Source organism: Ahaetulla prasina, chromosome 1 (genome assembly GCF_028640845.1).
Source record: "Ahaetulla prasina isolate Xishuangbanna chromosome 1, ASM2864084v1, whole genome shotgun sequence".
Classification (NCBI taxonomy): Eukaryota; Metazoa; Chordata; class Lepidosauria; order Squamata; family Colubridae; genus Ahaetulla; species Ahaetulla prasina.
Genome location: NC_080539.1, coordinates 26,854,583 through 26,990,711, shown reverse-complemented (window position 1 = coordinate 26,990,711; position 136,129 = coordinate 26,854,583). Strand labels below are relative to the sequence as shown.

The window sequence follows — 136,129 nt, the reverse complement described above, 5'->3', positions numbered from 1 at the left end:
AATATTTATGTCTAAGAGAGAGAGAGAGATTGTTTGAATATGGGGACATGCTCAAATCTATTTATTTTGCTAATATATTTATCCACGTGTAAAGCTGTTCATGTGGCTGTTATTTTTTTTTTCTGTATAAAATCATGGGTGCCTATGTTCAAGAGATGCCTCTTCCTGTTTATTTGTCAGAAATAAATTTTTTTAAAATATCTATATGTTGGCTTGTAATGTACATAAGACATAAGACTGGAAGGAAATTTGGTATGGTTTTGATGGGTTTCCCTTAGTACTTCCTAGATTGTACAGGAACAGTCCTAGCCTAGGCTTGTTTCTTGAAAAGCAAGTTTGTGACAGTAAAAAGGTAAAGGTTCCCCTCGCACGTACATGCTAGTCGTTCCTGACTCTAGGGGGCGGTGCTCATCTCAGTTTCAAAGCGGAAGAGCCAGCGCTGTCCGAAGACATCTCTGTGGTCATGTAGCTGGCATTACTCAATGCCAAAGGCGCACAGAACACTGTTACCTTCCCACCAAAGGTGGTCCCTATTTTTCTACTTGCATTTTTACATGCTTTCGAACTGCTAGGTTGGCAGAAGCTGGGACAAGTAACGGGAGCTCACCCTGTTACGCGGCACTAGGGATTCGAACTGCTGAATTGCCGACCTTTCAATCAACAAGCTCAGCATCTTACCCACTAAGTCACCGCGACCCTGCTTTGTGACAGTAGGAAACTGCATCAAAACAGCATAATCCATGAGGCTGCCACATTCCTATCATCGGGGTATATATGAAAGAAGTTTCCCGTACATTGTGTGGTATGGTCAAAATCAGTTGATAACCCTGATCATCTACCTGAATCAGGTTCTCAGTTTGTTTCTTCTCCATGGTTATTATGTGGGAATGCACTGGTGATCAATTCTTATTTTGAAAGCTTGGAGACTGGCAGGATTTAATGGGGAGAATTATAGAGCCATTGAATGTTAAAGCTGTGCTAATTCAGATATTTGCTCAGTGCTGGAGTCTAGCAATTAGATAATTTAAGAAAGATTTCTTGCTTTCTGTAGTATCTCCAGTAAAGGAAACATGAAATGTAGTAAAGAAGGTCAGATCTAGCACTGTATTTCTGTGGACAACTTATCCCTTTATTAAAAAAGCTCAAGAAAAGTAATCATTAAAAAAATCATAGCAAGTATAGCCTTAAAACTCAATAGTGAAAATATGAACATCAGTCCTCTTTATCACAGTCAAAAGGACTTACGACAAACCATTCCTACACAGCAAAAACAGGGAACATTTTTTTTTTAAAAAGGCACATAAATAGCATGCACATTTACTGTGCCATAGATGAAATGGGTTATCTGGGCCTTCTAAGTCAGGATTCCAGCCTGGACATGGGACAAGAGAAAGTTTAGTCTTGCTAGCTGATGATCTTCATTGGCATCGCTTCTCTTAATCCTTTTAGACTTCTTACACTTTCCAATAGCATTGATTATTATAGCCTGGACTGATTCTCAAGAGTTTGGACCACTATTTTGGAATGGCTCCTTCCTCAGGGTTCCAATTGATGGTAGAAGAGTGGTTGATTCAGTGGCTGTTGCTTTCAGGTGTGCTGCATAGGTTGGTACTTTCCATTCTACTTATAAAACAACAGGGTGAGGTTATCCATCAGCTCAGGCTCTCTGGAGATTCTCAGTCATACAAGTCATGGTTGTCTCAAAGATGCTTTTTCAAAAGGCAATTTTGGACTTTGTTTTTTTTCTTGAAGATGTTTCATTTCTCATCCAAGAAGCTTCATCTTGGATGAGAAACAAAATGTTTTCAAGGAAAAAACAAAGCCCAGTTGCCTTTTGAAAAAGCACCTTTGTGTCAGGCTACCTCTGATTATAGCTAAGAAAGAAAACACCTTGACTTCATTTGAATTAAAGACAAGTACTTTTACTAGCTACAGTCATGATGGCAGCGTATAAAGTTGGATCTGAAACAGAATAAGGCTAACACATCATATCCCCCCCAATTGTCCCTCCTCCTTCAGGAGGTCAGGCTGGTCTGGTCCAATGCCAACTCCTTCTCGGCCCCTCGTGGTAATCTTCTTCCACAGGTCTCTAGTTGTCAGTCATTCGAGGAATGCAGTTTCAGTTAGGAAAAACCCGCGTTATTCATCCTCAGCCGTTAATCCCCCACAAGGTTATGTCAGCCGACACTCATAATAGGCTCCCTTCCCCTACCCTGTACAGTGATATGATACATCTGATTCCTATAATTGTTAGATAATACAGCATAAACATTTCACATTCTATCTACTGCTATAAACTATTCAAAAGTATACGAAGATTAGAGCGGAGGCTGACATTCGGCCCTCCTGCAACAAGGACGTCAGTCCTAGAAAGGAAAAAGAGAAGTTAGGGTTTGTCAGGATATTTTTTATAGAATTGTGCTATCTTTTCGAAGCCGAACATCTTCTTTGTTTACCCATTCAGCTTGGGATAAGGGGAAGTGTTTCCAAGCAACGAGATATTGAATTTTATTTCTATGTTTCCGTGAATCTAATATTTCTTTAATTTCAAAATGCTGTTCTCCCTCTATGAGAATAGGTATAGGAGGGGGTGTATGGGTTGCACGAAGAGTGGAAGTATGCTCTGGTTTTAACAAGCTCACATGGAAAACGGGGTGAATTCGCCTAAGTGTTTTTGGCAAGTCCAGTTGTACAGTCACGGGGTTGATGATTTTCACTATGGAGAAAGGTCCCACATATTTGGGTCCAAGTTTTTAGATTTTTGGGTGGTTTGAAGATATTTTGTGGAAAGGTAAACTTTATCACCCACTTTGTATTTGTTCTCAGGGGATCTTTTCTTATCTGCTTGTTGTTTATGTGCACGGTGAGCATCGTCAATTGCCTTGCGAGTCATTTTCCAGGTGCTTTGTATTTGATCTATCCATTCTGACAAAGAGGAAACTGTGGTTTCTTCTTTTGGAAGTTCAGAGATAGGTACAAAATCTTGACCTGAAGCTATTTTAAAAGGAGTAAATCCGGTGCTACTATGAACTGAGTTGTTATAGGCAACCTCAGCGAAAGGTAAGAGGTCTGCCCAATTGTCCTGCTGGTAATTAATATAACAACGTAAATATTGTTCTAGTACAGAGTTCGAACGTTCACAACTTCCATTAGTCTGGGGATGATGGGCGGAGCTTAATCCCTGGGCGGAGCCAATAAGTCGTAAAAATTCTTTCCAAAAGTGAGAAGTGAATTGAACTCCTCGATCTGAAATAATGCGGTCAGGAACTCCGTGGAGTCTATAAATGTGTTGTACAAACAATTTTGCTAGGGTCTTTGAGGAGGGTATTTTTGAACATGGAATAAAATGGACTTGTTTGGAGAAAAGGTCAGTTACAACCCATATAACTGTATTGCCTGCGCTTTCAGGTAGTTCCACTATGAAATCCATGGATATTTCTTTCCATGGGGTTCCTGGCCTGGCTACCGTTTGTAGTAGTCCAGGAGGCTTTCCAGGAGGTCTTTTTGACAATGCGCAAATAGGGCAACTTGCTACATATGCTTGTACATCCTTTTTAAGACTTGGCCACCAGAATTGTCTTTTAAGAAGATGTAAGGTTTTTACAAATCCAAAGTGTCCTGCCATTTTGGCATCATGGCAACGTAGTAGGATGGTTTCTCTGAGTGAGAGAGGAACGTATAGTTTTGTTCCAATCCAAGCTAGTCCATCACGGAGTGTGCATTCATGGGAATGCGCTAAGTACCAGTCATCGGTGTTTAAAGCGTCTTTAAATGACTTGGTTAGTTCATCTGGGAGAGAGGACTCGGGTTTGGAGTGGCTTCTAGTTATAGCTGGAGCTGCCAACTGTTGCACGGGAAGTATTGGCTGAACTACCTCGGAGCGAGTGCAATTGTATTGGGGCAACCGTGAGAGAGCATCTGCTAAGAAGTTTTTTCCTCCCGGAATGTAATGTAAGGTGAAATTAAAACGGTTAAAATATTGAGCCCAGCGGGCTTGTTTAGGTGAAAGTTTTCTAGGAGTTTTTAGGGCCTCTAGATTTTTGTGGTCAGTCCAAACTTCAAACGGATGATTTGAACCTTCTAAGAAATGTCTCCATGTTCGTAGGGCCCAATGAACTGCAAATGCTTCCTTTTCCCAAATAGCCCATCGCCTTTCAGTTTCAGTCAATTTCCGAGAAGTGAAAGCACAGGGTTGTAGTTTACCATCAGGATTGTTTTGGAGCAAAACGGCTCCGACTGCTACATCACTGGCATCTGCTTGTATTACAAAAGGAACATTCATGTCGGGGTGTTTCAAAATTGGTTCGGCAGCAAAGAGTCGTTTCAATTTTTCAAATGCTGCTTGACATTCCATTGTCCATTCGAGGGGCAGTGATGGTTTGGGTTTAGTGTCTCCTTTAGTTTTTAGGAGGTTGGTGATTGGCAAAGCAATTTGAGCAAAGGAGGGGATGAATTGACGGTAGAAATTTGCGAATCCTAAAAAACTTTGCAGCTGTTTGCGGGTGCGTGGGGGGGCCCATTCCAAAACAGCTTTCACCTTTTCTGGATCCATTTCCAATCCATCCGCTGAAATGCGATACCCTAAGTAGTCTATTTTAGTTTGATGGAAATCACATTTGGATAGCTTGCAATACAGTTCAGCAGATAATAACTTTTTGAGAACTGCTCTTACTAGTTTAATATGTTCTTCCATAGTTTCTGTATAGATGAGTATGTCGTCAAGGTAGACAAGAACCCTTTGAACAAATGCTGATGGAGTATTTCATTTATCAGTTGCATAAAAACTGCAGGCGCCCCTGTAGACCAAAAGGCAGTACTCAAACTGGAAACACCCTAGTGGACAGTTGAAAGCGGTTTACCATTCATCCCCCTCCTTTATACGGACACTGTAGTAAGCTTCTCGCAGGTCCAATTTGGTGAAGAACTTCCCCTTCGCTAAGTGTGCTAACATATCTTTCATGAGCGGCATGGGGTATATGTTTTCGGCGCACACTGCGTTTAAATTTCTATAGTCAACTATCAGACGAAATGAGCCGTCTTTCTTTTCCCGGGACATCACAGGTGCGGCCACGCGGGGCCTAGCTGGTTGGATAAAGCCCGCTCTAGGTTTTTGTCTATGAACTTCAGCTCTCCCAATTCCTTTTGGGTCATGGGGTAAGCTTTTGGTTTTGGAAGTTTTACCCCCGGTAGGATGTCGATGGCACAATCAATAGGCCTATGGGGAGGTAGAACGTCTGATGCTTTCTCACTAAAGACTTCCCGCAGGTCCCAGTACTCCTTAGGTATCCTTTCCTCCCCATCTATCCGTTCAACCATTGCCCCCCACTTATCTTGGAGCATGGCCATAGTCTGACTCTTCTTGGATCCCCCTTTTCCTCCTTTTAACGCTCTTGAGCGGAACCGTAAGACTCCCGTTCTCCAGGTAATATGGGGGTTCCATTTCCAACCATGACAGTCCTAGTACCAAAGGTTGGTCCATTCCAGGGGCTACTATGAAGTTTAAAATCTCGCGATGGTCTCCAATTTCCATTTCTATGGGTTCTGTCACGAAATGGGCGGGTCCTCCCCCTGCCACACTGCCATCCAACTGGGCAAATGCTATGGGCCTGCTTAGGGTTCTCAACCTTAGTTCCATTTTTTCTACTAGTTCGGGACTGATCATGCATCTAGTACATCCCGAATCTAATAATGCTAACATTTCCCCCTTGTTGCCCGAGGAGGGAACATGCAGGTTAACTGGAATGTCCAAGGGCCCCGTGCCCAACTCACCAGAAAGTCTTCGTCGGACTCCGATGTGGTTTTGCTGTCATCAGTGTCGGTCGACGCTTCGCGGTCCTCCTGGATGGGCGTGCCCTTCTTGGCAATGCCGTCCTCCACTTTGGCCGGTTTTCGCGCCTTAGCAGTTGGTTTCACTGCTTCCTTCCCACCACCAGGGGTCGTGCTTGGAACCAACTTCACTCGACAGTCGGCTGCCCGATGGCCCTCTTTTCCACATCTGTAGCACGCAGTCGATCGTTGTCTCCCTCCCTCTGGTCTAGGCGTGTCCCTTGGGGGCCACCCAGGAGAATGGGCCGGGTACGGTCTTCCAGTGCGCTGCCTTCTGCTACGGTCCTTCGCTAGTTCAATTTCCATCTCTGCTGCCAGGGTATACCAGCCATACAATGTAGTTGGAGACGCTCGTGCCCGGCACAGTTCATAGAGATCTCCATTCAGGCCCTCTTTGTAAAAGTCGACCAGGATCACCTCCGACCACCCTCTCATCAAGGGGACTAGATCACTGAATTCCTGGGTATAATCAGCCACCGGTCTCCTCCCTTGCCTGATGGTTTTCATTCGACCTTTGGCCTTCTGCTCCGCCAGGGGGTCCTCAAACCTCCTCCTTAGTGCCGTAATAAAATGCTCGTAATTTTGCAGTAGGGGGGAGTGGTTTTTATACAGCGACACAAACCATGCAGCTGCTCTTCCGGTCAAATTGTGGGTCACAGCTCTAACTTGTGCTGCCTGTGACCAATAATCTCCCAGTCTAACATGTGGTCATTCACTATCGCCAGGAACAATTCCAGCTCCTTCGCATCTCCATCAAATTTTTCTAATATGGGGAATTTTGGCTTTTTCCTTCCCCTCGCAGCCTTGCTTGGTCAGCAGGTGGCGCGACCCACATCCAATTCAGCTTCCTCTGGGAGAGGTTCGTGGCTCTGGCTCTTGAAATCTCTCTGCCCAGGGAATCCTCCAGCTGGCCCCTTGTGTCATCTTCCTCCTCTTCTCCCTCCCCAGGAGGCCGGGTTGGGGTTCCATACCTTTGACGGGCTGCTTGCCTTACTTTCACTTCACGGAAAAGACGCAAGGCTTCCTCTAACTGGAGCTTGTCCTTTATCTCTTGCTCTCCTGCCAATCCGAAGCCTAAACTTCTCTTTTTCTTCCTTTTGTCACTCCAGAGGAAGCTCTTCTGTGTCTGGTTTCCAACTTTTATCTTCCAGCTGTAGTTGTTCCATCCACCGATCTCTGCAATCTTCCAGCTCAGGGTTAAAAGTGGCAGCAGGAATTCCTCCGGACGCCTCCCGATTCAGCCAGCGACTGGCTCTCCTCACATTTTAAACTCTCCTCCTCGGTATTGCGGTTGCAATCCTGGTTAGAAGACATGCTGTGAGATCCAACTTAATGTCAGGCTACCTCTGATTATAGCTAAGAAAGAAAACACCTTGACTTCATTTGAATTAAAGACAAGTACTTTTACTAGCTACAGTCATGATGGCAGCGTATAAAGTTGGATCTGAGACAGAATAAGGCTAACACATCATATCCCCCCCAATTGTCCCTCCTCCTTCAGGAGGTCAGGCTGGTCTGGTCCAATGCCAACTCCTTCTCGGCCCCTCGTGGTAATCTTCTTCCACAGGTCTCTAGTTGTCAGTCATTCGAGGAATGCAGTTTCAGTTAGGAAAAACCCGCGTTATTCATCCTCAGCCGTTAATCCCCCCCCCACAAGGTTATGTCAGCCGACACTCATAATAGGCTCCCTTCCCCTACCCTGTACAGTGATATGATACATCTGATTCCTATAATTGTTAGATAATACAGCATAAACATTTCACATTCTATCTACTGCTATAAACTATTCAAAAGTATACGAAGATTAGAGCGGAGGCTGACACTTTGGGACATCAGTTCAGGCTGCAGTATCATCCGTCTGTTCAAAATGTTCACCTATCTTGGGCCAAACTGGCTAGGCTACTGAAGTCTTGTCTTGGTGTCTAGTCTAGAGGCTGAAGGGCTGGCTGGAACAGAATCCCATATCTCGTGGTGGAGAAGCACTACCCCTAAAGCAGTGGTGGGTTTCAAATTTTTTTACTACCAGTTCTGTGGGTGTGGCTTGATGGGCATGGTGTGGCTTGGTGGGCATGGCAGGGAAGGATAATGTAAAGTCTCCATTCCCTTTCCACTCCAGGGGAAAGTTACTGCAAAATCCCCATTTCCTCCCGATCAGCTGGGACTCGGGAGGCAGAGGATAGATGGGGGTGGGGCCAGTCAGATTTTTTACTACCGGTTCTCCGAACTACTCAAAATTTTTGCTACCGGTTCTCCAGAACTGGTCAGAACCTGCTGAAACCCACCTCTGCCCTAAAGGCTGACTCCAGGACTTGGAGTTGCTGCTCCTTCCTCAACAGCAGATGGTAGGTATGGCCAGGGAGTCTTTACAGAGTTGCACATAATGTACCAGTTGTGGCCCTATGTATGGTAAGAGGGTTTTGCTAGTTACTTATGCCCCCATCATCAACTATACTACTGAAATGCACTGTACAAAGGGGTTGCCTTTAAACCACATTGGTCCAAATTGGCCTGTGTATGTTCATCAATGGAGCCCATTACTCTTGTGCTATGAGACCATGGAAACTTTGGAGTGCTGGTGTTAATCAATACTCTTATGCAAGACCCAAACTGGGGCAGTCACTGGGACCAGAGCTTTCGGACTCATGCTGGAGTCCATCCCAAGGGAACTTCTCTTTACTATAATACGCACTTTGGGTTATTCTGTGTTCTTAAAACTCTTACGATTTGGCACCAGCTTTTCTTCACAACTGCAATCATCCAATAGAATTGGTCAAACCTATTTGACTTACCATGAAAAACAATGGATGGATCATGGATATTTCAATATATGCATTCCAATGAAGCTACCTAGGAGGTAAATGTAATAGATAAATTCAACATGCACATACAGCATATACTTATTGCTATACTATTGCAATCTGTGCAATTTTATAAATTCCAGAGGATGTTACCCTGAGCGATAATTGAAAGAAATGCAGGGAACAATTGCAAGCCGCATATAAAAAGCAAAAAATTGCAGCAAAGTGTTTATTAAGGATGGGAAAAAATGATGTGCAAATGCTGCAAAAGTTAGTGGTGGATATTGCAAGGAATGAAGGATGCCATTTCTAATGTGAAAACGGCTCTGTACCCATAGTACTAGAGAAGACATGCTAACTGCTGCTCCACATCCAATATTTGAAGGGCTGCCACAGGGAAGAGGGCATTGATTTATTCTCCATAGCCTCTCAAGGTAGGACAAAAGCAACTTGTAGAAGTTTATCAGAGGGGGATCCAATCTGGAAATAAAGACAGTTCTGATAGTAAGAACTATTAAGCAATGGGACAGCATGGTTGCTCCATCCCTGGAGGTTTCAAAGAAAAGACTTGAACAACCATTCAGGGGCGTGCATAAGAGCACAAAAGTGCCTACCGTTCCTGTCCTATTGTTCCCTTCATTATATCAAATTAACATAGCTGTTGCAATTTTTTTACACACATACACACACATATATTCTTCATGATATGTTGTTTTATTTATGACAATGTTTGTGTATACTGTTGTGACAAAATGAAATTTAAAAAAAGATGGTAAGCCTTGGGCTAGAGCTTGGACTAGAACAGGGGTCTTCAACCTTGGCAACTTTAAGCCTGGCAACTTAAGCAAAGCTGGCTGGGGAATTCTGGCAGTTGAAGTCCGCCAGGCTTAAAGTTGCCAAGGTTGGAGACCCATGGACTAGACTTTTCAAGGTCTCTTTCATCCCTATCATTCTCACTTTGGGAGGAAGGATTCTCAGCAGGGCTTGTGATTTTATTTTATTTTTTACAGGATATAAACTTAACCAGGCAAAGTGATATTTGAAGTATCTTGATAGCACCAATTTCCATCAAATATTTTTCAGGATCGCATATTTTTAGTGGGAGGGAAAAGGTTACCTAATACCAAAGTTAATTTCGAATCATTTAAGCGACACACAAAATAGAATTAAAAATAATTAGAATAGAATAGGGCTGGAAGGGACCCTGGAGGTCTTCTAGTCCAGCCCCCTGCTCAAGCAGGAGAACCGGTACCATTTCAGAACAACTCAGTCCTTGTGTACGTTCGCCAGAGGTGAAAAAGAATTAACTGTAAGGGGAGGTTCGACTTTTGGCGCCAAGCTCTTTTCCCTTCTGGAAACCTCGCGTGACTACAATCAGTAAAACCATCGCTCGGTTTCTAGAGGCGGTGCTTATGCGCCATTGAGGCGCTTGCGCACAAAACAGCATCGACTAAGTCCACGCGCCATTGCTGAATGACGCCAGTTCCTCGCAGACAGTTGTGCGCGTGCGCCTCTCAGCGGTGCAACGAGAGGACTCCCAGAGCGCTCTTAAGTGGAAAGCCTGTCGGCGAGGGAAGTGACGTGTGTTTGGCTGTCTGCTTTCTTCCCTTAGGTGTATGCTGCCGATTGGTGGTGGACATGGCGTTGGAAACGGTACCTAAGGATCTGCGGCACTTGAGGGCTTGCTTGCTGTGCTCGTTGGTCAAGGTGTGCCTTCCATTTATAGCGAAGCGGAAATTTCTCTTTTTAAAAAAAAAAAAATCCTAGTTGGAATAGTCCTGCGTCCAATATATTTCTAAATTGGGTGTCGGGATGGGTTTCCTAGCCCAGTTTGTCTCTATGGTGTTGTCTTTTGAAATATCCGATTGTGAGAAGGAGGGAGTCCTTTGAGTGATAAAAACCAGGGGTCTCCAACCTTGGCCATTTTAAGCCTGGAGGACTTCAACTCCCAGAATTCCCCAGCCAGCAGAGCTGGCTGGGGAATTCTGGGAGTTGAAGTCCTCCAGGCTTAAAGTGGCCAAGGTTGGAGACCCCTGATGCAGGCAGTAAAAATCATCCCACCCAGCAGACCAGGCGTTTCTTGTTCCTTTTCTCTCCATTCCAGCAGTCGATTATGTGCCCTCAAGTGGTTTGTTGACTTCTGGCAACCCCATGGCAGATTTCCTCTCTATTGATCTGTCTCTAACCTGGTCATTAAATGGCGCACCCATCACCACTGTAACTGAGTCCATCCACCTTGCTCTTCTCCTCTTGCCTTTTACCCTTCCCAGTATGTGTTGTTCTATTCTATTTCTATTCTATTCTATTCTAATTCTATTCTATTCTATTCTATTCTATTCTATTCTATGGGCATATTTGGCAGCCTTCCCACACTTCAGACTTTGTTTCTCACACAGGTTGACAAACTGAAGTTTCCCCTTGTTTCCTTCCCTTTCTACCATTCAATAAATACTTCCTAAAATTATTTGCTTAGAATTTTAGCTTGTATAGAATAGAATAGAATAGAATAGAATAGAATAGAATAGAATAGAATAGAATAGAATAGAATTTTTTATTGGCCAAGTGTGATTGGACACACCAGGAATTTGTCTTGGTGCATATGCTCTCAGTGTACATAAAAGAAAAGATACCTTCATTAAGGTATAACACTTACAACACTTAATGATAGTCATAGGCTACAATTAAGCAATCAGGAAACAATGTGTAATTGTCTTTTTACTGATATGTGTCATTTGGGATAATGCATGTAACAAATAGGATTGTAAGCTGAAATGATTTTAAAAAGCAGCCTTGAGTTCCATAACAAGCCAGATTTGTGTTTGGGAGTGTTCATAAAGCCTTCCTCTGATAAATGTTCTAATCTATAGCAATTATTTATTTTATTAGATTTTTATTGACCAAGTGTGATTGGACACAAGGAATTTGTCTTGGTGCATATGCTCTCAGTGTACATAAAAGAAAAGATACCTTCATTAAGGTATAACACTTACAACACTTAATGATAGTCATAGGGTACAAATAAGCAATCAGGAAACAATGTGTAATTGTCTTTTAGAATTGAATTGAATTTTCTATTGGCCAAGTGTGATTGGACACACAAGGAATTTGTCTTGGTGCCTATGCTCTCAGTGTACATAAAAGAAAAGATACCTTCATTAAGGTATAACACTTACAACACTTAATGATAGTCATAGGGTACAAATAAGCAATCAGGAAACAATGTGTAATTGTCTTTTTAGAATTGAATTGAATTGAATTTTCTATTGGCCAAGTGTGATTGGACACACAAGGAATTTGTCTTGGTGCCTATGCTCTCAGTGTACATAAAAGAAAAGATACCTTCATTAAGGTATAACACTTACAACACTTAATGATAGTCATAGGCTACAAATAAGCAATCAGGAAACAATGTGTAATTGTGTTTTTACTGATATGTGTCATTTGGGATAATGCATGTAACAAATAGGATTGTAAGCTGAAATGATTTTAAAAAGCAGCCTTGAGTTCCATAACAAGCCAGATTTGTGTTTGGGAGTGTTCATAAAGCCTTCCTCTGATAAATGTTCTAATCTATAGCAATTATTTATTTAGAAAGTATAGTTTGCCCTTCTTCAGCCAATTTGAACATACATCTGATTAGATAAAGGTAACTCCCACTATGTTAAACTTTCCTTAGCCACAATGTAGAAGAGGTTTGCTATTGCCTTTTTATAGAAAAAATTTCTTGGGTTTTCTGGTGGTCTCCCAGCCAAGTGTTAACCAGTTTAGCCTTTTCCAATTCAGTTACATGTTGATTAAGTGCTGCTACTTACTTGGATGACACATGTAAATCAAATTAATAACCCACATGTTAAAGAGTAGTAGAAATACTCGAAATACTACTATTCAGATATAATTTGCTTCTGAGGTTTCATAGATCCACCATGGTTAAGAACCTTGTCACACATTACTACCTCCATGGGCTGTTTTTATCCTTATAAGCTGTATTTACTCTTGTCCATCTCAAACTTTAGTGGAGGGCTTAAGTCTCAATATTAAATGTGAAGAAAAAACATTTCTTTGTATCTTTTTTTTTTTAATTTGAATTTATATCCCGCCCTTCTCCGAAGACTCAGGGCGGCTTACACTGTGTAAGGCAATACACAATCTTGTTTAATTTTAAAAGCCAATTTTAATATTTGCCCACTGTAATAGTAAATCTTTTTCCCCCTTTAATTTTTAAGAAGCCTTAAATTTTTGCAATGAGCACAAGCTTTGACTTCAAATTTTTACTTACTGTACTAATTCACTAGTCATATTATTTTCAGTCTCTCTCAACAACTCTCAAAATGAAAATGGGAGAAAGTTACTTACTAGTTTTATTTATTTATTTATTTTATTTATTTATTAGATTTTTATATCGCCCTTCTCCCGAAGGACTCAGGGCGGTTTACACTGTGTAAGGCAATACACAATCTTGTTTAATTTTAAAAGCCAATTTTAATATTTGCCCACTGTAATAGTAAATCTTTTTCCCCCTTTAATTTTTAAGAAGCCTTAAATTTTTGCAATGAGCACAAGCTTTGACTTCAAATTTTTACTTACTTACTGTACTAATTCACTAGTCATATTATTTTCAGTCTCTCTCAACAACTGTGGATATTCAAAATGAAAATGGGAGAAAGTTACTTACTAGTTTAATTTATTTATTTATTTTATTTATTTATTAGATTTTTATATCGCCCTTCTCCCGAAGGGCTCAGGGCGGTTTACAGCCAGAATAAGAAACAATAACAATGTACAATTAAAACAAAAATTAAAAAACTTATTATATAATTGGCTGAGATTTAAAACATTTAAAACCTAAAAACCCTTAAAATTCATCTAAAAAATTTAAAATTTAAGCCAGTCCCGCGTGAGTAAATAAATACGTCTTCAACTCGCGGCGAAAGGTCCGAAGGTCAGGCAATTGGCGCAAGCCAGGGGGAAGTTCGTTCCAGAGGGTAGGAGCCCCCACAGAGAAGGATCTTCCCCTGGGGGCCGCCAGCCAACATTGCTTGGTGGACGGCACCCTGAGAAGTCCCTCTCTGTGTGAGCGTACAGGTCGGTGGGAGGCGTGAGGTAACAGTAGGCGGTCCCGTAAGTACCCAGGCCCTAAGCCATGGAGCGCTTTAAAGGTAGTGACCAGAACCTTAAAGTGCACCCGAAAGACCACAGGCAGCCAGTGCAGCCTGCGCAGGAGTGGTGTTACATGGGAGCCGCGTGCGGCTCCCTCTGTCACCCGTGCAGCTGCATTCTGAACTAACTGAAGCCTCCGAGTGCACTTCAAGGGGAGCCCCATGTAAAGAGCATTGCAATAATCCAAGCTAGAGGTAACAAGAGCATGAGTGACCGTGCATAAGGCATCCCGGTCAAGGAAGGGGCGCAACTGGCGAACCAGGCGAGCCTGGTGAAAAGCTCTCCTGGAGACAGCCGTCACATGATCTTCAAACAACAGCCGTCCATCCAGAAGAACACCCAAGTTGCGCACCCTTTCCATTGGGGCCAGTGATTCGCCCCCAACAGTCAGCTGTGGCTGCAGCTGACTGTACCAGGGTGCTGGCATCCACAGCCACTCCGTCTTGGAGGGATTGAGCTTGAGCCTGTTTCTCTCCATCCAGACCCATACGGCTTCCAAGCACCGGGACAGCACTTCGACAGCTTCGTTGGGGTGGCCCGGGGTGGAGAAGTACAGCTGCGTGTCGTCAGCGTACAGTTGGTATCTCACCCCAAAGCCACTGATGATCTCGCCCAGCAGCTTCATATAGATGTTGAACAGGAGAGGCGAGAGAATCGACCCCTGTGGCACCCCACAAGTGAGGCGCCTCGCGGTCGATCTCTGCCCCCCTGTCAACACCGTCTGCGACCGGTCAGAGAGATAGGAGGAGAACCACCGGTAAACGGTGCCTCCCACTCCCAAACTCTCCAGCCGGTGCAGCAAGATACCATGGTCGATGGTATCAAAAGCCGCTGAGAGATCTAATAGGACCAGGGCAGAGGAACAACCCCTGTCTCTGGCCCTCCAGAGATCATCCACCAACGCGACCAAAGCTGTCTCTGTACTATATCCGGGCCGGAAGCCGGATTGGAACGGGTCTAGATAGATTTGATAGTATTTGAAAGGAAAGTAAGAAAATGAATGTAACAACTTTACTGGCAAAATATTTGTGGCAACTTTATTGTTGACTTAGTTATAAAATGGGAAGGGAATTGCAAAGGAAAAACAAGTTGAAAGGCTTAAATGTAAGGGAAAGTTAGGAAGTGTGCTTTTAATATAAATATGAAGAATTCTCATTACTTTTTTTGTGAAAAGCATTTTTTGCAATTAGTTGCAGCAAATGTATTTCCCATTATTGAGAACTGTTAAAAAAAAAGCTATATTGGAACCTTAAGGGTTGCTCCCAATTTAAATTTGCTTGTCCTTTAGTAGCAGTACTTCTGATTTTTCTGTTATAACTTTTTTCTTCTTCACCAGACTATTGACCAGTTTGAATTTGATGGTTGTGACAACTGTGACTCCTATCTCCAGATGAAGGGGAACCGTGAGATGGTTTACGATTGTACCAGTTCTTCTTTCGATGGGTAAGTGTATTTGTGTCAGTTCCCCACATAACTATCAGGGTTGTTTTCAGATAGGTCTTGAGGGTGAGAAATCTGCCTGAATTCCAGCATTCTTTTGCTGTTGCTAGTTATAATTATCATTTGATAAATTGGTGAGATAATAATCTTTAGCAGAACTTTTCCTTTTCAAAAAAATACGCAACTGATATATTTTTTAAAAGCTTGTTTACTGACCTTCCAGCCTGATGTTATAATAATGTAAAAGATAAGTACTCAGAAAACCAAGTTTTTTCCGTTTGCATGATCTGGTCCACACATTTCATAGCTGTCAGCCACCTTAACAATATTTAAAGACCCTTGGCTGCTAAAAAGATGCACACATCTAATCTTTACTAGGCAAAATTAAATAGGGTATTGTTTAATTCTCTAGCAATGGAAGGTAACTAAAGGAATGATCTTAGATGATGTGCCAGTAATATTCTGCAAGTTATCCATGTTGTTTCTGATTATACCTTTGCAAACATAATACCCCTTGAATTTTATTTGTATAATTTTAAATTAGTTGTGGGTTAAATACAGCAGATAGGAAAGGCAGAATTGCTCTTCCCCAAGCTACATTTTGACTATAGTTTCTAGAAATCAAACAGATATGCAAAATGAATACTCTTCTTTCATGAATGAATTTGCAATTTTGCAGAGTGCGCAGTGGGACAGATAATCTTTCACATTTAATGTTTTGTGTATTATAATAACAGGGAGACTTGATTTAGCAACTGCCTTACAGTTAACAGTGGTAATGAAAAAGTAACTTTGCAACCATCGTCATCCTCCCTATGACCTTTGCAGGTCTGCAGAGGAAAGGAAAGCTGAAGTAATATTATCAGCAAAGTTGTGTTTTCACTTAGCGATTACTTCATTTAACTATCACGTTGTGGGTCCCAGTTGTCAGTTGGTATATGAATACTATCTATATTAGACATCTTCTTACTTGGAAAAAGTAAGAATTCAAAAAACGATACCACTGGCAGTTTGTCACCAAATTTCAGCAACATGATCTTATGTGAAGGAAGGGGGTTTAGAACTTAAAAAGAGTGGTGATGTCTGCAGTCTGTAAGTTGTCCACTCTTGGCTTACAGGAAAAGTGTGACTGGATTCATGAGAATTAAACAGAGGGGGTTATTTACATAGATTTTGAATTAATACAACCATTATGGAGCATGATGTTACCAATAAAGCAAATCCTTGATAAGAAGTATACATTTTAATAAAGGTGTGGATCTCTTGGGGAAAAAAAATCTGTTTAAAAAGTAGAGTGATCTTTACCAAAGATGTAGAAAAACTGCTAACTGGAAGAGAATATTGTAGGAAATAGCTTTCCCCCTGAATATAAGAAATAGATGACATATTACATATGTTACATATATTATATATATGTATGTATGTATGTATGTATGTATGTATGTATGTATATGTATATGTATATGTTTACATATATTATATATATGTATGTATGTATGTATGTATGTATGTATGTATGTATATGTATATGTATATGTTTACATATATAAACCTCCTGCTTACCCTTTTAGGAATAAACAATAGTTCATTTATCAAGTTGTTTTTGTTTTTACGTAGTAATTTGTATACCTTGCTTTTTTTCTTTGAGAATTGTACGAGACAGCAATTTGAACAAAGAAACGTTTCTAATTCTAGTACAGGGGTCTCCAACCTTTCGGACCTCAGAAACCACTAAATTCATAATTTTAAATCCTGCGGACCACTAATATGATCTGCCTAATGACGTGGGTCATGTGACTGGGTGGTGCCTTGCCAGCCTCTACTTGCTACTCTTCGCTTGCTTGCCCGGGCTCCTTAGGGCCCCAACAGGAAGCAGTTGTTGGAGCCAAGCAGCCACCATGAGAAAGAGTTGGCAAAAGAGCTGGCTCAGTTCAAATTGGATCTGACCAAGAAGCAGGCTCAGCAGAAGTAGCTCATTGAGGACTACGAGCATAGGCTTTCCAAGCATAGGGAAGACCTGCGGGAGTGCAAGGCCAGGTACAAGTGCCCGGAGGCTCAGTGGGCTGAGATGGTCAGCCAGTTCCAGGCCACGATACAGTCCCACTAGAACAAGGCCCTCCGGCTCTTCGCCACCAGCGGCACTTTCCTCCAGCCTTCACCCAAAGCCCCACACCAGGAGGCTGAAACAGACCCCAAGTCGGAATTTTTGCCCCCCTCCAACCCACACAAAAAGACCCCGAAAGGGGAGACTCTCTGCAGCAACACAAAGGTTCATTGCACGTATCCGTCCCAGCGGGCGTAGTTTGAGGACCCCTGATTTAGTGCAATATAGAAAATGCAAAGAATTTTTCTGCAGACCACCAAAATTTTCTTGCGGACCACCAGTGGTCACGGACCATCAGTTGGTGACAGCTGTTCCGGTATAGTCTGTGCTCCTCATCACTTATTCCCCTCCCTTTCTGTTCTTTATTTTGGGCAACTTCTCTGCTATTGTAATTGCTTCAAGCTCATTCTGTTATATACCCTAAATATGGTTGTTATTGTGTCTGTTAATATTTACTAATTTGGGGATCCCGTACTATAATTGGATATGTTGTATTGCTTTTGTTATTACTAACTTAAATGTTATATTTATTTATTTCATTAAAACCCACTGCAATCAATTTCTGGCAGTTCACACAATAAACAAAAATAGTTTAAAATATTCATACTAGCAGTAAAATCAGCATAAAATTTTTAAAAAATATATAGCAGTGCGGTAAAATAACAAAAGAATAAAACCGTAAAAAAATAAATCAGATGGCTCTTTTTGCAAAACAATAATTCCTGGAGACTGAGCCATTTACAGTCATAATTTGAGTAAACATCAGTCAAGATAAGTATAAACAGTCAGTCCAATGCCCTCCCATTTCTTTTTCTTCCATTCAATTGTGTCTGAGCCTTCCTGGATAAGTCCCTGCAGTTTTCTTGCCAAGGCATGCAGAAATAGTTTGCCATTGCCTCTTTTCTAGGGCTGAGACAAAGTGACTAACCAAGGCAACCCAGCTGGCTTTATGCTTAGAGTGGGACTAGAACTCTCAGTCTCCTGTTTCTGGCCTCATGGCTTAATAACTACAAGTGGTACCTCGGCACTCATTAATTGGTTCCTCAAGGCACAATGAGTACTAAAAATCACGAGTGCCAAACAAACCATGTGACTTACCACATTACCCTTTGTTTTGGCTGCGAAGGACTTCCTGCCTGTCCCTTTTCCTATGCTGACTTCCTGTCCATTCGCCATGACCATCCCCCTTTTCCAATTGCAGCACGTCTAGTACCAGCCAATGAGTCCTGGGATGACATTTTCGCGTCAAAATGCACCAGGCACCAAATTTGAAAAGCTTTGAAGCAGTCGAGTACTGAGGTGCTACTGTAAACCAAACTACCATTTTACTCATATAGCTTTTGGAAGAGCATATTTTGTAGTTCTCCAAAAATTCAGGAAAGAGAGTGTGGTCTGGATATCCAGGCGTAAAGGAGAGTTTCCAAATAATTGGTTGTGTCCAGAATCTTTTCTAGCTGTTTCCCTAATTTATTTATTTATTTATTTATTATTTAAATTTTTATACCGCCCTTCTCCCGAAGGACTCAGGGCGGTTCACAGCCAGATAAAATAAACAATAATATTACAATATAAATACTATTAAAATACAATTAAAAGACTTATTCAATTGGCTGAGATTAAAAATTTGGAATAAATAATAAAAACCCATTAAAAAACCCACAAATTTAAAAAACTAATCGAGTCCTGCGCAGATGAATAAGTGTGTTTTAAGCTCGCGACGAAAGGTTCGGAGGTCCGGAAGTTGACGAAGTCCTGGGGGGGAGCTCGTTCCAGAGGGCGGAAGCCCCCACAGAGAAGGCCCTTCCCCTGGGTGTCGCCAGACGACACTGTCTCGCTGACGGCACCCTGAGGAGTCCCTCTCTGTGAGAGCACACGGGTCGGTGAGAGGTATTCGGTAGCAGTAGGCGGTCCCGTAAATAGCCCGGCCCTATGCCATGGAGCGCTTTGAAGACGTTCACCAAAACCTTGAAGCGCACCGAGAAGGCCACAGGTAGCCAGTGCAGTCTGCGCAGGATAGGTGTCACACGGGAGCAACGAGGGGCTCCCTCTATCACCCGCACAGCCGCATTCTGGACTAACTGAAGCCTCCGGATGCCCCTCAAGGGGAGCCCCATGTAGAGAGCATTGCAGTAATCCAGACGAGACGTCACGAGGGCGTGAGTGACTGTGCACAAGGCATTCCGGTCTAGAAAGGGGCGCAACTGGCGCACCAGGTGAACCTGGTGGAAAGCTCTCCTGGAGACGGCCGTCAGGTGGTCTTCAAAAGACAGCCGTTCATCCAGGAGAACGCCCAGATTGCACACCCTCTCCATCGGGGCCAGTGACTTGCCCCCAACAGTCAGCCGAGGACTCAGCTGACTGTACCGGGATGCCGGCATCCACAGCCACTCTGTCTTGGAAGGATTGAGCTTGAGCCTGTTTCTCCCCATCCAGACCCGTACGGCTTCCAAACACCGGGACAGCACTTCGATAGCTTCATTGGGGTGGCCCGGTGTGGAAAAGTACAGCTGGGTGTCATCAGCGTACAGCTGGTACCTCACACCGAAGCCACTGATGATCTCACCCAGCGGCTTCATATAGATGTTGGACAGAAGGGGCGAGAGAATCGACCCCTGCGGCACCCCACAAGTGAGGCGCCTCGGGGCCGACCTCTGCCCCCCCGTCAACACCGTCTGCGACCGGTCGGAGAGATAGGAGGAGAACCACCGATAAATGGTGCCTCTCACTCCCAATCCCTCCAACCGGCGCAGCAGGATACCATGGTCGATGGTATCAAAAGCCGCTGAGAGGTCTAATAGGACCAGGGCAGAGGAACAACCCCTATCCCTGGCCCTCCAGAGATCATCCACCAACGCGACCAAAGCCGTCTCAGTGCTGTAACCGGGCCGGAAACCGGACTGGCATGGGTCTAGATAGACAGTTTCATCCAGGTGCAGGGGAAACTGATATGCCACCATACTCTCTACAACCTTCGCCGCGAAGCGAAGGTTGGAGACCGGACGATAATTACCTAAAACAGCCGGGTCCAGGGAAGGCTTCTTGAGGAGGGGCCTTACCATTGCCTCTTTCAAGGCGGCCGGAAAGACTCCCTCCAACAAGGAAGCGCTCGTAATCGCCTGGAGCCAGCCTCGTGTCACCTCCTGAGTGGCCAGCACCAACCAGGAGGAGCACGGGTCCAGTAAACACGTGGTGGCATTCAATCTACCCAGCAACCTGTCCATGTCCTCGGGAGCCACAGGGTCAAACTCATCCCAGACAATATCACCAAGACCGCCCTCAGACGCCCCGTCTGAATCGCCGCAATTTTGGTCCAAACCGTCCCGAAGCTGAACGATTTTATCGTATAGATAACCGTTAAACTCCTTATAATGCCTCCTTATAATGTTTACTGGAAAGAGAAAGTAGGAAACTGCACCCCCACTTCTTTTAAAGCATGTATTACTACACGCTTTCTCAGAGAACCATTGATTTTCTCATGGAGCCAGCTATCATGCCCTGTCAGGCTATGCGAGGACTCCAAGAGGACAGACGGGTGGCAGAGTTCAGACTGCTGCAGAAGACTCAACCATCACTCCATAAAATCAAAATAATCCCAGATCACAGCAGAAAACATTACTTTGCTACAGTAGACAGCAGATAAAAGAGATATTGTTTGCCATGAAACCTGGACATTTGATTGGCTAATTCATCCTGTATCCCTGCAGGTGTTCAGTTGCACCCATTTTTTTCTCTAAAAGGCTCCCAGATAATTTTTAACATGTCTGCTATACAGGAATTTGCAGGCATAATAAGTACAGAGAATAATTGTCACTTCAATAGTCTCATTGTAAACTCAGTTTTGAACTCTTACCCCAATACACAGTTGTGTCTACTTTGTTTGGGAATTTTCCTTCCAATAGTTCCTCAATTAACTAAGGAGTATTTTGGGATTGGCAGTTGGTTAGACATCCTGATCCAGGATCTTCTGCTTACTCTTGTTTCATTTCTCCTGTCATCCTGTCACTTCCATTCACCCTTCCAGTCCTCCATTCTAGTTCTTAACAGTGCCTTAAATTCCATCTTTTGTTGTCCAGCCTCCATTTTTATTTTGTAAATTTTGAACTGACTTCATATTTTCCAGAGGGGTTGAAATCTTATTGCTGCTGTTTTGGCTAAATCTCTTCCTTTTTTGGGTGTGTGTGACTTTTTTCGGTTTTCTGACTTTCCTTGTCTCCTTGCAGCATTATTGCAATGATGAGTCCCGAGGACAGTTGGGTCTCCAAGTGGCAACGGATCAGTAAGTTTTCATCAATCTTATATTTAATTATATACAGTAGTTAAGCTGCATTAGACAAATGACTGCATTCAAGTGTGAGAAAGATTGATGAATAAAGACAAGCAGTAGATTGCTGAAATGGAAATTTCTGTCTACAGGAGCAAGTAGGTCACATTACTGATTTTTTTCAGTATTAGAGCTTTCTGCAAGTAGGATTCCGCCCATGCTGATAGCAGAGATGAAAACTTCAAGGGCTGAAATTTGGTAGCAATTTGGTGTAAGAATTTCTTCACAGCAACATAACAATTAATAAAACATCATTATGGCCCAGGAGTGAAGCATCAGCCCATGGAATATGCTTCACCTGTGAGAAAAAATTTCAAAACCCAGGAAGATTCTTAGTTACATTTTTTGAAGGGAAACTGCTAGTGTTGTTCAAAATGATTTCTTTGAACTTGGCACTATCATCTCAAAAGCATGACATTTAAAAGGGTTAATTGAACATTTGAAGCTTAAATGTCCATTGGGAAATATAGTGATGAAATTATTTGGGGGAAAAAAGATAGTAGACACATTATTTGCATGTGTATTTGTTCTGGGGAACTCAGGATGATTCAGATACTCGCTTTACTTGATAGTAATTATTTTCAGTCTCTTGGAATTGTATTTACATATGAAACAATCCTGAAATGTTTTAAGTTAAACATTAAATCTGGGGTTTAACACCCTCATTCAATTTTGAACTTTTTAATGGTTTTATTTAACATTTAACTTTGTACAAGGAATGTAATTTAATGACATGCTCACGACAGCAAGAATAAATATTGCTCAATACTTGAATAAAAATATAATTCCAATAATAGCTAATTGGGAACTTAAACTTGGAGAATATACAACAGTGGCAAAATTAATAGTATGTATACACAATAGATGTTTAACCAAATTCGAGCAAAAATGGGTTCCACACACACATATATACCGTATATACTCGAATATAAGCCGATCCGAGTATAAGCCGAGGTCCCCAATTTTACCCCAAAAACTGGGGTAAACTGGGGACTCGAGTATAAGCCGAGGGTAGGAAATGAGGCACCTACCGGTTGGGGAAATCCTCCCTCCCTCAGCTGAGAAGGCTGGCGGCTCCCCCGCCCCGCCCTCTCACTGCACCGGCAGGGCTTCCCCGCGCCGTCTGGTAAAATGTGAAAAAAAGAAAAAAAAACAAAACTCGAGTATAAGCCGTATATACTCGAGTATAAGCCGAGGGGCTTAAAAAAAAAAAAAAAACTCGAGTATAAGCCGTATAGACCCGAGTATAAGCCGAGGGGACGTTTTTCAGCACAAAAAACGTGCTGAAAAACTCGGCTTATACTCGAGTATATACGGTATATATATCATGCAGCATGGCAAATATAAGCATTTGTAATCTGATTTTTAAGAATGCCAAATGTTTACAAATATGGTAAATCAGCAGATGCACAAAAAGGGGTAAGTTAGAAATTCAGTAGTCTCTTTTTTAACATTCTGGCTTGCTTTGTTTTCTTCTTTAGCAACATGCACAAAAACATTAAGAACAACACAGTGGTAACCTTAATGCTAACTAAACAGCTGAAGACCAAAATTTGTACTGTTTTACTGTTCAGCAAATATTTTGAACATTTTGAAGCAGTTTTTAAATGTTAATAATCAATTCTGGATGTAATAGGCAAATAGTTTTATGTTCATTAATATTGATATATCGGTTTGTAAACATTGGGGTTTTTTTTTATCCTCAGTTGTCTACATTTATGTAAACACTAAGCGTTATCTTCAGTCAATACTGTGCTGTACAAGTATCAAAATAATATAGTGCATTTTACAACAACACAAAAATATTTTAAAAAACTTTCTGACAACTGATTAAAGTAACTTAGACTGAGAAAGTGAAAGTATGACATGGACACCCTTCCTGAAAGTTATATTATTATAACTTATTATATATTAAGCAGAAGACCCTGAGTTCAAATCCTGCTGTAACCATGAAAGCCAGCTGGATGACTTTGGGCCAGTCACTCTCTCATAACCCAATCTACCTCCCAGGGTTGTTATGGGGAAAATAGGAGGAGGAAGGTGCATTGGATATATTTACCACCTTGAATTATTTGTAAAAATAATAAAAGAGGAATACAAACAAATAAAAGTATTATTTTGCACTGCATTCCTCAGCAGTCATAATTCACATTTGTTCCTGCTTTCTTAGGTAATTTCAAGCCAGGCGTGTATGCTGTGTCAGTGACTGGCCGTCTGCCCCAAGGTAATCTACAGCAGCGATCCCCAACTTTTACAACTTGGCGACCTGGGGGTTGCAGAAGAGGGGAGCTGGGCTGGGGAAGCGGTGAGTCGGCATGTGTACATGGGTACGTGCCGGCCCACCACTCACACAAGTTGAGCTGCGCACAAGTGTGCCAGCCCACTATTTGTGCAAATCGAGCAGCGTGTGTGCGTGCCGGTCTACTGCTTGTGCAAGTTGAACTGCTCGTACACATGTGATGGCCTGATGTCTGTGCAGTCCGGTTCCAAACAGGCCACGGCCCAGGGGTCCTCTTCAGAAGGACTGGGATTTGGAGATCTTTTTCTCATTTCTAAAAATCCAACAGTTGCAATAGAAATTTGTGCCCTGTTTGCTGTTGAGCCAAGGACACTGTGAGGGCCGCTGCTTCAAGGACCAATCTTGATTCTCCTTTTTACATCATTGTAACTTTGAATGGTCACTGAGCAAGTAGGTGGTAAGCAAGGATTAGCTGTACTTCACCCAAGTCCATTAAATTAATGGATATTTTTGTTGTTGTTGCAGGCATCGTACGGGAGTTGAAGAGCCGTGGAGTGGTCTACAAATCTCGGGATACAGCCATAAAGACCTAAGAATACCTTGTTTTCTCAAATATTATGTCTTTCCAGCTTCCTTTTTTTGTAAATGCTGCCATATGGACTATTCTAAAGATATGGAGGATGATCTCTACGTGGATCGGATTTTTATTAAGGACTTTTAATGGGCTGCCTATCAGTGGCTCCATTTTTCTGGCTTTCAGCTAGATATTAAGGGGGGGGGGTTTCTTGAAAGACTTAAGAGGTACCAGTAATTCCCAAGTGTTTCTGATTTCTCTTAGCTGTTTTTAATAAATTTGGTCATAGCATCAGAAATCTGCGCTCTGGCTTTTGCTGCTAAAATTTTTTGTCTTCCTGTAATAGATGAGGTTTTTCTAGCTTGCCTGGTCTCAATTTGTAGGATTTTCTCTGAGAGGAGTATTACATATTCCAAGAAAGACAGAAATAAGATTTTCTCTATCTTTCATGGAATATGTAGTATTATTTTGGATTCAAGACTTCCACGTTAGTTAAATCTTTAAACAATCTTTTCCTCACTTGACCATATTTTTGCATAAGGAAACTTTTTGCACAAGAACATTTCTGAATCAACTCATTTATTTTTAGTTTATGCACTGAACTATAAATTAATCAAATGGCTTAGGTTCAGTCAACTTACTAAGCCATTAAAAGATCGGTCTATCTATACCCTGTAAGAGCAACTAAGCAACTAAGCTTGTAATAGACCTGTGTAAATACAGCAAACATTGGTCAGATTCAGGATCAGCTCCCAATTCTCTGGGATCTTGGTATACCAAACCTCTTTCCCCTTCACTTATTGCTGGGACAATTACGTCAGGTGAGCTTCTGATGGGGATCATTTGTCCATATGCTGATCCTGGTTAGGGTTCCATGTATATCTCTTCCATCCTACTCCTAGCATCCCACTCTGGATCATCAGTTTCCAGTTGCTCAGAGAAGCAGGACAACCAGCAGTTTCAGCAGGGGACCAGCAGGCTGGCAGAAATTAGATTGCAGATTGTCTGCTGCCATTTTGTGTGGCATGAATGATGAACATTGCAAGGGACGTCATAGGGGGAAAAGAGGAGGAAGAAGTATTAGGTATGTTCACTGCCTTGAGTTACTTATAAAGTAATAAATGTGGGATAAAAACCTAGTAAATAAACCAATAGATAATACAAGAAAGTAATATTTTCCATGATGGGCCATTGCACTAGGGTTGAGGGTTATGACACAGGTTGCTTGCCTGTGTCTTAAAACATGGGTGTAAAATGGTCATGTTGGTGCTGAAAGCTTTAAGTCTGACTCCAGAGTCCTAAGTTGCTATTGAACTGTCATGTTTGGTGTGAAAGAAGGAAAGAAGTAAATATATTGGGAACAATAATATTAATGGCAATGTAATTTGCATTACATGAAATTAAAAATATTTTTTTGCCCTTTATTTCAGTGTCTTTATCTTATTTGTTCTTTGAAATTTGCTCACTGGCACATTATTCAACAGCCAGACATGTTTAATGATAACTTTCATTATAATGTATAATGATAACTTTCCACAGTCAATGAAATATAAGATTAACAGACTTGGAAGGGACCTTATAAATCATCTAGTCCAACCCCATCCACCCCCGGCCAAGCAGGAGATGCTACACCATTTCTGACAGATGGAAGTCCAGTCTCTTCTTGAAAGCTTCCATGATGAAGTTGCCTGGCATATACTAATGAAATATTTTTAATTATTTTTTTTCTTATCCCCCTCCAAATATTATGTGGAATATCCAACTAAAATGTTATTTTATATTAGATCAGAATCAGACTGCTCACTGGAAACAATTACGAAGCAAAAGTTTAGCTACCTTGGACACGAAGGCACAAAATTGAAGACAATTGACAGGAAACAAGAAGCCTAATATCATTGGTGGAGACAAACAAGCGTGAGCTTAAAGCCTCGGGGAAGCAGCTATCGACAATCTGGAAAAATGGTGTCATGAAGAAGCCACTGAACAACAGCAAGAGGATATGAGTGACAAAGCCTCAAAGCCATAAATCTTTCTCTTCTACATTTATACGTTCACGCCCACCATTCTAATACTTTTGGGAATCCGCAACATTATAAAACATAGAGACAGAGTAAGAACAATAACTCCCAAAATTGAAGGTCCGAAATAAGTTTGGTCTGGTGATTAAGCCACCAGGCTAGAAAGTGGGAGACTCTGAGTTCAAGTTCCGCTTTAGCCATGATAGCCATCTGGGTGACTCTGAACGCAACTTACCTCACAAGGTTATTGTGGGGGAAAACAGGAGGAGGAAGGCATGTTGGATATGTTTGTCACCCTGTAAAAATAATCAAAAATGAGATTCAAATCAAATTAAGAACAATTACTGTCCCTCTCCCTATTTTTCTATCTGCATACCCTCGCCTTCACCATTTCCATACACTGTTGTTTCCTCTAAACATCTTTTTGATGATCTTGCCACCTCCATCTAGCCACTTCTTCCATCTTCTTTGCGTTCATATTTCGTCCTGTTTTCCTTATATGATCCAACCACCTTAACATACAGTAGCCTTTCATAGTTGTTTGTTGGTCCCTTTTGGTTTCAATCCATATTTATTTATTTCTATCCTGCCTTCATTATTTTTAGAAATAAGGTGGCAAATATTCAAACACCCTGCCTTCTTTTGGTGCTCATATTGTCACATGGTATATATGAAGGCCCTGTCAAGTGATAGGCATAATCTCTGCATTTCAAATATGGAAAGATGATCAATGTTTAGGGAACAGATGCGTGAATAGTAGCAATTGCTGGCAGCAGAGATGTAAAATTATGGGACTCAAAGATCGATGGTTCTCTTTAGATTTTTTTTCCTGCCACTTGGAGGCAGTGCCAGACTGCTTTTTTTTTTGTAGCATAGCTTGCTAACTGCATGTCTCCAAGAGACTGTTCCAGTCTTCAGTACAGTAAATCAATGAGATATACTGATGAGTTCTGCAACTTGCACTAATTTCTAAAGGTGATGTATGACTGATCATCCAGATCAGGGGCCTCCAAGCTTTGCTGGCTGGGGAATTCTGGGAGTTGAAGTCCACCAGGCTTAAAGTTGCCAAGGTTGGAGACCCCTAATCTAGATGATATCTGTGTTGGAGATCCCTGGAACAGCCACTTTTTCAGAATCTAAGAGAAAGCCTTAGCAAAAACCATATGTAATATGGCCCATAGTGTGTTGCCCTGCATACACGCACCCACATACACACACACACTATGGTTATATTACTGTTTATTGGGGTGGGAGGGACTCCAGTGTGCAGGACAATATTGCAACATTGCATCAGAAAAGTCATTTATTTTAGTAGGACTTTGATTATTTGCGGGACAAAGGTAAGATAAAGGTTCCCTTCACACATATGTGCTAGTCGTTCCCGACTCTAGGGGGCAGTGCTCATCTCCGTTTCAAAGCCGAAGAGCCAGCACTGTCCAAAAACGTCTCCGTAGTCATGTGGCCAGCATGACTAAATGCCAAAAGCTCATGGAGCACTGTTACCTTCCCACAAAAGGTGGTCCCTATTTTTCTACTTGCATTTTTTTACGTGCTTTCAAACAGTTAGGTTGGCAGAAGCTGGGACAAGTAACGGGCGCTCACCCTGTTACGCGGTACTAGGGATTCGAAACGCTGAACTGCCGACCTTTCGATCGACAAGCTCAGCGTCTTAGCCACTGAGCCATCCCATCCCTTATGGGGAGAGATAGATATTTGGGGGATAGGGGATTGGAAAGGAGGTCTTTTCTGTCCGTTAGTATATGTATTATTTCTCCTTTTATTTAATATATATTGTGAAGTTATTTTCAAACAATTTTTAGAAAAATGCCAAAACAATATAAACATTTATGGTGTAATAATAAATAATTGTGTTGTACCAATAGCACTATTCTATTAGCAAATATTATGCCTCCAGGAAGACAGGAGCAGAAGATACAACAATATAAATATCTGGGCTGCATATTGAATGATAGACCGGGGTCTCCAACCTTGGCAACTTTAAGAATTCTGGGAGTTGAAGTCCACAAGTCTTAAAGTTGCCTAGGTTGGAGACCCCTGTGATAGATGGGATTGTTGCATGGACACAGAAAGAGCAGGATGAACAGGTGAGGGTAGCTTTTCAAGAATGAGTAAACTTGTTTGCTCTGGGGCCTAAAGACTGGAGCTTCGCTAGTCAGAAGTTGTTACTGTCGTGTACAGCAAATTCTTTCATATGAAATGGAAGATGAGTAATGACTCAAATGACAATTAGTAGTATAGATGCCTTTGAAGTGCAGATTTACAGAATATTTAAAATATCAAGGAAAATGTAGAACGTGTGTGGGAGAAAGAAACAACACACATCCTTGCTGAAAAAACATGTTTGTGTTTTGGCAGAAACGCTATGGCTTTACGTTGGAGAGAAACATCAAACGAACATACAGCACTGTTGGATACCAATCTTTGTAGAAGGCGGCATTAAAAGAAGAAAGTGTGTGGGATTCACTTTTTGAAATGTGTCAGATCTATGCTAAAGATCAGACGATTAATTTACCTTAGACACAAGTTCTTATTTCGGCTTAAAATGAATAAAAATTGGGGATATTCTCTGGAGTATAGACATAGCCCTCGACTTAGGACGCCAATTGAACCCAATATTTCTGTTGCTAAACAATAGAGTCTCCTGCTTGAGCAGGGGGTTGGACTAGATCAGGGGTCTCCAACCTTGGCAACTTTATGACTTGTGGACTTCATCTCCCAGAATTCCTCAGCCAGCACATGCTGGCTGAGGAATTCTGGGAGTTGAAGTCCACAAGTCATAAAGTTGCCAAGGTTGGAGACCCCTGGACTAGATGACTTCCAAGGTCTCTTCCAACTCTGTTATCCTGTTAATGAGACAGTTGTTAAGTGAGCTTTGTCCCATTTAATGACCTTGCATGCCACAGCTGTTAAGTGAATTCCTATAGTTATTAAATTAACAATACAATTATAAAGTCAGTCTGGCTTCCCCAGTGACTTTGCTTGTCAGAAGGTTGCTGCAACCGTCATAAATATGGATCAGTTGCCAAGTGTCTTAATTTTGATCATATGACCATGGGAATGCTGCCATGGTCTTTAATGTGAAAAAACAGTCATGTCACATTTTTCAATGCTGCTGTAACTCTGAACGGTCACTAAATGAACTGTTGTAAATTGAGGACTACCTGTACACAAGAAATACGATTTTGAATTAAAAATCCTTTGAATTGACAATTCTCTGTTTACTTGCAGCTGTAAGACTTTGTGAGTAGTATATGCAATGCAAACAACGAATGTCATATTTATTCTGATACAGTTGTGAACATCTATCTAGGCAACTTGATTATTTTATGCTGGATTATTGCTGGCTGCCTGAAGCACTAGCTGTAGTGGAAAAACAAGATACTAAATTAAAGATGTCTCTTCTTGACATCCGGCTAGCATGCCAGAAATCTAGGGAGCCGGTTTCTTCCACAGACAGGATTTTGATCATCAGCTAGGTAGCTACCAAGAACAAATGCAATATAAATAGCAACACCATTTTTTTATGTTCTTTCCAAACCGGCAGAATGTGGAGGGAAATTACATAAGGGAACTCAGGACTCGGTCTGTCTGCAGAATAACTCTTTGAAAAATCAACAGAATGGGACCAAATCTGGTGCTGGGGGAGAGGCTGGCACAAGAAGATGTTTCCTCATTTTCAGAAGGGGGGAGAAGGAAACGGCTTGGTTTTTCATGGGGGTATCATAAAGCAAAGACTGGGCTGCACAGTTTTATGTCGCTGCTCATAACAGGGCTCGGCCTCTTCAGAATCTGGATTTTTGGCTCATCTGTGCTTCCTTTTAATGGGGTTATATTTGCTCACAGTGGGAGTCATCTTGCCCCGCTCCTCCTTGCTTGCCCCCTCCCTTTCCTTTGAGATGACATTGGGGGGGAAATGTAATTACTGGGTATACTTTTTCTTTCTGGGCCAGAGTGTCTTTTAATTTGCAGTGTAGGAGAAGGGTTTGCTTCTGAATTGCTGCTATTCTGTTTTAACCCTTTTTGCCTCTGACGAGGCCTGCCTTAGGGGATCTGTCATGTTGGCGCTTTCACGCTGTGCTCATGTCTGCTCCCCGGGTGTCAATTCACATTTGACTTTTTGACTTCTAGATCTTAATTTGTTTAAGCTCTCTTGGGTGATGGCTTGAGCTGAAAAAGCAGGGCTTTCTAATTAGGAAAAAGGTGGCAGGTAGGTCAGCATGCATCTCTCTAAAGCAGCAGTCACCAACTGGCAGTCTGTGGACCACTGGCAGTCTGTGAGAAAATTTTGGTGGGCCGTAGAAAAATTATTTGCATTTTTTATATTGCACTAAATCAGGGGTCCTCAAACTATGGCTGGATACGTGCAATGAATGTTTGTTTTGCTGCATAGAGTCTCCCCCTTCAGATATTTTTGTGTGGATTGGAGGGGGGCAGAAATTGCGACTTAGAGTCTGCTTCAGCTTCCTGGTGTGGGGCTTTGGGTGAAGGCTAGAGGGAAGTGCCGCTGATGACAAAGAGCTGGAGGGCCTCATTCCAGTGGGACTGCATCATGGCCTGGAACTGGCTGACCATCTCAGCTCGCTGAGCCTCCAGGCACCAGTACCCGACCTTGCACTCTGGCAGGTCTTCCCTCTGCTTGGAAAGTCTATGCTCGTAGTCCTCAGTGAGGTGCTTCTGCTGAGCCTCCTTCTCCGTCAGATCCAATTTGAATGAGCTGTTTTATCAACTATTTTTCATCGTGGCTGCTTAGCTCCAACAACTGCTTCCTCTTGGGGCCCTAAGGAGCCGGGGTGGGGGCAGGCAAGGAGTGGCTGGGAGGTGAGGAGTAAGTAGAGGCCATCAAGGCAATCCTTGACGTGAGTGACATTGAGTTGGCCACTCCCACCCAGTCACATAACCACCTAGCCAAGGCCACCCAGCTGGTCATTAGGCAGATCGTATTATTTATTTATTTTTATTTTTATTTTATTATTCAAATTTTTATACCGCCCTATCTCCCGAAGGACTCAGGGCGGTTCACAGCCTTATAAAAAACATAAGAATAAATACAAATTAAAACAACATTTAAAAAACTTATTACATTAGGCCGAATTTAAAACTATCGTTAAAATAATACAAAACCCCATTTAAAACTAACTTTAAAACTAAACTCTAGGCCAGCCCCGCACAAATAAATAGATGTGTCTTAAGCTCACGGCGGAAGGTTCAAAGGTCAGGAAGTTGGCGAAGTCCTGGGGGAAGCTCGTTCCAGAGGGTGGGAGCCCCCACAGAGAAAGCCCTTCCCCTGGGTGTTGCCAGTCGGCACTGGCTGGCGGACGGCACCCTAAGGAGTCCCTCTCTGTGAGAACGTACGAGTCGGTGGGAGGCAGTCGGTGGTCCTGTAAATAACCCGGCCCTATGCCATGGAACGCTTTAAAGATGGTAACCAAAACCTTGAAGCGCACCCGAAAGGCCACAGGTAGCCAGTGCAGTCTGTGCAGGAGTGGTGTCACATGGGAGCCACAAGGGGCTCCCTTTATCACCCGCGCAGCTGCATTCTGAACCAACTGAAGCCTCCGGATGCTCTTCAAGGGGAGCCCCATGTAGAAAGCAGTGCAGTAATCCAAGCGAGATGTGATGAGCGCATGAGTGACCGTGCATAGGGCACCCCGGTCTAGGAAGGGGCGCAACTGGCGAACCAGGCGGACCTGGTAAAAAGCTCTCCTGGAGACGGCCATCAAATGATCTTCAAAGGACAGCCGTCCATCCAGGAGAACGCCCAAGTTGCGCACCCTTTCCATCGGGGCCAGTAACTCGCCCCAACAGTCAGCCGCAGCTGCAACTGACTGTACCAGGGTGCCAGCATCCACAGCCACTCCGTCTTGGAGGGATTGAGTTTGAGCCTGTTTCTCCCCATCCAGACCCGTACGGCTTCCAAACACCGGGACAGCACTTCGATAACTTCGTTGGGGTGGCCTGGGGTGGAAAAATACAGCTGAGTATCATCAACGTACAGATGGTATCTCACCCCAAAGCCACTGATGATCTCACCCAGCGGCTTCCTATAGATGTTGAACAGGAGGGGCGAGAGAATTGACCCCTGCGGCACCCCACAAGTGACTCCCAATCCCTCCAATTGGTGCAGCAGGATACCATGGTCGATGGTATCAAAAGCCGCTGTCAGGCCTGGAAACCATACTAGATTGACAGCTGAGAGCTCTAATAGTACCAGGGCAGAGGAATAACCCCTATCCCTGGCCCTCCAGAGATCATCCACCAACGCGACCAAAGCAGTCTCCGTGCTATAACCGGGTCGAAAGCCGGACTGGAACGGGTCTAGATAGACAGTTTCATCCAGGTACTGAGGAAACTGCCGTGCCACCACACTCTCTACAACCTTCGCCACCAAGCGAAGGTTGGAGACTGGACAATAATTTCCTAAAACAGCCGGATCCAGGGAAAGCTTCTTGAGGAGGGGTCTCACCACCGCCTCTTTCAAGGCGGCAGGGATGAACCCCTCCAACAAAGAAGCATTTATAATCCCCCGGAGCCAGCCTCGTGTCACCTCCTGTGTGGTCAGCACCAACCAGGAGGGGCACGGGTCCAGTAAACATGTGGTGGCATTCAATCTCCCCAGCAACCTGTCCATGTCCTCGGGAGCCACAGGATCAAATCCATCCCAAACAGTCTCGACAAGACGGGTCTCTGACATCTCACCTGGATCCACCCAATTTTGATCCAAACCATCCCGAAGCTGAGCAATTTTATCGATAACCACTAAACTCCTTGGCACGCCCTTGTAATGGGTATTAGTGGTCCGCGGGATTTAAAATTATGAATTTAGTGGTCCCTGAAGTCCAAAAGGTTGGGGAACCCTGCTCTAATTTGACCTTTACATGTTGAGATGTTGAGACTCTAGAAAGAGTGCAGAGAAGAGCAACAAAGATGATTAGGGGACTGGAGGCTAAAACATATTAAAGCGGGACTGGCATAATTATTGATGAATTTTAATTGGGTATTCTTATATTTTTAAATTTTAAATCTAAATTTTAATAATTCAGCCTTTTAAAATTTGCTCTTTTTAACTGTTGTTTTAAATTGTATATATTTTGTTCTTATTCCAAAAGGTTGGGGAACCCTGCTCTAATTTGACCTTTACATGTTGAGATGTTGAGACTCTAGAAAGAGTGCAGAGAAGAGCAACAAAGATGATTAGGGGACTGGAGGCTAAAACATATTAAAGCGGGACTGGCATAATTATTGATGAATTTTAATTGGGTATTCTTATATTTTTAAATTTTAAATCTAAATTTTAATAATTCAGCCTTTTAAAATTTGCTCTTTTTAACTGTTGTTTTAAATTGTATATATTTTGTTCTTATTCCGGCTGTACACCGCCCTGAGTCCTTCGGGAGAAGGGCGGTATAAAAATCTAATAAACCATAAACCATAAACCATAAACATACGAAGAACGGTTGCAGGAACTGGGTATGTCTAGTTTAATGAAAAGAAGGACTAGGGGAGACATGATAGCAGTGTTCCAATATCTCAGGGGCTGCCACAAAGAAGAGGGAGTCCAGCTATTCTCCAAAGCACCTGAAAGCAGGACAAGAAGCAATGGGTGGAAACTCATCAAGGAGAGAAGCAACTTAGAACTAAGGAGAAATTTCCTGACAGTTAGAACAATCAATAAGTGGAATAACTTGCCTACAGAAGTTGTGAATGCTCCAATACTGGAAATTTTTAAACAAATGTTGGATAGCCATTTGTCTGAAATGGTGTAGGGTTTCCTGCCTAGGCAGGGGGTTGGACTAGAAGACCTCCAAGGTCCCTTCCAATTCTGTTATTATGTTATGTTATTCGACTTTGTGGTTTGATCACTTCCCTCATGTCAGTGACACATAGACCTACCGATATTTTCTTTATGATGAACCATGAACGTGTCCCAGGATAATGTCGCAAGATCCAATCTGGGTCCATCACTGGGATTTTACCTTCCAGGTTTTTGGATTCATGCTGGAGCCCATCTTCAGGGAACTTCTCTCTAGCAGAATGAACCAACCCTAACCTGGTCCTTCAGGTTCTCCAGTGCTGCACTCGTGGCCACTATAACTGAGTCCATCCACACATTTATTTCACTTGATATTTGGGGGGCTTAATTATGCCTGTGAGCTGCCTTCCATATTTTAGAACGCATGACGTCAGAGGGCCTATTTTGCTGCAGAAATTGGTTATAAAAGATAAAGTTAAGTCTTGTTAATACTGTCAGGCATGTGGTAGGAGTTTGACAGGCCCAAATTAAGTCCTAGATTTTTTTTTTCTCTTATGCAGCCCAGCCTTTCTCATCTTCTTTCAAATGTGCTGGCACTCCTTTGTATGCTGAATTTCAGAGGCATGATTCATCTTGTCTGATGACTCTTGCTCTGTTGTCAAAATAATGTGCATGTTGTCCCCTTTTTATTAATGCAATCTTTGGATTGGGGGTATGAGTTCTCTCCTTTTGACAGCAATGATACTAAATCCATATCATGCCGCATTTGGGATTTAAAATGCGTCCTTCCCCCCACTCTGAACTTTGAATAGGAGTGAGGTAAGGAAGTGTGACACTTTAAATGCGCCTCCTCTGCCTATGCATTTGGAAATAGTACTGACCTATTTTAAGTGCAATGTTGAACCAAGGCATCTCTGCTTAGCCTGGTAATATTTGCAGCTTAACTCTTAAGCATTTCCAAGTTGCTGCCTTAAGATTTAGAATGAATGAATGAACTGGAAGGGACCTTGGAGGTCTTTTAGTCCAGCCCCCTGCTCAAGCAGGAAAATCTATACTATTTCAGATAAGTAACTATCTAGAATCTTCTTAAAAACCTCCAGTGATGGAGCGTCCATGATTTCTGGAGGAAGCTGTTCCACTGGTTAATTGTCCTCACTGTTAGGAGGTTTCTCCTTAATTCCAGGTTGCTTCTCTCTTTGATTAGTTCCCAACCATTGTTTCTTGTCCTGCCCTCCACTGCTTTGGAGAATAATTTGACCCCCTGTTCTTTGTGGCAGTCCCTCAAATACTGTAATACTTCTATCATGTCATCCTCTAATTCCAAAATTAACTTTTGGGCTGTTTTCAGGCCATTTTTCAGGCTGTTTTGGGGCCATTCTCAGGCTGCTTTTTGGGCCAATTTTGGCCAGAAAAATAGCCTGAAAATGGCCCAAAACACAGCCTGAAAACAGCCCCCAAAATGGCCCAAAATGGCTCAAAAAATGGGTAGGGTGGGGCTAGTCAGTGGTCCGATTTGCCGGTTCGGGCAAACCGGTCTGAACCTGCAGCAGCCCACCTCTGCCCAATTCTTCTTTACTTTAGATTAGCCAAACCCAAATCCTGCAGCCGTTCTTCATATGTTTTAGTCTCCAGGCCTTTGATCATCTTAGTTGCTCTGCTCTTAACTTTTTCCAAAGTCTTAACATCTTTTTGTAATGTGGTGACCAAAATTGGTTGCTGTATTCCAGGTGTGGTCTTACTAGGGTTTTATAAAGCTATGAACATTGTCCCTCCGAACATATGCAAACTGTTTCCTTTTCCATTGCAGCAAATCTTCATGCACATTTAAGGAGCTGTGGGAAGGGGAAAGCAATCCAATATTTTAAAATTGTTGCACCAAGTAGACCACCAACTATCCCACCAGTTAGCAGATAAAAATTTCCCATCGCTCTTGTCTCCATGTTAGAAGGAAATGAAAAAAAATGGAGATGCTTGGGGTATGCGTGTCAAAACAGTCCAGATGGCAACTACACAATTGAATCCAACCCCCCCCTTTTAATGTGTGTCCTTACATGGCATGTAAAAAGGGACAGGGCTCTAATATTTGGCTTGTGGCTGCCACCTTGAGGGTTTTATTACCCTTCTGCTCCATGGACATCCTTGAAATATTAAGATTTCTATGCCAGACAGCTGTTCAAGTTTGTTCTTTTATTATTTCCTGCCATTATTATTTTTACAAATAATTCAAGACAGCAAACATATCCACTTTCCTCCTCCTATTTTCTCCACAACAACAACCCTTTGAAGTGAGGTGAGTTGAGGGAGACTTATTTGTCTCAAAATCTCCCAGTCGGTTTTCATGGCTAAGGTGGGACTAGAACTTATGGTCTTCTGGTTTCTAGCCTGATGCCTTAATGTATAGGAGTAGGCCTAAGGAAAAAAGTTGAAAGGACATTATTGAAAAGCTGGGCATGAGCTGCAGTCCTGCAGAGGCCAGCTGATCCTATTTATGCCTGCTTATCCTTGGTGCTCCCTGTTGTTAAGTGAAGGAAGAATGATTATCATTTTGCAGACATCTCTAGAAGATGCTTCTAAACGGATGGATATGGATATGGTTTTTCAATGTGCATGTAATAACTACAAGCACCCTTGCATTGTGCAGCCTTTCATTTCACAAATGGTGTGTAGATTTCATTCTGTTGTTAACCAAGCAGGAGGACAATCAGCTTTCAAAATTAGGCAGGAGCTGTTGCTGCAAAGCCGAGTCACACATCTGGTGGAGGAGAATCTTCTGCCAGCTGATTGTGGGAAAGACTTGATTACTCTGCTCTCTTAAGATGAAACTTGCTGTTATAGGCATATCATTGTTTTTCATCTGAGGGATTTGGAGTGAATTGCCAACTCTCCAGTTTTATACCAATGCAATCAGAATGTTGTTGGGTCATTGTGATTTAGAGGCTGAATGTTCAGATCTTCCATTTAATGTTTTAGTCTTTGGAGGGGCAGAAACTGCAATGCAAAAAGCAACAAATCTATTGCTCACAGCTAGAATTTTTAGATGATGTCACCCAAAGCTTCTATAAAAGGCCAAACATCAGTAAGTGAACATTTCAGTTCTCTGGCAATGACCTCAAGGTGGCCTGTAAGAAGGAATAAAGGATCTGCAGACAAAGACTGATTTCATCATGAAACAGATGAGTTGGAACTTACAATTGTATAGAATAGGTTAGACCAAGCTAAGTATTTTTAATGTCACAATCAATAGTGTCCTGGCCTCCTGGTTTTTATGATAAATCCTTCAAGATAGTCTTGTAGTTATAAATCCAGTTCAAGTTCAGAATGCAAAACTATTCTGCTGGAAGATCAGCATGTGAATGAGCAAGGAAATCACAAGTTGGGCTGAAGTCAAATGCAAGGGATATTTTTACAGCAAGGATGACCTTCAGAAGATCAGTTTTGTTCCAGTTGCTTTGTCATGCCCAAGTTGCTTCCCAATTATCAGAAGTATCTGATCTCACTGCTAACCTTAATCAAGTCTAATTACACTTGGCAGGTTAATATGGAAGGGCATTATTTGATTCAACTGATCATCAATAAAAGTGAGGATTTTATAGCTTTCCATCTTGTGTCTTTAGAAGATTAAGGTGCTTTCAGAACATGGTAGAAAAGACTCTGCATGATCTAGATCAGGGGTCTCCAAACTTGACAACTTTAAGCCTGGAGGCTTAAAGTTGTTAAGGTTGGAGATCCCTGATCTAAATCAGGTCCTTGGTCCAAGCAAAGATGGTGGGATCTTTTATTGGCTCTGCATAGTTGCTAAAGCTTGCAGGTATGTAATCTGGCTGTTGAGATGTCTTTTTCTGGTGGTCTTCTTCATCTAAGAATGACTCCTAGAGTCATTCTAAGAATCCTAAGACAGAACCACGAGTGATTGATAGACAGGCAAAGTAAGTTGGCCTGAGAAAGAGAGAGAGGGTGGTCCCAACTCACCTTGTGAATTCTATGGCCACTGGAGATTTGAACCTGAATTTCACCAGTCCAAATCCAATACCTTAATCACAACACTACATATGCTGTGTGTAATGCTGTTAATGCTGTTAATTCATTCAACAATGCCTAATTGGTTCATCAATTAGTATGACATTCAACAACTGTTTTGTTAATAGCCACTATTTAAATGGAGTAATTTTTACTATGAGCACCTCCAGTATACTACCTCCTCCAGATTCTCAGCTCTTGGCCTTGTCTTTCCAACAGCAGAGTTCCTCGGTCTGGATAAATAGCAGCCATAACCAACCAATCAATACACCACTGAATCACATTGTGAGTATGGTATAGGGCACAATAAGATCTACCCCCAGTTTCTGGTTACCAGTTTTGAGCTATATTCCTCCACCACACCCATGAAGGGAAAACACTATATTGCAAGAGTATAAAAAAAAATTAGTAATATTCACCTGCCAAGCAGTGCAGATATCAATGATGCTATCCACTTATTAGGACTGTCAGAAACTGACTGGATAACAATAATCTGCTTCAGGCTTGGATGCAACAATGATTTTTTTATTGCTCCTCCAGTGTATCACAACATTTCCTGCTTTATAGCTGAACCAAAAAGATGCGATCTACCTTGTACGACCTGGTCAATCTTCAATAGGATTAGGACTCAACATGGCAGGTGCACTAGCCTCCTTCATAAATGGGGAAAGCTCTCCTCTTCGGAATAGTAGTTGTGATGTGGAGTAGTGCCCTCCGAGCACATATCAGGGAAACCCCAGAGACTTTCTGAATGTAACTCCATCACGTATTGATTGTATAAATAGTCTACCTTTGAATTGGTAAATAGAGTAAATAGTTTCATATTTGCTCATTGAGAATGTAATTATGATGGGCTTTTTAGCCACATGCTACATAAATAATCAGCCCCTTCAGACTGCTTCTTGCTCTAAAAACCGTGGGTTTTAACATTTTTTGTGCCCTGGATGTCCCTGAAAGTTTGGGGAAACCTCAGAAAAAATGAGTTTAAATGGGTAATGGGCCATCTAAAAATGAATAGATATAGTTGTATTAGAAAGGAAACCATACTGTTCAAATATGGTATTCAAAATGTTAAAAAAACAACAAATGTATAGTATTGTGCGTGTTTTTTTACTCATCTCTTAGATCAATAACAAGACAATATATACTGTTTTAAGGGCTTAAGAATTTTTTGATAGTGAGAGTGATTAAAATTAACAATTTTTTTCCCCGGAAACTGCAGACCATAAATCACTTTGCCAACATACATGACTGTATTAAAAGCTAAATTTCAGTTAGAGATTAGGGAAAATAAATTGTTATATTTTTCAGATCCATGTTTGCAGATTCCCTAAAAACGATTCTGAGCAACTGTTTTGTTAATAGCCACTATTTAAAGGAAGTAATTTTTACTATGAGCACCTCCAGTATATTACCTCCTCCAGATTTTCAGCTCTTGGCCTTGTTTCCCCCCCCCCCAAGGGATCCCTAGACCCCCAATTAAAGATTTGATTTGTCCCCTTTCCAATGGTATGAACTCAGCATAAGCAAAACATACTATTGAAAGAATAGAACTTCCCTTTGATGCTGCTGCTCTAGGGTGGTCTGGCATTTTTCCAGGAGTTAATCTTCTGAACTGGAAACAGTTTGTGGTATTCAGGGAGTGGTGCTCATTCTGAAACCAGCTTGTCTCATCTGGAATGCCATCTTGAACACCACAATTTTCTGATTTGACGAACTAACTTTTACAAAATCACTGGACCATTGACAGAATAGTATAGTCCAGAACAGGAACGGATGTATAACCTTTGTACATCCGCATTTCTACATACTACTAACAATTGTGTTCCCGCAGCCTCTGACTGTGGTTTAAACAGAGATGGAACTGGGTGCAGCTGTGGTTACAGGTGCAACTGGATGAAACAGAGCATCGCAGGGCAGTGGCTTTGAACCAATGTACTCAAATGCATCTTTATGCATCAAATGTACTTTGCAGAATGCATCCAAAATCTGGGATCCATAATTCCTATAGAATTGAAATTCAGCAAATTTTATAAAATACTTTATGACATAAAAATTATCTTAAAACAATTTATGACAGAATACAGAATGCCGTAAAACATTTCCTTTGCTGATGACAACCCACAAACAACCCACCAAGCTAAAACAAAACCCCATTATGGCTTAGCATATATGAATCAAATTGGTATCAAATTTGGACTGTTGCGGTTGAACCAAACTGGAGGACACCAGTTTTTTTCCCCCTTTCCTAGCATTTTCTCGTAAGTGCATGGTCCACTTTAAAAAAAGAGCCTTTTAGATCAACTGAACATGGATCCATTGGTTGCAACAGGAATTGACTGAAAGGTTTTTCACCCAAGTCTGACATCATTGTGGCTGAGACAGAGTGACTAGCCCAAAGTCACCCAGCCAGCTTTCATATCTAAGGTATGACTAGAAATCAATCTCCTAATTTCTAGCCTGGTGTCTTAACCATTTAACTAAACTTGACAACAGATTGGGAAAGATGAATGCTAAGCAGTGACCTGAATGATCAATTTAGGAAGAGAAATCCCAAGGTTCAAATCCTCAAACCTCCAATAAAAAGAAAACAAACAAAACACAACCATATTAAGGAGGATGGGAGATGCCCATTTGAAAGCTTCCAACAGAGTCAACAATATTGTCCAAAATGGATTTACAGTGTATTTCTATTTTATTTATTAGATATATACCCTGAAGTTCATATTGATCAAGGCAATGGACATAATCCTCTATTATTTTCCTCACAACATCAGAGACTGGCCTTAAGAATCTTAAGATATGGCAGCTTAATTTGGTTGTAGGATGAAAACTGCCCTTTTGTTGTTCATGGTTATAGTATAGTGTGTGTGCATGTGATATTTTCATATTTTCATAACATTCCTTTGTCAACGGCAGCCAATTACCTGAGCCAATATCCAGAGTCCTGAAAACCCATGCCTTATAATCGGCTGGTTACACTTGAGACAAGGAATTATTATCTATTAAATTTGTTTGCCACCCTTCTCCCCACAAGGCGATTCTAGATAGCTTACAACATTCAGCCAGAAGCTCCTGCCCATCCTAGCCTGCTTTTTCCAAGGAATTAGATTGTGGCTGGGTTCATCCGCGGAAGAAACCTACAATGTTTTTGTTAATCACAATTCTTGAGTAAACTACCTGACTCTGTGGTTAATTCCCCAAACCCTGATAACTTTAACCTTAAGACTGTCTACTGTTGACCTCACCCCATTCCTAAGAGGTCTTTATTTCCTGATCGCTTATTTGTACCCTATGACTATCATTAAGTGTTGTAGAATAGAATAGAATAGAATAGAATAGAATTTTATTGGCCAAGTGTGATTGGACACACAAGGAATTTGTCTTGGTGCATATGCTCTCAGTGTACATAAAAGAAAAGATACGTTCATCAAGGTACAACATTTACAACACAATTGATGATCAATATATCAATATAAATCATAAGGATTGCCAGCAACAAGTTATAGTCATACAGTCATAAGTGGAAAGAGATTGGTGATGGGAACTATGAAACGATTAATAGTAGTGCAGATTCAGTAAATAGTCTGACAGTGTTGAGGGAATTATTTGTTTAGCAGAGTGATGGCCTTCGGGAAAAAACTGTTCTTGTGTCTAGTTGTTCTGGTGTGCAGTGCTCTATAGCATCGTTTTGAGGGTAGGAGTTGAAACAGTTTATGTCCAGGATGCAAGGGATCTGCAAATATTTTCACGGCCCTCTTCTTGATTCGTGCAGTATACAGGTCCTCAATGGAAGGCAAGTTGGTAGCAATTATTTTTTCTGCAGTTCTAATTATCCTCTGAAGTCTGTGTTTTTCTTGTTGGGTTGCAGAATCTTGATGCAGGTATCTTTTCTTTGATGTACACTGAGAGCATACGGACCAAGACAAATTCCTTGTGTGTCCAATCACACTTGGCCAATAAAAATTCTATTCTATTCTATTCTATTCTATAATCATGTTTATACTTATATCTGTTATCTTATACATGTTTGACAAATAAATAAATATAAATTATAAATATAAATATAAATAAACTACAGTTGACTCGGTTCACACTTCCTGCCAATGCCAGACCAAAGGCAACGAAATCAGAGGCTACCTTGTGGTGCAAAGCGCCACTTGGCTTCCCTTTCGGCAAGACCAAAGACAAGACCGGTTTAACAAGGGATAATAAGAGCCCGAGCCAAGGGACCGTGGCCTGCGCTTGCCAAAGGGCTCTCCGCGACCCCTGAGACCGGAGAGGAGAAGACAGCTTTGGGTCGCAGGCAGCCTCCCGCTTCGTCCCCCGCCACCCAAAGTTCCTTCCTCGCCCGGCGGCGGCGCTTTGCTGCAGTCCCGGAACCTCGAATCCATAACCAGCCCGCGCGCGCCGCCCCCCCCCCCCATTCCATTCTGCCACCATTTCCATGGAAACCGCCTGAACCACTTCTTATTGGAGGGCTCGCAAGAACCCGCGGCCGGCGGCTCTCTAGCTCGGCTGCGGCTTCTTCTCCTTTCCAAAAGCCTGAGGAAATTCGCTCCAGCCGGTTGGGGAAGCCAAAGGCGGCCGGTTGGTCCCGGAGCCGGTCCCCGGGGGTGGGGGTGGGGGGGCGGGGGCGACGGAGACTGAGACTGAGCATGAGGCAGCCGTCCGGCCGGACGAAACCTCCGTAGTCCGACAGCATACCGGAGAACGAAGAGGCGGCGGCGGCGGCGGAGGCGGCGGCCCGAAGCTCAAGGAGCGAGCGCCGTGGATGCGCCGAGCGAGCCCGCCGAGAAGTGCCGGCAAAAGGCACTGAAGAGCCGCCGTCAGCGAGGGTATAAGCGGGCTGGAGCCCTGAACCTTTTGTACTATAGCGGAACGCGAGGGACGCCGCCACCACCGGCTCCTCCTCCTGCTGCTGCCAAACCAGTGACAGCTCAGCAGGCGAAGGAGGCGCGAGCCGAGCCCCTCTTGCCGAGGAGCCGCCGCCTGGTCCTTCCACTCAGGCGGGGGAAGTAGCTGCAGCAGCTCCGCTCTTTCCCTCCCTCAAACGCTGCTCTTGGGCTGGCGCTGGGATGCCAGCGCGGGTCCCCGAGTCCCGTGGCAGCGACAGCCCGCGCGCCCCCAGCCCCGCCGTCGGTCTCGCTGCGGTAACCGCTCCCGCCTCCTCTGCCTCCGCCGCCTCCTCCAAGCCGAGTCCGAAGGGAACGTCGCCCCTGCTGCTCCGCGCCGAGAGATGAAGAGGCAGGGCTGGGGGAAGCCCGACGCGCAGCTCCTCCAGGATTGGGCGCGGAGCAAGACCGGCGAAGGCGCAGCTGAGCGCGGAGGAGGGCAGCACATCTTGGTAGGAGCGATGCCGGAAAGTGCCGGGAGCCCTGGCGGAGCCGAAGGGACCCAGACAGCCCTGGAGTTGGAAGTCCCGTCTCGGGGAAGCTCTCCGTGCTCGGAGCAAGTGTCCGGGAGCACTGAAGTGTATCCGGCCGAAGGGTTAGAAGAAGGTTGTCCGGGGGAGGCACCGGTGCAGGTAAGGAGGTGGGTCGTCTAGTATTGTGCGTTCTCCGTGCGGGAAAGCAAACGGTTGTGTGCGATTTCCCGAGGGAGAGCTTCCATGCTCAGAGGCAGTCTATCCCTGAAAGTGTTAGGAGGATGCCAGACTGATGACATGTTCAGAAGCGCTTGCTTGGCTTCAGATAGGAACCGGCAGGGTTGTTTCTGCCTGCGGAGTTTTCCTGCCTTACTGTCTAATCTGTGCGAGATAGTCCGGCTCCAGCTGATAGGTGGAAATGTCTTACAACATTATAGGATGATGGGTGGCAGGCAATTTGGAGCATCTTTTATGATGTATGAGATGCAAAAGTTCATTATTATTTTTAGAGCATAGAGGATCACTGCTTTGCCTCTCTTGTCTCTCAAGATAATTTATTTTAATTGCAAGTGCTGAAGCCAAAAATAGGACCTGGAAGCCTTTTGGATCTTACTAGGAGTAGGAGGCAAAGGATTGCTGTTGGTTGCTGCTGGAAACCGAATACTGTGGATGGAGTAGATGGACCCTTTCGTCTGATCCTGTGTAGCTCCTCCTAGGTTGCTCTCACTTTACGCTGGAATTTTCTGCCCTTGGTAACCAATGCAAAATTATAACCATCTTCTTTTTCATGGGAAGTGGGGTGTCTTCTTGTTACAAACCTTTGGCTGCAAGGAAGGAGGTGGCAAACCTTATAGGAAGACATTAAGGAGGAACCATATTTTCCACATGGCATACCAGCTGCAGCATCCTTGCCTTTTAAAAACCCCATTGGAAGGACCTTCCAAAGCTAGAAGAAGCCCCTTTATTTTCCGGCAAAGATGCAGCAGGGTCCATTAACTGTTATGGCTACATGCAATCGACTTGTTCAGAAATGATGTACTTAATGGATGGGAAGCAGCAGTAGGAAGGAGAAGCTGCCTCTATGCCTTGCTGATAGACCTCTTTGCAAGCATCCGGCAGCTACACTTGGTTGGGTTTACTAATTTATTAATATTTATAGCTAGCACATTGTCTTTAGGATGGGGTAGGATACAATCCATAAAATAAGGGGGTAAAACACAGCAATTACCTTACTAACATAATCAAGAGACACAGATGTTGACAAGAATCAACAGGGCATTACCAGGCTGAGGTTTTTAAGTTCCAAATGATAGAGTGAAAAGTCTTTACTGGTCATAGAAATGTAAGCAAAGTGGCTATTATCCTAGTCTCCAAGAAGGGGCATTTGTTTTGGGGTTGCACAACAGAAGAGGTCCTTTTCTCTGCCCCCACTTTTCCTAACCTTGAGGTGCCAAGGAGGAACCACCCTGCAGGTTTTAGTTTTCAGGTTTGCATATACTGGGACAAATTCTCCCTCTTAATAGTGGGTTCCTAAACTGTTTAGGGTTTTAAATGTCATTAGGAAAACGTTGAACATATGATCGGTAGCATGTGAACAGTCAGGGCAGTTTGCTTTCAACTGCTAGTATTATTCAACATGCTAAACCCAAAAGCCAGGTTAACAAAATGCAATTTGTTCCTGCATTTTCTCTGCTGTACTCAGATAAATATATCACATGATGGTTTAATATAATGAATTGAATTTATTCAAAATGCTGAACCCCAATCTATAAGCCCCCCTCCCCAATTTTAGTCTAATTTGTGCAGACTCAGCTATTGAGAAACAAGGAGCTGGATCAGATGAAGAAAGAAACCTTTTGATCAGATGCAGCCAAGTTCCTCTTATCATATTATGCTTTCATGTGGTCCACCAGCAGACTAGCCAGAAACACCTATGAATGATCCATTTTTAAGAGAATGAGATTAGTAAAATGGATAGGGCTGTTTCCATCTACTGTTATCTTCTACATGCTGAAATGAAGGTCTGGGAGAGTGCCTCAGCCCAACCCACCTCACAGGATTGTTGTTCTGGAGAAAAATAGACAGAAAATATGCTATGTATTCCACTGTGACTTCTGGAAGAAAGGGAGGACATAAATGCAAAACCTCCTTTGATATATAGTGTTTGCATATATGTGTATGTTGTAAGGACTAATAAATTTTGTAAGGCATATATACAAATCTACCTTCAAAAATATTCTTTTTATTATCTCAGTTGATTTGAAATACCCTTTAGTTAGCTGTTGTTACTATTACAGAAGGTATGTAGAAGCATCAAAGCTTGGTGAAGAACGGCTAGATGAAATCAGGGCTTCTCCTTAGTCATTATGTTATCCCACATTGGGGGTGGGTGGGGGTGGGAGCTATGTTTGCTTTAAGGTCACTGGAGAAGGAAAGGTGAATTTCAGAGTCCTAAATCAGACTTACTGATTGTCCCATGTCCTGTCCCGCCCCATCCCCGCCCGCCCTTCTGAATCAGAAACCACAAAGCAAAACTCAACAGACCCAATGGATCTAAAACAATCTGCACACATCTCTGCTTATACTGCCTACTTTTGGGAGTGGCTCTACTTCATGGTCTCAGTTACAGGAAGAACTTTCTAAGCAGAAGCATCCTGGATTTAGCTCCAACCCTTTTGTAAAAACGATGACCTGAAATCCACCAAAAATGCAAGCTGTTTTGCTGTTGATGTGATTTGGACTGTTATAAGGAGAGCAAAAGCTATTTTTATATTCCCGAGAAGCTTACTGCATTGGATGCTGTTTAATAGGGGGAAATAGTCTGGATTCCTTGCAATTACAATGGTGACACAAAAAAGAGGCGGGGCCCTTGAGTGATCCCTGCATTGGATCAAAGCACCCTGGTTTTTAATGAGCCCCTTACCCCTTGATTTTAATCTAGCTCCATGCTTTTCTATAAATCAAGGCATTTTTAATTGCTGAGTATGCTTCCTTGGTCTTCTAGAAAGTGGTTGCATACTGAGAGTATCTATGCCAGTTAGGTATAATTTCCTGATAGGATGTGAGTCTCCAACATGTTCAATTTTAGATATCTAGCATAATGAAAAATCTGGGATAAATAAGGAGAATTTTACTTTAGATTCCTGAAATAGAGACTTTCTGATCTGTGTTATCATTTGTGATTCCTTCCACAGCTAGTACTTTACATTTTAGAGTAACATGTTGCATGGTGCTTACCAATTGATCAAGCTGATACCCCACCCATCTCTCACACATAGATGGGAAGCCAGAAGATAGTTGATCTTTCAAGACCTGGGAAGCTGGCTTTTTTGGTCACTGTTCCTGCTCTGTGGAGCAACATCCCTACCCTCACCCCCAAAATCTGAATGGTCCTGAGCTGGCTGACCTTTAAAAAGGCCTTGATGTCCTAGCAGTTCATGGGCCAGGATACTGTGTGAGCCAGTAATGTTAATGTTTATGTGAATTTTGATCCTGTGTTATAGAGTCTCTTATTGTGTGTGTGTGTGTTAGGTGGTTTATGGGTTTTTAAAAAAAAGAAAAATATTTGCCATTTTTAATGCTGTTAGCTACCTTTAGACATATGGGCAGCCATAGTGATTGAATAAAATAAAATAAAAATCTCTGGATTTCAGTTTTTCACTATATTGTAGACAGTATTCTGGCTTCAATGATAGACTAGAATTTGTTTCCAAGCTAAGAAGCTACCAGATACATTTTTTTAGCAGCTCAGAAGGAGAGAAGGAATGAAAGAGGTAATTAGTGGTGCTCAAGGGCAACAGAAACCCTGTTCTTACAGGTACATCCTAGCCTCCCTTTGAACAGGTTTTAGAGAAGCTTCCTTTGAATTCATAGATGCTACAGTGGGAGATGTTTCTGCAGTGAAAAGCTGCTCGTTGGGATTAGAGAACTGGATGCTAAAGGGGAAAGTGGCATTGTGGCTGTATCCATGAGTGTGGGTCAGATCAATTGCTTTGCATTTTGAAAGGTGCAACTCTACAGATTAGAATGCATTCTGACAGCGAGTCTTTTAATTGCTTCTCTTGATATTTGTTTTTTAAAATTTATTTACTTATTTGAATCCCACCTTTATTATTTTATAAATAACTCAAGGCAGTGAACACATCCAACATACCTCCCTCCTATTTTCCCCACCGCAACAACATTGTGATGAATTGAATGATTGGTTAAGGTCACCCAGTTGGCTTTCACTGCTAAAATGGGATTTGAACTCATGGTCTTCCGCTTTCTAATCTGGTGCCTTAACCACTAGACCAAACTGGCTCACTGCTTTAATCCCATCTTTATTGATTTTATAGTAATTTAAGGTGGTGAACATATGTAATGCTCCTTCCTCCTCCTATTTTTCCCACAGCAACAATCCTGTGAGGTGGGGTGGGCTGAGAGAGTTTTCTTTTTCCTCTTAAGTGCTTTGTTTTCTGCTTAAAAAGAATAAAGTGGGGAAAAGTGGTGGGAAAATATGGAAGAATTGTAACTCCAAGGCATAACTTTTGTTAACTTTTGTTAAGTTAAAATGTAATTTGTAGTTCAGTATGTTTTGGAGACCCAGCCATTGTGTTAGCATCAGTAGTGGGTTTCACTTATCTTCGCTACCGGTTCGGAACTGTGAGTGCACACAGGGCCTTCTGTGTGTGTATAGAACCTTCTGCGCATGCACAGAACCTTCTTCTGCGCATGCACAGAGTGTCCATGATGACGTCTGGGGGGGTGGGCAGAGCCTCTCACCACTGCCGCTACCGGTTCGCCTGAACCGGGGCAAATGATTAGAAACCCACTACTGGTTAGCATGTTGTGTGAACAGCCTGGGAGAATATGGCAAGATGATTGAGGCTATTTAGGGTTATTTACACAACATGCTTAAGCTGGATATTGAAGTCTCGCATTTTCTACATTTGAACAAACCATTGAGCCACAAAACCAAACCAAGTTCCAAAGTAACTGAGTTTACCATTTTTAATGGATGGTGTTGCTGGGTGTTTATCTGATATAATTTAAGTGTGACTTTGCCCATTCAGGCATGCAAATATGTTCCACAGACAAAGGAAGCGTTTGAGCACTAGAACATAACTCAGGTTGCTGCAGTCAAGACATTGGATGGACCAAATTGAACAGAGCATCTTGATCGTGATCAGCTTTGATGGAGTGGTCCCATTACGTGAAAAACATGATGGGAAAAGGCTTTGGTCCCCCTTCTTCCTAGGTCAGTTCAAAAAGAGACCAGGACAAAAGCTAGCTCAGATAAAATTTAAGCTTAATTAAAAAGATGTTTGCTCTGCACATGTTTACTGATTTTTCTTGTCAAAGTTTGAATCATTGGCAATTTTGGGAGACATTATCAGGGTCATACCAAGCTTTGGGAGAAGCCCAGGCTGTGAACATGTGCTGTGTATCACGGTGCCCTTAAAACTTAAGATATTTTTTTATCCTGCCTTTATTATTTTTATAAATAACGTAAGGTAGAAAACTAGAAGCATTTGAAATGTGGATTTACAGGTGGCTGTTACCTATAAGTTGGGTTGACAAAATCAGAAATGAGGAGGTGATAAGCTGCCTGGGAAAGCCAAGGAAAATCATCAAAACCATAAAAAAATGAAAGGTAGAATATTTTGGACATTTGAATGGGACACCCAGAAAAATTTGGCATACTTCACTTAATCCTCCAAGGAAAGATCGAAGGCAAACAAGGTCCAGGCAGAAGAAGAGCATCATGGCTTCAAAATCTAAGGGATTGGTTTGGATAAAACTCAAAAGCATTTTTTCATGCAGCTGTTGATAAAAACAGGATCGCCAACATGATTGCCAATGTCCAATGACAGATATGGCAGAAGAAGAAGAAGAAGAAGAAGAAGAAGAAGAAGAAGAAGAAGAAGAAGAAGAAGAAGAAGAAGAAGAAGAAGAAGAAGAAGAAGAAGAAGAAGAAGAAGAAGAAGAAGAAATCTAACACTCTTTTCTCCTCCTATTTTCCCCACAACACCAACCCTGTGAGGTGGGTTGGACTGAGAGACTGACTGACCCAAAGTCATCCAGATGAGGTTGCAGGCCTGGTGCCTTCACCATGAGACCAAACTGCCTCTCTTAATTGTTTTCTGGTGGAAGAAGGAGGACTAACAGGAATGCTGGAAAAACTGAAGAGTGAAATAGTAACTTCTTTTTAAGATGTTCCCTTTACTTTTAGATGAGTCATTTTTGAATGTAGAGAATCTATTTTCAATTATCATGGGTAGGTATACAGCAAAGTTGAAGATGGTCTAATTATCTCTTTCTTCTTGTGATCAACCAGATAGCTTTGGAAGTTCACAAGGAGCGGTTGAGAGCCATATTTTTCTCATATTAATTGCTCATCTTGTTTATGTCTTTGCTATTTAAACTGTACTCAGTTCCTTGTGGGACAAAATGTGTATTGAATTTGGCAGCAAGAGAGGCACCGCCAAAAATGGAGCCGTGTCACAGAATGACATCCATAATTATAAAAATTATTTTCCAGCATCCCCCATTGTGCTAGATTCTGTGCTTCCACACTGGAATTACATAGCCACCTCCATGTCAAAGATAAATGGCAAAGCAGTGTTGTCTTCTAAAAAACCTGAAGAATTATCTATATTAGGTAAAACCAGAAAAAAGCATTGTTCCAATAACCAAATTAATTGTATGATGTGAGTGCCGCCTGTGTATTCAATATGATCTTATGCAATGAGGACAAAAGGAAGTTGAGCTTAATAATTTCACTAATGAGATGTTCAGATACTTAATGACTACCTTGTTGATGATCTCAATAATGAAAAATAGTGAGTCAGCCTTTCAGACTTTGGAAGAACAATCTATGGACATGAGTTCACCCCTGGAGCGTTTAAACCAGTGTTTTTCAACCTTAGCTTAAAGCTGCTGAAGTTGAGAAAGACTGGCTTAAACAGAGGTTCGATGGTCATCTGGAGGAATGCAATAGTAATGGATCCCTGGGTAAGAGGTTGTACTGGATGATCTCCAATGTCCTGTCCAAATGATGTTTGATTATTCAATGATTCCAATAGGCTTACCTTCCCCAGTAAAAATCCAATATTGCTTGGAGTATGAGCAGCCAGTGCTGCAGAGAGAAAAACAATGAATGTTGTTCTTACAAAATATACGTTGTTCTTTCAACGTATTGAAATTAAACTCCCATTCATATCAGCTAGTATCGCCAAACCCTGACTGGGAATTACACATCTGGAAGCATGTGAGAGGCCCATTTGCTGCTTTCTCAGTAACTTCTGTTTACCTGCTTTGGGGCAATGCCAGAACCAAAACCAGCGAAACTTTGGAACCAATCCAATAAGACTCTTCGTATGAGTAAATGTTATTGAACTATAGTCCCTCTTTAATATCATGACTCTGATGTTGATTTATGTAGAAGAGAAGAACTTAAAGATCTTTAATGTGGGAGTGAGCCTGTGGTCCAACTCAATATCCATTGTTATATTTCTTCTCTTACAATATCTAATAATCTTTTTACAATATAGTATCATTTGATCAGTACAGCAATTTGTGATTATTGATTCCACGGATTGATACAGCACTGAACAATCTGTTTTCCCTCACATTTTCCCAGATATATATATTGGAGGCTGCATGCCAATAGCGAGGGATGATCCCAGCTCAATAGCAAAGGGGGAGATGAGATTCAAGATTCAGGAAAGGAGTTGCAGGATCCAATCTGGGTTGATCACTAGGATCAGAGGTTTTCTCTTTTGAGCTTTTGGAATTGTGCTAAGCCCATCTTCACATATTTCTCTGTGGTCTTTGGGATGTTCTGTGTGTGATATTTATGGTGTGTAGCTTTTTAGATGTAGATTGGGGTGTTGATGGCTGGCTATTAAGTGGTTGGCTGTTATTTCCTTGTGCTGCCATGCCCTCGCCTCCTAAGTACTTGATAAACTGGTGGTAAATCAGCACTCCTATTGATTGACCACGGAGCCATTTCCCAGGCTCCATCACTTCCATGGCTGTTTTTATGCTTGCTTGTCCAACAATCTTAGCTGCTGCCAAATTGAATGTATGTCCTTGTTTATTTCAATGTGAGGCTACCAATGAGTTTGAGTCTCCTCATCTAACCTCTCGTTTATGTTCTTGCAATTTGGTGGTTTGCTTCCTCCCAGTCTGTCCTACATTGTCTACAAGGGCAATCGGGGGATCTGATAGATAACATTGGAAGTATCTCCCAGCTCTATGCGATCTTTACAGTGCATAATTTGGCCTCTTATGGTAATCTTTGGCCACAAAACAGCCCAAAGCAAACAGAGAAGTTCCCTGAGGATGGGCTCCAGCACGAGTCTGAAAGCTCGGAAGACAAAACCTCTGGTCCCGTTGACTGACCCAAATTGGATCTTGCAACATTATCCTGGGACACGTATATTTGCCCTCATTCATCAGGAATGAAGAAATGCTTAAAGACATTTGCATATTGGCGAGGAGATGAAAAAAAAGGAAAGACTTGGGGAAATGTTTTAGAATCCCAGGACCCAGGTGAGGAATTAGACGGGGAGACTTCAGGGAGCAGGTAGAGAAATCTGGTGGGTCCCAGGCATATCTCAAGGCGCAGCAACCCTCCATAAATCTGAAGGCAAGGATGAAGGATCTACAATTCATCATCGTTTGCATCCTGCACAGATCTGCCATACGGTAAAAGAGGCTGCTCAGCTATGTGCCCCAGATTTGTAGTCTTAATATGTCAGCTTGATTCATTCTCTTCGGGATGTCACCACTTTCCAGAATCAAATGACCTATCCTCTCAGAGAAGCCAATTACTTCTCATTCTGCGAGATTCAACCTTGAATGCATAGCAGTTTTTTAAAGTCCTTAGTCGATTTGAAGGGAACATTCGTTGCTCATACAAAAAGAATTCAAACAGACGGGTGGCTAAGGGAGGATTGAAAGTGCAACTGGCTGCCTTAAAATGCACCACGCTTTGCTGGAACAGCATGAATTTAATTATATCTGAGTTCTTCAAAGATTTTGCAAGGGGTAATTCCTGCTAGGCTGCAAAACGATAGTATTTGGTATGCTGCTGAATCACGGAGAGATTGCCTAGGGCAGATGAGCACAGCCCGGAGCCTGAGGGCTGCTTATGACCTCCAAGAAATTTACGTATACCTTTTACCCCACATGTATCCCTTTACTCACTCTATGCCTCCTACTGAAAGAATAAAAATCATACATGTCAAATGTTTGCACGCAATGAATATTACAGTTCTGTTTACACAACCAGCATAAACTGGCCATTGAATTAATTAATGCACTTTCATAATATATGGAATCATAACTTAATAGGTTGGCTGGGCTTCCATAAGATGCTAAGCTATAAATTAAACTAGCTGATTAGTGACAAGCAAGCTTAGAATGATCTGAGAATACAGTTGCTAAGTCTTGATCTGACCTGGTTATTATTTATTTAGACTATGGCATATCATACACGCACTAGCAGTATAAATTAATATTTCAACTAGATTAGTAGAACCCAATAAAATATAAATGTCAAAAAGATCTATGTTCAAATACCAATGTCTAGGCCATCTAACCATTGGAGCGCAGCATTGTTTATATTTTAAAAAGTCAGATATCTGCCCTCAGTTTACAGCTGGTCATGATGTGATCTACAGTTTGACGTGGCACCCAGCAATCACACTCAGGGGAGGTTGCTATGTTCCATTTATACAGAGAGATATGGTAGTTCAAAGCCTGGCACCTTTTTGGGGGGGGTCCCAAGGATGCTTTTTCAAGAGGCAACTGGACTTTGTGGTTTTTCTTTGAAGACCTTTCGCTTCAGCTCTGCTGAAGAAGCTTCTTCGATGAGAAGCGAAACCAGGGGTGAAATCCAGCAGGTTCTGACAGGTTCTGGAGAACCGGTAGCGGAAATTTTGAGTAGTTTGGAGAGATGGCAAATACCAGCTGGCCCCAGAGTGGGTTGGGAATGGAGATTTTGCAGTATCCTTCCCCTGCCATGCCCACCAAGCCACGCCCACCAAGCCACACCACGCCCACCAAGCCACACCACGCCCACAAGCCACACCACGCCCACAAGCCACACCACGCCCACAAGCCACACCACGCCCACCAAGCCATGCTCACAGAACTGGTAGTAAAAAAATTTGGATTTCACCACTGAGCAAAACGTCTTCAAAAGAAAAACCAGATGCTCCAGTTGCTTCTTGAAAAAGCACCTTTAGGACATCCATGGTCTGGATGACTGAGAAGCTCCATAAACATTTTTGTGGGGGTCATTTATATGTCTTCCTATAACTGGACATTCAGTGACCCATTTAGCTTTCCATTGGGAATTGATGTTAAAGTTCTTGGGCAGATGTTGTGCAAGTGCCAGTGGGGGCTTCCTGGATTTGAGTCTTCAGGCTAATAAGCGAGGAAGGTTGGCATGCACTGGTAGGAGTGACCTGGTAAAACGTGTTGTATGAATACATCCCACGGGTAAGAGTGGCCGTGCAACATTCCATTTAAGAGCTACCTCCTCAAAACTGGACAGCTGCCAATCTCCTTAACCTGTTTGCTGGGGCATTATAAGAGGTGAAAGTCCTACATCCCTGCAGGCAACAGACTGCAACAGAAAATATTGCTTCATTTATACTTCTAAAAATAAAGGAAAATGCTGTTACTCTTGAGTTTTCAAACATTTCATGCATACAGTACCTTGTTTTCAATCATGGATATGGGAATGGGATCTAGTGAAGTCGGGGGTGGGGGTGGGGGATGGCTGCTGCTTTCCTCTAAAAGGCTAACATGAGGTTGCTATTTCTCAGGGGAAAACACTCAGCACGTGCCCCAAAGGCTTGCTTTATATAACAGCAAAAGAAAGTTTAAAAAATACGATTCTTCCACATTGGGGAGATCTATCACCCTTTACAGTGTTAAGAAGAACGCATCTAAGATTTTTTATTATTATTATTTTGCCTTTGATTTTTATATCTGTTTTATTTACTGAGCCCTGCAGCTGTAAGACTGGGAAGGAAGGACAAAAATGCTCTGTGGGTGTATATTTTGTGGATGCCTTGAAGTTATTGCGTACCTTCAGTGCGTCTGCCATCATCAGTGAAGGTTCAGAGGCGTGGAGACGCAGCTAGATTAACTACTGTCGCTTTGGGAGAGAGCCAAAAGTTCCCAAATCCCCCTTTCCCTAAACAAACAATCAGGGGGGGAAAAAAGCCAGAGGATGTTTGAATAATGTTTCTGAAAAAGGATTTGTCTATTACTCCAAAGACATGATAACCAGTTACAATATAATGATGTGGAAAATCAAGAGCAAAGGAGACAGTATTTGCCAGAATTGGATTTTTCACTGCGCATGGCTGCTAATGAGAGGTGATGAGGGTGATACATATATATGAAAGCCAAACTTGCATTCACACAACATCCTTGACCATGTTACTAGATCCACCCGATTTAATGGACCTATTGAATATGTTCTGTCAACTGTATTGTAAGGGGCCATTTAAGTCCTCAAGGGCTACCTCTGCTGTGTACAGATCTCCAAATTAAAGCATCCTAGACAGATGGGTTGTTCAGCCTATGCTTAGACACATTGTCTGAAAGGAGGTCCACTATCTCTTTGGGTCATTGGCTCTGTTGACAAACTACTGTTGCTATTAGGAGTTTTGTCTAATATTAAGCTAGATCTCTATCTCTGCCACAATGTTCACGCAACCTGTCTAACCAGGTCAGTTAGAGACCCGGCAGATGTAAGACTGCCTAAATGCTGTTCAGAGTTAATTTTGTTTAGACTATTTTTGGCTTAGCCTTTTGTATTAATTCTCCCTGCTTCTTTGGTTTGTAGTTCAATAGATTAGCAATACTAGGTTAAAAATGTTGAAAGAAAGCAGTTTAGGATTCCATATCATAGGATTCCATCATCATCATCATCATCATCATCATCATCATCATCATCAATATTTTCTTATTTGTTTTATTTCACACTTTCTTAAGTACCCATCTCCATCAGAGGGCTCATTTTTATCCTGTATAATGAATCTGGCAAGAAGCTTTGATCAAATATTTTTCTTATTCCAAGCAAGATCCTTCCCAGGGAAGCTATCCTTACTACCTCCTATGAAGATTGTATCGCTTAAGAATGAAAGAGCATCACACATTTCATCATAGCAGTCAGTGGGAGCCATTCTCTAAAAGAGGAGAAAATCTACCAGCATGACATTGACATAGTAGTGTATGTTGTTATTTTCCCATGATAACTATTAAGAATTTGGTTCCATTTTACACATCTTGTAAGCATAGCACTCTCCATCCTAATCCAATCAAGATGAATTGGTGTTCAAGTTTATAAATGTTGGGAGCTGTTGTTAACACATCTAAACAAAAGTGGAATAGGAAAATTTTCTTGGAAGGTTTGGAATTAGTGGCGTTATTAGTAAAGAATGAGCTGTTACTAGTAATATCCTCCCCCCTTTCCTCCTTTTTTCTGTGTTTTCTTTAACTCCTCCTTCTGCTTTACAGTATGGTGTGAGTTACCCTTGTCTTCTGCGTCAAAACCAAGTGCTCTTGACAGCCCTAGAGGAGTTGCAGATGCGCTGTGCCAGCCTGAAGAACGAAAACAGTCTACTGGTAAGAGGCATGCAAGAGCTGAATACACTGCACCCAAATGTTGTTTAGCCAAGCAAGAGTGACCAGTCTATGGCTCTCTGGATGTTGTTGGGCTTCAAGTCCTATCAACCTTGGTCATTAGGCAAAGCTGATAGTGATGGAAATTGAAGTGGGCCTCTGGTGGCTCAGACTGCTAAGACAGTCTGTTATTAACACAGCTGCTTGCAATTACTGCAGGTTCAAGTCCCACCAGGCCCAAGGTTGACTCAGCCTTCCATCCTTTATAAGGTAGGTAAAATGAGGACCCAGATTGTTGGAGGCAATAAGTTGACTTTGTATATAATATACAAATGGATGAAGACTATTGCTTAACATAGTGTAAGCCGCCCTGAGTCTTCGGAGAAGGGCGGGATATAAATGCAAATTAAAAAAAAAAGTGCAACACTATCTGGAGATCTGTAATTGACAATCCTGAGTTACTGTACTGGGCAGCAAGGAGGGTTTATTTAATTTCGAAGATGTTCCTTTGCAATGACATTTGAGGGAATTTTAAAAAAGGGTGCTTGAAACTCTTAGTTCCAAATGATGCAGACCAATGCTTTCAGCACAGGGCTGAACAAACTGTTTTGGCACTTGAAATAGAATATCTAAGCCACGCTCCACTTCTGCTAATTAAAACAGGGTACTACTTAGCAAGCTTTTGTCCTGCCAAACTTCCACTGAGTGAAAGGGCAAGATTTCCATAGCTTTATAATTGCAGTTAGAATTCCTTACTGACTGCTTGGTTCAGATCGTTCTCCCATTTCTCCATCAATCTTAAATACATTTTGAAAGTACCGTATTGCCTTAAAAGGCTGATGAACCTTGGATTGTAAGGAGCTGCCTTATCTTAAGCCATGCTGTTGAGGCAGGAGGGCTGGACCCGTATGCTGAACCAGGCTACAAAATGTAGATGAGGCCAGGATGAAGAAATGGATGAGGCCAACACAACAAGGACACTGTTTTTAAATGAATACAATTGATTAAACAGTATTTTTGGAAGGGTTCTGCAGGCTGCTCCTAAAACTTAAGGTGAGCACATGACACCTTGGGGCCTCAGATTCTACATGCATGCTCTACCTTGTGTAAAATTCTCCAACCTAGTGCCCCTCCAAATGTCTCTACTGCAACTGGGGAAGATGGCAATTGCAATTCCACTTATCTGGAGATCATCACAATGGACAAGGCTGAAGTTGTCAGCTTTGACTTGAACACTTTCTCCAAGATCTCAGACAATGAAAGAAGTCCTGCTCACACAGAACTCTTCTCCAGCTTTTGTGCTTACTACTACTTTAAGGAATTTTTGTGACCCTTTGTGTACTAGTATGAGCTTTCTGAATCCACTGCTTTTTGAATGCAGGAATACATAATGTCATCCTACCTCCAACTCTCAGTCCATTGCAAGTGTGTCCCACTTAGATGTTTTCCAGTTGCAATTCAAAACTGCTGCTTTTTGACCTGAGATGTCTTGCCCTTCAGAGTAGATGGTCTCCACTGCTTTGTTCAGGTCTAGTAGCAGTTCCAGCTCTCATTGGCTGCAGTGCCTGACATCCATTCCTCTTTTCCCTTCAGCGATCAGTTGCTACCCATTTCAAGCTAGGCTATCGGACTATACAGTATTCTCTGCTGGTCAGCTGTTGGTTTGTTTATTTTTAATAATCTTGCAGTTGATTCAAAATGACCTATTAAATCAACGAACCATCCTCCACTCTAGAAGCTCATGCTTCATTCAACCTTTACATCTATTTATCTCCCTATGTTAACCTTTTCAGTTTCTGCTCAGGCTGGGTGAAGCATGCTACTTTGTTTTCCCATCCCCTACCCAGATGTATAGTCTCAAAAGCCACGGTAGCACAGTGGTTAGAATGCAGTATTGCAGGCTATTTCTGCTGACTGCCAGCTACCAGCAGTTTGGCAGTTTGAATCTTACCGGCTCAACCTTCCATCCTTCCGAAGTCTGTAAAATAAGGACCCAGATTGTTGAGGGCAATATGCTGACTCTGTAAAACCGCTTAGAGAGGGCTGTAAAAGCACTGTGAAGCGGTATATAAATTAAGTGCTATTGCTATTGCTCAGAAGATACCATAAAGAAAAAAAGGGAAGGGTGTCTATGAAGGAGAGGTAGGATACAGGGACAATTGAGGAGGGAACAATCCCTAAAAGGAAAAAGCAGGCAGAGGTAGACCAGTTTAGGCAGAAGCAAGCCAGTGAGGCTTGACTTTCCTTCTTGGATGGGATGGACAAGAAGCATAGGAACAGCCAATCTGTTCTTCTGTTGACCATAGTCCACATTGAGCATATGCCCAGCTCCTTGATCAACCAATGGCAATCTCAAGATACATTAAGAACTGCCTCATCCCAGTTACACTGACCCATCCCACCTGGTCAAGCAGCGAGGATGTTCTACATATGCCATCAGTGACGGAATTTCAGCTGGCAGGATCTAGCAGAAAGGCCTTCTGTGCTGTTGCCCCCACCCTTTCGAACCTCTTACCCTCAGAGATGAAGTGAGCTCCCACCCTTCTGGCTTTCCGGAAGAGTCTAAAGACCTGTCTCTGCCAATTAGCATGGGATCTCATCTGTAACCTTGGGGATGGCTGATGGCTTGAGAATATTCCTCCTGTCTTGTCAACCTTTAGCCTTTTGAATTTCACTTTTATCTTGTAGGTATTAACTTTGTTAATTAATTCTGTTTTTAATCTGTGCTTTTACTCATGTGTTTATATTGTTTTATTATGTTGTTATAAACCGCACAGAGTCACTTAGGTAGGATGGGCAGTGTGAACATTTAATAAATAAATAAAAAATCTGAAGTGGAATTTCTGAAGTTGCTTTAAGCTTAATAAACAGCTGGGAGATTTTAAATTTTAACCTAAAATGCATCATTCAAGCTGCTTTCTACCCAATTAGATTGCCTTCATCTCAGGTTATGACTCATGTTCTAAATTAAGCAATCATCAACGGACCCTACCATACCTGGGGGAGAAAAAAGGTGATTATACTGCCCTCTTTGCTGAATGAACTTATTTTCCCAAAATGGATCCCTCTCCAAAAGTAAAACTGGGTCAGAAAGGCAGTTCAGATCTTTCTCTCTTATTTTTTGTTTTCCAGCGTAAGACCTGCTTCCCAGAGACTCAGGAGAAGGTGAGACATTTGAAGAGGAAGAATGCAGAGCTGGCGGTCATTGCAAAACGTCTGGAGGAGAGAGCCAGAAAGCTGCAAGAGGCCAACCTCAGAGTGGTAAGTGAGCCAACCCTGGGTGGCAGACAAGCCCAGTCAAGCTGCCCCTCTTGTTAGGCTTGGCACTCCACAAAGGTGACCACAGTTTACTACAATCTTTTTGACATTAAAAAGCAAACTTTTTTTTTCAAAAGCAATGAATACTTTTTTTTGACCTTTTCTTGACTTGTCAGAATCAAGAATTAAGTCTGTTATAGCTAGCCTACAGAGACTGGAATTCTGATCTCTTCTCAACTATGATAATCACAATTTAGATAATTTAGAGTTCTCATCTTTCACCCTCTTTCACCTTTCACATGCATGTACACACATATTCTTTGTAGTTTATTAATGGTCGTTCCTCAAATGTCATTTTTGTATGGAAGAATCTATAGGAATGTTTGCAAGAAAATTACAGTTTAATCCCTGGTGTGGCCAAATGTGGTTAGGAAAATCCCAACCAGAAACCTTAGAGAAGAAATAAACTGTAACTCCCATCAACTTTAGTCAGCATGATCAATAGTAAGGCATGATGGGAACTGCAGTTCATTGACACCTGGTAGACCTTACATTCTAAGGCCCTTGCCTTAGAAATAGGTTTCTAGTCAAGTTAGATAGAATGGAACCAGATAGACCAATGGTTTGTCTCTTAAGTCAGCTTATCTTCTTAGTCATTTATTTATTTCTTTGTCCCAAAGATTGGCCTGTTAGACAACTGTCAGTCTTTTCTTGCTGTAGGTGAATGCACCAATAAATGTGAAGAGCTCCTGTGCAGGACTGTGCAAAAGAGCGCTGGCACGCCAACGGGCCACAGATCTCCAAGAACAAGCCAATGCACTCCTGATGAAAGACAAACAGATCAATGCTCTGCAGAGGGAATGTCAAGAACTTCAAGCTAAAATCATGGGTGGAAAGGTGAATGTTTACCACTGAATACACTCAGGCTGATGTTGTCCAGATGTGGTAAACCTCCATCCATTGTGAGTGAGCACTAGGATTTGGATCCAGGCCCATCTGGACCAGGATTATCACATTTTTCTGTCTCTGCTCCTACACTTCCAAGTGTGTCAGTACAGAAAAGTTGTCGCTTTATCACCATGCTCAGAAAAGCCTCATGGATTTTAATTAATGTGACCAGAAAGCCATCTTCAGTCAGGGCACTGGCTGAGTATCTCTGATATCAAAAGATTTCCATTTAATATTCCAGCTTTTAAGGGAGATTTATTTTTCAGATAATGAATACTGCTACATCATTCTCTGAGGAAAGTGAACTTTCAGTTTGGGGAAAAACCAACTCAGGATTTTGGGATAAAGAAAAATATTCACTGCCAATAGGCAGTGCAGTTGCAGAGGGAGAGCTAGGTAGGAGGAACAATTAAGTGCCAGAACGGATAATTATGAATAAATGTCCATAAGTCAAACAAAAGATTGGGAAACAAGATTTGTAAGAATGACTGGAAGAAGATGCTGTTAACATGTAAAAGGCCTGGGGGGTGGGGGGAATCTTATCAAGAACTAAAGGAAGTGGGACTTCATGCTCTGGACCAGTGTTTCTCAGTCTTGACAACTTTAAGATCGTTGGAGTTCAACAGGCTGGCCAAGGGAATTCTAGGAGTTGAAGCCCACTTGCCTTAAAGCTGTCAAGGAGACATGTTTGAAAGTAAAGGAGAGGATATAGGAACCTAAGAGGTAGGAAGATCAAAGAGACAAAGTGAGGCCCGGGTCACTGGTTGGTTTGAATGAAGCAGCTTAACTGTATGCTGCAGGTTTTCATGTCTGCTAATTTTCCTTTTCAGACTACTAGACTGTTATGAAATGTGCTTGAAATCTGAAATATGCCCCTTTTCACTATTAATATTATTAGGGATGCTGTGTTAATCAGTTAAACGACTCAGACTTCCCACTGCTGCCCCTTCAGACTTATTGGGCTTCAGATCTCATAATTCACAACCAGCACAGTTAAAGGGAGTCAAAGTCTCAAAATTCTGGAGGGCAAAAGCTTGGTGAAATCTGGATTAGATTTGTCATTAAAAGGTATTTTTGGTTAATAGCAGAGATTTATCAACATAGGTATTTTCTTTTCTTTTTTATTTATTTATTTATTTATTTTGTCACAACAATATATGTAGGAATCATACAAAAGATTATATAGTATATAAACATATATGGGTAAATATAAGGAGGTATAAGCATATATATAGAAAGAAGAAAAGAAAAACAATAGGACAGGAACGGTAGGCACGTTTGTGCGCTTATGCACGCCCCTTATGGTCCTCTTAGGAATGGGGTGAGGTCAATAGTAGAAAGTTTTTGGATAAAGCTTTTAGGATTATGGGAAGAGACCACAGAGTCAGGTAAAGTGTTCCAAGCACTGATGATTCTGTTACAGAAGTCATATTTTCTGCAATCTAGATTAAAGCGGTTGACATTAAGTTTAAATCTATTAGTTGCTCTAGTATTATTGCAATTAAAGCTGAAGTAGTCTTTAACCGGAAGGACATTACAATAGATGATTCTGTGAGTTAAGCTTAGGTCTTGTCAAGGCGACGGAGTTCCAAGTTTTCTAAGCCTAGGATTTCAAGTCTGGTGGGATAGGGTATTCTATTGTTTTCAGAGGAATGGAGAACTCTTCTTGTAAAATATTTCTGGACACGTTCAATTGTATTGATGTCAGAGATGTGGTGAGGGTTCCAAACAGGCGAGCTGTATTCTAGAATTGGTCTAGCAAATGTTTTATATGCTCTGGTTAATAGTGTGGTGTTTTTGGAAAAGAAACTACGCAAGATTAGGTTTACAACTCTTAGAGCTTTTTTTGCTATGTAATTGCAGTGGGCTTTGGCACTTAGATCGTTTGACATGAAAACTCCAAGGTCTTTAACGGGATGGGGGTCATCTGTAAGGTAATGTCCATCTAGTATGTACTTAGTTTTTGGGTTCTTTTTTCCTATATGTAAGACTGAGCATTTGCTGGTTGAAATTTGGAGCTGCCAATTTTTAGACCAAGCGGTTAGATGATCAAGGTCGTTTTGAATGATAGAAGTATTGTCTGTGATGTTAAATAGTTTGACATCATCAGCAAAGAGAACACAATTACTTGAGATATGGTCACAAAGATCATTAATGTATAGTATAAAGAGTGTTGGTCCAAGAACGCTGCCTTGAGGAACGCCACTCTTGACAGGAACAGGATTTGATAGAGCATTGCCAATTTTGACCACTTGTTGTCTGTTAGACAGAAAAGCAGATATCCATTTGTGGAGGGGTCCTGAGATGCCATAGGATATTAGTTTTATGAGAAGTTTATTGTGTACTACTGAGTCGAAAGCTTTGCAGAAGTCTATGTAGATTGCATCTATTGATTTGCCTTGATCAAGATTTGAAGTCCATTTTTAAAAGCTTTTGTTCAAGTGCAGGCAACAAGTGTTATCTAAGAAGAGGGATTCTGTCCTCTATGTGGGTGGAAGATAAATCGCTCTTCTAAGACGTTGCTTGAAGACACAATGGCATAGACATTTACCATCTAAGACGAAACAAACAGTAGTTGGTCATTTGCTGTGTAATATATTTCTCATATGCAAATACAAGCAGCTTTCTCTGGTTTTTAAGCCGCTTTAAGATTTATTTATCTGGTAAGTGATAATTTCTGTTTTTCTAGGAAGGTCCTCCATGTCTGCCTCTTCTAGATTTCCAGTATTTACTCCGAGAATCTCAGAAGGAAGTTCTGCGGTTACAGAGACAGATTGCTCTGAAGAATTTTAAGGCAGCCCTGGAGCCCTGTGGTCAGGGACCAGGAGACATTTCTGTAGCTTTTGCAGTGGACTTGGGGCTCACCACATCAGCCAGGACTACCTGCTCAAATGGTTTTTCTCCTACAAGGGTATCACAGCCATGGGAGGAACTGTGTATAGCAGTGGAGGAGACCAGCCAGGTAAATCCTTTCAACTCCTTCCAGTTTATAATCATGCATCTTGTCTACCTTTCCTGGACAATCTAGAACAAAACCCACCATTCTTAGAATACCAGATTTCTAAGTCCACCTATGCTATCTAACATGGGATATGGTGTTTGCTGTTGTACTATTCTATGGGTCCATTGCAGTTCTGAGATAGTGAAGACATTCAACTGGAAGAGGGGCATATTTGAGAAAAGAACTGCAGGAGGAATGACAATTAAATATGTCATTTTCTTATGTAATGGTCTGCATTTCCTATTTTTTTTCTACTGCTTGTTTCATCCAGGTTGAAAGCAAAGAAAAAGAATCAAGTGAAGCTTAAAAGTGGTGCCATAAACATTATATTTATTTATAACACTTTATCCCACTTTTCAGCTAAAAAGACCTCCAATGTGGCTTATATATATTAGCAAGGTGATCCTAAAAATATGACATACACATTCTGTATTCAGAGAACATGCCAAACCAGCTACACAATTATCCTATTTTTCTGGGTGCTCCCAATTTAGTGAGCTGGATTCACACAATGCTTTGGATGCCGTTAAAAAAAGTACTCAGTAGTTTAGATTGTTGTACAGATGTAGCTGCTAGGCTTTTATCTCATTATCGGTAGATTAAATTTGCTGAGTGAACACAGACTAACAAAGAGAGAGAGGAGAAGTCAAGCACAGGTACAAGTTCTTAAAATGAACAACTGTTATCATGCCTATTTGGAATGAAAAGAGGTCAGGCAACATGATGGAATGCCCACCATGTAGATAATCTTCTGGAGAGTCAAAGGTTCTTTGCAGTTGCTAATAGGGGTGAAGAGCCACCAGCCTCTTCAGCATCAAGAGGGTGGTTAGAGCATCAAGAGGATTGTTGGAATGCAACACAAGCCTCACCTCTTTTGTACATGTGTCAATATCACATGCATGCACCATCCATCATTGCTGATTCTGATCTCCCCCCCTCCTGCCCCAGCAGATGCTGCCTGGAATAGTCCCACATCTCTCTTGTTCCTCTATTCCTTATCCAGATGGAACAGCTTAAAAATGGGTCCTCAGAATGCTGCTGAAGGAGGAGGAAGAGGAACCAGCAGTGCAGCTTCAGGCCTGGGTAGACTGAGCTATTTGCACAAAGAAGAGAACTGAGCTCTCCCTGGGTGTATTAGACACCATTTGTTTACTAATACGTCTTTTGCAGATTTCCTGAGCAAATGATGTTACTCCATAGAACAGAACAGAACAGAACAGAACAGAACAGAACAGAACAGAACAGAACAGAATAGAATAGAATAGAATAGAATAGAATAGAATTTTTTATTGGCCAAGTGTGATTGGACACACAAGGAATTTATCTTGGTGCATATGCTCTCAGTGTACATAAAAGAAAAGATACCTTCATCAAGGTACAACATTTACAACACGAATGATGGTCAATATATCAATATAAATCATAAGGATTACCAGCAACAAAGTTACAGTCATACAGTCATAAGTGGAAAGAGATTGGTGATGGGAATGATGAGAAGATTAATAGTAGTGCAGATTTAGTAAATAGTTTGACAGTGTTGAGGGAATTATTTGTTTAGCAGAGTGATGGCCTTCGGGAAAAAACTGTTCTTGTGTCTAGTTGCTCTGGTGTGCAGTGCTCTATAGCGTCGTTTTTAGGGTAGGAGTTGAAACAGTTTATGTCCAGGATGCGAGGGATCTGAAATTATTTTCACGGCCCTCTTCTTGATTCGTGCAGTATACAGGTCCTCAATGGAAGGCAGGTTGGTATCTACATAAGCACTCTGTTCAGATAATGTGGGGTAGAGAACAAGGGGAAATAGGCTAAAAAGGCTGAAATGAACAAAAACTGCAGAGAATTTCTTCTGATTTTGACTTTGTAGCATCACCCATAAATGTTTTTTAAATAGACTTTATAGCACTGCTAAGAGTGCTTGAGTTTCTATGGAAAGCAGACAGGACAACCCCCAACATCATTTGGGACTGAAGAAGAGCTTCAAGGAAAGGGAAGTGGCACGAGATGACAGATGAGATTTATATCTTGATCAGACCTGGTAGTGCTTGGAAGATCAAAGGCTAAGGCTGTGGGGTGTACCATACTAGGAAGAAGGGGAAACATCCCAGAAGAAGTGTGGCAAATCGTGCACTGTTGCCAACAGAACTACACAGATGTGAATATATTGAACTGAACTCAAGAGAGTTTTTATTTTAGCATGTGGCCAGGATTGTTGGATAAGATAAGCTTTTTGATTCCAGTAACAGGCTCAGTGATTTGAGCCTGTCGTTCATGTCCTACTGCATTTCTCTCATCACTAGACCATATTGTTGCCTCTTTCCCCTGCTCTATTGACCCATTAAATTATAGTGCCAATAGGTATAATACTCTAATTGGCAGCTGCACCAGATCAGGAATTCCCGACTTAATCTCACCCCAGCTATAAATACTTAGGCATAGCAATGGTGACTCACTGTTCTCTTCTTTCTTCTTGTTCTCTATTCATTACATGCAAAACAAACAAAAATACAAACGTACTTTTATCACACTTGAACCTTCCTTGAAAATGTTGACTGAATGGAGAACGGGGGAGATTTGGAACTGCACCGTGTTTGCACCTCTTCCGGATCCTAGTTCAGATCCTGGAGGTTTGGGTGGTCAAGTCTGGGAGTTCCCACTTTGCACTCAAGGGGCCCTTCCTCGGCCCTTTTCCCTGCTCCGTGCCGAGCTGCGGATATTCCTCCCTCTTCCGGGCGGCAAAGTGGTTCAGCCCACCGCACAATCCATCGGGCTGGAGCTGTGCCAGCGCGAAGCTGTCTCTGGTGCTGAAGCGGAAGGCGCAGCGGGCAGATAGGAAAGCGCCGGCCAGACGGATTTTGTACAGGCCGCGTCGCCTTTGGGGTGGCAAAGGGTCTAGTTAGGTGGAGGCAAGTTTGGCTGAAAAGAGGATCGGGAGGTTGAACCAGCTTTTCTGACGTTGCATTGGTGAGAAATCTAATGTTGTGTGCCTGCTTTGAGGAGAGGGGCTCCATATCAGAGTTCCATAGATTTAAAGCGGGGTAGGTTTTAATCCCCTATTGAATGCATTACATAGTATTCCTGAATATGTATATAATTCTTGTTCCTTAAGAGTGTAAATCATTTTAGGAAGCTGGAGGTTGGAGAGAGCATATTTCAGGAACTTGATCTCCAAATAATGCAAAAGTGGTAGAATAAAAATCTACATCTGAAAAGCTATTAATAAGGGCTTTAGTTTCTTCTTCTATCAGTTCCCTAACAGAGTCTGATTTTTTTTAAAAGCATTTTTTCTAGAACAGAGAAGTGGCCAATCTATTTCACCTGGCAGGCAGATTACCATGCCCAGGGCAGTTCCTGAAACCTACAGCTGAAACTATCCTGCATTTCTGGACAGTGAAAGGTGGATTTTGAAGAACCATTTCAATCCAAAGTAGAAATACTGGCCCAGATCTTGTTTCACACAAGGCAGTTTCCATTTGCTCATTCAGAGTTACACTGGAAAGAGCCACCTCTTGATCAAACCTTCCATCTATTTAAAGTTGGAAGTGTCCTGGCGACGTTTCAACGAAGTCTCATTCGTCATCTTCAGGCTTCAGCTTCGTGTTTTTGGGAGCAATGTGTGATCGCAGCTGTTTCTTCCTTTTAACTGCTAGTGGGGGTTTGAACTGATTGGGTGGGAGCACAGAGCACAGCCAAGCTGTGTGTGTGTGTGTGTGTGTGTGTGTGTGTGTGTGTGTGTGTGTGTGTATGTATGTGTGTATATATGTGTGTAAATATATATATATATATATATATATAGGTCTTTGGTTGTTCGGGTTTTCTCCCGTGTAAAATTGGAAGTGTCTTGGCGACGTTTCGACGAAGTCTCATTCGTCATCTTCAGGCTTCAGCTTCGTGCTTCTGGGAGCAATGTGTGATCGCAGCTGTTTCTTCCTTTTAACTGCTAGTTGGGGTTTGGACTGGTTGGGTGGGAGCTTGGCTGTGCTCTGATTGGATGGGGTTTTCTGTGCTCTGATTGGATGGGGGTGTGTCCTGTGTTGGTGGGGGCTTGGTTGTGCTCAGTCTAATCTGTGCTGCAGGGGGATTTGAGCTGGTGAGCTGCACTGCTGCTGTTTGGCTTCGTGGTCGTGCTACATCTTCGTAGTGGGTGTCAGTCTGCTGCATGTATGGATTGGAGGGTTTGAAGTGGCTAATGTTGCAGCTGCGGTCTGGCTTCTGGTCCTTGGTCGTGCTTCCTGATCAGTGTGGGTTTGGGTGTGCTTCTGGGTGGATGTGTGGTGGTGACATCCTGTGTGGACCTCGTGAGTGTGGGTCTGGTGTCATTCCTCGTGTTAGGGACACGTTTGTCAATAAGGGCAGGTTTCCAAATGGCTGGTAGGCGGGAGGTATCATCTCGTTTGTTCATGCTGTGTGGGCGTTTTTCTATCTCGATGGCTTCTCTGATTATTCTGTTGTTAAAGTGTTCAGTTTTGGCGATAGTTCTGGTCTTTTTAAAGTCAATATCGTGTCCTGTGACTTTAAAGTGTTGGACCAGGGAAGAAGTTAGTTCCTCTTTTTGAATGAGTTCTTGTGTTCTTCAATCGTGCACTTATTCTTCTGTTGGTTTGTCCAATGTATGTGGTGGGGCAGGCGGTGCATGGGATTTCATATACTCCTTGATTTTCTAACTCAATTTTGTCTTTGGGGTTTCTTAGGATGGTGGATATTTTTGGTTTGTGCAGAATGCTGTCTTGATGTTATGTTTGTGGAGGATCTTGCTGATTCTGTCTGTGGTGCCTTTTATATATGGGAGGAGGGCTGTGCCATTTTCTTGCTCTCTGTCTTGGGTTTTAGTGGGGGGTTCTTTTTGGATTAGTTTGGTAATCTTATTTCTCTGGAATCCATTGGATGTTAGTACGTTTGTGAGAGTGTGTAGTTCGGTTTTTAGGTGTTGTTCGTCAGCTAAGCATTTTGTTCTAGAGATGAGTGTCTTGGCTACGGAGTTGATCTGTGCTGGGTGGTGGTGTGAGAGTGCATGCAGATAGCGGTTTGTGTGTGTTTTCTTCTGGTAGATGGTGTGTCCTAGGGAGCCATTGGGTTTCTTGTAGACTAAGACATCTAGGAAGGGAAGTTGGTTGTTAACTTCTGTTTCCATGGTGAACTGTATTTTGGGGTGTAGGCTATTGAGGTGTGTGAGGAAGTTTTTCAAGTTTTCTTTCCCGTGTGGCCAGATTATGAAGGTGTCGTCTACGTATCTGAGCCAGAGTTTGGGTTTGTGATCAGATTTTTCTAGTGCTTGGGTTTCAAAGTGTTCCATGTAGAGGTTGGCAATGACAGGTGAGAGGGTGATCCCATGGGTGCGCCTTCTATTTGTTTGTATTTTTGTCCGTTATAGATGAAGTATGTGTTGGATAGGCAGTGGTTGGTCAGATCTAGTATGTGCTTGGGGGTTATATTTGTTTTGGATAGCTGTCAAGGCTTCTTTGATTGGCACTTGGGTGAAGAGGATATGACATCAAAGCTCACGAGTAGGTCGCTGGGCTGTAAGTTTTGTTTCTTTATGATCTCTATGAACTGGAATGAGTTTTTACGTGTGAGGCGATGGATTCTGCATAGGGCTGTAGTTGTTTGGCGAGAAATTTGGCTAGGTTTTGTAGAGGTGAGCCTATGGAGCTGACTATGGGTCTGAGTGGGGTTCCTTCTTTGTGTATCTTGGGAGGCCGTGAGCTTAGGGCATCTGGATGATTTCTCTCTGGGAATGATTCTTTGTTGGATTTCTTCGCTGATGGGGAGGCTTTTATTTTGGATCTAGTGGTTTTCTAGGTAGGTGGTGGGGTCTGTTTTAGGGGCTTGTATGCAGGGTCTTGGAGTAGGTTGGTTAATTTGGTTTGGTAGTCAGATGTGTTCATAACCACCGTGGCGTTGCCCTTGTCTGCTGGTAGGATTATTATGCTGGTATCTTTTTCAGGTTAAGTAGTGCTGTCTGTTCCTCTTTGGGTAAGTTGCTTTTGGGTGGCTTGCTGCTGCAGGATGTTGGTGATTTCGAGTCTGATTTTGTTAGCGTCATCGGGGTTGATTTTGGTCAGGCTGGTTTCAACTCCGCATATAATGGTCTCAGTGGGGATGTATTTTGGGAGTGACTGCAAAGTTGAATCCTTTGGAAAGGACATCGGTTTCAGCTTTGGTGAGGATCCTATCTGAGATGTTATGCACTGTTTGTTTCATGTGTTGCTGTGAGGGTGGAGGGTTTGTTTCTGGCGTTCTTGTAGTCTTGAGTTTGTTGGTGTGCGTGTCTGTCTTGAGGGTGGTCTGTGTTTGGCTCTCAGGCGGCAAGTTGTTTGGATTTGTCCCAAAGTGCGGGTGCATCTTGTTGCTGAGTTTGAGGTGAAGTGTGAGGAGATCTTTGTTGATTTGATCTAGGAGGAATCTTTTGTGTGAAGTTCATTTCTGATTAAGGCCAATTCTGTTCTTTTTAGGATCGTTTGGTGGCTGCAGAGTTGGAGTGGAATTTCAATTGGAAGCATTTGGGGATTAAATTTTCATCGCGGCAGTTTCGTAGGAATGCGAGGTCACATAAAATGGAAGCTCTTTGGACTTCTAGTTTTCATAGGTCCTGGTCAGATGGTGGATTTCCTCCCGTGAGGTGCAATATTTGTTTTCTGAGGTTTTCACGGTGTTTGTATATAGGTCTTTGGTTGTTGGGTTTTCTCCGTGTAAAATTGGAAGTGTCTTGGCGACGTTTGACGAAGTCTCATTCGTCATCTTCAGGCTTCAACCCGTGCTTCTGGGAGCAATGTGTGATCGCAGCTGTTTCTTCCTTTTAACTGCTAGTGGGGTTTGAACTGATTGGGTGGGAGCTTGGCTGTGCTCTGATTGGATGGGGTTTTCTGTGCTCTGATTGGCTGGGGTGTGTCCTGTGTTGGTGGGGGCTTGGTTGTGCTCAGTCTAATCTGTGCTGCAGGGGATTTGAGCTGGTGAGCTGCACTGCTGCTGTTTGGCTTCGTGTTCGTGGTGGTGCTACATCTTCGTAGTGGGTGTCAGTCTGCTGCATGTATGGATTGGAGGGTTTGAAGTGGCTAATGTTGCAGCTGCGGTCTGGCTTCTGGTCCTTGGTCGTGCTTCCTGATCAGTGTGGGTTTGGGTGTGCTTCTGGGTGGATGTGTGGTGGTGACATCCTGTGTGGACCTCGTGAGTGTGGGTCTGGTGTCATTCCTCGTGTTAGGGACACGTTTGTCAATAAGGGCAGGTTTCCAAATGGCTGGTAGGCGGGAGGTATCATCTCGTTTGTTCATGCTGTGTGGGCGTTTTCTATCTCGGTGGCTTCTCTGATTATTCTGTTGTTAAAGTGTTCAGTTTTGGCGATAGTTCTGGTCTTTTTAAAGTCAATATCGTGTCCTGTGACTTTAAAGTGTTGGACCAGGAAGAAGTTAGTTCCTCTTTTTGAATGAGTTCTTGTGTTCTTCAATCGTGCACTTATTCTTCTGTTGGTTTGTCCAATGTATGTGGTGGGGCAGGCGGTGCATGGGATTTCATATACTCCTTGATTTTCTAACTCAATTTTGTCTTTGGGGTTTCTTAGGATGGTGGATATTTTTGGTTTGTGCAGAATGCTGTCTTGATGTTATGTTTGTGGAGGATCTTGCTGATTCTGTCTGTGGTGCCTTTTATATATGGGAGGAGGCTGTGCCATTTTCTTGCTCTCTGTCTTGGGTTTTAGTGGGGGTTCTTTTGGATTAGTTTGGTAATCTTATTTCTCTGGAATCCATTGGATGTTAGTACGTTTGTGAGAGTGTGTAGTTCGGTTTTAGGTGTTGTTCGTCAGCTAAGCATTTTGTTCTAGAGATGAGTGTCTTGGCTCTGAGTTGATCTGTGCTGGGTGGTGGTGTGAGAGTGCATGCAGATAGCGGTTTGTGTGTGTTTTCTTCTGGTAGATGGTGTGTCCTAGGGAGCCATTGGGTTTCTTGTAGACTAAGACATCTAGGAAGGAAGTTGGTTGTTAACTTCTGTTTCCATGGTGAACTGTATTTTGGGGTGTAGGCTATTGAGGTGTGTGAGGAAGTTTTCAAGTTTTCTTTCCCGTGTGGCCAGATTATGAAGGTGTCGTCTACGTATCTGAGCCAGAGTTTGGGTTTGTGATCAGATTTTCTAGTGCTTGGGTTTCAAAGTGTTCCATGTAGAGGTTGGCAATGACAGGTGAGAGGGTGATCCCATGGGTGCGCCTTCTATTTGTTTGTATTTTGTCCGTTATAGATGAAGTATGTGTTGGATAGGCAGTGGTTGGTCAGATCTAGTATGTGCTTGGGGGTTATATTTGTTTTGGATAGCTGTCAAGGCTTCTTTGATTGGCACTTGGGTGAAGAGGATATGACATCAAAGCTCACGAGTAGGTCGCTGGGCTGTAAGTTTTGTTTCTTTATGATCTCTATGAACTGGAATGAGTTTTTACGTGTGAGGCGATGGATTCTGCATAGGGCTGTAGTTGTTTGGCGAGAAATTTGGCTAGGTTTTGTAGAGGTGAGCCTATGGAGCTGACTATGGGTCTGAGTGGGGGTTCCTTCTTTGTGTATCTTGGGAGGCCGTAGAGCTTAGGGCATCTGGATGATTTCTCTCTGGGAATGATTCTTTGTTGGATTTCTTCGCTGATGGGGAGGCTTTTATTTTGGATCTAGTGGTTTTTCTAGGTAGGTGGTGGGGTCTGTTTTAGGGGCTTGTATGCAGGGTCTTGGAGTAGGTTGGTTAATTTGGTTTGGTAGTCAGATGTGTTCATAACCACCGTGGCGTTGCCCTTGTCTGCTGGTAGGATTATTATGCTGGTATCTTTTTTCAGGTTAAGTAGTGCTGTCTGTTCCTCTTTGGGTAAGTTGCTTTTGGGTGGCTTGCTGCTGCAGAGGATGTTGGTGATTTCGAGTCTGATTTTGTTAGCGTCATCGGGGTTGATTTTGGTCAGGCTGGTTTCAACTCCGCATATAATGGTCTCAGTGGGGATGTATTTGGGAGTGACTGCAAAGTTGAATCCTTTGGAAAGGACATCGGTTTCAGCTTTGGTGAGGATCCTATCTGAGATGTTATGCACTGTTTGTTTCATGTGTTGCTGTGAGGGTGGAGGGGTTTGTTTTCTGGCGTTCTTGTAGTCTTGAGTTTGTTGGTGTGCGTGTCTGTCTTGAGGGTGGTCTGTGTTTGACTCTCAGGCGCAATTTGTTAGTTGTCCCAAAGTGCGGGTGCATCTTGTTGCTGAGTTTGAGGTGAAGTGTGAGGAGATCTTTGTTGATTTGATCTAGGAGGAATCTTTTGTGTGAAGTTCATTTCTGATTAAGGCCAATTCTGTTCTTTTTAGGATCGTTTGGTGGCTGCAGAGTTGGAGTGGAATTTCAATTGGAAGCATTTGGGGATTAAATTTTCATCGCGGCAGTTTCGTAGATGGGTCACATAAATGGAAGCTCTTTGGACTTCTAGTTTTCATAGGTCCTGGTCAGATGGTGGATTTCCTCCCGTAGAGGTGCAATATTTGTTTTCTGAGGTTTTCACGGGTGTTTGTATATAGGTCTTTGGTTGTTGGGTTTTCTCCCGTGTAAAATTGGAAGTGTCTTGGCGTTTGACGAAGTCTCATTCGTCATCTTCAGGCTTCAACCGTGCTTCTGGGAGCAATGTGTGATCGCAGCTGTTTCTTCCTTTTAACTGCTAGTGGGGTTTGAACTGATTGGGTGGGAGCTTGGCTGTGCTCTGATTGGATGGGGTTTTCTGTGCTCTGATTGGCTGGGGGTGTGTCCTGTGTTGGTGGGGGCTTGGTTGTGCTCAGTCTAATCTGTGCTGCAGGGGGATTTGAGCTGGTGAGCTGCACTGCTGCTGTTTGGCTTCGTGTTCGTGGTCGTGCTACATCTTCGTAGTGGGTGTCAGTCTGCTGCATGTATGGATTGGAGGGGTTTGAAGTGGCTAATGTTGCAGCTGCGGTCTGGCTTCTGGTCCTTGGTCGTGCTTCCTGATCAGTGTGGGTTTGGGTGTGCTTTCTGGGTGGATGTGTGGTGGTGACATCCTGTGTGGACCTCGTGAGTGTGGGTCTGGTGTCATTCCTCGTGTTAGGGACACGTTTGTCAATAAGGGCAGGTTTCCAAATGGCTGGTAGGCGGGAGGTATCATCTCGTTTGTTCATGCTGTGTGGGCGTTTTTCTATCTCGATGGCTTCTCTGATTATTCTGTTGTTAAAGTGTTCAGTTTTGGCGATAGTTCTGTTTTAAAGTCAATATCGTGTCCTGTGACTTTAAAGTGTTGGACCAGGGAAAGTTAGTTCCTCTTTTTGAATGAGTTCTTGTGTTCTTCAATCGTATTATTCTTCTGTTGGTTTGTCAATGTATGTGGTGGGGCGGTGCATGGGATTTCATATACTCCTTGATTTTCTAACTCAATTTTGTCTTTGGGGTTTCTTAGGATGGTGGATATTTTTTGGTTTGTGCAGAATGCTGTCTTGATGTTATGTTTGTGGAGGATCTTGCTGATTCTGTCTGTGGTGCCTTTTATATATGGGAGGAGGGCTGTGCCATTTTCTTGCTCTCTGTCTTGGGTTTTAGTGGGGGGTTCTTTTTGGATTAGTTTGGTAATCTTATTTCTCTGGAATCCATTGGATGAATGAGACTTACGTTGTGAAGAGTGTCTAATTAGGAGGTGACCCACACTCACGAGGTCCACACAGGATGTCACCACCACACATCCACCCAGAAAGCACACCCAAACCCACACTGATCAGGAAGCACGACCAAGGACCAGAAGCCAGACCGCAGCTGCAACATTAGCCACTTCAAACCCCTCCAATCCATACATGCAGCAGACTGACACCACTACGAAGATGTAGCACCACAACACGAGCAGCAGCACTGCAGCCCACCAGCTCAAATCCCCCTGCAGCACAGATTAGACTGAGCACAACCAAGCCCCCACCAACACAGGACACACCCCCAGCCAATCAGAGCACAGAAAAACCCCCATCCAATCAGAGCACAGCCAAGCTCCCACCCAATCAGTTCAAACCCCCACTAGCAGTTAAAAGGAAGAAACAGCTGCGATCACACATTGCTCCCAGAAGCACGAAGCTGAAGCCTGAAGATGGCGAATGAGACTTCGAAACGCACAAGACACTTCAATTTTACGGGAAAACCCGAACAACCAAAGACCTATATACAAACACCCGTGAAAACCTCAGAAAACAAATATTGCACCTCTACGGGAGGAAATCCACCATCTGACCAGGACCTATGAAAACTAGAAGTCAAGAGCTTCCATTTTATGTGACCTCGCATTCTTAAACTGCGATCAAAATTTAATCCCCAAATGCTTCCAATTGAAATTCCACTCCAACTCTGCAGCCACCAAACGCATCCTAAAAGAACAGAATTGGCCTTAATCAGAAATGAACTTCACACAAAAAGATTCCTCCTAGATCAAATCAACAAAGATCTCCTCACACTTCACCTCAAACTCAGCAACAAGATGCACCCGGCACTTTGGGACAAATCCAAACAACTTGCCGTCTGGAGCCGAAACACAGACCACCCTCAAGACAGACACGCACACCAACAAACTCCGAAGACTACAAGAACGCCAGAAACAAACCCCTCCACCCTCACAGCAACACATGAAACAAACAGTGCATAACATCTCAGATAGGATCCTCACCAAAGCTGAAACCGATGTCCTTTCCAAAGGATTCAACTTTGCAGTCACTCCCAAATACATCCCAATGAGACCATTATATGCGGAGTTGAAACCAGCCTGACCAAAATCAACCCCGATGACGCTAACAAAATCAGACTCGAAATCACCAACATCCTCTGCAGCAGCAAGCCACCCAAAAGCAACTTACCCAAAGAGGAACAGACAGCACTACTTAACCTGAAAAAAGATACCAGCATAATAATCCTACCAGCAGACAAGGGCAACGCCACGGTGGTTATGAACACATCTGACTACCAAACCAAATTAACCAACCTACTCCAAGACCCTGCATACAAGCCCCTAAAAACAGACCCCACCACCTACCTAGAAAAAACCACTAGATCCAAAATAAAAGCCTCCCCATCAGCGAAGAAATCCAACAAAGAATCATTCCCAGAGAAATCATCCAGATGCCCTAAGCTCTCGGCCTCCCAAGATACACAAAGAAGGAACCCCCACTCAGACCCATAGTCAGCTCCATAGGCTCACCTCTACAAAACCTAGCCAAATTTCTGCCAAACAACTACAGCCCTATGCAGAATCCATCGCCTCACACGTAAAAACTCATTCCAGTTCATAGAGATCATAAAGAAACAAAACTTACAGCCCAGCGACCTACTCGTGAGCTTTGATGTCATATCCTCTTCACCCAAGTGCCAATCAAAGAAGCCTTGACAGCTATCCAAAACAAATATAACCCCCAAGCACATACTAGATCTGACCAACCACTGCCTATCCAACACATACTTCATCTATAACGGACAAAATACAAACAAATAGAAGGCGCACCCATGGGATCACCCTCTCACCTGTCATTGCCAACCTCTACATGGAACACTTTGAAACCCAAGCACTAGAAAAATCTGATCACAAACCCAAACTCTGGCTCAGATCGTGAGCGACACCTTCATAATCTGGCCACACGGAAAGAAAAACTTGAAAACTTCCTCACACACCTCAATAGCCTACACCCCAAAATACAGTTCACCATGGAAACAGAAGTTAACAACCAACTTCCTTCCTAGATGTCTTAGTCTACAAGAAACCCACTGGCTCCCTAGGCCACACCATCTACCAGAAGAAAACACACACAAACCGCTATCTGCATGCACTCTCACACCACCACCCAGCACAGATCAACTCCGTAGCCAAGACACTCATCTCTAGAACAAAATGCTTAGCTGACGAACAACACCTAAAACCGAACTACACACTCTCACAAACGTACTAACATCCAATGGATTCCAGAGAAATAAGATTACCAAACTAATCCAAAAGAACCCCCACTAAAACCCAAGACAGAGAGCAAGAAAATGGCACAGCCCTCCTCCCATATATAAAGGCACCACAGACAGAATCAGCAAGATCCTCCACAAACATAACATCAAGACAGCATTCTGCACAAACCAAAAATATCCACCATCCTAAGAAACCCCAAAGACAAAATTGAGTTAGAAAATCAAGGAGTATATGAAATCCCATGCACCGCCTGCCCCACCACATACATTGGACAAACCAACAGAAGAATAAGTGCACGCATTGAAGAACACAAGAACTCATTCAAAAGAGGAACCAACTTCTTCCTGGTCCAACACTTTAAAGTCACAGGACACGATATTGACTTTAAAAGACCAGAACTATCGCCAAAACTGAACACTTTAACAACAGAATAATCAGAGAAGCCATCGAGATAAACGCCCACACAGCATGAACAAGCGAGATGATACCTCCGCCTACCAGCCATTTGGAAACCTGCCCTTATTGACAAGCGTGTCCCTAACACGAGGAATGACACCAGACCCACACTCACGAGGTCCACACAGGATGTCACCACCACATCCACCCAGAAAGCACACCCAAACCCACACTGATCAGGAAGCACGACCAAGGACCAGAAGCCAGACCGCAGCTGCAACATTAGCCACTTCAAACCCCTCCAATCCATACATGCAGCAGACTGACACCCACTACGAAGATGTAGCGACCACGAACACGAAGCCAAACAGCAGCAGTGCAGCTCACCAGCTCAAATCCCCTGCAGCACAGATTAGACTGAGCACAACCAAGCCCCACCAACACAGGACACACCCCAGCCAATCAGAGCACAGAAAACCCCATCCAATCAGAGCACAGCCAAGCTCCCACCCAATCAGTTCAAACCCCACTAGCAGTTAAAAGGAAGAAACAGCTGCAATCACACATTGCTCCCAGAAGCACGAAGCTGAAGCCTGAAGATGACGAATGGGACTTCGTAAACGTCGCCAAGACACTTCAATTTTACGGAGAAAACCCGAACAACCAAAGACCTATATACAAACACCGTGAAAACCTCAGAAAACAAATATTGCACCTCTACGGGGAGGAAATCCACCATCTGACCAGGACCTATGAAAAACTAGAAGTCCAAAGAGCTTCCATTTTATGTGACCTCGCATTCCTACGAAACTGCCGCGATGAAAATTTAATCCCCAAATGCTTCCAATTGAAATTCCACTCCAACTCTGCAGCCACCAAACGCATCCTAAAAAGAACAGAATTGGCCTTAATCAGAAATGAACTTCACACAAAAAGATTCCTCCTAGATCAAATCAACAAAGATCTCCTCACACTTCACCTCAAACTCAGCAACAAGATGCACCCGGCACTTTGGGACAAATCCAAACAACTTGCCGTCTGGAGGGCCGAAACACAGACCACCCTCAAGACAGACACGCACACCAACAAACTCCGAAGACTACAAGAACGCCAGAAACAAACCCCTCCACCCTCACAGCAACACATGAAACAAACAGTGCATAACATCTCAGATAGGATCCTCACCAAAGCTGAAACCGATGTCCTTTCCAAAGGATTCAACTTTGCAGTCACTCCCAAATACATCCCCACTGAGACCATTATATGCGGAGTTGAAACCAGCCTGACCAAAATCAACCCGATGACGCTAACAAAATCAGACTCGAAATCACCAACATCCTCTGCAGCAGCAAGCCACCCAAAAGCAACTTACCCAAGAGGAACAGACAGCACTACTTAACCTGAAAAAAGATACCAGCATAATAATCCTACCAGCAGACAAGGGCAACGCCACGGTGGTTATGAACACATCTGACTACCAAACCAAATTAACCAACCTACTCCAAGACCCTGCATACAAGCCCCTAAAAACAGACCCCACCACCTACCTAGAAAAAACCACTAGATCCCAAATAAAAGCCTCCCCCATCAGCCGAGAAATCCAACAAAGAATCATTCCCAGAGAGAAATCATCCAGATGCCCTAAGCTCTCGGCCTCCCAAGATACACAAAGAAGGAACCCCCACTCAGACCCATAGTCAGCTCCATAGGCTCACCTCTACAAAACCTAGCCAAATTTCTCGCCAAACAACTACAGCCCTATGCAGAATCCATCGCCTCACACGTAAAAAACTCATTCCAGTTCATAGAGATCATAAAGAAACAAAACTTACAGCCCAGCGACCTACTCGTGAGCTTTGATGTCATATCCCTCTTCACCCAAGTGCCAATCAAAGAAGCCTTGACAGCTATCCAAAACAAATATAACCCCCCCAAGCACATACTAGATCTGACCAACCACTGCCTATCCAACACATACTTCATCTATAACGGACAAAAATACAAACAAATAGAAGGCGCACCCATGGGATCACCCTCTCACCTGTCATTGCCAACCTCTACATGGAACACTTTGAAACCCAAGCACTAGAAAAATCTGATCACAAACCCAAACTCTGGCTCAGATCGTGACGACACCTTCATAATCTGGCCACACGGGAAAGAAAAACTTGAAAACTTCCTCACACACCTCAATAGCCTACACCCCAAAATACAGTTCACCATGGAAACAGAAGTTAACAACCAACTTCCTTCCTAGATGCCTTAGTCTACAAGAAACCCAATGCCTCCCTAGGACACACCATCTACCAGAAGAAAACACACACAAACCGCTACCTGCATGCACTCTCACACCACCACCCAGCACAGATCAACTCCGTAGCCAAGACACTCATCTCTAGAACAAAATGCTTAGCTGACGAACAACACCTAAAACCGAACTACACACTCTCACAAACGTACTAACATCCAATGGATTCCAGAGAAATAAGATTACCAAACTAATCCAAAAGAACCCCCACTAAAACCCAAGACAGAGAGCAAGAAAATGGCACAGCCCTCCTCCCATATATAAAAGGCACCACAGACAGAATCAGCAAGATCCTCCACAAACATAACATCAAGACAGCATTCTGCACAAACCAAAAATATCCACCATCCTAAGAAACCCCAAAGACAAAATTGAGTTAGAAAATCAAGGAGTATATGAAATCCCATGCACCGCCTGCCCCACCACATACATTGGACAAACCAACAGAAGAATAAGTGCACGATTGAAGAACACAAGAACTCATTCAAAAGAGGAACCAACTTCTTCCTGGTCCAACACTTTAAAGTCACAGGACACGATATTGACTTTAAAAGACCAGAACTATCGCCAAAACTGAACACTTTAACAACAGAATAATCAGAGAAGCCATCGAGATAAACGCCCACACAGCATGAACAAACGAGATGATACCTCCGCCTACCAGCCATTTGGAAACCTGCCCTTATTGACAAACGTGTCCCTAACACGAGGAATGACACCAGACCCACACTCACGAGGTCCACACAGGATGTCACCACCACATCCACCCAGAAAGCACACCCAAACCCACACTGATCAGGAAGCACGACCAAGGACCAGAAGCCAGACCGCAGCTGCAACATTAGCCACTTCAAACCCTCCAATCCATACATGCAGCAGACTGACACCCACTACGAAGATGTAGCACGACCACGAACACGAAGCCAAACAGCAGCAGTGCAGCTCACCAGCTCAAATCCCCTGCAGCACAGATTAGACTGAGCACAACCAAGCCCCACCAACACAGGACACACCCCAGCCAATCAGAGCACAGAAAAACCCCATCCAATCAGAGCACAGCCAAGCTCCCACCCAATCAGTTCAAACCCCACTAGCAGTTAAAAGGAAGAAACAGCTGCGATCACATTGCTCCCAGAAGACTGAAGCTGAAGCCTGAAGATGACGAATGAGACTTATCGAAAAACGTCGCCAAGACACTTCCAATTTTACGGAGAAAACCCGAACAACCAAAGACCTATATACAAACACCGTGAAAACCTCAGAAAACATATATATATATATATATATATATATATATATATATATATATATATATATATATATATATTTTCTGAGGTTGCGGTGTTTGTATGTAGGTCTTTGGTTGTTCGGGTTTTCTCCCATGTAAAATTGGAAGTGTCTTGGCGACGTTCGACAAAGTCTCATTTGTCATCTTCAGGCTTCAGCTTCGTGCTTCTGGGAGCAATGTGATTGCAGCTGTTTCTTCCTTTTAACTGCTAGTGGGGTTTGAACTGATTCATCGGAGAAAACCCGAACAACCAAAGACATATATATATATATATATATATATATATATATATATATATATATATATATATATATATATATATATATATATATATATATATATATGTCTTTGATTGTTCGGGTTTTCTCCTGTGTAAAATTGGAAGTGTCTTGGCGACGTTTCGAAGTTTCATTCGTCATCTTCAGGCTTCAGCTTCGTGCGTCTGGGAGCAATATGTGATCGCAGCTGTTTCTTCCTTTTAACTGCTAGTGGGGGTTTGAATGATTGGGTGGGAGCTTGGCTGTGCTCTGATTGGCTGGGGTTTTTTTGTGCTCTGATTGGCTGGGGGTGTGTCCTGTGTTGGTGGGGGCTTGTTTGTGCTCAGTTTAGTCTGTGTTGCAGGGGGATTTGAGCTGGTGAGCTGCATAGCTGTTGTTTGGCTTTGTGGTCGTGCTACATCTTCATAGTGGGTGTCAGTCTGCTGCATGTATGGATTGGAGGGGTTTGAAATGGCTAATGTTGCAGCTGCGGTCTGGCTTCTGGTCCTTGGTCGTGCTTCATGATCAGTGTGGGTTTGGGTCTGCTTTCTGGGTGGATGTGCGGTGGTGACATCTATCTATATATATATATAGATGTCACCACCATATATATATTTAGAGACCACCCAACTCACAGAGCTACTCAGGATGTCTCAATTCCTGGAAAATAGAACTATTGCAACTCGGGATGAGACAGCTTCCTTGATGACAGAGTAGGATTTTAATCAACAGAAACATAATATTAGGCAAATTTTCCTCCCACAGTTTTTCAGGTACTGCCAGATTAGTAAGGATTACATTCATAAACATGAATGTATACTTAGAACAGAACAGCCCCACACCCTTATACTATATTTTCTATAATCTCCAGTTAGCACTAGCTTTGAATTTCCTGGCTGGGGATAATAGGAATGAATCCGTTACCCAAAAGGTGCTAGAATAGGAAAAAGAATGTTAAAATCTCTGACTCTTCTTGCTCATTAATCATGCTTGATTCACACATAGAAGCTGAGAAGTTATATTCTGGGTTTACTATCAGTTTCCTGACATTAGTGGTTTGGGTGTTGATTGAAGTCAAGCCCTTGAGAAACGTAAATACAGTGGTACTTAGCTTTTATCTGATTTTAATAAAAAGTAATGATTAATGTATGGAGAGGGAGCTTAGATTGTCAATTCATATTTTTATCTATTTTTGATTTTTCAGAATTGGAATTACAGTATCTCCCAATTCTGAAAAATAAATTATGTGTGGGTGTGGATGTGCACACACTTTCATTCAATTGTGTCCACTTCTTGGAGATTGACTGGACAAGTCCCTGCAGTTTTCTTGGCAAGTTTTTCAAAAGTGCTTGCCATTGCTTCCTTTCTAGGGATGAGAGAGAGTGACTGGCCCAAGGTCACCCAGCTGTCTTTGTGTTTAAGGTGGGTATAGAACTGAAGGTCGCCCAGTTTCTATACATCTTCTTAGAGGGAGGTGGGCAATTCAGAAATATGATTGATAGATATACAGACAAACAAATAAGAAATAGATGCATAGCCTTGAGACCAGGTTATCTGAAGGACCATCTTTTCCCAGTCATATCTATCCAACCCATCAGAGCAGAGAGTCAGAGAATGTTGTGTGTCCCCTCTATTAAGGGGGTACATCTGGCAGGACCCAGAAGAATGGTCTTCTCCATGGTGGTTTCTTCCTCTTGGAACATTATCTCCATGGAGATTAGATTGGCTCCCATTTTGATGCTTTCCCACAATGCCCTGAAGATCTGGTTTTGCCAATGGACCTGGGAAGCCTTGAGTGGAATGGCATCCATAAAGTGACTTATCTGATCAATTGTTATTGCCAGGTGTGTGTGTGGAGGGTTATTGTTTGTATATTGGGTTTTTATTTTTGCAAGCCATCCAGAGTCACTGAAAGTGTGTGGGCAGCCATACACATTCTCTTAAATAAATAAATAAAATAAATAATTAGAATAATGTCATATGGCAAAGGGGTGGGATGATAATATATTTATCTTTTATATAATTTTAATATAAATTTATTGCTTATACAAGGAGAAGGAGTGGCATTGCCTGGGGTTGGAGTTAAAAGGAATCAACCTAGACGCATTACATTTATTTATTTATTTATTTATTTATTTTGTCACAACATCATACGAAAAGATTATATAGTATATAAACATATATATGAGTAAGTATTAGGAGGTATAAGCATATATATATATATATAGATGTCACCACCATATATATATTTAGAGACCACCCAACTCACAGAGCTACTCAGGATGTCTCAATTCCTGGAAAATAGAACTATTGCAACTCGGGATGAGACAGCTTCCTTGATGACAGAGTAGGATTTTAATCAACAGAAACATAATATTAGGCAAATTTTCCTCCCACAGTTTTTCAGGTACTGCCAGATTAGTAAGGATTACATTCATAAACATGAATGTATACTTAGAACAGAACAGCCCCACACCCTTATACTATATTTTCTATAATCTCCAGTTAGCACTAGCTTTGAATTTCCTGGCTGGGGATAATAGGGAATGAATCCCGTTACCCAAAAGGTGCTAGAATAGGAAAAAGAATGTTAAAATCTCTGACTCTTCTTGCTCATTAATCATGCTTGATTCACACATAGAAGCTGAGAAGTTATATTCTGGGTTTACTATCAGTTTCCTGACATTAGTGGTTTGGGTGTTGATTGAAGTCAAGCCCTTGAGAAACGTAAATACAGTGGTACTTTAGCTTTTATCTGATTTTAATAAAAAGTAATGATTAATGTATGGAGAGGGAGCTTAGATTGTCAATTCATATTTTTATCTATTTTTGATTTTTCAGAATTGGAATTACAGTATCTCCCAATTCTGAAAAATAAATTATGTGTGGGTGTGGATGTGCACACACTTTCATTCAATTGTGTCCACTTCTTGGAGATTGACTGGACAAGTCCCTGCAGTTTTCTTGGCAAGTTTTTCAAAAGTGCTTGCCATTGCTTCCTTTCTAGGGCTGAGAGAAAGTGACTGGCCCAAGGTCACCCAGCTGTCTTTGTGCTTAAGGTGGGTATAGAACTGAAGGTCGCCCAGTTTCTATACATCTTCTTAGAGGGAGGTGGGCAATTCAGAAATATGATTGATAGATATACAGACAAACAAATAAGAAATAGATGCATAGCCTTGAGACCAGGTTATCTGAAGGACCATCTTTTCCCAGTCATATCTATCCAACCCATCAGAGCAGAGAGTCAGAGAATGTTGTGTGTCCCCTCTATTAAGGGGGTACATCTGGCAGGACCCAGAAGAATGGTCTTCTCCATGGTGGTTTCTTCCTCTTGGAACATTATCTCCATGGAGATTAGATTGGCTCCCATTTTGATGCTTTTTCACAAGGCCCTGAAGACCTGGTTTTGCCAATGGACCTGGGAAGCCTTGAGTGGAATGGCATCCATAAAGTGACTTATCTGATCAATTGTTATTGCCAGGTGTGTGTGTGGAGGGTTATTGTTGTATATTGAGTTTTTATTTTTATAAACCACCCAGAGTCACTGAGAGTGAGTGGGCAACCATATACATTTTCTTAAATAAATAATTAAAATAAATAATTAGAATAATGTCATATGACAAAGGGGTGGGATGATAATATATTTATCTTTTATATAATTTTAATATAAATTTATTGCTTATACAAGGAGAAGGAGTGGCATTGCCTGGGGTTGGAGTTAAAAGGAATCAACCTAGACGCATTACATTTATTTATTTATTTATTTATTTATTTTGTCACAACATCATACGAAAAGATTATATAGTATATAAACATATATATGAGTAAGTATTAGGAGGTATAAGCATATATATATATATATGTTTTCTGAGGTTTTCGCGGGTGTTTGTATGTAGATCTTTGGTTACCAATTTTACGCGGGAGAAAACCCGAATAACCAAAGATCTACATATATATATATATATATATATATATATATATATATATATATATATATAGGAAAAAGAAAAGAAAAACAATAGGACAGGAATGGTAGGCACGTTTGTGCGGTCTAGTTCAACCACTTTTAAATGGTTAACTCTTATCCAGCACCCAATTGGTACTGACAGTTGAGCAGATTCTTGCGAATAAACAAGAAGAAGACATCAGCTTAACTGCAAACTAACATGTGATCCTGATTCTTCACACCTGACAGACATGAAATTTGAGCCTGGACCTACTGATTACTAACTCAGTTTCTTGTATGTAAAAATGTAAGGATTTCTTTATTAGATGTCATTTAAGCAGTTGTGATGGAAGATGGACACCCAGGAGGGATAGGATACATTCCAAAGAAGTAAGAGAACTCAGTCCGGATGTTAGGTGTGAGAGTAAAAGGGTGAAGGCAGCCCTTCCGTGGTAGTTTACAAATCATATTGTAGATGCAGACAGTAGAGTCCACAGTCTTGCAAGATTTTTGCCTATAGATGTGAAAACAATAAAAAACTCAGCTGGGAAGAATTTCTACTTTGTAATTCTTGGATTTGGCCTGACAGCAGTGCTGTGTTCTGATTATACGTTATGCCTAAGCAAATCATATGATGGTTTAATGTGATAGCCTGGCCCCATAATTTGCACAGATAAATAGCCTAGTTCTCATGGAGTGCTGAATAACAAAGCCACCAAACCTTATTTTAGCCCGGACTAGCTTATTGTGTGAATTCAGCCATACTGAAGTCCACATTCCTGCCTAACCTCAGAAGTGACATCCTACACCCAAAGCAGGTCACAGCAGCAAACAGATTTTCAGGACAGAAACTTGGTCTTAAGACTGGGTGTTGTAAACTTCCCAGTGTTGTAAACCATCCAGAATTGCTTAGGTAAGATGGGCAGTGTAGAAATTTAATAAATTAATAAATTGCTAACTCCTATCAGTAAAGAAAGACTGTGGATCACAAAATGAACAGGGCCATTTGCTCTTCAATTTGGCTGAAATTTGTCTCTTTGCAGTCAGAGACGGGACTGTTTCCTTTCGGAAGAGTACAAAGAAGAGAAGACACATTGTTTTCTGCCCCTGAAGTCAAAGAGCACGTGAAGCATTTGGTGAGGTTTTTTTTAAAAAAAAAAATCTTTATCACAGCATATGACAACATCTAGCAAAGCTAAGGAGGGTGCTCTAGTTAGTCCTTGGATGGGACATTAACAGGAAATTCTAGAACTATTCAGTAGACTGGGGTGCTGAATTAAATTTCCAAAAAACAATAGCAAAAATTACTTTATGATCTGTACACATCTTTAGGAAGTCTTGATCTTCACCTTATAGAAACATTATCCTCAAAAGTAACTATAGATAGTCCTCGTCTTACAACATGTTTAGTGACCATTCAAAGTTACAAAAGCACTGGAAAAAATGACTTATGACCATTGCAGCATCTCCACAATCACGTGATCAAAATTCAGATGCTTGGCAAGTGACTCATATTTATGACAGTTGCAGTGCCCCAGGAGCTTGTGATCACCTTTTGAGACCTTCTGACAAGCAAAGTCAATGTGGAAGCCAGATTCACTTAACAACCATATTAGTAACTTAACAACTGCAGCGATTCACTTAACAAATGTGACAGGAAAGGTTGTAAAATGGGACAAAATTCACTTAGACAAATTTCTCACTTAGCAAAGAGAAATTTTGGGCATAAGTGTGATTCATAAGTCGAGGACCACCTGTATGCTTTTGCAACATAGTTCTGGAAAAGAAGACCTGAGCGTGCTAAATCTAAGCCATTTGGGGTTTCAGCATCCTTAAAAATTATGCCATCTCTTTTGAAATAAGTAAGGTTTGTTTGGTCATTTGCCTTTCAGTTTGATTGTCTGCTTTCCTCTTCTGGTAGGACTCTGAGCTCACAAAGAAGAGGAAGCAATGTGAACATTTGGAGCATGAAGTAAAGAAGAAGCACAAGAGATGTGCAGAGCTTGTAAGTGAGTCCCCACCCCCATTGTTGGCATTGTGCTGCTTGCTTGCCCGCAGACTCCTAGAGCTACTTTCAACAGACAGAAGAGGGATGCCTACAAACTCCCTAGGAACGGAAGATTCAATAGCGATAACTGGCTAATAATAGCAAATCACTGATGCAAGTAATACAGCAAGAACAGGGGATTACAAAGAGCGGCAATAGTTGATACAAAGGCTAGCAATTTCCCCACCTCCCCCCAAAGTTATACATTAAGAAGGGTATTTGCTGGGTGTGGAGGGGAAATCCAAAATCTCAAGATGGTAACTGTGATTGTGTGATTGATGTCCTGCCTCTTTTTTTTACATGTATTGTGATATTTTTCTTTATAAAAAAATGGGGCTTTTATTGCATTGCCGGACCCACCATTTTGCCTTTTTTAAAACAACAACAAACTTATACACTGTGGATGTGCCATTAAGAAATCGAGCATTGATAATGTTTGATTTTTTTTTTCAGAAAAAAATGAATTTCTTTAGCTACACACGTTAAACATGTCATTGGATCCTTCAGTGAGAAAGCTTTCTGTTATTTACAGTCTCTTCTGCAGGTTTTTTAAATTCCTAAACTAACATTAAGATGAAATGTTTAGACTGGAATGAAATATATTCATTGCTGTTGGAATTGATATGGAAGTGAGCTTTCTCCGAATGAGTTTTATGCCTAAATCCAGGAGTGCAGAAAGGACAGCCTGGGGAATCACATAGTACCTATCAGGACCCTTATGTCACGACCAGAGTACTTTAAGTCAATGGAGCTAAGTTTAGAATAGAATAGAATAGAATAGAATAGAATAGAATAGAATAGAATAGAATAGAATAGAATAGAATAGAATAGAATTTTTTATTGGCCAAGTGTAATTGGACACACAAGGAATTTGGTGCATATGCTCTCAGAGTACATAAAAGAAAAGATATGTTCATCAAGAATCATAAGGTACAACACTTAATGATAGTCATAGTACAAATAAGCAATCAGGAAACAATATCAATATAAATCATAAGGATTCAAGCAACTAAGTTACAGTCATACAGTCATAAATGGAAGGAGATGGGTGGTGGGAATGATGAGAAGTTTAATAGTAGTGCAGACTATTGTGACTCTGGCCCCCGAGTCTGTCCTCATGGAGGAGGATGACTCTGAGAGTGATGGGAAGGAGCTGACAAGGCCTTCCTCTCCAGGACCCTCCTCTCTGGCACCGCCCCAGGCTCCAGCTGCAGGCCAGGAGGAGGAGCTGACAAGGCCTTCCTCTCCCAGACCCTCCTCCTCCCTGGCAATGCCTCAGGCTCCAGCTGCTGAGGATCAATCTTGGATTGAGCTGAGGCAGCGACAAAAAGATAAGCGCGTGCAGCAAAGGAAGAGGTGTGGCAGGCTCAGAGATAGCTGAGTCACTGAGCCACACCCCACAAGGGATAAAAGTGGGGGGAGTTGCCATCTGGCCCTTGTGACGGACAAAAGTTTCAAAATGTGAACTTCGCATCAGCAGTTTTGGAGTTAAAGGCCTGGGTTGTGTAAAGGATTCTTCTGTGCGTTCTTGGCTGCTCCAGCAACCGATTACAGACACGGGGGTTTCCGTCTCCGAAAGAGATAAGGAACTTGGAACTTGGCAGGCATTTGGACTGTAGCTGCCAAGTCTGTTGTCCACGAGGGAAATCCAGGTTGGTTGAACAATAAAGGACTATTAGCCGCTCACTTCTGCGTGAGGTGGGGAGGGGGACAGAACACAGACTTAGTAAATAGTGTTGAGGGAATTATTTATTTAGCAGAGTAATAGTGTTCATCAAACATTTGTCATAGTGGGGAAAGCTTCCTTTATTCACAGAAAATCCATGCTTTCTTTTTCCTCACGCAGGAGATTGAACTGCAGGAAGTGCGGAGTGATAATGCCCGACTCTCTGAGGAGAATGCCGTGTTACAGGGGCAAGTCGAGTGGACAGAGAAGGTAATCCTGAGTCCTTCTCTTATCTCCCCCCTATCTAAAGTTGTGTAAGTTGGTGATTGTAGATCATGGCTTTAGTGTCCCCAAGAATGTCTTCCTGAGGGATAAATATTATTTCATTGTAAACCAAGTTCATTCATCTTTCTGGTGTGTTGGCTACGAAAGTTGGAATATCAATACACAAATACATACATTTCTGTAGAAAGACCCAGCACCAGTTATGATCATGCTTACAGTTCCATAAAATTAATTTTGTATGGAACAAATTAATCAGACCCTAAAGCAGAAGGGATTGTAATGCTCCTTGTGTCAGAGGGAGTTTCTCCTCCTCCTCCTCCTCCTCCTCCTCCTCCTCCTCCTCCTCCTCCTCCTCCTCCTCCTCCTCCTCCTCCTCCTCCTCCTCCTCCTCCTCCATCACCTCCACCTCCTAACCAACTGTATCTCCTAATGCAGGTTGAATCTGAAAATGCTGACTTAAGGTTGCAGGTTTCTGTAGTGACCGAGGAACGGAATTTGGCTCTTCAGAAAATCCAGGAACTCCAGGACAGGCTGGAGAGTCTCGGGCAGGCACTCAAGGTGTGTAGGAAAAGGCTGTCCCAGAGCAGCTACCTTCTGTTGATATCCTTCATTTTGGAAAATGAAGCCAGCAGAAACGGCAAATTTGGAATCAGTTTTCACTCCAGGTTTCTGATTAAAAGTTTATTTTGAGGATATGGGTCAGTGTAAATGTCACTTCTTTATTTGTGTTATTCATACTCCTATGATGAATCAAGAGCTTGGAATCAGGAATTGGCATCAACCTGAGACCATTTATAAAATAATTAAAGCCGATCTTAGGAATGCTTGACAGAATGTCCATTTAATACACAGGCTCAGCAAAGCCCTCAGGTGGTGATCAGCACTGTTTTCTGTTAAATGCTAATGAAATTCAATAATTAAGATAGTGAGTTACAAGTCAGAAATAATTCTCCAGTTAAGGCAAAGGTAAAGATGCTCCTAATTTATGCTTAGCTCCTGGGGACTATACATATGCACAGGTCTAAGAAAGAGAAAACTTACAAACTGATCCAGGATTATCTGGAGCTCCAAAAACTTTGGGGTAACTACTAGCATAGCAAGGAGAAAATTATGCTATCATTTATATTTAATTTACATTTAATCAAATTAAATGAATATTTTGACCCTTTTCTGCCATGTTTTCTTTTAGACATAGCTTATCCCTAGAAGCATAGAAGGAAACATCATTATTGACATTGTTGAATTATTGATCGGGAGTTAACATCAACTAGGTTCTATGAATGTCCTGATTTGCATAGCTCAGGATGAAAAAATGGTCTGGGAGAAAACCACTCGGATTTCTTATGTTTAAAATCTATTTACTTGTTAAAATGAATTACCTGCCCCAATGAATTCTTCCTCGTCTTCTTATTTTCCAGCACATGAGAGATGTTGCAGAACGAAGGCAGCAACTGGAACATCAGCACGAGAAGGCCTTGCAGGCCTTGCAGAAGAAAAAAGATGAAGTCCGACAGCTGCAGCAGGTGACTTCTGTCAAAAGGAGGCTTCTTTCTCCGAGGTTTATTCACACAAGCCTGATTCTTCCATCAGCCAAAGGCTCACATATGAATGTGTAAACAGACCCCATTGGCAAGAACTGACTTGCTTCAGAAGTTAAGGAAAAATTCTAATGATGGTGTTTTTACTCTCATGGGTCATTCAGCCCATAGTAATGCCTAGTGCTGCCTTGACATGAACAGATGCAATCTGCCAAAGGATGGGGGAAACACCTCCCTACCATTGGGCAAGATGAAATTGCTCATGCTTTCATCAACTAACAATTTGATTCTACTCTATTGATATTTAACACATTTTATTTATCATTCATTCATTTATTCAGTCTCCATCTCAGTTAGCAGAATGGTCAACATCCTGTGAATTGAGTTGGGGTTTAATAGTGGTTTAATGAAAAGAAGGATTAGGGGTGACATGATTGCAGTGTTCCAGTATTTGAGGGGCTGCCACAAAGAGGGAATCAATCTATTATCCAAAGCACTTGGAGATAGGACAAGAAGCAATGAATGGAACCTAATCAAGGCGAAACCAACCTTGAACTAAGGAGAAATTTCCTGACAGTGACAACAATTAAGCAGTGGAACGATTTGCCTCCAGAAGGTATAGGTACTTCAATACTGGAGGTTTTTAAGAAGAGATTGGGCAACCATTTGTTTGAAATACTATAGGGTTTTCTGCCTGAGCAGGGGGTTGGACTAGAAGACCTCCAAAGTCCCTTCCAACTCTTTGGTTCTATTAAAACAGTCTGTAAATGACATACAATTGTATAATAAAATAACTGTAATAAGAAAAAATAAAATTTAAAAGTGCATCAATGAATCCAAAACGGTCTTCCATTCACTGGCATCACTCAATTGCGGTAAGCCTTCTGAAATATCTAATAGAATCCAGATGGGCCATAATGTAGAGGCCAACTCAGTATCAACTGGGGGGCTGTTCCATAATTGGAGTGCAAAGCAGTGGTGAAATCCTCCCCAGTTTGCCACTAGTTCTCTGCCTGCGCATGCGCAGTGCTTGCCAAATGCACGTGTGCGCGTGCATATGCAGTGTGTGCCAAATGCACGCTGCGCACACATGTACAGTATGTGCCAAACACACGCTGCACATGGAAAAAAGAGGCTTGGGAAAGTAAGTAGAACAGCGAGGAGGGGAACAGCTGTGCCGCATGATTTAGATTCACTAGAAAGCAGGATTCCTGCTTTCTAGCGATTTTAAATTGCACAGCACAGCTGATCACTGATCACCTGAACTGGTATGAACCGATAGGATTTCACCACTGGTGCAAAAGTGGCAAGTACCCCCACTTCCTCTCACCTTGTAGCATTTGTCAACCCAAGTAGTGTCTCCCTGGACTAAATTTCACATATACAGAATACTGAGGTATTGTTGGTCATGCAAAGCATTGTTTAAAAGAATAGATGAAATTTGCCCATTACAATATAGCTTGATTATGGTTTACATTATTATGCATATTCACTTGTTAAAAATCATGGCTTAACATAAACCTAATCAGTACCCCAGATGCAAATAAATAATGGCTAGGGAGAATTTATGGATTCAGTCAAGTCTACAAGCAAATCACCCACTTCTGTGTCAATGAAGATAAATATTCCTGGGATAGTCAGCCCCCTTAACCTTTCTTTTCTCTTGGATTTAGGCTCAGGCTGAAGCTAGGAAAAAACACGAAGGAGCAGTGCAGCTTTTAGAGGTAAGGAAAGGAGAAAATAAAAGAAGGGGAGGTAAAAACCAAAGAAAAAAACCCATTTAAGATACAGTAAGGTATCATTTAGTTTATTTAAAATAAACAAATTTTTATATCGAACACTGCCTGCTCTATGTGGAGCATGTGCTTGTCTTTAAAGAAGAAGACTCAAATTAAATTTGTCACCGTGGAAAATGCTAAGAGATTCCCCATTGCAGTTCATTGGTTCGAAGGCAACGTCTCATCAAGTAAAGGGCTATGAGAATAACCTTGGAAGATAGGAGAAAGAGTGTGAGATATCTCTTATCTGAGTGTTGCCCTGGCTACAGCTCTTTCTCCTGTCTCCCAAGGTTAATCTCACAATCCATTATACTTCCAGATGTGGGTTTTCAATTGATTTATCCAGTCCTGCAATCAATCACCGGATTTGTACTTAAGGAAGATGGTGATGTACAGTTAACAACTTTTTTTCCCCTGCTGTTTCTTGTCTTGTCAGAATTCCTTGGATTCTATGCAGGTACTAATGGTTTCAGATGTGTCGAAAATGTCCTGTTTTTCCCTCTTTCCTCCAACAAATCTTAATTGTTTCTGAAGCGTTTGGAACAGAGAAATACTATGTTTTATATGCATTATGGAGAGTAGCCAATGAAAGAACTGGAGAAAATTGAAAGGCACTTGAGAAGCAATAATGTATATTTCTCATTTCCAAACTTGCTTATAATTGTTGCATCTTTATTAGCCCAGCAGAACAAGAGCAAGGTTTCAATTACACAAGGCTGTTCTTACTGATGACTGTCAGAGGAAGGGAAGAAACATCCAAGCAGTAATGGGCTTATGGGAAAATATATAAATTTGACACTCTTAATGTGTCCTTTACTCCAGATAGTCCTTGAATTATAACCACAATTGAGACCAGAATTTCCATTGTTAAACAAGGCAATTGTTTAGTAAGTTGCGTCCAATTTTATGAACTTTTTTGCCAGATATTAAAAGTAAATTACTGCAGTTCTTAAGTGAATCGTGTGGTTGTTAAGCAAATCCCACTCCTCCCACTAACTTTGCTTGTTGGTGGGTTACATGACCCTGAGACACTACAATCAACATAAACACATGCCGGTGGCAAGTGCCCAGATTGGAAGATTTGAACTCGTCACCCATTCCCACTCTATAACTAATCAAACCCGACTATAAATTGCGGATTCTCCATACCTTATTCTTCTTTGTTACTTGGCTGTCATCTTTCCATCTTAAGTGTTAAGCTTCACTGGTGGGATTTCTCCCATCTGAAGGAACTCTTGCTGAAAAGTTAGCTAATGAGAAGAACTTGTTGTTCCTTTGAAGTCAGAAAATGGTTTTGTTTCCTGTTTCACTTGTCTTGATGGTTCCCCTCCCTAATCCTTAAATTGAGTTTATGTACATTTCTTTTACTGTATCTGTTAATTAGCCATAAATATTTGGCTGGAAGAAGATTCCTTGCCCTTGTTCTTTGTGGCATACAGAGAAGGAGATGATGCACATACATTGTTCTGTAGAATAACTAGTAATGTAGATGTGGTTAACATCGAAGTGTGTGTGTGTGTGTAATGTATGATGGTATGTGTCTTCTATTCATTGTCATTAATAATATGTCTAGTCTGCAATTGGGTTCTTATGCAATAACCCACCCAACCTCTTTTTACTGATGTTCTTTCAGAAGTTTTTGCAGAAAGGAAAGAAAAACTAGGGATTTTTTTTTCATTCTAGTCTCTTTGCAGTCACAATTCTTCCCCCTTTGTCAGGGTTCTAACGTTTCTCAGTTTCCTCTTGTGATGAGCTGCGATGGCTGATCTTTGCACATGAAGGTTTATCCCACAGTCCAGCACAGGGCTGCCTTTTAAAACTGATTCTTTATCCTCCCAAAAAATTATTGGAAGCTTTCCTCTACCAAAGGGAGTTCTGAAAACCTTTACAATAACAATTACAAAATATGTAATAAAAAGACAGTATGTAGCATACAGAATGAGAAAGCAGCACCTCCTAAAGTTTATGTTTGCCTTATCCCAAAAGAAAGGTACTCACTATCAGAGAAGGTGCCAACTTGATTTCCTGAAGATACAAATTCCAGAATTTAGATCTGGTTCCAGAGAAAGCCCTTTGACACGTCCCACCCTTTCCACTGCTGGGCAATGGAGATGGTCTCTCCATTGATCTTGACAAGCAGGAAGACTCATATAGAAGGGAATAGTTGCTGAGATACCACCAACGCTTAAAACTGCATCCAAAAACAAACAAGAAATTAATGCCTACATTTGCAGGAGCTCTAATATAATTTTGCTATGCTGTCCCAAGCAGATGCATCATGAAATTAAATCTTTCAAAGATCTAGGATCTACTGGGTGGGAAATGATAATGTAATCCACCCAAAAGGCAGTACCCAGAAACAACAAATCAATCAATCAATGTCCTTGGGTAAACTCTAAGCTAACTTCTTCCATCTTAAAAGTTTCCAGTAATGTGATTGCAATTTCCATATTTACCCAGCCAGAACTGAATAATGCTGAGAGTTCTGGTTGAAGGCCACTTAAGGTATGGGGGGGGAGGCACTTTTTGTCAGTGGACCATAGTGGACTTAGGCTAGTCAGCATGTGTCTGTGAATGCTAACCTGCAAGATGGACCATCTTCCTCTACTCCCTTAAAATCTCTTTCTGTTCCTAAAATCTGCCTTCAGCTATAATTGATGTTTTTTCTTTGCGATGCAGGCCCGTGTGAGAGAGTTGGAAAACCAATGTCGCAGCCACACAGAACAGTTTAACTTCCTCTCTCAGGAACTCAATCGATTTCGCCTCCAAACTGGGAAATTAAGTCTTCCATCCGCTCCCTCCTTCTGTTCTTCCCTGGTGACTTCAGAGATCGTCTTCGCTACTTGCAAGAGTTCTTCACAGATCCCCAATGGCTTCAAGCAGAAAGGTGACAGCATACAAGTGAACCCTTGCGTGTTTCTTTGATGTTCTTCTTGACAACAGAATAATTCGGAAAGGGAAGCACCAAGGTCATCTAAAAATTTTCAACATGCATCTCAAATTACCATATATTCCAGAAGATAAGATGCTCCGGAGTATAAGATACACCTAATTTTGCGGGGAGGAAAATAAGAAAAAAAAAATCTGCTTGAGAGCCTCTTCGCTCCAAAAGTTCCGTTTGCAAAGGAGCTTCTCTTTGCAAAGGCAGCCTCTCAAACGGACCTTTCGGAGGCTGTTTGAGAGGCTCTCTGTTTGGGTGGGCGGGGCTACATTCGGAGTATAAGATGCACCCAAATTTTCACCCTCTTTTAGGTGGGGAAAATACTTATACTCTGAAAAATACGGTATATACAGGTAGTCCTCGACTTACAGCAGTTCATTTAGTGACCATTTGAAGTTACAACAGCAGTGAAAAGGTGGCTTATGACCATTTTTCACATTTATGACTGTTGCAGCATCCCCATGCTCACATGATCAAAATTTGGATGCCTGGCAACTGGCTCGTATTTATGACGGTTGCAGTGTCCCGGGGTCACGTGATCACCCTTTGCGACTTTCTGACAAGCAAAGTCATTGGGGAAGCCAGATTCACTTAACAACCGTGTTAGTAACTTAACAACGCAGTGATTCACTTAACAACTGTGGCAAGAAAGGTTGCAAAATGGGGTAAAATTCACTTAACAAATATCTCACTTAGCAACCGAAATTTTGGGCTCAATTGTGGTCATAAGTCAAAGACTACCTGTATTTTATAGGGTGCCTGCTGTAATGCTTGTTTTTCTCACCCTGGTGTCTTCTAAATGTGTTGGATTGTGATTCTCAGAATTTCTTATCAATAAGGCTTAGAATCCTGGGAGTTATAGTCAGGTTGCTGAACTAGGGAAGAACATTTTAATTATTTTAGGATGATCTCAGTCATAACCTGAAGTAGAAACTGTAGCTCATGCTGAACCACGGTGTTGTAGACAAAAGATCCTCCATTCAATCTACCACTTCTCTAAATAGACTCAAGAAAAGATCTTGCCTAAAAACTGAAGAACTATTGCTGGTCAGTTTAGATCAGGGGTAGTCAACCTTTTTATACCTATCACCCACTTTTGTGTCTCTGTTAGTAGGAAAATTTTCTAATCGCCCACCAGTTCCACAGTAATATCGTCGTCTGTGCATGCCTCTTGCGCATCATGGATTGGGTTTGGGGGTGGCGACGGCTACCAGCTCTGCTTGTCTGTTACAGCTGGGTGATGTGGGGGGAGATGAGCAAGCTATTCTGGGACGAGGCTCTTTTGTTTCCGGTCGCACTATAGCGCCATTTAGTTTCACTTATGTAACGTGAACTAAACTTATGCGTGGGAGATACAAATAGTATATTTTCAGAAATTTAAATTGTCACGGAGAATTTTATGAAAACCTAATTAAAATGTTTTTAAATAATGCTATGAACATTTTTAAAAAAGTCAATTAAATTTAAAAAAAGGAAAGTGCTTCAGTATCGGACGAAACCCCTACCGCCCACCATGAAAGCTGGAACGCGCACTAGTGAGCGGTAGGGACCAGGTTGACTACCACTGGTTTAGATGGTACAGAACTAGAATGACCAGTGATCCAATTACAGCCACCGGCTTTGCCCTTGCCAAACCATCAGCATATTTTCAGTGCTCTGCATTGCTTCATGACTTTCCTAAATCAGGCAGTGTTCCCTCCCAAGCAGCCAGAGGGAGAATAATAAAAATTGGCAGACTTGATACCCCAACACCCCCCCCTCCGTTCTTTCTTCAGCATGTTTGCTTCTCGGTGGCAAGGAACAAAATAGAGGAAAAACTCCTGCAAGCTACTGTTGAGAATGCAGCAAAAGTACCTCCCAGAGCAGCCAGAAAGCAATTAACAAATTAAAAACAAAAACCAAAAACCTAGGGATGAGCCATGATGCAACTTGAAAAAAATCCAGAAGCCTCGGAGTTCCTCCCAGCATAGAAACGCTGCCAGTAGCTGTGAAATTATTGATTGGTTAAATTTATTTACTGCCCATCTCGTATCCAGCAACTCTGGGCAGCTTGAATGAAACTCTTCCTTTGCACCACAGCAGCAGATGAAGCAATTAATTTCAGAATGAAAAGTTCTGGAAGGCCCATAGCATAATGGGGTTATGCAAGGCTGGCACTGATGTTGATTTGGCAAAAAAAAAAAAAAATTGGGTAAAGAGAAATTCACAGTAACAGATAGTTTTCTTCTGTGTCAGGACTGCAGAAACACAAAAGACTGCCTCCTCTAAAGGGGACCGTTTCCCTATGAGCTTGGTTAAAGATTGTTTTTCCCAACCTGACGGAGACTGATGGGGAAAGGGGACAACCCAGGTCATTGGCGGAGTGCCTAATGCTGTTTCGTCTTGGCAGTGAATGTGATCAGTTCCCTCTCCAGCATTGGAACACCTCCACCCAGTGGAAGCTGCTTGGAAGGAAAAACACCCAGAACGGTGACTCATTCGGACATGGAACAGGAGATCTTTGCTAAAGGCATTTCATATGGACTCAGGAGGAGTTTTAAATAGCCTCTTTATTTGTTTCTCGTTCCATCCTGAACGTTTTCTCTGTGTTTACCCCATGCTGGTAATTCCTCACTCACACACTGCAGGATTTTAAAGGTCATGGAATTGACTTTTCCTTTTCTTAACCAAAATTTTTAGTAGCTATGAAGTCCTTGAATTGTTTATTAAGGATGGTCTGGGTAAATTGGAGAGTTTACAGTTTTTCAAAAGATTCAGCCTCTGTGTTTATACAGTAGATTTAAATCCATGCAGTAAATTTAAGATTCTTTTCAAGTAGAAACTTCTGAAGAGGGATAAAATTCCTTCTTTCTTCTAGTTTGCGTATATGTGTGTGGGGTGGGGGAGTGGGGAAAGAAAGGTGGTTCAAATTTTATTCAGGTAGTCCTTGACTTATGATCACAACTGAGCCCAAAATTTCCAATGCTAAGCAAGAAAGGCCACTTTACGACCTTTCCTGCCACACTTGTTAAGCAAATCGCTGCAGTTGGGTTTTTTTTTATTAAAAAAGTTTTACAACAATTAAATTTTTCCCCCTCCCCTCCCTCCCTCCCCCTCCTTCCCCCCTCCCTCCAAAACCCCCCTCCCCCCTGACTTCCCGGAGCAAACACAAGGTATAGTTCACTAAACAAACAGTCATACATTAAATTTTTAAAATCTAACACAATTATAATCCTTCTTTCTCACATATCCTGACTTCTTCCATTAAAATCAAAAACAACGTCCTTCATTCAAAGGCAATCTGAAATTTCTTAATCTGATATCTATTTTGAATATAATCAATCCAATTCTTCCATTCATTTAGATATTTTTCTTGAGTACTGTCTTTCAAGAAGGCTGAGATTTTAGCCATCTCAGCCAAATTGGAAACTTTCAATATCCATTCTTCTATTGTGGGTAATTCTTTTTTCTTCCAATATTGTCCAATCAACAGTCTTGCTGCTGTTATTAAGTTCAAAATCAATTTAGTCTCAATCACTGTACAGTCTGTTGTTATTCCCAAAAGGAAAAATTGCGGTAGGAACTTTATCTTCTTCTTCAGAACATTCTGCATAATCCACCAAATTCTTAACCAGAAAGACTTAATTTTCTTACAAGTCCACCATACATGAAAATATGTAGCATCATCAGAATTACATCTCCAACATTTCGCTTGCATATCTGGATACATATATGATAATTTCTTAGGATCTAAATGCCATCTATAAAACATCTTATAAAAGTTTTTCCCTAAATTCTGTGCTTGCATAAATTTAACATTTCTAACCCAAATTCTCTCCCAAGTTTCCAACATTATTGGTTCCTGAATATTCTGCGCCCACTTTATCATACAATCCTTTATCAAGTCCCTTTCAGAATCTATTTCTACCAACGCATTATACAATCTGTTTATATGCCCCTGGGTTTGATTTCTAATTTGTTTTACCAAATTTTCTTCATTTTGAATAATACCAATTTTCTGATCTTCTTTCCATCTAGCCTTTAACTGCCCATATTGAAACCACGTGTAATTCCTCCCTTCTTCTTTTAATGTATGCTGCAGTTGTTAAGTTAGTAACACAATTGCTAAGTGAGTCTGGCTTTCCCATTGACCTTGCTTGTCACAAAAGGTGATCACATGACCCTAGGGCAGGGGTCTGCAAACTTGGCTCTTTTAAGACTTGTGGACTTCAACTCCCAGAGTTCCTCAGCCAGCTTTGCTTAAAAGAGCCAAGTTTGCAGACCCCTGCCCTAGGACATTGCAACCTTCATAAATACCTGCCAGTTGCCAAGTGTCCACATTTTGATCACGTGACTATGGGGATGGTGCAAGGCTCGTGTGAAAAATAGTCAGAAATCACTTTTTTCAGTGCTATTGTAACTTTGAAAGGTCACTAAATGAATGGTTGTAAGCCAAGGACTACCTGTACTTCAAAAAGGGAAAGTTGGTGTTGTATACCAGCTTTATGGCTCTTTTCTGTAATGAAACCTGAAATGTTCTGTGAACTCTATGGGTTTGCTTGTCCTCCCTGCCTAATGTGATGTACAATGTTTGGTTTCAGATCCAGAAATTGTCCCTGTATCTCCACGGAGCAGTAGAAAAGTTCAAGATGAAGAGGTGGAAAGGTTCTCCCCAGTGGCACTTCGGCTCATTGATCCTGTGGTGTCTCCTCTGGCCCGAAGTCCAGATACAAGCAGTCCCCCAGTTGCCTCAAAAAAAGCAATCAAAAAGTTGGAAGCCCAGTCCAACTCTTCCAGATCTGAGTCCATGCACAACAACAGCCCCAAATCCTGCCCCACTCCTGAGGTCAGTAATGGATGTGTGAGGAGATGGCCAGCATAGTGTTAACATTAAGTGTTAAATTTGTACCCTAGGACTATCATTAAGTGTTGTAAGTGTTGTACCTTGATGAAGGTTCTTTTATGTACACTGAGAGCATATGCACCAAGACAAACTCCTTGGTCACACTTGGCCAATAAAAGTTATTTTCTATTCTATTCATAGAGATGGTTGAGCCATCTCTCAACCCTTTCTCAATACAAAATACACATGAGATTGATCTGTGCTGTTTTAACCATTTGCAAACCTATATCCTGTATCCCAGCATATAAGTCCAGAAAAGTGAATAAGAGTAAAACTAGCCAAAAATAACAATCAACAAGATCTAACCTTCTGTTTCCTTCTGAACAAGTTAGAGAAAAAAATCCTCCTTCTCTTCTGAAGAGAATGAATTGATGTAACAAAACTGTTAAACATTTGGATGTGTTTTCCCCATTGTCAGGGGTTTGTCTTTTTGCACTTTTACTCAAAGAGATAGTTACTATCGTCTTGGCCACTTTAAGATGAGTGGACTTGAACTTCTAGAATTCTGGGAATTGAAGTCAACATATCTTCAAGTGCCCAGGATTGAGAAACACTGGTCTCAGCAAATACATGAAGTCCTCAACGTACGAATGTAATGGAACCCGGTATTTGGTATGTGATAAATCATGATGGTTGTAAGTTAAGGCACCCTTGTGACTAACCTGATTTTATGACCTTTTTTGCGGTGGTTGTCAATGCCATGGTCATTAAGCAAGTCAATGCATTACTATGGGAATTTTTTGCTGGAAACATTGTACATCAGGCTGAGTAACCCCAGGATACTGCAACCTGTTGTAAAGGTGAACCAGTTGCCAAGGGCCTGAAATGCAGTTATGTGACCACAGGGGGGCACACCACCATCAAAACTCCAGAACCAGGTTACCAGTACCTTTTTTGGGGGGGGCGTTATAATGGTAAATAGTCACTAAGTGAGCATTTGTTAAGTAAGGACTACCTGTAAAGTGCAAAGCGATCAAAGCAGTCAATCCTAGAGGAGATCAACCCTGACTGCTCTTTAGAAGGCCAGATCCTGAAGAAGAAACTCAAATACTTTGGCCAGCTAATGAGAAGGAAGGACTCACTGGAGAAGAGCCTAATGCTGGAGGGCAAAAGAAGAAGGGGACAACGGAGAATGAGGTGGCTGGATGGAGTCACTGAAGCAATTGGCATGAGATTAAATGGACTTCGGGTGAATGATAGAGGACAGGAAGGCCTGGAGTAACATTGTCCATGGGGTCGCGATGGGTCGGACACGACTTTGCGACTAACAACAACAATCTGTAAAGTCCTCCTGTTTTGCAAGATATGCAAAGCCCCAGTGCTTAACTGTTCCTCTCCCTCTGCTCTTCCCCCATGGCTAGAGAGAACATCTGCTAGGAAACAGAAATTCCCCATCCATGGAAACAGCAGAGTTGCAATCCCTGATTACAATGATCACCAGGGGCTCAACTTGCACCAAAATCAGGAGTGTTCTTTCAGCTACTAACATTATTAACCAAGTCCTTGTTTCTCCAGAGTGGGAAAATAATTAAGGGTGAAATGACTAAACAAATAAACAATAAGGGTCCAAATGGAATATTCTGAGAGTTATATAAAATTGGAGAAAATATGGCAGGGGATGAATCAATTAATTTATTATAATGTATCTATTTACTGTTTATTTATTCCATCTCTATGGTCTACCTTACCAACATAATAAATAGAATCTTCAGCAATAATGACAAAGATTGTTGTGAGCCACCTAGAGTTGATTTGGAGTTGGACAGCACTTGAGTTGCTACCAGTTCGCCCCAGATCGGGTGAAATGGTAGCGGTGGTGGCGGGAGGCTCTGCCCACCCGCCCAGACACTTCTGCGCATGAGCGTGCATGTTCACGAGTGAACCGGTAGCAACGGGTTTTGAAACCCGCCCCTGACCTGAATTGAATAAAATTAAAATAAATAAAAACAAAAAGTCTAATTAAAAAGCAAATTTAATAATGTACAACCTAATTAAAACTCAATTAACTTTTTTTTTTAAAAAAAGCATCACCCAACAGCAGCAAATCTCCAGAAAAGAGGTGTTTAAATAAGAAATATTTTGCTTACTGGTGGAAAAATATCAGAAGTGAAATTAGCCTGATTTAGGAAAAGGGATAGGGGTGTTTCTGGAAATGAGGCAGGAGGGTTGCATTTAATTAGGCCAATGGCCAGATGTTAACCTGTTTTGGTTAGATGGGTCAAGAGAGATGCAATTCTGTTAAGTCTCAGCTGCCTTTTAGTTCCATAATGGAACCAGAGCTTCAGCAGTACCATGCAGAAAAGCCCCCAGGATATCCCCCACTTCCCTCTAGAACCCATTAGGGTCCATCAGTGGACTGCTTAAATGTTTCCAGCCTCCCTGCAGAGTGGGGCAGCATAAGTAATCTTCTTATTTACTTATTTATTTATTTAACATATTTAAGAACTGCCCATCTCCCTCACAAAGGCATTCTGGGCAGTGCACAAATAAAATATTAAAAAATATTAAAAGCATAAAAACTATATAAAATTTAATAAACAATAAATTTAAATTTAAAAGAGGCAAAGAATATTAAATTAAGAGACGTGGTGGCACAGTGGTTAGAACGCAGTATTGCAGGCGAAATCTTCTGACTGCCAGCAGTTCAATTCTCCCCTCAAGGCTCAAGTCCACCCTTCTAAGGTGGGTAAAATGAGAACCCAGATCATTGAGGGCAATATACTGACTCTTTAAACTGCTTAGAGAAGGCTGTAAAGCAGTGGCCTCCAACCTTTTGAGCACCAGGGACCGGTTCCGTGGAGAAAGAGGGGGACCAGAGGGGAACAGAGGGGGCATAGTTTTGCATGCTGCCTGCAACCCGTGGATGGGGCTTTGCTTGTTTGCGTGACCCAGTTGCAGGCATGCTGCGGAATGGTGCAGGGGTGAAATCTACTTACCTTCCTTACTGGTTCAAAAGTGCACATGCCACCCATGAGCGTGTCACATGCACGCGCAGACTTTCTGCACATGCGCAAAACCAGTGCATATGCAGAAGGTAAAAACACATTACTTCCTGGTTAAAACCAGGAAGTAATGACACCCGAGTGGGTGGGTGGAGCTTCACTCCCCCATCGCTACCGGATTGCCGAACCACCGGACACAATCACTACCGGATCGTGAAATCCGGTCAGAACCGGGAGAATTTCATCCCTGTACTGGTGCCAGTCCACAGACAAGGAGTTCCCTGCTGTAAAGCACTATGAAGCGGTATATAAGTCTAAGTCTAAGTGCTATTGTTATTGCTATTAAAATATAATTAAAACGTGGGGAGAGGGCATTTAGGCCACTAACCAGCCCCGCAACTACATGCTCCTCTGTGCATCCTAAGTAAAGCTGCAAAGCTGTGTTCACGCTTTTCCAGAAGGCCAGGAGAATGAGGTCCCCATTCATCTTTAGGAGAGGAGTGTTCCACAGGGCAGTAGCAATGGCAGAGAAGGCTTTTTTCCTGGACCCTGCCGGTCAGAATTCTTTAACTGATGGGGTCTGCAACATACCTTCCCTGCCTGATTGGTTGGGATGGGCTGATGTAAAGGGATAAAGATAGCTTGATAGGAAACCAGGCCCCATGCCACGTAGGGCTTTAAAGGTTATAACCAATATCTTGAAGTGGGCTGAATTGGAATGTGCTAAATTTGGTTCCTGAACTAGACTGTATTCTAGGTTTGCATAATATACTGAACTTAAAATAACCAAGTGGGTTGAGTTTTTACAACATGCTGAATCATTAAAACAAACAGTTCAAGGTTAAAATGAAGTTTTCTGTTAAAACCTTTATTTGTCTTAATTAAGCATCTTCTGCAAATACATCATTTCATCATCACCGTTTCATCATTTTCTACATGCTGTTAGGTGGACACAGCCAGTGAAATGGAAGAATTGGACATTGACAGCATCTCATTGGTACCTGAGCAGGAGAACCATGAGCCAGTAAAACTTCAGGTCTTCTTGGCTCGATATAGGTAGGGTTGTACAAAGAAACCAACTGGGACATTAGATATTAACAATGCAAATGATTTGTAGAAAATGTTAGATTTTATGTGATGTAACGGGAAAATTATTGCATCTAGAGACTGAGTTGTGTTTGGTAAGGAAAGGCAATGAACAATTGCAAGTTATGCTAAGAATAAGATTAAGTGGATGAATTTGTACATCTTGATAGAATGTCTTCAAAAATGAATGGAGAAAATGTGTTAATTAAGAATTTGTTAATTAACCCTAAAACATGCACAGGATCCAAATAGCTGTTGAATCAGTATGGACTGAATATAAAAATGAACATCTAATATAAAATGATGTTATATATTAGTCATATCAAGAGAATGAAGAGTGAATTGCAAAATAGATGCAGAAAGTGAAGAATGGGAAGTGGATGATGTCATAGTTGATGGAATTGATATCCTCAAAAACAGAACGATGACAGATTTACAAGAAAAAAAGCAATATATGGAAATGATGGCGACAAGAATGGTTTGCAAAATAGAAAAAAAGTATAGGAATGTAACATGAATGTTATGCATGCATGGTTTTTCTCAAGGTTTTTCTATTCATCAGGTTTATTTCCAGGAATAAATATAATCCAGATCATATTGGTCAATGATTATGAGAATGTCATGCATTCAATTCAAAATATCATTCAGTTTGCCTTCTAATGACAGCTGGGGTATTTGATCTACAGATACGTATTGGCAGATTTCAGCTTGGATTGTAGAAACTGAAATATGTAGGAGATTAGCAGTTAAGATCTATCCTGATGCAGCAGAGAATAGCTGGTCTTTTTCATTCTTCACTTAGATCTTTTTTGTTTTGTTTTGAGTTGGAGCACTGTGGCCACTCTGTGAATAATAAACAGGAACAGACCAGAAAATACTTCAGAAGGAATTTTCATACTTGCTACTCTCTATCTCACAACATATTTATAGGAATTTGGTTTAGGTATTAATCTGGCAATCTGGAAACTGGACCTTCTTTCTGAACTGCAGTCAATGTGTTTGAAATTCTCCTTTTGTCCCCATTTTCATATTCACATTTTATGCAAAACTCTTCCATGAAAAGTTTGTCTTAAATTTCAGTTTTGTCAGTGTTCTTTTCTCCGCTTTTGCAGCATCAAAATTCTCATGAGTAACATAGAATGAAAAAGCAGGCTGGATTCCTAACCTGTAACCTTTTTATCCATGAACAAACACATACACTTCCGTTATTAAAATCCTGCACAAAAATAAACTTAGGCAGCCAACATATATAAATCCACCAAGTCTGCTTTTTTTTAATTTAGGTGCAGCATTTTTTAATATATAGCTGTACAGAAGTAATTGCAAAAGGAGAATAAATACAAATGAGTTGCAATGGAACTGAAAAGCAATCTGCACAAACTCTCAATTTTGAAATTAATGTTAGATATTCCCTTAATTTAAAATGAACATTACAAGAGAGACCCCAAAGGGCTTTTTCAAAAGGCAACTGGACCTTCTTTTTTTTGCTTGAAGATGTCTCACTTCTCATCCAAGAAGCTTCTTCAGTTCTTCAAGCAAAAACAAAGAAAGTCCAGTAAGGCCTTTTGAAAAAGCACCTTTGGGGCAGCCATGACCTGGATGCCTGAGAATCTCCATAGACAATTACAAGAGAGACTGCATAGAATGGAAAATCCAAAGCAATACTACAGGATCATATGGTAAAGACTCTTTGTCAGTAACAATAACAGTAACAGAGTTGGAAGGGACCTTAGAGGTCATCTAGTCCAACCCCCTGCTCACGCAGGAGACCTGTACTAGGGATTCGAACTGCTGATCTTTTTGATTGACAAGCTCAGTGTCTTAGCCACTGAGCCACCTAGTCAGGCTAATTCAATACCATCTTTGGTATTGAATTTTGCATGTCCTCTTTGCCTCTGCTAGAATAGCTTTGCAGATAGTTTCCCTGCCATCCTCACTTAAGAAGCAGATTCAGATGGTGACCAAATTCCTTCTTGGCATATCAGACTTCAAAACGTTCTTCTTACATTCATTTCAGTTACAATCCTTTTGATGGCCCCAATGAGAATCCTGAGGCTGAACTACCACTTACGGCTGGCGAGTATATTTACGTTTATGGAGAAATGGATGAAGATGGCTTTTTTGAAGGTATGCTGTAAGATGCATGAAAAAATGGAGTTGTAAAGGAGGCACAGTATAGAACAACTCATCAAAATAGTCTTGTCTATAGGAGTGGGCAGCTTTAATAAATTTAAAGTTTTGTTAATATTATTACTGCTAATAAAAAACCTAGGACAAGTCAGGTGTTTTTAACAGGAATTCAGCCATCAGCAGTAGATGGGCTAATTCAAAGAATAGGAAATGATCGTATACCTGTTGGTTTTCAAATTTCCTTTTTAAGAACCTTGAATGTAAAAAAGTAAGAAAACTGACTTTTCAAAGATTTTACAGTTACAATTATTCAATTTTACTGTTCAGATCAGTTTTTCAGTTCAATTCAATGTTACTATTATTTTTTTCAATTAATCTTACAGTAAGGAAAATTTTTAAATATCAGTTTTATCTGCTGTAGGCCTCAGCTGCATCTGAGCTGCTTACTGTAATAAAATCAGCACAATAAAAGAGAGTTGATGAGGTATAGTGATTAAGATGTCACCTGGAATAGGGAGGTCCACACTGTAGTCCAACTACAAGTCACGGGATAACTTTGGGCCTGTCATTCGCAGCCCAATGGTATTTAGCAATCACATACTTTTAATATCTCTATATGCTGGGCTGCCATTTATGGCTATTCTTCAGCAACCAGAAACATAAGAACATAAAGTCTGGTTAGGTCACCTTAAAGATCCAGTCTTCCTGTTTTTCCAATCATAAACAATACCTTACAATATCTAAATCAGGAGAAATGTTTTGGAAATATATTTTAAATGTTCCATGTTAGAATAGAATAGAACAGAATAGAATAGAATAGAGTAGAGTAGAGTAGGGTAGGGTAGGGTAGGGTAGGGTAGGGTAGGGTAGGATAGGATAGGGTAGGTTAGTATAGGGCAGGACAGGACAGATCAGAACAGAACAGAACTTTATTGTCACTTTGAATGTACACTAATCGGCATATATTAGATTGAAATTTCATTGCATACAGCTTTCAAAGGGTCATCACCTTTAAATACACCACACAATTATGTATACACTATATAAACATGAGGGGTTAGAGGGGTTAGAGGGGTTAGAGTGATTTCATCTGAGGCCACAGGTCTTCTGATCTCTGATGTTGTTAAATTCATCTTCAGGGGAGCTGATGGATGGCCGGAGAGGCCTTGTCCCTTCCAACTTTGTGGAACGACTTGCAGATGATGACCTGGTTACTTTCTTGCCTCAGGAACTCCATGATCTCTCCCAAAGCTCCCCTCTTGAGCGGAGTTTTCTCAGCATAAGTATCAGCAGTGGAGAGAGAAGTGATTATTCATCGGAGGAGTTCAATGCCAGCACAGCTCCCTCTAGGCTAGAAGGGGACCAAGGAGAAGGAGGTATTTCCGTTGCAGTGCCTTATCCCAGAAAGGTGACTCTAATCAAACAGTTTGCCTCTAGCCTCTTGGTGACATGGGATCCACCACTGGTGCCTAGTGGAAGCTGCTTGGATGTCCAGAGCTACAATGTCTATGTGGACACTGAACTCCGGGAAAATGTGAAGGCCAGTTCCCAGATGAAGGCCATGATTGACAAACTGGACTTGAAAACAAAAGCCTACCGTGTCTCCATACAGAGTGTTTCAGAGAAAGGGAGCTCAGACAGACTGCAGTGCACGTTCCTGGTGGGCTGTGGTTTTGTCTTAGCTCCAAGTCAGCTCCAAGTGCGGAGTGTTAAGGCCACTTCCGTGGAGCTCTCCTGGATGTCAAGCAACAGCAATTTCCCACATACCATATACCTCAACGGGGGAGCATGTGATATAGTGAAGGCTGGAATATATTGGTACACTTTTCGCAACCTGAACCCAAACACTTCCTATATTGCCACAGTCGAAATACAGCCTCAACAGACTTTCTGGAAACCATTCCCAGAGGTGGAAGAGCAGGTCTTATCCGCAGAGATCCAGTTCACTACACCTTCAGCAGGTAAGTGCAGCTTTTAGAGATTCTGGAGAATTGGACGCAGTATTCCAACTGTGGCCTCACTAATGCAGCATCAAGTGGTATTATCACTGTTCAATGGTTCTGAGATCACATCTGCCAGCTGTCAGGCCTGGAAGCCATCTTTTGCTTTGGATCTTCAGGCCTGCCATATTTACTACCCTGGGAAATTGAGAGTGGGGATTGTATGGAGCATGAGTGATATATAGTCATAATAACATTCCTTTCTCTGAGAGTCAAGGATATCTTACCCTGCACCTGGAGGGCTGGAATTGGGACGCATCTCCAGTTGGGATGGTGTTTTGATTGGACCATGTGATGGACCATGTGGGTGCTGGCCAGGGACTTGGACTTTCCTTTGGGTGGGGAAAACCTGGAAGCTTTTAGATTTGAGTTTTCCCTGACACCAGCTCTTCTTGAGAACCCTGCGATGTAAACCACCTGGTCCTGGCAATTTGAACTCATCTAGATTTGATAGATGTTCTCTTATCAGTTTCTTGCCTATTTTGATCTGTATTCTGGTTTTGTCTCCCATGGTGTTGCTTTTGGTAGGTTGGACTAACAACAACAACAACACAATTCTAAAGGAGAGGGACCCATAAAAGTACCCCATTGATGACCTCAGTTTTGCGCTATTCATAGATCAAGCAGTTTTCTTGTGTTCTATTGATTTGCTGGGTATTTTTGCAAAATTTCTTGTGTTCTATTGATTTGCTTGGTATTTTGCTTGTTACTAAATTTCTGACTGTAACTACAATCCTGTTTATGGCTTCTGCTATAGGATCAAATCTTGAACACGTTTATCATGTTCATTGCTTACAAGTACTGATTCCCAAGATACAGGCACTACTAATACTTAGCAAGTGATTAGAGATAGATGGAAATATTTCGTTTAAAGCTCTAAAAACTGGTTTGAGGGCTGAAGTCCATTATTTGAAAGACTTTACTGAAAACACTTTCGTTTCCATCCCTTCAATATCCTCCTTATGAGCCTCTTTTTCTTTAGCCTCAATTTTCCCTCCTTCCACAGGGACCTCTGCTTGAGCAGGGGGTTGGACTAGAAGACCTCCAAGTTCCTCCCAATTCTGTTATTCTGTTATTTTGTTTTTCTGTTACTCTGAGAGGTATTCTTTTCTTTAGTCCTTCAGTCTTAGGGACTTTAGGTCAAGCTTCCTATAATCTTTTTGGGCCAAATCAATTTTACCATTCTGCTGTTTTTGCAGAAAAAAAATAGCCAATGACTCTTTCTTCAGGGTCTCCAGATGCTCCGCTGGATGTCCGAGTGGATCCTGGCCCCACATCTGGTATTCTGGTCATCAGCTGGTTGCCAGTCACCATTGATGCTGAAGGATCATCCAATGGAGTGCGTGTCACTGGCTATGCAGTGTATGCTGATGGACAAAAGGTACCAGGCTGTTTTGGGCATGGCTGGAAGAAAATTAGGACAGTATCATTTTTACCCATGATAAGACATGGAGAAATAGACTGAACATGGAGGTAATAGAATCTAACAGTGGCAGGATTTTCTCCAGGACTCGGTTTGATATTCTTTTTATGCTGTAAGATTTAAAACATTTATCTTCCCATCTTACACTTCAATACATTATTCTTTATCTATTAGATTTGATTCTGAATATAGGTAGTCCTTAACTTACAACCACAATTGGAACCAAAACTTCCATTGCTAAGCAACGCAGTGATTATGAGTCATCACATGACTATGACCGCTTTTATGACCTTTTCCCCCACAGTCATGAAGAGAACCACAGGGTTGTTAAGTGAATCTGGCTTCCCCGGTTAACTTTGCTTGTCATAAGTTGTCTGGGAAGATCACAAATGACAATCAGCCAATCACAATCAATCAATTAATAATCAGAATAGAGCTGGAAGGGATCACGTGACCCTGGGATGCTGCAACCATTATAATACATGCTAGTTTCCATGCCTGTATTGCGATTGTGACTGTGGGGATGTTGTAATGGTTGTGTGAGGACTCGTTGTAAGTCACTTTTTTTCAGCAGTCATAACTTCAAACGGTCACTAAATGAATGGTTGTAAGTCAAGGACTGTTTGTAGAGTTCAAGTTTGTACATTCTTTTAGCACACAGAATAGACAGCTCTGATGGTTTGTCTTACACACTAATGCTTTATTAAAAGGCTCACTGTGTGGCTTAAAGATCTTTTGTACTATAACTTTTTGGGGTTAGAGAAATTATGTAAAGTGCAAAACACCCAGAGAAGTAATGAAATAATTACAGATAGGAAATTAAAAAATAAAAAAAGTTTAAATTTACACCAATACCACTGGCTATACCCGGGGTGGGCTGCTGGGGGTTCGCAGGGGTTTGGGAGAACCTCTAGCTAAGATTCTGTGCAGTTCGGAGAATCCCCAAATCTCACTCCTGGCTGGCCCCACCCCGCCCCTCCCCTCTCAAGAGTCCCCGAATGGCCCGTTTTGGATGCAGGTAAGCGTAGGCCACGTACAGGGACTCAGGGAGGACAAAAAACGGGCCTACCAGAAGTTTGGGAAAGCCAGAAACAGGCCCATTTCCAGTCTCCAGAGGATCTCCAGAGCTTGGGGAGGCCATTTTTGCCCTCCTGGAGGCTCGAGGAAAGCCTCCTGAGCCTGGGGAGGACAAAAACACCGCCCCCCATGGTGCAGGAGGGTGACCAAGCTAGGCCCACCATAGCCACACCTAGCCAGCAACTGGGCAGAAAACCCCTTGCTAAAATGTTTGAAGCCCAGCCCTGGCTATACCTCTCCAATCTTCTATCTTTATAAACCATCCTCATGTTCATTGCATGCACCCATTTATAAACTGCCCTACTACCCTCTCCCATCTTTCTACTTAGAGACCCTCTTGCTTGTTCATCACTAAGAATAAACAATGCTACCCTCCTCTTTTCTTTTCTTTTCTTTTTTTTTTTGCAGAAGGTGCCTCAGCTTTTATCTATCTTCCTACTTATTCAAGTTAATTACTCTTATTTCAGGTGATGGAAGTTACCTCCCCAACAGCTGGTAGTGTCCTGATTGAGATTTCCCAGCTGCAGATTCTCCAGCTCTGTCAGGAAGTAACTGTAAGAACTGTCTCTCTTTATGGAGAATCGGTGGATTCTGTGCCAGCTCAGATCCCCTCGGCGTTGTTGGAAGAAGTAGACCGTTCTTCTGAATCTCAATTTCACTGTCACCCCTCCCGGCTTCTGGGTGGGGAAGCACAGGCTCTTCTTGTCACACAAACTTCTCAGGTTCCAGGGAAAGACCTGCCTTCTGCCACTAAGAACTCAGTTGCCAAACTCACCTTGCAGCCCACTATTGCCAGTGAAAAATCTGGGGATCACGTGCATTCAGAGACATCCTCCAGTGTCAAGGCTCCCTTGACACCAACGGGGCAGGCTGTGTCACCAGAACTTGGAACTCTTCCAAGAGAAGAAGAGAATTATCTTCTGCCCTCTGCAGGCAGTGTGGTGAAGGAAGATCTGACTGTACTCAAGAAGGAGGAATCTGGAGAAGTCGACCAGGTAAATGTGAAATTCCTTCCTTCCTAGTAGATAAGTAGAGTTGGGGAATGGGGAGGAATCCATGAACACTGAAATAAACATCTTTCTGGCAATGGTATGCTATAATACAGGGGTATCAAACTGGTGGCCAGTGGACTGGATGCATCATGCGCAGGCCCCGCCCACACCAGCTCCACAAATGGGAAAAATGTCACAAAATATCACATGACAGCAACGTAATGCTGTGAGTTTGACACCCGGGCTATAATAGCTACTGTACTACCAGTGGAATAGAATCAAACAGAACGGAACGGAACGGAATAGAATAGAATAGACTTTTTTATTGGCCAAGTGTGATTGGACACACAAGGAATTTGTCTTGGTGCATATGCTCTCAGTGTACATAAAAGAAAAGATATCTTCATCATGGTACAATACTTACAACATTTAATGATAGTCATAGGGTACAAATTTAACACTTAATGATACAACACTTAATGATAGTAATAGGCCACAAATAAGCAATCAGGAAACAATATCAGTATAAATCGTAAGGATACAAGCAACAAAGTTACAGTCATAAGTGGAAGGAGAAGGGTGATAGGAACGATGAGAAGATTAATAGTAATGTAGACTTAGTGAATAGTTTGACAGTGTTGAGGGAATTATTTGTTTAGCAGAGTAATGGATAAAGCATTGGGTTTTGAAAGGGAATATCTGAAATTCAGTTTTCTTCAACCATGAAGTCAGTGAGGAATCTTGGGCCAGTCATTAGCTCAGTTTATAGATTGCACTAAGCCACAATTTCATCATGATTTGTCTTAACGCACATAAACTATAATTTATAAAGCAGCAAAACATGATTTAGAAGTGGTTTCCCAAGGCAAGGGATTAATTTTTTAGCTGTTTTAGTGTTGTTGTTTTTTGTATGCTACCCCAGGTCTGTTGGAGTTGAGTGGCCAATACAATTAAATAAATAATAATAAACCCAAACATAGTTTAGAGTCATATGTGAATTCAGCTTTTTTTCAAGTAACCAACTGTTAGTTCTACTTAGATAAACCAGATCCACATGAAGGCTCAAACTATTTGTATTAAGATCAGCTAATAATAATGAAATCTTACAAATTTCATTGTGCTGTATCTCTTCCCTTTCTTATATTCCAGTGAATCAGGCAGGTGTCTGCCTAAGCTGCCTTTAAATATTAACTCATTTGTTAGGATTTTTAAAAAAATGTTGCAGCCCCTTTTGCTTATTCTTGAATACATATTGTATTGAACAGAGCAATAAAGCTATGTATCCTGTTCCACACCACCTGTTGAAATCAAAATCCATAATGTATATCATGAAGCAACAGCAATTAGTTTAACTTCTTCCGCAAAACCACAGTTAAACAAAAGACACACAAAAGACTGTTGGTATGAATCTTAGGGGGTTTTTTATGCACAATTGTAATTCCATTTTCATTCACACTGTGTTTTCCTCTAATAACCAACCCATAGTGCAGCATCAACTCTTACCATCCCCTAGATGAGATCTGTTCTGGTATAATTTTACAAGAATCTCTCTCCCTCTCCCTCCCTCCTTCCTAATTAGAAAAAGAACTTAACTGCTAATTTCACGTATAGAATAGAATAGAATAGAATAGGATAGGATAGGATAGGATAGGATAGGATAGGATAGGATAGGATAGGATAGGATAGAATAGAATAGAATAGAATAGAATAGAATAGACTTTTTTATTGGCCAAGTGTGATTGGACACACAAGGAATTTGTCTTGGTGCATAAGCTCTCAGTGTAGGTAAAAGAAAAGATATGTTAATCAAGAATCATAAGATACACTTAATGATAGTCATAGGGTACAAATAAGCAATCAGGAAACAATCAATGTCAATATAAATCGTAAGGATACAAGCAACAAAGTTACAGACATACAATTATAAGTGGAAGGAGATGGGTGATAGGAATGATGAGAAGATTAATAGTAATGCAGACTTAGTAAATAGTTTGACAGTGTTGAGGGAATTATTTGTTTAGCAGAGTAATGGCGTTCGGGGAAAAACTGTTCTTCTGTCTAGTTGTTCTGATGTGCAGTGCTCTCTAGCGCCATTTTGAGGGTAGGAGTTGAAACAGTTTATGTCCAGGATGCGAGGGGTCTGTAAATATTTTCACGGCCCTCTTTTTGACTCGTGCAGTATACAGGTCCTCAGTGGAAGGCAGGTTGGTAGCCATTGTTTTTTCTGCAGTTCTAATTATCCTCTGAAGTTGTGTTTGTCTTGTTGGGTTGCAGAACCAAACCAGACAGTTATGGAGGTGCAGATGACAGACTCAATAATTCCTCTGTAGAACTGGATCAGCAGTTCCTTGGGCAGTTTGAGCTTCCTGAGTTGGCGCAGAAAGAACATTCTTTGTTGTGCTTTTTTGATGACGTTTTTGATGTTTAATATCTATATTATTTTAATATCAAGAGATATTAATAATTAAGAGCTATTAACATAATATCTCTCTGCAACAATGTACTCCAGGAACTGCTGCTCACCGTGACAAAACAGGAGCCACACATTTCAGACAGTGGTGCTAATAGCCTGGAGACCTTGGAAAGCTGCTCTGCAGAACAGGGGACAAATGCCCCATCCGAAGGAGAGCCAGATAACAATCAGAGCTCCCTGGAACCAAAGATACCACCCATGGACAGACCTTCCATGCAAGAAGAAGACAGCGCCGGGGAGATGGGCCAAAGCGAAGGACAAGCTTCAGAGTCTTTAGTTGAGTCTTCAGGGAGGATGAAGGCGTTGAAAGAAGGCTCCAGAGATGACTCCTCTCAGCTGGTGCCCAGGATCAGAAGAGAGGTTGGTATTCATTGATCAAAGGCCTCTTTGGTTTAGAAAACCTAATGATCCGTAACTTCATACAGACCGCAAAGCCCTTTGGTCTTCCCTCAAGGGAGTGAATGTGCAGACATAATGATTGTTTATATTAACGGTTTGTAATATTTCCTGTCTGAGGCCTGCTAAAAACCAAATCAGCCAGGATTCAAAAAGTGCCTTTTTCTGGGAAAACTTTTGGCTAAAAGACAAAATGTAATTGCTTTAAATAATACATTCCAAAACATCAAAGGTTATACCCAGAGGCTTTACTGGGCTACACTGGAAAAAAAGTCCAAATGCGGTCAAAAGTCTCTTGTGCTATTTTCGGTTACCATCTTGGCTTTTTTGACCATACCATGCAGCTACCTCCAAAAACACCCAGATCAGTTTTAAAATTAACATCACCCAAAGTATAAATGCAATTTCATATTGGAAGGTATACATTCCTCTGGTAGCTCAAAGGGCCTCTGGTGGCTCAGCAGACTAAGTCTGTCTGTTATTAACACAGCTGCTTGCAATTACTGCAAGTTCAAGTCCCACCAGGCCCAAGGTTGACTCAGTCTTCCATCCTTTATAAGGTAGGTAAAATGAGGACCCAGATTGTTGTGGGCAATAAAGTTGACTTTGTATATAATATAAAAATGGATGAAGACTATTGCTTAACACAATGTAAGCCACCCTGAGTCTTCGGAGAAGGGTGGGATATAAATTCAAATTAAAAAAAAAAGTGGTGATTTTGGGAATGGGTTCAGTCAGTGTTGGAATTCCATTTTTTTTAACTACTAGTTCTGTGGGCATGGCTTGGTGGGCGTGGTGTGGCTTGGTGGGCGTGGCAGGGGAAGAATATTGCAAAATCTCCATTCCCTCCCCACTCCAGGGGAAGGATACTGCAAAATCTCTATTCCCACCCCACTCTGGGGCCAGCTAGAGGTGGTATTTGCCAGTTCTCCGAACTACTCAAAATTTCTGCTACTAGTTTTCCAGAACCTGCTGAACAGCACCCCTGGGTTCAGTTATTCATTTCAATTATATGACATTCAGGTTTTTCACTAATAAGCCTTTCCTCTTGAATTTCTCTAGCAAGCAGAGAAAAGGTCAGATCCAGGAAATCGACCACTAAATCTTCTAACTGACCACAATCGTGGTTCTGACCTTTCTGATATCACAGAGGAAGAGGAGGAAGAGGACGAGAAGGAGGAGGAAGAAGAGAAGCCAGTTTCTGGTAGGCCAGGGGAGATGAAATGGAATCCAAGTGAATATGGCAGCAGAGAAAATGGAGACAAGGTATTCTTATTTTTTGCTGTCTTTATGAAGCCCTTAAGGAGGAGTTTCAGATTTGCTCAACTCCTTCAAACATCTTCATGAGATTATTTGCTTATTCTTGATACTCCCCAAACCCAGGGCATCTCCCAAAATTGCTGCAAATATTAATATAATATTTAATATTGGTATTAAATAAAAATAAAATAACATTAAAGAGCCACGGTGGCACAGTGGTTAGAGTGCAGTACTACAGGCTATTTCTGCTGACTGTGGGCTGCCTGCAATTTGGCAGTTTGAATCCCACCGGTTCAGGGTTGACTCAGCCTCCCATCCTTCTGAGGTGGGTTAAATGAGGACCCAGATTGTTGCGGGAAATATGCTGACTCTGTAAACTGCTTAGAGAGGGTTGTAAAAACACTGTGAAGCAGTATATAAGTCTAAGGGCTATTGCTAATATAGAGAGGAGATAAAATGAAGAAACACAGGGAGTTGTATTAACTGCATTTCATTAACTGAATTAAAATAATATACTTTTAAATTAAATCAGACTACAATAACATTTTATTTTTGTCCTGGCCCCATAGACCTCTGCCTGAAAGCATGCATATATTCTTCTCCACATTTGAATGGACTTTTTCTTTCATTGCATCAGTCAAGGTAGCTTTCATAGGGTTCTCAAAAAGCGTTCATGGAGTTCCTTAAAATCTCCTTCCTTCCTTCAGACTGTATTTCAGCCTTTGTCAAACTGATGCCTTCTAGATATGCACAGATTGCCGCTTCCAGGTATCCTAGCCATTACAGCCTCAGCATATTTGGAGAATACCAAAATGTGGAAGGCTGAATCAAGTATACTCTTCACACCAACCACAATCAGATGTCTTTAGAAAACCCATTAGTAGGACAAAAACATTATAAGCTATATTACCAATATTGTAGTACTCAGATATGAGCAATTCCATTTAGCTTTCACAGCTATTTTCTATTGGTAAAACAACCCTTCCTTTAATCCCCTTTTAAATCTGTCAGATATAATGTCCAGTACCATAACTGATGGAGGTGAATTCCAAAAATTAATAGCTTAAGGTTTGGGTTTTAAGGTGGTTTAAATGGTTAATGGAGCTTAGTGTGTGATAGGAACACTAGGAATGGAATGGAATGGAATGGAATGGAATGGAATGGAATGGAATGGAATGGAAGAGATGAGATGAGATGAGATGAGATGAGATGAGATGAGATGAGATGAGATGAGATGAGATGAGATGAGATGAGACGAGACCTTGGAAGTCTTGGAAGGTTGCTTGATTCAGTAAGCCAACTCTAAGGAGAGTAAATTTAGGCCAAAATAGGCTTTTATTCCAGGTTCAAATTAACTCTCCCTACTTACCAGTAGTTATTCCTCAACCTAGCAAAGAGTAGGATTACCAGATCTGGAATGCAATAATCTAAATGGCCATCAGATGGCAGCAAAGAGAACCTCTTACTTTTTTCCTGCTATCTAAAAGTCATCGGGATTTCTACAGCTCAGTTCATCTTCATTTTGCATATGTAGTTTTTTTTTGTCACAACAGTATACACAAGCATCAACATAAAATAACTATATATCATATAAGCATATATATGAGCAAAAGTATGCAATAACTATATTAATTTGATATAATGAAAGGAAACAATAGGACAGGAACGGTAGGCACTTTTGTGCTCTTATGCACGCCCCTTATAGTCCTCTTAGGAATGGGGTGAGGTCAATAGTAGACAGTTTTTGGTTAAAGCTTTTGGGATTTTGAGAAGAGACCACAGAGTCAGGTAGTGTGTTCCAAGTGTTAATAACTCTGTTACAGAAGTCATATTTTCTGCAATCAAGATTGAAGCGGTTAACATTAAGCTTAAATCTATTGTTTGCTTTTGTATTATTGCGATTGAAGCTGAAGTAGTCTTCAACAAGAAGGACATTGCAATAGATGATTCTATGAGTTAAGCACAGGTCTTGTCGGAGTCGGTGGAGTTCTAAGTTTTCTAAACCCAGGATTTCAAGTCTGGTGGTATAAGATATTTTGTTGTTTTCAGAGGAGTGGAGAACTCTTCTTATAAAATATTTCTGGACACGTTCAATTGTATTGATGTCAGAAATGTGGTATGGGTTCCAGACAGGCGAGCTGTATTCAAGAATTGGTCTAGCAAATGTTTTATATGCTCTGGTTAGTAGTGTAGTGTTTTTGGAAAAGAAGCTACGCAAGATTAGGTTTACAACTCTTAGAGCCTTTTTTGCTATGTAGTTGCAGTGGGCTTTGGCACTTAGATCATTTGATATGAAAACTCCAAGGTCTTTAACAGGGTGGGGGTCATCTGTAAGGTAATGTTCTCTAAGATATTGGAGAGGAAGAGCTTTAAAAAGTGCTAGAAAAGCACATGCTTTCATAAGACATTGTGGCTGAGATGAGCTGATTAGGCCCCTTTCTACTAACAATCTTCCTGGGTTAATGGAAATAAAATGGGAAGGATCTGTAACATAGACAATACATGCTATGGAGGTACAAGGTCTCAAATAATCTTGAGTATCATGGTGAGAGTAGATAATTTCTTTTCCATCCATACTCCTGTCCCAACCACATCCCAGATCTTCATGGATTTTATTCTTGAGCAGCCTCAGGTTTTCAATCATAATATGATTGTTTCTGACTGCAAGAATCACCAGGGGCCTTTCAATGCCCTTGGCGATAGCTCCAGACATTTTTAACTTTCCAGTCCTATGTCACACGGATTTCATTTTTCAGAATCACTTGCAAGCAACATTTGGTCTAGTCCAGGGGTCTGTAAACTTGGCTCTTTTAAGACTTGTGGACTTCAAGTCCCAGAGTTCTTCAGCCAGCTTAGCCACAAGTCTTAAAAGAGCCAAGTTTGCAGACCCCTGGCCTAGTCAGTTTTTCACAAGGGGATTTTTTTTTTTAAAAAGGAAGAATTTCTTAAATGTGTAAATGAAAATGGCCTAGTTTTGTACTTTTGATGATGGTGGAAAACCCTGACTGGATGGACTTTCCCTACATCAAGAAGAGACTGACTGTCATTGGGGTGTCACCTGAAGAATTCCTGGTTGGGTTTCAACTTTCATGATCCTTGAGAGGAGGCTGACCAGGCAAATGCCATTACGGAAAAAAGCTACAAAAAGCCAAACAACAGGAAATAACAGGCATCACTTTCTCATGTGCTAAATTCATCAGAACATTAAAAGATTTTATCTTACAATCACTAAATGCTTTGGACTTTATTTCCTATAATTCTCAACTAACTATTGTCAGCATGGCTATTACCTAATACATGGGTAAGTTATGTAGATGGAGAAAACTATCCTACATCCTTCCGTGGGAAGAAGAATGGTATATAAATGATAGTGATCATGATAATCATAATATATTTCAGGTAGATTGACGTAGACCTGTAATACACCAAGAGATACTCCAACCATTTTGCCCATTTCCATTTTCCACATTTTTTTTTCTACGTAAAGGAATGGCTTCTTTAGCTTTGTAACATAGGTCATGGCAATGGATTCTAGCAGGGTTCAAACACTGAAAGAACCCTGCTGGAGCCAGATGAAAATAGATTGATCAAAACTAGAATCTTGCTTTCAATAGGGAAACCCAAAATCATGAAATAAAAACCTGTGCTTCAGCAATAGGTTTGAAGGGTTGTTCTGCCTCTGAGTATCACTCTTCCATTTAATTACCTTCCTTCATAGCAGTTGATTGACTTTTCACTTTGTGAATTTGTCTAGTCCTTATTTAATGCCATCTACAGGAGTGATGGTAAGTGTTGTTTACCCACCTTTTATAATGCCTAATTCCTCTTTCTCTCTTTGCTTCTTCCTTGATGGTCTGGTTTCTGGGTCTGGAGCACAGTTCGATCTTGGTGATACCGACAGCGATGAAGAAATCTTGGAACGGATTCTGGAAATGCCATTGCAAAAAAATTGCAGCAAGGCTCTGTTTAGTATTCCTGAAGTCACTGAAGAGGAGGAGGAGCAAGAACAGGAAGATGTTGTTGTTGTTGATGATGATGAAGGCTGGGACCCGGTTCTAAACCAACCTATTTTCATCCCTCTGGAAAAGAAGACTATGAGAAGCTTCCAGAGTAAGCTTCCTAATCATACCAGAAGAACGCAAGGTCCTCTCTGTTCTTGGTCTAAAAGAAACCACAATCTTTCAGAGCTGATCTTACCTGAAAAGACCCTTCTACAGACGTTTAGAGGGGAATGTATGAATGAAACGTCCAGTTGCTCTGGAAGATGGGATGGTGAAGATATGACCTATCAGTGGGATGATCGAAAGAAACCATCAAGATCTCCTCTTTCAGAATGGAGAAAATCCAGTCATTGCAAGGAGAAGACCCGGGTCCAACCCCAGGGACATAGGAAGCGAAAAGGAGACATCCGCGAGCCCAGTGTTTCTCTGCGGAGCAATTCCTACTACACTGGAGGTGGCCTTTACAGAGCACAGAGCCTCACAGAGAATTTGGATGTGATCACCAGCCTTGAGATGGAGGATGACTTGAAGCTGTGCAGCTGGGCAGGACAAAGGCCTGATCAGATTCCTTCAAGGAGAATGATGCCCCAAGAGAAAAGGGAGAAAGCTGTGCAAGGCCTCCCCCGCTGCCTCAGCCCAGTGAATTTGGAGATTGACATTGAGTATGATTCAAATGAGGACGAGGATTTAACCATCACTTCCACGCCAGTGAGCTTGTTGAGTTCAGATGGGAGGGCTGATGGATCACCAACAGATTGTGAGGAGGAATGGAGCGACTGCTCCAGCCAGTCAGGATCAGTCCAATCCAGTGGGCGACGAGAACTGAAGCGGTCCAATAGTTGGGAGGGAGAGAGCACGGATTGGAGCACATCTCCCAGCCATTCGCCTGGACATTGTGGATGGAGGAAGAAGGCCAATGGTGCCCCAGAAGAATGGAACAGGACTCGGGAGAAAAGTCCCTCTGTCTTGGGAGCCAGGCCAGATCAGGCTTGGAAAGAGGGCCCACTTGTGCAAACATGGGTCTGTGAGACACTTCCTTCATCAGCTGGTGTTGTTACAGCAGCTTGCCACAATTCTGACTGTGCTTTTGACCCTTTGCTCCTATGCTTGCTTGCATTCTGCTTATTGTGTTGAGTGCTTTACAAAATAGAGGCTTCTGTTTTTATTTGAAACTTACAGCCCATTTGCGTGATAATCCTTATTGGCTTTTCTCATATTTTGCTTTGGGATTGGCAGACATCACTGGCTGAAAATATCCAATGCAGTATTCCTTTTCCTCATTAATTTTTAGGGAAAGTCTGCAAACTTAAATACCCTTTATTATAAATCGTAAATCACACATTCTTTTTATTTGCAAAACCTTCCGGAAAGAGGCTGCCATCTGATCAGTGTGGTCTAGGAATAATTTATATCAATGTAACCTTATCAATTAAGATTCAGTGGTCCACAAAGTATAGAAAACTCAAAGGAAATGAGATTTTCTCAGTTTCATGGCAAATGCCAGATCTCACAATGAATGGGGGAATATTTATTATGGCATCAAAATGACAGATTCAGTTTAACTGCAAAACTGAGCCTATGGAATTTGCTTTGCTTTTGGTCAGTGTTTTCTGGAAACACTCGCAAAAGAGGAATGCTGCATTCTAGTCCTTTGCATTTTGTGCTTTTGCTGCAGGGTGTAACTGAAATGTCAGTGAATAAACACAGGACTGATGCTGCCAAGGGTTCTCTTTCAGGTGACAGGTAGTCCCGGGTTGTTGGACTCAACATCTTACCAGTCCCCTGTCCAGAGAGACAGAAGATCTCCAAGAAAAAGTCAAGAAGGGACCCCACAACTCAGTGGAACTATTGGTGAGTTAGTTGCAGTTTATGTTAAGGCTGTTTTAAAATGTGGTGGTGGGGAGCAATTTTAGCAAACTTGAACAAGGATGGCTCCAAAACTACTTAAAAGATTAGATACGCGAAGGAGTTAAAATTGCAGTATTAAGCCCATCCTTCAAAATTTGCAGGCGCAACACCAGGGCTAGAAATTCTGTCGCAATAGACAGGCTCGGTCCAATTGTGGTTTGCTTTTGTGTCCTGGTTAGGAACTTGGAGGAGTGAATCAGCAGACGACAAGGGCTCAGCACGTCTGTTTGTGGCTCTTTTTGATTATGACCCTGTTTCGATGTCCCCTAATCGGGATGCTGCCGAAGAGGAGCTCCCATTTCAAGAGGGCCAGATTCTGAAGGTACGAGCGACACCAAGAAGAGGCATATTGGCAGGGCTCAATTCTCACAGAGTAGGTGAATCTAGAACTCTCTGATTTATTTATTTTTTTAAAAAAGTTTAGAGCTTGGCAGAATGCATGACTGTGGCCAATGGTTCAGCTGCAAAGTGCTCTGCTCAGAAATAATTTTTTTGGAATAACTATAAATAACTGGAAAAGTTCTCCAAAATGGTTCATCAAACTTGGAAGCACAGAAAGTTAGAGAAATGCAAAAGTGCAAAAGTGAGCTTCAGATTATTTATTTTTTTATCATCTCCCTTTATCTTTACTACAGAGAGGGCAGTGGAGGGTGGGAGAGATACCTACTGAGTCTATCTTCCCCACCAACAAATTTGAGGTGTACCTGGTTTTCTTTCACAGGCCACTTAACCCAATTGTGGCTTTATTCTCAAAACAGATGAGATTGAAAGAATTGTCCTCTTAAGGTTTTCAGCAGATGTCATTAAAGGAGGAAGCGATGATGATTGCTGGATCTTCCTGGGCTGAACCAGAAGGTTTGAAAAGACACTGTCATGTCATATTCCAGTGCAGTTACAGGCAGTCCTCGGCTTATGACCACAATTGAGCCCAGAGTTGTAGGTTGTTGTAGTCTTTAAGCGGGTCACCTTGTGATCTGATTCAATTTGATGATCATTTTTATGACAGTCTGAGTCAGTGTGGTCTCTTTAAGTAAATTAGGTGGTTGTTAAATGGACCATCTGGTCAATAGGCAAATGCAACATATTTAGTGCTGAGGAATGTCAAAAAATGTTTTGAATCACTATCATGTGATCTTGGGACATTGTAACTGGTGTGATTCACTTGCTATATGCCCGAAATGTGATCTTGAGACCATGGGGATGGGTTGGTGGTGGTGGTCATAACTTTGAGGACAGATGGTAAGTAGCTTTTTTAGTCTGTTATAACGTTGAGTGACCAAGGGCTACTTGTAGTGTGCTTTGTGGAACTGTGTAAGACCTCTGATTAAATGGAGCATTGTGAATGCTTCCAACCAAACACAGATGCAGCCTGTCTTAAAAATTTCCCTGCCTATGCTGTGGGGAGGTACAGGTTGTTTCATCTCCATGATGATATTTTCCAAATATTTAAGGAAAGTTAATATGATTTTCCCAATGTCACCGCAGGAAGCATCATGGCTGAGTAGAAATTTGAATCCTAAGGCCCCTTTTCTAAGCCTTAGACCACTGCTAATCACTACCTCCCACTGGCTGTGCAAAATTCCCAATGTGCTATTGATTTATAAAGAATTCCCATATATCATCTTCAGCTCATATCAACCTCTAGCTTTGATTATTAGATTATGCCAATTATTAGAACTGCAGAAAAAATAATTGGTACCAACCTGCCTTCCATTGAGGACCTGTATACTGCATGAATCAAGAAGAGGGCTGTGAAAATATTTACAGATCCCTCATATCCAGGACATAAACTGTTTCAACTCCTACCCTCAAAACAATGCTATAGAGCACTGCACATCAGAACAACTAGATACAAGAACAGTTTTTTCCCGAAGGCCATCACTCTGCTAAACAAATAATTCCATCAACACTGTCAAACTATTTACTGAATCTGCACTTCTATTAATCTTCTCATCATTCCCATCACCAATCTCTTTCCACTTATGACTGTATGACTGTAACTTTGTTGCTGGCAATCCTTATGATTTATATTGATATATTGACCATCATTTGTGTTGTAAATGATGTACCTTGATGAACATATGTTTTCTTTTATGTGCACTGAGAGCATATGTACCAAGACAAATTCCTTGTGTGTCCAATCACACTTGGCCAATAAAAAATTCTATTCTATTCTATTCTATTCTATTCTATTCTATTCTATTCTATTCTACTCTATTCTATTCTATTCTATTCTATTCTATTCTATTCTATTCTATATTGAGCTCCATACCATGATCCTGAGTTCTCTTTTCTTGGGGTTGATAGATAATTGGAATTGGAATGGAATATTCTGTGTATTTGTATATCCCAATGTTTGTCAACCTTGGCATCTTGAAGATGTGTGGACTTCAACTTCCAGAATTCCCCAGCCATCTTCAAGTTGTGGGACTGCAAAAATGAATTAGTTTGGCTGGCTGGCGAATTCTGGGAGTTGAAGTCCACACATCTTCAAGACACCAAGGTTGAATTGTTTGCAATAATCCCATTATTGCAAGCCTCTTGGGGATGAATTTAGCAATGGGTTGAAAGAAGCAAATGGACATAAGCAAATATTCCTTTGGCACTGTTGCGATTGATTGTCTAAGCCTCTCCCTTTCACAGGTCTATGGTCACAAAGATGCAGATGGTTTCTATAGAGGGGAATGTGCAGGAAGAACAGGGTTCATACCCTGCAACATGGTGTCTGAACTCCGGGTGGACAGTGACAGTGCAAGAAAACAGCTGTTAGAAGAAGGCCACATTTCTACTGCTATGCTGATGGAAAGTCTAGGTACTCTGCCCAAATTTATCTATCTTCTTGAACTTTGCCAGGCCAGGGTTGGGAACCTTTTTGAATAGAAAATCATGCTGGTTGCTGTGTTCCAGTAGAAAAAGTAATGGATGATGTTATAACACAGCCCTCTCAAATATACATGCAAAACTATACACAAAATATCTCATGTTCACCCATATCACTGTGATTTGCCAGGGAAGGCAAATTAAAAGTTGAGTTAGCAAGGATCTTGCTCAAGAAAACATCAGTCTGATGATTGAACAGTTGGGCCTTGGGGAACCAGACATTCTCTCGGATCTATAAGTGTAAAAGTGTAGATTATTCTATAGTAGTAGTCAAGGGTTGCATATAATTCATGGATTATAAGTGTCCATTTACCTGTTAAAGAATGTATAGTTAATTCACTTGAGCCTTATTGTTTCTCTGTCTCAAAGGTGCCCACATAATGAACTAAATACTGAACAGTAAAATGCCAGGACGATGTTTAGATCCTTAGAAGAAGAAAATTTTATGTACAACATGATTGAATCAGACAGCAAAACAACAGATTCTGCTTACATTAGGGAGTAAGGTTGTAGGACTTTTCAGCTCAGAATCTTCCATTACAGAGGCTTTGTACCATGTCACCAAGAGCGTATGCACCAAGACAAATTCCTTGTGTGTCCAATCACACTTGGCCAATAAAGAATTTTATTCTATTCTGGGTGCTTCTGCCAGTTAGCTGAACGATATAACCTTCCAAAATCAGGGGATAGTGGCTTATTAAGAAACACAGGAGAATGGGCTGTAGAGAATAATTTACTAAGTTATTGATTTGTATTGCTTGTTAATTTAATTGTGTTTTGTTTTGTTTAATCGAAGGGAATAGTGCATTTTCTCCCCCTCCATCGCACCCATCAAATCGCCCTTCAAAGCCTCGACGGTCTAAGAAAGGTCAGTACAGTAGTTCATGATAGAAGCTGTTGATATCTTGTACCTATCAGGATAACAGGATTATCTTTCTTAATATAATTTGTATTCATTCATTCATTCATTCATTCATTTATAATATTTATTAAAGATTTGTAAAGAGATAAAATACAAAGGGGTAGTAATCTAAAGTAAGATTAAAGAAAAGAAAAAGAAGAAATAATGTGAAGTGAAAAGGTAAGCAAAGTGTGGAAAGAAATACAAATAGGAAAAAAAAAGAAAAGAAAAATAATTTCCAATTTTCTTTCACGCAGGCACAAACTTATCCTCTCATCTCCCTCATTAACATTATATCATAATTCTCCTCGTATTCTACCTTTTAAAATTAGTAAATCCATAAATCATCTGTTTATTTTATTTTTCTCATTTTCAGCAAAAAGTCCACAAAGGGTTTCCACTCTTCAATAATAGCGCTTATTGGATGAGCAGAATGGTGGCCCAGTGGTGAAGACACTCACCTCCTAGTTGGAAGGTTGAGAGTTCAATCCTAGGTAGCAGCAGATGTTTCTCCCCCTAGGGTATAAGGAAAAAATATCTGCTATGAACTCTGCATGGAATAGGATACAAAGGCATCTGGCCAATAAACACTTAGCTGCATTTAGTCATCCTGACTCTACTCATTAAAGGGAGTAATAAAAGTACTTATTCTTTTAAACAGGATTATCTTTTATGCAAATTCTGCATGTCCATAAGTTGGTTGGAACTGTATATTTTCATAGGACTAGTGTAAGCATTTGCATTTAGCCACATCATTCCACCACTTTCCAAAATAAATTTTCTTCTTGGCTACTGCCTTGCTTAAGACATGCTGGCAATCAAACATAGCTCACTCGTAATACCTTTTGTCCTCCGGCAGAATCAATCAGGGTGGAAGATCAGGTTCCTGATTTAGGTAAGTGTTGCTTCTGTTTTTCTTGATACTCCTAGGTCAGGGGTGTCAATCTCGATTTCATTGAGGGCCACATCAGGGTTGTGTTTGACCTTGGGGGTGGGGTGGGCATGGCCAGCTTGACATCACTCGAGTCTGGGGCATCTGTGATAGCCCAAGCGTTCCGCCAGAGAAAACTGGTTCCAGGGCTCCATTTTCAGCTGTGACGGCCTCCTGCTGCCCTCTGCCAGTGAAATGGAGTTGTGTTTTTATTGGCAGAGGGTGACAGGAGGCCGTCACAGCTGAAAATGGAACATGGGAGAGCTGCATGCAGCCCTCCTGAGCTCTTTTTTCGCTGGCAGAAGCACCATGGCCCAGTCCTTTGCTGTTTCTAGGGCGGCCCTGCGGGCCAGATCTAAGAACCTCATGGGCTGGATCCGGCCCCCGGGCCTCGAGTTTGACACCCCTGTCCTAGGTGATTGTTTCTGCAAGGAGATTTATGGCAGCTCTCCCAAAATATAAGGCATTTTTTGTGCCTTATAAAAAAGAAAGGTGTCTCATCTCACTCTTCACTATTATGGGCTATAATGATATCCTAAGAGGGCATAAAATGTCTCTGTGATTGTAGAATCATAGAACGATGCTTCTACGTTTCATAGAATCTTATGACTTAGTCTGTCAAGTTTATCCTTCTGCTCATAGCAGAAATCCAAGTGAAAATATCTCTGCCAAATAGCTGTTTAGCCTCTCCTTGAATGTATAGATAATCCTTGACTTATGACCACAATTGAGCCCAAAATTTATGTTGCTAAGTGAGACATTTGTTGAGTGAATTTTGCCCTATTTTCTTGCCATAGCTGTTACGTGAATTATTGCAGTTGTTAAGTGACTAACCTGGTTGTTGAGTGAATCTGGCTTCCCCTTTGACTTTGCTTGCCAAAAGGTCGCAAAAGCTGATCACATCATCTGGGGACACTACGTCTGTTATAAATATGAACCAGTTGCCAAGCATCCAAATTTTGGTCACATGACCATGAGGATGATGCACTGGTCGTAAGTGTGAAAAAGTCACTTTTTTCCATGACATTGTAACTTTGAACAGTCACTAAATGAACTGTATTCATTCATATTCAGTAAAGAAGAACCCATTTCCTGTCTGGGTAATTGGTTCAGCTATCAACATGTTCTTATTATTAGGAAGTCAAGTTTTTTAAGGGATTTAATCATAACCTGCATTCTTGTGCCTTAAGTTCGTTATTCTATGTCCTGCCCTCTGGAATGAAAGTTTTCACATTCTGTTCCTTTATGTGAAACTTTTTGGGTAGATGACTCCCTTGAGTCATTTGTTTCTCAAGGTTAAACATATTCAATACTTAGATTAGGGGTCCCCAACCTTTCGGACCTCAGGGACCACTAAATTCATAATTTTAAATCCCATGGACCACTAATATGATCTGCCTAATGACCAGCTGGGTGGGCATGGCCAACTCGATGTCACTCTACTCACCCCTCCCCGGCCAGTCACTCCTCACCTCCCCACCCGGACTCCTTAGGGCCCCAACAAGCAGCAGTGTTGGAGCTAAGCAGTCAGCACGGGAAAGAGTTGGCAAAACAGCTCAGTTCAAATTGGATCTGACCAAGAAGGAGGCTCAGCAGAAGCACCTCACTGAGGACTATGCGCATAGGCTTTCCAAGCAGAGGGAAGACCTGCGGGAATGCAAGGCCAGGTACCAGTGTCTGGAGGCTCAGCGGGCTGAGGTGGTCAGTCAGTTCCAGGCCATGAAGCAGTCCCACTGGAACAAGGCCCTCCGGTTCCTTGCCACCAGCGGCACTTCCCTCCAGCCTTCGCTCAAAGCCCCACACCAGGAGGCTGAAGCAGACCTCAAATCAGAATTTCTGCCCCCCTCCGACCCACACAAAAAGACCCCGAAGGGGAAGACGCTCTGCAGCAACACAAATGTTCATTGTGGTGGCCATAGTTTGAGGACCCCTGATTTAGTGGAATATAAAAAAAAGCAAATAATTTTTCTGTGGACCTCCAAAATTTTCTTGGGGACCACCAGTGGTCCACGGACCCCTATTTGGTGACTGCTGACTTAGATACAGAACTTAGTTTCTAGTCCTGTGATCATCCTCACTACTTTCTTTGAACCAGCTCTGAATCTTATTTAAAACGTAACACAATAGTTAAAGTGGGATGTGATAATAATTGATTGACTGATTATGTGCCACCAAGTTGTTTACTCAAAATTTCCTCAATGATGATCTATCCTTCACCTGATCCTTCAGATCTTGCAACAGTGCATCCATCAACACCCTGAGTTTATCTACCTGGCTGTTGGTCATTATCTTCTTCTACCTTTCCCAGTGTTCTCCAGAGCAGGGATCTCCAACCTTGGCAACTTTAAGTCTGGCAGACTTCAATTCCCAGAATTCTTCTTCAACTCCCAGAATTCTTCCCCCAGCTTTGCTGGCTGGGGAATTCTGGGAATTGAAGTCTGCCGGGCTTAAAGTTGCCAAGGTTGGAGATCCCTGCTGGCTGGGGAATTCTGGCTGTGGAATTCTGGGAGCTGAAGTCCTCCAGGCTTAAAGTTGCCATGGTTGGAGACTCCTGCTCCAGAGAACTAGATACATAATGTGCCTGAAAGTACAGAATTACTTCCTATGTTTTGGAAACTTGCTTCTGTTGAACCAGACTAAAACTGAATCCCTCTCTTTGTAGTCCTGTCATAGTCATGCTATTACCTCACATTCCCATTTCCTGTCCTGTGCATTTGTATTTTTGTTTCCTGTCTGAAAAGGAAATGATCCTTGCTAGAATTTGAAGGCATAGAATCCATATTGTCTCAGTCTCAAAATACAGAGTAGGGAAACTGGATTTCCAGCAGCCAAAGTAAAGCCTCTATAAACCACCTGGACCTTTCTTATATCTAGGAAATCCAGAATTAATTATGGAGTGCATTTTGAAACTTGCAGCATAAATGACATAAAACAAAATATTTCATATAAATTTTGTCAATGTTTTGAACATGTCTGAAATTTATGTCCGGCAGAGAAGAGTTTTTTTCTTGGTAGAAGGTTGTATTGGCTCTTGGGCATGGAAGATCGTAAGTTCATGACTAGGTCTCAATGAACAGATAAGAGCTTTGTTAAGAGAGACTCTGCCTTAAAGGTACAAATGCAACTTCCCATTCTGATCTGCTAGTTGTACATTTCCTTTCTGGTTTAGAAGCACCTGGAAAGCAAAATCTGAGTTCTGAGGACCCTGCAAGAACAATGGTGGCCATTTTTGACTACAATCCCCAAGAGAATTCTCCTAATCCAGACACTGAGGTAAGATGAGGCTGCTCTTAGCTTAATCTTGGCAGCACTGTTAGTGGGTAGAGGTCGGGGTGGGTTCTACTTACCTTTACTACCGGTTCACAACGGGATCGCGCGCACACGCTAAGCTTCTGCATATGCTCAGATCGCCTATGACAAAATCTGGGTCAGTGGGCAGAGCCTCCCGCTGGTTTTACTACCGGTTCTTGCAAACCACTCCCAACCGGGGGCAACCTACCACAGGTAGAGGTATGAACTGCTTAGCTTTGTGTATCAGTTAAGGAATTGTCATGGGCCCAATAAATCCTGGATATTGTCTTGTTTCAATGCTAGTTTCAGTGTATAAACTAAAAATGGAAGTAATCCGTTCCTTATCCATTGCTTCATTACTGATTTTCTACTTGTGTGTGTGTGCATGAATTGAAAGAAAAAATAAAAACAGAAGAAAGGCTAAAGTAATAATATAGTAAAGAATATAAAGTTGCTCTCAGTGATGAGATGGGTGGTGTATAAAGTTTATATGTGTGTGTGTATGACAGAGAGAGAAAGGAAAAAAACCTTCCAATCTTCATCACAAGTATAAACAAATTTAGTAATTCTTTATCTTCTCTAAAGTCACAAAAATCTCTTCATTCTATATCCAATCTCTTATCTACAAGCAAATCCATAAGCCATCATCTTTTCAGTGATTTTCTACTATTGTTCTTGATGTTTTCCTCTAGGTTGAGCTCCGATTTTGTGCTGGAGACATTGTGACTGTGCTCAGTTCCATGGATGATGATGGGTTCTACTATGTATGTATCATGCCTTTCTTTTTTAAAAAATTCAAATGGTTCAAACAATGATATAGCTGGTAAATCAGAGGCCTGCATTGCTATGAATGGAACTGGGGGTGTGATTGTCCCAAAGGTGCTTTTTCAAGAGGCAACTGGACTTTCTGGTTTTTCTTTGATGACGTTTCGCTTCTCATCCAAGAAGCTTCTTCAGCTCTGGGACAACCATGATTTGGATGACCAAGAATCTCCATAGACACAGGGGTGTGATTGTTTCTATTTTAAGAGCTTATGGAATATACTGTATATATATCTAAAGTCTTGTGTCTGTTTGATGGTAACCTTCAGCTGGGTGAAATGTTGCATCACAGGGCAACAATTTTTGAATCAAGGAACCTCAAACGGGCTTATTTACAGAATGCATCCAAAATCTGGGATCCATGACTCCCACGAGACTGAAATTTTGGCAAAGTTATGACCATTTGAATGCTGTCATGCTGCTGTGCCACTGCACAGTCAACCTCATTACATAATTGTCATTTCCGGGACATTTCCAAGCTCCCGACAAGTTTCCTACAAAGAAAGATAATGGGGAAGCCAGCAGCAAATTGAAAGTCATTCCCACTGCCTTTTTGGCCTCTCTTTGAGTAAGGAAATATTCCTGAAATGATGACCCAACAGGTCACAGGTTGCTTGGCTGAATTCTACAGTAATTATTGCCTCCCAGAAAGCATTGCTCTGATTGAGATGGTGTAGGGTTTCCTGCCTGGGCAGGGGGTTGGACTAGAAGGCCTCCAAGGTCCCTTCCAACTCTGTTGTTATATTATATTATTATTATATTGCTGATATCAGCCAAAGTGAGGGATCTGAGTGTTCCAATTTGAAAATGAAAGCATCTGCTTTTCTTCTGAAAGGACTCCTGATCTTTTGACAAGTACATAGAGTAATAGGCAGAGACCCAAGATAGGAGATAGATCACTAGTCCATCACTTTGCTTGGAAGTAGAACATGCACAAGAGATTGATGGTAGGAAAAAAGGAAGGCCGTCCCTTTGTCTGATTGGTTTTGAATCATAAAGAGATCTCCAACTAAACATTTCCTTCTTTATCTGCAGGGGGAGGTAAATGGACAGAAAGGTCTTGTTCCATCTAATTTCCTGGAAGCTTTGCCATCAGACGGAGCACTGGCAAGTGAGCCAAGCCTTGGAAGGCAGGTGAGGGAGACATGTTGCCTGATTGGGACTGAGACGTGAAAATGGGTTTTTATCACAGAACTGAGAAAGCCAGCAAATAGGTGTCTTTTCCTCCATCCACATATTCCACCAGCCCAGATAACTGAGCTATCTTTGTTTCATTTGTCTATTCTTGTATGCATGTGGCATCCCTCAGCGAGTGAGAAAAAGAAGAATCCAGTGATGCATGTGAGAAAGTTAAGAGAAGAGAGAAAGGCAGAGAACAATCACGTAAGTCCCAGATCAAATCCTTCCGGAATGCTTTTTGCCAGTTAGCAAATCTTTTACATCAGGATGAGAGCAGAAACAAAATTTTCCTTCCCGTTCTGTAAATCAAGGGGCCTCCTTCAAACAGATGCTTAAGAATGTCAAGATAGATCCTTTGAATCTCCCCTCAATTTTTGTCATTCACCAGAGCCAGTGCTTGTCTACAGCCTGGTGTGAACTTGGTATAAAGTTGGCTCTTTATACCAAGTTATCAGCCATAATTATCATTTCCAATGCTCCCTGCCAGTTTCCTACAAAGAAAGTCAATAGGGATGGTGGTAGGAAGTTGGAAATCATTCCCACTGTTTTTTTACCCACCACTTAGGCAAGGAAATATCTCTGAAATGAATATTGGATCACAGGTTGCCTAGCTGAATTCTACAACAACTATCGCCTTCCAGAAAGTATCTCTGATGTCAGCAAATACAGGAATCTCAGTGTTCCACCTTGTAAATGAAGTATCTGCTTTTCTTCAGAAATAACTCCTGTTCTTTTGACAAGTACATTCAGTAATGGGCAGGACCCCTCTGCATACAGCATTTGTGCTACTCCAGATCAGTTTTGTACCTGTGTGATCATCTGCCATAACCTTCATTCTGTAGTGCAAGGGTTGTTGTTGCAAAACCAGATCTACTGTAATATGTTTTCCTGGAGTTTCTAGGTGGACAATTTACTGCTGCTTGGAATTCCAAGTTCATTCCACCTGGAAAAGCCTCTCTCCACAGAATCGGTCCCTGGTGCCCAAAAGTTGAGGGCCACTGCCGTACACCCACAAATCTAAATTTGAATAAGATGCAAACCAATGCATTGTTATAGTCCAGGAATGGTTTCTAGTTAAAACATAGCATGGATATTTATTCGTAAAGTTTGAAATTATTTTGGATATTGAATTATTTATTGTTGAGGTGTGAGACAGTGAGATGCATGCAATATTTTGTTTCTCATATTCAGTATCTTTTTATTTCACAGTGGTATCCAGTAGATCATCTGATACACCTTCCATTTTTGCTTAGCACCTGGACCATCCACTGCCTCAGGGTTGGGTGTCTCTTAGGCCTCTCAATCCTGAGACCTGCCCTTCAGGGTAAGAAGAAGAACATATTCCTGAAGGGAAGGAAAATCCACCCCGGGCCAAGCAAGAAGAATGGTGCTGAGCTCAGCTGCCATAGAATGTTGCAGTAAAAAAGAGATGAATCACGATGTAATCCACAATGGCATTTTATTTCCATGGATTGCAAGATGTGTCAAATGGTTTGGGAAGCAAGTATGAGCTCCAGAAAGGGGGTTCTGTAGAGACATGTTGCTCACAATCTCTTCTCCAGTGTGTGGTATCGGCTGTAATGTAATTCAGTGGATGTTCCCTATTTTATCTTTCTTCCAGAAAATATCTCTCTTGTTTTGGAAATCAAAGTTGCTTTCTTAGGCCTTTTCTCTCAGCATATCACTTCTCTTGATCCAGAACTTTTTTTTATCGCCTCTTCTCAACCTGTCGCAAGTGGACATTTTTTCCTCTGGGAATTGTCCTTCCCAGAAAGAATCGGTCAAGGATCTAATTTGGCTGGGCGTGGCTGAAAGGTGGTTGAATATATATATTATCTGGGAGTTCCTGCCCAAGAGCCTTCATGTTTGCCAGTGGAAAACTCACACAACTGTCTTTGTGTGGATTCTTGTTTTGATACCGCAACTTCTCTTTTCGTGGTACTCTAATACTAAACTGGGTATCTTGCACATTTCTGTCCCTGAGTAGAAATCAGGGCATTTACCATTTGATGGTAAGTTAAGGACTTATTGATTGCCTTCAGGTACATAACTCTGTACAGTACCACTTGATAAATAATTTACTGTAATAATGCCGCTAATCATTCCTTGGACATCAAATGTGACCAACAAGCATTAGTGGAGTGCATAATACCAGACATGTCACTAGAAGGAAAACAAATCACAAAATTGTGTCTCACTTTCTTGGGCCATGTCACATGGGGGAATTCACTGGAGAAAGCAATTAGGTTGGGAGGAGTTAGTGGTATAAGGAAAACAGGCCACTGAAGAACATGATGGCTGGATACGATCAATGCTAACACCAACCAGAGCATAGAAAAACTCAAAGAAGTTGTGCAAGATCGGAAGATGTGGAGCGGCTTGGCCGATAGACTCGCACAACTGAATGGATAATATCCTCATCATTGCTAATCAGCGGATGGAATTTTACTTATCTATTCTTATCTTTCTCAGTTTTTTTCCTGGATTACATTCAAACAGTTTGAAACCTCTGAATATAAAATCTCATTAATATGTTGTGTCATCCTATAAAGTACCATGGTAGGGGGAAAACATCACTTCTGCTCCCGGTATGTCCTGGGAGCTCCCACAATGCCAGCTAAGATGTGGGGGAAGCCTCTCATAAGCGTCCAAAGTATCCAGCTACGCCAGATGTTCTAGGAAGGAGATTCCCCCCCCCACCCTACATCCCTGCTTCCAATCTTTGCATTTTCATTAGGGAGGTTTTGACATGCCCACTGTCTTTTGGTCCACAGATTGTTACTGGCTAAAGGTGAGAGAATCAGAAAGCCAGGCCCATCCTCAGTTAGGGAGTATCTCATCCTCCAAATAGTTGTAACATGTCCAAACTTGAGATCATAACATTTACCTGATACGAGGGGGCGGGGAATTCCCCAAAATACTACCATCTAGTAAAGCATGGAAATGGTGATTAGATAGCTTTCTGGCTACAGATCTGTAGAATGTATGCAGCTCGAGAAGAGTTCTAACAGTCCATTTAGAACTTCTGTGCTAGATATGCAACTAAGTAAGCTTTCTGTTTTCCCTGGTTAGACTCTCTACTCAGAGTATAAAGGTAATAAGTCTCCTTGGCTATTGCCTTCAGTTATTGGTCTTCACAAATACACTACACCTGAAAGGGAGAGGTTTCATTTCATCTAATCTCAAAGGATCTCTTATTTCTGTTCCCTGAAGTTAACTAGTTTCTCCTTTAATACCATCTAAGCCTATGAGGATTAACACATTGTGCAATATAAATTATGTATTTTGAGAAGGGCTCTGTCCTGAATTTATACTCTGTCAACAGCATTGTCGGATTCCCAATGCTGACATTTTGAGTTTGGAAGAAAAGGCTGTTTCAAGCTTCGCTAATTCGTCAGCTTCCAGATTCATTGGGACTACAGCTTCCATTCCCAACTTTGAACATTGTGGGTGAAAGTCCTAAGAACTGCAATCCCAACAACTCTAGAGAGTATCTATTTTATGGAAAGCTGCTCTTTCTCTTCTATACCCCCTGTATAATTTATAATCCTCTGGAGTTTTTGCTTCACAGTTGCCTAGAACAATTCTTGACCACTGCCTATCATTGACATTGAGATTGCCAGTTGACCTTGACTTAGCTTAAATGGACCATCAATTGGGTTGCATTTTCTTCGTTTCATAAAAGATGTTCAACTCACCCTTAGCCTATGCCCAAGAATATATCAAAATGCAGACTGTACTGTATTATGGAAACATAACACTTTCTTTAAAATAGCTCTGAATGGCATCTTGATTCTTTTCTTGGTAGAAGACTTCTTTGCCAGGATCAAAGTTGGACCTAAAATTGGAACCATGAAGTGAAATTCTGAGGCAAATGTCCACTACTGAAGAAACAGAGAGGGAGAGGGAGAGGAAGAGAGGGAGAGGGGGAGAGAGAGAGAGAATGGTTAAGTTAGATTAAGTTGTTGATGTGTACAAGTATGAGAGTGTATCCTTTGTCCCTGGTTATTGGCATTCTAAACTAAGAAGGCAGCCCAGACTCTACTGGTGTCCTTCTCCTGTGGTCTGCCTTTTGTAAGATGTCCAGCTGCTGAACTAAGCAGCTCTAATGGTGAGGATCAGTGGGCACTGTGCCAGCCTGTGTGCCTAGCCTGTGGGAAGGGGTGCCCCTTATTCAGAGGTGACCCCTATTTCATGACTGAGAGATTTGTGTGTGCGTGTTTTAATAAATGTGTCCCCCATTCTTGCAGCCAATGTACCTCTGCATGTTTGTTGGGAGAAGGAACCATTCTTGTTTTGTTCAGTATGGATTATTGAAAGGGGACGTTGGATGAGCTATGTTTTTATTTAAAAAATAATAATTTATTATATTAAAGTCTATTTTCACAAAAAATCAAGTGTTCCTATTGGAAATTTGCTTCTTTTCGGAAGAGGTTGATGGGGGCTGAATGGAACAAGACAGCTGCCCTGATGGCGATTGTAGATTCACATCCTGTCTTTCCTCTAGGACAGGAGTACCCATCCTTGGAGACTTCACGGGACTTCAACTCCGAGAATTCCTCACCAGTTTGCTGGGCAGCTTTACAGGTCTTTGGACACTTGGGTTAAAAGAGGAAACCAATAGAACACTTTTTAATTTCTTAGCAGCTTCCAAATACCTTAAATCCTTAAGTGCTATGAGAAAATACTGGCAGAAAGTGGTAACGGGGTCGAGAAATAT

General features: G+C 41.8%; 2 protein-coding genes across 2 annotated transcripts; both read left to right on the top strand.

The window, feature by feature from the left end:
- Positions 1-10,174: 10,174 nt before the first annotated feature.
- SUPT4H1 (SPT4 homolog, DSIF elongation factor subunit) lies at positions 10,175-25,897 on the top strand. The gene is made up of 5 exons (XM_058164525.1): positions 10,175-10,331; positions 15,118-15,224; positions 21,546-21,601; positions 23,817-23,870; positions 24,411-25,897. Exons 1-5 carry the CDS (start codon positions 10,263-10,265, stop codon positions 24,476-24,478), a joined length of 354 nt encoding a protein of 117 aa, XP_058020508.1. The 5' UTR covers positions 10,175-10,262; the 3' UTR covers positions 24,479-25,897.
- Positions 25,898-42,912: 17,015 nt separating this feature from the next.
- On the top strand, positions 42,913-135,795 carry TSPOAP1 (TSPO associated protein 1). The gene is made up of 31 exons (XM_058164524.1): positions 42,913-43,792; positions 56,162-56,269; positions 59,399-59,527; positions 60,245-60,421; positions 63,162-63,434; positions 85,624-85,716; positions 86,502-86,585; positions 88,474-88,563; positions 89,014-89,136; positions 89,997-90,101; positions 91,790-91,840; positions 94,574-94,781; positions 99,416-99,660; positions 103,606-103,715; positions 105,763-105,872; positions 107,015-107,836; positions 109,105-109,256; positions 110,843-111,370; positions 113,877-114,200; positions 115,299-115,502; positions 119,375-120,517; positions 121,234-121,348; positions 121,585-121,727; positions 124,049-124,217; positions 125,082-125,153; positions 126,046-126,081; positions 129,287-129,390; positions 130,101-130,172; positions 131,266-131,364; positions 131,540-131,613; positions 131,975-135,795. Exons 1-30 carry the CDS (start codon positions 43,505-43,507, stop codon positions 131,564-131,566), a joined length of 6,204 nt encoding a protein of 2,067 aa, XP_058020507.1. The 5' UTR covers positions 42,913-43,504; the 3' UTR covers positions 131,567-131,613; positions 131,975-135,795.
- The last annotated feature ends 334 nt before the right edge of the window (positions 135,796-136,129 follow it).

What these genes read in the sequence shown, in the direction of transcription:
- TSPOAP1 (XM_058164524.1), top strand. Translation starts at nt 43,505, where the DNA reads ATGAAGAGGCAGGGCTGGGGGAAGCCCGACGCGCAGCTCCTCCAGGAT. An exon ending in CAGTGGAGGAGACCAGCCAG is followed by an intron (nt 63,435 to 85,623) that starts GTAAATCCTTTC and finishes GTCTCTTTGCAG; the next exon opens with TCAGAGACGGGACTGTTTCC. An exon ending in TGTATGCTGATGGACAAAAG is followed by an intron (nt 109,257 to 110,842) that starts GTACCAGGCTGT and finishes CTCTTATTTCAG; the next exon opens with GTGATGGAAGTTACCTCCCC.
- SUPT4H1 (XM_058164525.1), top strand. Translation starts at nt 10,263, where the DNA reads ATGGCGTTGGAAACGGTACCTAAGGATCTGCGGCACTTGAGGGCTTGC. An exon ending in TGCTGTGCTCGTTGGTCAAG is followed by an intron (nt 10,332 to 15,117) that starts GTGTGCCTTCCA and finishes CTTCTTCACCAG; the next exon opens with ACTATTGACCAGTTTGAATT. An exon ending in GACTGGCCGTCTGCCCCAAG is followed by an intron (nt 23,871 to 24,410) that starts GTAATCTACAGC and finishes TTGTTGTTGCAG; the next exon opens with GCATCGTACGGGAGTTGAAG.